Source organism: Centropristis striata, chromosome 15 (assembly GCF_030273125.1).
Source record: "Centropristis striata isolate RG_2023a ecotype Rhode Island chromosome 15, C.striata_1.0, whole genome shotgun sequence".
NCBI classification, from domain to species: domain Eukaryota; kingdom Metazoa; phylum Chordata; class Actinopteri; order Perciformes; family Serranidae; genus Centropristis; species Centropristis striata.
This window is the reverse complement of record NC_081531.1, coordinates 12,960-157,138: the sequence shown is the minus strand read 5'-3', so window position 1 is coordinate 157,138 and position 144,179 is coordinate 12,960. Positions and strand designations below refer to the sequence as shown.

The window sequence follows — 144,179 nt, the reverse complement described above, 5'->3', positions numbered from 1 at the left end:
CAACCTAGCGCCACTGTGCCAACACCCACGTAATCCTCACAGCCTATTGGTCGAGCCGAGGCCACGCCCCGCCCCCCGGAGCCTCCGGAGTGGCCGCCCCGCCTGTCAATCAGCGACGCTGCTAGCAGCCCGTTTCACTGTAGGCTGAGGAGGAAGATAAACAAGTGTGGGCCTCTGCCTCGCTGCGTGGCCTACATAGACACACACACGGTCCCACACACACTCACACACACACACAGACACACACACACAGACACACACACACACACACACACACACACACACAGACACACAACAACCAGCCCGCTGCTGCTGATTCTGAGGAAAACACGAGATTTAACGATTATCCGCCGAACTCCGTTAAGAAAAAACACAATTTAAAGAGTTTAGGTGGAAATCCGACTAAATCTGTCATCACACATAAAAACCAACTCCGTGAACATGTTTAATGGAGAGAAAACTTTAATTCGGCCCAGTTATTAAACTCTCATCTCGTGGACTTTTCTGGTTCTGTCGAGTTTTTTTCCACAGCAGTGACAGTGTGTGTTGGGGGGCGTGTACCTCAGAGAGCTGGAGGCTTTAAACCATCAAAACACACTAAAATAATCTAAATAAAACACAGAACACACACTTAAATATCTGATCTGAAAGCTGTGATATTATTATTAAAGGCTAGGGCTGATCTGAGGTCAATACTTCACGAGAAACACAATTATTAAACGATTATCCGCCGAACTCCGTTAATAAAAAACACAATTTAAAGAGTTTAGGTGGAAATCCGACTAAATCTGTCATCACACATAAAAACCAACTCCGTGAACATGTTCAGTGGAGAGAAAACTTTAATCCGGCCCAGTTATTAAACTCTCATCTCGTGGACTTTTCTGGTTCTGTCGAGTTTTTCCCACAGCAGTGAGAGTGTGTGTTGGGGGGCGTGTACCTCAGAGAGCTGGAGGCTTTAACCATAAACAGGTAAATAATGTGATCAAACACAGGTAGATGATGTGATGTGGCGCGTGTCAGAGTGTCCTGTGAGTGTGTGTTGCTCTCTGCTCGGCGGGCTGTGAACCCAACACCTGCTGATCTTCTTATATAAGTTACCAGGTTTATAAGAGCTGAACCGCAGCGGGACATTCATTAATCACATCCGGATAAAACCACTAAATGAGCCCAACTTTAGCTTCTACAGACACCGCAGTGGAGCCGGACTGGAGCCCGGACCCTGCTGGTCCTGTATCAGGTCTCAGTGGGTCCGTGGGAGAGGGACGGAGCCGGTTCGAGGCGGTTCTGGACTCAATGTGCGGGTTTGTGGAGCGGGTCTGGCGGCGGCCAGGCCCGCTAGCCCCGTTAGCTCCCTGAGCTAGCCCCGGAGGACCGGAGCCTCCAGGCGGCTCCAGGCCGGACTCACCGTCAGGTCGGCCGGGCTCACGGCTGCCCCGGTGTCGGCCCTCCGGAGTGCCTGGTAGCGGGTCCTGGTAGCGGCTCTGGTCCTGGTCCTGGTTCTGGTCCTGGTTCTGGTCCTGGTCCTGGCTTAGGGTTCTGCTTCTCTGCAGCTAACAGGTTTGTTTTGTTTTTCTTCTTCCTGACGGCTTCCTGGAAAGCGCGTGACTGCCCCGACACGTGGGGCGCGCCTCGACCAATGGGAGCACAGCAACGATAACGTTATATATACAATAATAAATATTATAATAAATATAATAATACTATCATAAATATTATAATAAATATAATAATACTGTAATATATATTATAATAAATATTATAATACTGTAATAAATATTATAATAAATATAATAATACTGTAATATATATTATAATAAATATTATAATACTGTAATATATATTATAATACTATAATAAATAGTATAATATATATTATAATAAATATAATAATACTATAATAAATATTATAATAAATATAATACTATAATAAATATTGTAATAATACTATCATAAATATTATAATAAATATAATAATACTGTAATATATATTATAATAAATATTATACTGTAATATATATTATAATACTATAATAAATAGTATAATATATATTATAATAAATATAATACTATAATAAATATTATAATAAATATTATAATACTGTAATATATATTATAATAAATATTATAATAATACTATAATAAATATTATAATAAATATAATAATACTATCATAAATATTATAATAAATATAATAATACTACAATAAATATTATAATAAATATAATAATACTATCATAAATATTATAATAAATATTATAATACTGTAATATATATTATAATAAATATTATAATACTGTAATGTATATTATAATAAATATTATAATACTGTAATATATATTATAATAAATATTATAATACTGTAATATAAATTATAATAATGTCTCCGATTCTGTTTGTGGTCTTCATGGATCTCAAGGCGCAGCCGGGGGGAGGAAGGGATCCGGTTTGGGGACCTTAGAATTACATCTCTGCTTTTTGCAGATGATGTGGTTCTTTTGGCTTCATCAAGCCGGGACCTCCAGCACTCGTTGGGGCGGTTTGCAGCCGAGTGCGAAGCGGTTGGGATGAGAGTCAGCACCTCCAAGTCTGAGGCCATGGTTCTCTGCCGGAAAACGGTGGACTGCCCCCTCTGGGTGGAGACAGGTACTGCCCCCTCTGGGTGGAGAGAGGTACTGCCCCCTCTGGGTGGAGAGAGGTACTGCCCCCTCTGGGTGGAGACAGGTACTGCCCCCTCTGGGTGGAGAGAGGTACTGCCCCCTCTGGGTGGAGACAGGTACTGCCCCCTCTGGGTGGAGAGAGGTACTGCCTCCTCTGGGTGGAGACAGGTACTGCCCCCTCTGGGTGGAGAGAGGTACTGCCCCCTCTGGGTGGAGAGAGGTACTGCCCCCTCTGGGTGGAGAGAGGTACTGCCTCTAGAGAAGGAGTTCCAGTATCTGGGGGTCTTGTTCAGCAGTGAGGGTAGAACGGAGCGTGAGATGGAGGCGGTTTGGTGCAGCGTCAGCAGTGATGCGGGCGTTGTACCGGACCGTCGTGGTGAAGAAGGAGCTGAGCCTGAAGGCAAAGCTCTCGATTTACCGCTCCATCTACGTTCCAACCCTCACCTATGGTCATGAGCTTTGGGTAGTGACCAAAGAACGAGATCTCGGATACAAGCGGCTGAAATGAGCTTCCTCCGTAGGGTGGCTGGGCTCAGCCTTAGAGATAGGGGGAGGAGCTCAGACATCCGGAGGGAGCTCGGAGTAGAGCCGCTGCTCCTTCTCCTCTAAAGGAGCCAGCTGAGGAGGTTTGGGCATCTGGTAAGGATCCTCCCGGGCGCCTCCCGTTAGAGGAGTTCCAGGTCCAACTGGTAGGAGGCCCCGGGGAAGACCCAGAACACGGTGGAGGGATTATATCTCTCTCCTGGCCTGGGAACGCCTCGGGGTCCAGGAGGAGCTGGACGTTGTGGCTGGGAGAGGTACGCCTGGAACGCCCTGCTAGGCTGCTGCCCCCGCGACCCGGCCCCGGATAAGAGGACGAGAATGGATTGATGGATGGATGGATGGAAATTATAATAAATATTATAATAATACTGTAATATATATTATAATAAATATTATAATAATACTGTAATATATATTATAATAAATATTATAATACTGTAATATATATTACAATAACACGCCTCGACCAATGGCAGCACAGCAACGATTATCGTTATATATACTATAATAAATATTATAATACTGTAATATATACTAAAGTAAATATTATAATATTATAATACTGTAATATATATTATAATAAATATAAATATTATAATACTGTAATATATAATAACACACCTCGACCAATGGGAGCACAGCAACGATGATGTTATATATACTATAATAAAAATTTTATAATAAATATTACGATATATATTATAATAAATACAATAATGTAATATATATTATAATAACATGCCTCGACCAATAAAAATACTGATATAAATACTGTAAAATACTGGAATATATACTGCAATAATACTGTAACAATCCAGTATTAAATACAGTAAAACTACAGTAATAAATACATTAAAACTGCAGTAATAAATACACTAAAACAATCAAATCAAATAGCCTTTATTGTCATCAAATAGAAATATTAAGGTAAAACTACAGTAATAAATATAGTAAAACTACAATTTGCCGAAACTGATTTAAAACAATTATCTATTTGAGTCTTGTACTAAAATACAAATCCGAGGAACTTCACTCTCTATCTTTTGTTTTTAAAGTTTTTACTCCAATACATTCATCTGACATCTTTATTTTCTTTACAAATTAACAACAATTTAGTTGGAATTTAAAAAGTAAAAAATGCTCCCAGTTTATTTATGATTAGTCGGATCTTTTCACCATTGACTTCTATACAAACTGAGTTCTCTGTGCAGCGGTGGAGTCGCCCCCTGCTGGCCGTCAGAGAGAATGCAGCTTTAAAGCTTTAATAAACTAATGAACTAGAATGTTTGTGAGAGGGGAAGATTTATAAAATCAGTAAACAAACATTTTTACAGACAGTCGACCTGTTAGTGAAATGTTATTTTCCTTTTCCTTCACATTCCAGCAGAAGAAAACTACATTTGAAATGACTTATTCCGAGAAAAGAAAACTTCAGAGAGAACCATCCAAGACTTTTTAAATTTATTAACAGTCAGAATAAGAACATCTTCATTATTACATTAGTCAGGCAGAAAAAATATGTGATAGGTGCTACAACGTCCAGTCTCTGCCCTATCCGTCCAGTCTCTGCCCTATCCGTCCAGTCTCTGCCCCATCCGTCCAGTCCCTGCCCTATCCGTCTAGTCTCTGCCCTATCCGTCCAGTCCCTGCCCTATCCGTCCAGTCTCTGCCCTATCCGTCTAGTCCCTGCCCTATCCGTCTAGTACCTGCCCTATCCGTCCAGTCTCTGCCCTATCCGTCCAGTCCCTATCCGTCCAGTCTCTGCCCTATCCGTCCAGTCTCTGCCCTATCCGTCCAGTATCTGCCCTATCCGTCCAGTCTCTGCCCTATCCGTCCGGTCTCTGCCCTATCCGTCCAGTCTCTGCCCTATCCGTCCAGTCGCTGCCCTATCCGTCCAGTCCCTGCCCTATCCGTCCAGTCTCTGCCCTATCCGTCTAGTCTCTGCCCTATCCGTCTAGTCTCTACCCTATCCGTCTAGTCTCTGCCCTATCCGTCTAGTCTCTGCCCTATCCGTCTAGTCCCTGCCCTATCCGTCTAGTCTCTGCCCTATCCGTCTAGTCTCTGCCCTATCCGTCCTGTCCCTATCCGTCCAGTCCCTGCCCTATCCGTCTAGTCTCTGCCTGATCCGTCCTGTTCTGTTGATTTTTTTCAAACTTCAGTTTAAATGAGTTTGGTTTTATTTAGAGAAGCTGCTGCTCGTCGTTCATCAGATTAAAGGGAGGCGTCACATGACTCAATGACATCATCGACTGCAGATCTGTGGAGTCTCGAGGTGAATCCACTTCGGTCCAGATCCCGTCAGTTATTAATGGAGGGGCCCTTTCCCTCCGTCTCTCTGCTGCTAATGAAGCCTTGAAAATGGCCACAAAATATTAAGTTATTAATGAATAAAACAGTGTTTACACCTGCTGGAAGTCCGACTCCGTCTTTATGTTTCTCTGAGATTACAGTGCTTATTAGAAATACAGAATAATAGTGTAGCGGCAGCTCTGTAGCTTTGTAGCTCTGCAGCAGCTCTATAATTCTGTATCTTTGCAGCAGCTCTATAATTCTGTAGCTTTGTAGCTGTGTATCTTTGCAGCTTGCAGCAGCTCTATAATTCTGTATCTTTGTAGCTGTGTAGCTTTGTAGTTCTGTATCTTTGTAGCTCTGTATCTTTGTAGCTCTGTATCTTTGTAGCTCTGTATCTTTGCAGCTTGCAGCAGCTCTGTCCTCTCGGTGTGAACTGACATAAATTCCCTCCGCTGGATGACGCAGCAGCAGCAGGACGAGGAGATAACGAAGCTTCCTGTCTGCAGAGCGACCATCGCTCCTTCTCTGGTTATAAATCCCTCTGAAGCTCCATAAACATCGTCTGTTACGTGTTCGTGAGTCTGAAGGTTCATCTCTGATCGTCTCACAGCTGACTGAAACATTTAAAGAGTCGTTTCATGCATCCTGAATCCCGACAGGATCATTTATTACACAGCAGACGATCGTAGTAACAGACAGCAGCGAGTCAGAATATCAGGTGGTATTTTAGGGTAAAAGTGTTTTCTTGGTTGTTCCTCTAGTATTTTTTGTGCTGAATCCATTTCTGCTGGGTGTCCAGCTGTAAAAGTTACGGTTTAGTCATAATTATTGATAATTTTCCCAATATTAGAAATGTCTATAACTTTCCAATGTGTGAATCTATTATAAATGGTTGTCTGGTATCATTGTAAAGGAGCATCCATGGCTTTCATTTAAGACCAAAGTTGGATCTTTCTGACAAACACAGAGGTCACATGACCTCTTTAAACCAGAAATTACACACATTTTACCACCATTTTCTCCTAAACTCTCTAGTTGATGTGATCCCTGTCGGATCAAGGGACATCAGGGACCCAAAAACCAACAACTGCAATACTTCATAGACTCTGTCAGCTCAGGAAAAGTATAATATAACCATTCTATTCCTCTGTGAGAGGTTATTGTGAGCCTTAAATTAGAAGCCAGTTCACCTCCATTCATTCTTTGGAGCAGTTGGTCACAAAGATCCAACTTTGGGCTCCAATGAGTCCATGGATCCTCCTTTACAATGAGACCAGAACTTTTACAGCTTGACATCCAGCAGAAATGGATTCAGCACAAACAATACTAGAGGAACAACCAAGAGAACACTTTTACCCCAGAATGCCTCCAGAGTTCGAAGTTACAGTCCTGACTATAAAGTTTATGAATCATCATCATGGTTTCATCAGAGAGAGTTGGAAGATGACGGATCAGACGTTTTTATGGTTATTTCCTCCTGCGTCGATACTCGCTGACGTGAAGAAGCTGGAACGCCGTAGTGAGGCGAGATCAGACCGCCGGGCGTCTGTTTTCAGCTGCAGAACAATAATTCATAGACAGTAAAAGTTTCAGGATAACTGAGGCGATTACTCTGATTACTCAGAATACTTTGAGTACTCTGATTACTCTGAATACTCTGAGTACTCTGATTACTCTGAATACTCCAGGTGAAAGGACGCTCAGCAGAGTTTATTCGCTTTAATTTAGAAAACGTTAGTTAGAAGTTGCAGATAAAGCAGCGTGTCGTCCAGTAATAGATTACTCTGGCGTGTCTCTGAACCAACAGAACACTGAGTCTGAGGTCATAGTTCAGTCTTGATGCGGTGCATCAGGTCCTTCTGGTCCACCGTGTCCGTCTGCCGGTTCCAGCGGTGGTAGGCCAGCAGGGCGATGTTCTTGGCCGCCACGGAGCTCATCTCCATGGCGCTGCCCGCCAGCTCGATGCCGTTCAGGTAGTACAGGTTGGCCTGCAGCTCCACCGCGGGGAGCCCCGACCCGCTGCCGTAACACGGGTACGCCTGCCACTCGGTCACCTGCACCGAGTAGTACGACCTGAGGACACGGAGAGACAGAAGGACAAGTTTAAGTCTGACCCAGCAGGATATATAATATAAATATAATCTACAGTATAAAGGGCTGTTTCCACTACCGGGTAATACCCGGGATGAGGCGCGTCTCACTCACCGAAACGCCCCTAATCTGAATATGAGCCGTCTGGAGCGGACTTTTGACGGGACTTTTTTAGTCCCTGTAGAAGAGCAGGGTCTTTATTCTCCCCTGAAAACAGCCTGATTACTGATCGGCACATTACGCCACAACAACACGCAACATTTGTAAAGCCGGAGAAGCAGTGTTGCCAACTTAGAGACTTTGTTGCTAAATTTAGCGACTTTTCAGAGCCTCATAGAGACTATTTTTCAAGAAAGCAACTGGAGACAAATCCAGCGACTCCTTACTCTTCTTAAGGAGCCGCGGGGTCTCTCAACTCAACTTTATTTGTAAAGCACTTTAAAACAACAACAGCCGCAACAAAGTGCTGTACATAAACAAACAGAACAAGAGACAATAAAATAAATAAAACAGGAAATAAACACTAAAATAAATAGATTTATTGCTTTTTAAAAGACAATTTAAAAAACAATAAATAAAAGCAAACCATAAAACACTAAAAACAAGAGCAGAGTCTCATGCGTGGTTAAAAGCCAAGGAATAAAAATAGGTTTTAAGATGACTTTTAAAAATGGACAGTGAGGAGGCTTGTCTGATGTGCAAAGGTAGCTCATTCCACAGTTTGGGGGCTGCAACAGAGAAAGATATGTCCCCTCTGAGCTTCCGTTTAGACCTCGGTACCTCCAGGAGCAGCAGATCAGCTGACCTGAGGCACCGAGCAGGAGCGTAGGGGTGGAGGAGCTCAGAGAGGTACAGTGGGGCGAGACCATTTAAAGATTTAAAAACAAATAAAAGAATCTTAAAATGGACTCTAAAATGCACAGGCAGCCAGTGGAGGGAGGCCAGGATGGGAGTTATGTGCTCCCTCTTACGAACTCCAGTTAAGAGGCGAGCAGCTGCGTTTTGCACTAACTGGAGCCGTGCGAGGGAGGACTGGCTGACTCCAAGGTACAGTGAGTTACAGTAATCCAGCCGGGATGTAACGAAGGCGTGGATTACCGTTTCAAAGTGCTTGTGCGTAAGGAAAGGCTTCACCTTAGCCAGCTGCTTGATGTGGAAGAAGCTGGACCAACAGCAGCACTAATCTGACGATCTAATTTAAAATCACTGTCCATCTTAAAACCTAAATTTGACACAGTTGGTCTTATAAAATCTGCCAGAGGGCCCAAGTCAACAGGAGGGGTCACACAAGAGCCACTAGGGCCAAACACTATCACTTCTGTTTTCTTCTCATTAAAATTTAAAAAGTTCAAGGCCATCCAGGCCTTGATGTCTTTGAGACAAGACAGGAGCGGTGTGAGGGAGAAAGCATCTTTTTTCTTAAGTGGCACATATATCTGACTGTCGTCAGCGTAGCAATGGAAAGGGATGCCGTGCTTTCTCAAGATGGAGCCCAAAGGCAGTAAATACAAAGAAAAAAGCAGGGGCCCTAAAATCGACCCCTGTGGAACCCCATACAGCAGTGGAGCTGGACTCTGAGGTACCAAGGTTTACAGTTAAACTTCTGTCGGTCAGATATGACTTGAACCACTCCAGCGCAGTACCACCGATGCCCACTAGGTGGCGTAACCGAGCCACTAGGGTGCTATGGTCCACGGTGTCAAACGCTGCAGTCAGGTCCAACAGAACAAGAATTACATGGTCACCGGAGTCATTAGCCAGGAGGATATCGTTAAAAACTCTGAGTAGAGCTGACTCTGTGCTGTGCCTAGTTTTAAAACCAGATTGAAACACCTCCAGGACACCATGTACATCAAGAAAAGACTGTAGCTGACCATATACGACCTTCTCCAAGACCTTAGAGATAAAGGGCAGCTTGGAGATAGGCCTAAAATTGGCCAGCACGCTGAACCTGACTAACACCTTCTTGGTGTTCACTGAGAAGGACATTGGTGACCTGCTGAAGATCCGCTTGAGCTGGGAAGGAGAATCTGAATCCTGGAACTCTGTGTGGAAGAACACACAGAGTTCCAGGCTCGTTAAGAAGAGCCTCCATTAGCAGCAGTTAGCTACAGTAGCAGTACAGTGTGTATGTGCTGGAGACTTTAGAGAAGGCGTGGCCTGAGACATTAGAGGGGGCGTGGCCTGAGACTTTAGAGAGGGCGTGGCCTGAGACATTAGAGGGGGCGTGGTCTGAGACATTAGAGGGGGCGTGGTCTGAGACATTAGAGAGGGCGTGGCCTGAGACTTTAGAGAGGGCGTGGCCTGAGACTTTAGAGAGGGCGTGGCCTGAGACTTTAGAGAGGGCGTGGCCTGAGACATTAGAGAGGGCGTGGCCTGAGACATTACAGAGGGCGTGGCCTGAGACATTAGGCCTGAGGCTTATTAGAGAATGAATCTGACCTGAACAGAGTCTTGAGCTGCGTCTTGTCCAGCGGTCGCGGTGAGAACACCTTGTAGACGCCGGCCTCCTGTGGCTGTTTCCTCCGGAACCCCGTGGAGATGTTGACGGGACAAACGCTCGCCACGCTGTTGAAGAAGAGGTCGGGCGTCTCGGTGGTCAGGACGCTGGCGAAGGGGAAGAGGCGGGGGTCGGGGAAGCCGAAGAAGGAGGTGTTGAGGTACCCGTGGACGATGGTGGCCACCGTGCCGTGGTAGCTGCCCGGCAGCTCGTCGAGGGGAGGCGTGAAACCCTGGAACCGGACTCCCGACTGCACGCTGGCCTGCAGCGGCGTCGCCAACACCACGATGTCGTACAGCTCCGACGCCGTCTCCGACCCTGAGGAGAAGCTCAGCTGGTACTGAGGCGCCTCGCCTGTCAGGACACATCAAGACTCAGATTCATCAGTCAGCTGGACTCAGTTGTTCTGCTGCTGGTGTTATTAGAGTCTCAGCTTCCAGGTCAGACCCGATTTATGCAGCAACACATTTACTGCAGGAGAAACACTGACTGTTATCAGCAGACAGCGGGCGTGTCCATGATCCATGTTGTTTTAATCATTATAGACTTATATCTATTTTACCATGTTTTGGTTTTTTTTTATCAGAAAAAAAATCATATACAGAAGGATCCTTTCTCATATAGATTCTAATTAAATTCTTTATAAACACCTGTATGGTTTCTGGAAGAATCACTCCACTGAAATGGTTTTGCTTCATTTGATAGACAAAGTTTCCTCTGCATTAGAAAATAATGAATTCATCTGTCGTTTTGATACAGTCAACCATCATATTTTATTGAAAAAACTGTTTAAATATGGTTTTCATGATGTTACATTTGAATGATTAAAAAACTTTGTCTCAAACAGAAGACAGTTTGTTTGCATTAATGGATGCTACTCCAACAAAACTACACGACTTTGTGGGGTCCCACAGGGATCCATACTTGGACCATTATTATTTCTTATTTATATTAATGATTTATCAAATGTCTCAAATATTCTTCATCCAATAATGTTTGCAGATGATACAACTCTAGTTCATTCTCACTTAAATTTCAGTTATCTGATTAAAAACGCTAATGTTGGTTGAACTACATATGCTACATGGTTCAAATTAAATAAATTATCTCTGAATATAAAAAAATCTAACTATATAATATTCTGTGGCAAAAAAATCACTCAGTAGATCCTTGTAAAGTCATAATTCAGTCTGTTGAGATGCTTCAAGTCTCATCTACAAAGATTCCTGTTAATCTTTGTTGATGAGAGTTTGAGTTGGAAAGCACAAATACAGTCAGCAAAAAAATAAATAAATCTATTGGTATAATTAATTAGTCATCTGGTAACTACAAACTGTCTTTGTACACTTTATTACAGTTTTATTTATCCTTATCTTTCATGTTGTAATATAGTTTGGGCACTTTTCCTACTGAACTCCATAGTTTTGGTTCTTCAGGAACATTTTGTTAGGATGAACCAGATCTGAGTCACATGATCATCTGGACCTTCAGATATTTACTCTTCATCACATCAATATCTCTCTAATATCGGTTTTCATTTATATTCAGATCATGAAAACGTTCCAGAGCACTTTAAGACTTATTTTAAATTTAATTCTCAGGTTCACTCTTATTCAACGCGTCAATCTTTAGATCTTCATCCTCCAGATTTATGACATGCAGAGGTCAATATAAATGATGGATAAAAACCTTTTCATATCTGGCAAAGAACTCCATCTCTACAAAATGTTTCACAAGATGTCTAAAAATTAATTTAACTGCTGTTTTAACATTCTAATTCACACACAAATACACTTTTATAACATGTTTACTTTTGTTTTTCTATTGTTTTTTGTTATTGTCATTATAACTTGTTGATGTTATACATGTGTTTTTTCTATTATGAGTTTATTACTTTCTTATAACTATGACATTTTAGATGGAGTCTTTAAATAAATAAACCCATCTGGGTTTTCTGAACTTTACACTATATGTTATCTTTGTCATTTTATATAATTCTATTCAAATAAAATAAACCTAATGTCAGCAAAAAGGAGACTCGCTAATATAAAGTGGGCGTGTGTGTAAAGAGACTTGTTAACATAAAGTGGGCGTGTCTGTAAAGAGACTCGTTAACATAAAGTGGGCGTGTCTTAAAGAGACTCATTAACATAAAGTGGGCGTGTGTGTAAAGAGCCTCATTAACATAAAGTGGGCGTGTCTGTAAAGAGCCTCATTAACATAAAGTGGGCGTGTGTACCTGAGTGGACAGGTGAGATGGAGGTGACTGCAGCCTGCAGCAGGTTGGCGTTGGCCATCTTCAGCAGACCAGAACATACCAACTTGTTTCCTCCTTCAACCGCCCAGAGGTTATTCTGAGCTCCAGCTAAGGACACGGCTCCTGGAGACACACACACACACACACACACACATATATACACAGCTGTAAGCCACTACCAGCTGTCAGGGTTCCCGGCCCCTAACCCTAACCCTTTAGGCCCCTCTAGGCCCCTAACCCTAACCCTCCCAGCCCCTCTAGGCCCCTAACCCTAACCCTTCCAGCCCCTAACCCTCCCGGCCCCTCTCGGCCCCTAACCCTAACCCTCCCGGCCCCTCTCGGCCCCTAACCCTAACCCTCTCGGCCCCTCTAGGCCCCTCTCGGCCCCTAACCCTAACCCTCCCGGCCCCTCTCGGCCCCTAACCCTAACCCTCCCGGCCCCTCTCGGCCCCTAACCCTAACCCTCTCGGCCCCTCTAGGCCCCTCCCGGCCCCTAACCCTAACCCTCCCGGCCCCTCTCGGCCCCTAACCCTAACCCTCCCGGCCCCTCTCGGCCCCTAACCCTAACCCTCTCGGCCCCTCTAGGCCCCTCTCGGCCCCTAACCCTAACCCTCTCGGCCCCTCTAGGCCCCTCTCGGCCCCTAACCCTAACCCTCTCGGCCCCTCTAGGCCCCTCCCGGCCCCTAACCCTAACCCTAACCCTCTCGGCCCCTCTAGACCCCTCCCGGCCCCTAACCCTAACCCTTTAGGCCCCTCCCGGCCCCTCTAGACCCCTCCCGGCCCCTCTGACCTACGAAGGCGGGGATGCTGACGTTCTGCCCGTAGTTGACCCTCATGACGGGCTCGATGACCTCATCGATGAAGCGCTGTGACACGCCCAGCTCCAGCAGCGAATCAGAGAGCGGCCTGCGGGTCATGTTGATGAAGCCACTCCCCCCGAGGGAGTCCAGCAGCTGCTCCACGGAGCTGAAGGCGTAGCCGTGGGCCTGGTACTTATAGATCCTGCACACAGCCACAGTCACCGTCATCCACAGGGGACCAACCCTCCAGGCAAGTCTTTCTCAGTACTTTTGTGTCTTTTTATAAGTAATTTTAGATTTTTTTTGTCTTTTTTTTTGTAATGTTATGTCTTATTTGGTACTTTTTGTGTACTTTTTTTGGTAATTTTGTGTCTTTTTTGGGTAATTTTGTGTCTTTTTGATAATTTTGTGTCTCTTCTGGCCATTTCTGTCCTTTATTTGTAATTTTGTTTCTTTTTTTGGTAATTTTGTGTCTTTTTTTTAAATTTTGTGTCTTTTTTGATAATTGTATCTCTTTTTTGGTAATTTTATGTCTTTGTTTTTATAATTTTGTCTTTTTTGGTCATAATGGCCCTCATTTATCATACGAGCGTACGACAGAAAGTGTCCGTATGATCATTTCTACAAGCTGTTCATCAGTCTGGACGTGTAGATCAGGTCTCAGTCTGCTCTCAGCTCGTGTCAGCGTGAAGTCTTTCTTAGTAAGTTTGTGTATTTTTGGTAGTTGCCGCTGTGTCAAAGCTATATGATATGAAACTTATTTCTACATGTAGTAATGATGTCATTCATGTACTCAAAAATCATCAGGATTTATTTGACCTTTGACCCCAAAACATAGTTCCTGTCTCTGGTTTTAAAAGCTTCTAATAGTGATGATAAACAGAGAGCAGTAACTATCATGTTGTTGTCTTCTTTCAGCTTTTATATTTAGTTTTCAGTGAATAAACATTTTCACATTGATTTTGTTATAAATGTATTTAAAATAGTTTAACAACTCTATTCAAAGATTTGTGTATTTTAGACTTATTATAAAGAAATGTTATATTTTAGTATTAATATAATTTTATATCACTTTTTTACTTCATCACTATATAGATAATAATTTCCCTTTCGAATAAACTTATAATTTCTATTATTTTTGTGTTTAAATTAGTTTATATATCCAAAGCAGACCGTGGTAAGTGGAATAACTGCTTGGTTTTGAGTTGGATTTTGTGGTTTTTATATCATTATTTCTCTGAAATAAAGCCAAAATTAAATCTAAAATGTTGTCACAAGATAAAACAAACGTTTTTAGTTATAACTCAGTTTAGACCAATAATGTATTTACTGCTGTTAGAGTCTGCAGAGCAGAATAATCTTAATCACGTCTCCATATAACTGTACTGGTTCGTTCTATGTCCGGCTCACCTCATGAACTTCTCCATGATCTCCTCCACCCACATCTGCAGCCGGATGAAGCTGATGCCGTAACGCCACCAGAGGCGGAACAGGTCCAGCAGGTACCAGTCCGTCTCCTCCAGGATCACCTCCTCGCCGTTGAACACCGCTGTCTTCCCCGCCACGCTGCGCCGGTACTTCAGCCCTGCAGACACACACTGGAGCTCAGACTGGAGCTACTGGAGCTCAGACAGGAGCTACTGGAGCTCAGACAGGAGCTACTGGAGCTCAGACAGGAGCTACTGGAGCTCAGACTGGAGCTACTGGAGCTGAGACTGGAGCTACTGGAGCTCAGACTGGAGCTACTGGAGCTCAGACTGGAGCTACTGGAGCTGAGACTGGAGCTACTGGAGCTCAGACTGGAGCTACTGGAGCTGAGACTGGAGCTACTGGAGCTCAGACTGGAGCTACTGGAGCTCAGACTGGAGCTACTGGAGCTACTGGAGCTCAGACTGGAGCTACTGGAGCTACTGGAGCTCAGACTGGAGCTACTGGAGCTCAGACTGGAGCTACTGGAGCTCAGACTGGAGCTACAGGAGCTACTGGAGCTCAGACTGGAGCTACTGGAGCTACTGGAGCTCAGACTGGAGCTACTGGAGCTGAGACTGGAGCTACTGGAGCTCAGACTGGAGCTACTGGAGCTCAGACTGGAGCTACTGGAGCTGAGACTGGAGCTACTGGAGCTCAGACTGGAGCTACTGGAGCTCAGACTGGAGCTACTGGAGCTGAGACTGGAGCTACTGGAGCTGAGACTGGAGCTACTGGAGCTCAGACTGGAGCTACTGGAGCTCAGACTGGAGCTACTGGAGCTACTGGAGCTCAGACTGGAGCTACTGGAGCTCAGACTGGAGCTACTGGAGCTCAGACTGGAGCTACAGGAGCTACTGGAGCTCAGACTGGAGCTACTGGAGCTACTGGAGCTCAGACTGGAGCTACTGGAGCTCAGACTGGAGCTACTGGAGCTTACTTTAAAGCCGAAGGTATAAAATGTGATCCAGGAGTTTTTCTGTCAATTATGTCATGTTTCAGGTTTTATAGGGTTAAAACCAGCTGAGTTTCAGCTCGCTCCGATAGGAAACGTTAGAAACGTTTGGGTGTCAAGATTTACACACTTTGTTTTTCTTTTTTCATAATTTGTCTTTTATTGTCATATTTTGTGTCTTTTTAGTGTTAATTTTAGGAGAACTTTTGACAGGTATGAACATGTGCCTATGGATAGTAAAAGAGGAAGATGAATCGTAGAAAGGAGGTTGTGCTGAGACGAACCGAGCTGCTTGACGAACTCCTGCATGTGGAGGTTGAGCGAGTGGATGATGGAGCCTCCCGACTCGTAGTCCTGGTTGTTGACGGTGACGGTGGCGAGCCGGCCGCCCACCTCGCCCTTCTCAAACACGTCCAGCTGGACCTCCGGCCCGAAGTGCTGCCGCAGGAAGTGAGCGGTGGCGCTGCCCCCGATCCCCGCGCCGACCACGGCTGGAACCACAACACAACACAGAGACGAGTCACAGGTCAGAGGTCAGAGGTCAGAGGTCACAGGTCAGAGGCCACAGGTCGTCTCGCCGGACCGTTTTATTCATGTCTGACATTTGACTTTCACCTGACGACTCAAAGACTCAAAGAATTGTTGGGAACACGGAAACAAAACTCAATGTTTCTGAATAAAATGGGTTCTACGTGTCCCAACGAGTCTTTACTGACATGTCCACTTTATGCTGATACCCATGAAACTAAGCTTGATGAGCATTAAAACTTTCCATTACATGATCAGAAATGCTCGCTTATTTGCTAATAATTAAGGTTGCGTATGTTTCTGCAGGTATCAGGAGAAAAGAAAGCACACGTTGTGTCATCAGCAAGAAGGAAGAAGTACCAATGAATTTTATTCACCAATTTATAAAAATAAAAAAACACAGTGTTATTCTCAATACAATTGAAAACATGTTAGCCTAATGTTACGATGTGACATGCTGTTGAGTTATGTTTACTGACTGAGTTTTGTGTCTTTTTTTATTCATTTTGTGTTTTTTTTGTTCATTTTGTAAATGACTCAAAGAATTTACTGATGTCAGAGAGTTAGAGAAGAGAAAATAACAAAGATTTTGTACAAAACGTGGTGTTTTTGAACGTTGTCCTGTGACCAACAGGAAAAAAAGCATTTTGATGCACAGATAGTTCAGAAAAGTGTTCAATAGTAGAAGAGTAATATCATCACTGTCCACATGTAAATATATGTTTTTGTTCCATTAAGTTTGATAAGTATTGTAAATATAACCCAAACTTTTATATGATGTGTTCATCTTTCAGAAGGAGAATGACATTACTGTCATATTAAATTAATTTCTATTGTTGTGGAAATATAATCAGGACAAACTGATCATGGTTAAGCATGTGTTTCTTCTTTATCTGACAATCCCATAATTAATTATTATTACTACAAATAATGTCACACCAGAGGACAATTATTAGGACTACCAAAAATAACCAAAAAGTGTATCAGGCTGATTCTCATCAACGTCACATCAAAGTCACTGTTTAATATGAATTAATAATCTATATAAAACATTTTATTGTATTTTCTGACATTTTTAGAGACACTGAGCAAAATTAATCACCGTAACACATTATTAATTTAAAAAAAAAACAACAAAAGGCTTTTTTTGTTGTTTTTTTCTTTGGCAAGCACTTAAATATGCTCAAGGGTATTTTATTAAAATATACACATATTCTAATGTAAACGATTCTATCATTACCGTAACATTTAACCATTTTATATCATCAATTTTCATTCAGATTTTGTTCTTTATACACTGTTAAAAACAATTATGTTTGATTATATTCTGTTAAATTATACTTTTTTTTTTTTTAAATGTATAGTTATTTTTATAGTTTATTAAATATTTATTGTATATAAGTGTGGGGGAAACCATGACATTTTTATCTGGATGCATTACAGTAATGGATTTATGAATCAAAAATGTTTAAAAATATAGAAAATATTATTTTAACACAAAACAATGAATTGTGCCTCATTATGGCGATATTGCTCATTCATATAAAGGTGAAATATATTTATTTTAGTAAAGTATGTCCTTATAATCTGCAGAACTTAGACTGGCTTCATGACAATCACACATAAATTGTGAAATAAATTAGTAAATGGATGGGGTCAGTTTTTAGTTATTCACATGTTAATAAAGACAAATATACAGAATTTGACCTGATTTTTTTTTAAAAATATATATATATAAATATATATAAATATATATATATATATATTTATATATATAATACCACTGTATATAATAACGTGTAGATGATGAGCAGCTAGCCTCCGGGCGGCTAACGTTAGCTCGTTAGCTCACCGATCTTTGATGGAGGAGCTCCGTCATCAGCAGCGGAGCTTCTCTCTGCGGCGGCCGGAAAAGGAGCCAGCAGGCCGGCCAGCAGCGGCAGGAGGAGCCGGGCCATGGAGAGCCGGGAGGAGGAGCAGGAGGAGGAGGAGCAGGAGGAGGTTAGCTCATCAGGCTAACGTTAGCTTCTCTTCTTCTCTTGTTTTCACTGTTGGTCAGAAACCGGAAACGCTGCTGGCTGCAGCTGGAGGAATGAAGCAGGTTTATGACGTCATGACGCAGCAGCTCGACCCTCCAATCAGCGGCCGGGAACACCACGTGTGGCTCGTCTCGACCAATCACAGCCGAGTTAAAGCAAATTATTATAATTTGTTATTTAAATTAAACTAAATTGGCTATATGTCTATTTTATTTTTTTATTTACTGTTTTATTTCCTTTTGAGTGGCGTTCAATTGAGCATTTTTTTAAATTTTATTATATATGTCAATTTTAATTGTATTTTACCTTTTGAGTCTTTAAAAACTTTATGCATGTAATCTAATTTATACATTAATTAAATTGTGCCTTGGTCTTTTTATCAAGATGTTTGTTTTATTCTTCCAGAGGTTTCAGCCGCTCTGTTCCAATAATCTGCCTGATTGATTCCAGTCTGCAGGTTTCAACACATTTAAGACTTTAAGACTTTTTAAGACCATAATGAAAACAATTTAAGACCCATTTCACATCAATACTGGCAAAAAAGTGGAACAATGCTTGCTGGTTGAGAGCGTTTGCTGCTGGCATCTGATGACAGCTTGATGTTCTTCTGCTGTGGAACATTGAGCCTCGATGTCCAAGGTTCCACCCATAGACTGTATATGAATAATGGACGTAGCAGGCGGCAATCTCCGTGCCTGAGCATGGAGGCCACCAGGAAGTGCATAAAGCCTGCAATTCACCGGAAATTCCAGTAGGGGGCGCTAAGTTTGGCTGCAAAAGAAATCTGCCCATTCATTTCAGTGCTAAATTTGAAAACTTCTGACTTGATTTATTACCTCAGAAAAAATTTTCAGGGACAACACTATGGTCTCAATCACTTCAAGACAATTTGATGTCAATAGTTCTAATAATGGCCCCATTTAGAAGAAAATAGAAGATAAAGAATCGTATGATTTGGGGCGGGGCTACCTTTGATTGACAGGTCACTGACAAGGCGAGCCGTCACCAGGAGAGAAGCAGAACAATGCGTATCCACGGCAACGTGTCAATAAAGTTATATAATACGTTATATAGATATAAAAGAGGACGTTTAGCGGTTTGGTCTCATAACTTTGACCCTTTCACTGTATTTTTACTAAATGACAGTTTATTTGAACGTTTTGTTCATTAAATGTCTTGTTCAGTGTTTGGTTGGACTAACAGACACTCCAAGGAGTCGCTGTTCAGTTTTCTGAGGTCAGAAAGATACATTTTGTTTTTGTTTTTTTGATAGCCAAAACTAGCATCCCAGTTAATGCTAACAGTAATTAGCAGCAGCTTCTCTCAGTCAGGTCGAGGTGTAGAGAGGCTGTAGTCAGTGATCAGATCCCTCTCCTCCTCCACAGTCCAGATATGGTCTGCTCCAAGTATCGGAAACATGATGGCGACGCAAGATGGCGACCAGTGTAACGCTGAACTCGAGGCTTCCAACGGGCCACAAACCAACGGGTGACGTCACGGTGACTACGACCATTATTTATATACAGTCTATGGGACGTAGTCACCGTGACGTCACCCATTGGTTTGTGGCCCGTTGAAAGCATCGAGCAGCGTTATACTGGTCTCCATCTTGTTTGTGATACAGGAAGCAGACCATATCTGGACTGTGGAGGAGCGAGAGGGATCTGATCACTGACTACAGCCTCTCTACACCTCAACCTGACTGAGAGAAGCTGCTGATAATTACTGTTAGCATTAACTGGAGCATTAACTGGGATGTTAGTTTTGGCTAGCAAAAAACAAAAACAAAATGTTTGTTACTGACCTCAGAAAACTGAGCAGCGACTCCTTGGAGTGTCTGTTAGTCCAACCAAACACTGAACAAGACATTTACTGAACAAAACGTTCAAATTAAGTGAAAATACAGTGAAAGGGTCAAAGTTATGAGACCAAAAACGTCCTTTTTTATGTCTACATAATGTTATATATAACTTTATTGACACGTTGCCGTGGATACACATTGTTCTGCTTCTCTCCTGGTGACGGCTCGCCTTGTCAGTGACCTGTCAATCAAAGGTAGCCCCGCCCCAAATCATACGATTCTTTATCTTCTATTTTCTTCTAAATGGGGCCATTACTATCAGCATCAAATTGTCTTGAACATTTTTACTAGCGAATAAATCAAGTGAGAAGTTTTCAAATTTAGCACTGAAATGAAAGGGCAGATTTTTTTTTGCAGCCAAACTTAGCGCCCCCTGCTGGAATTTCCGGTGAATTGCAGGTTTAATGCACTTCCTGGTGGCCTCCATGCTCAGACACGGAGAATGCCACCTGGTTCCACCTGTCAGAGTTTTCCTGCAGAAGGTTCAGTGTGTTTCCATGTTTCCATCCAGCAGCTTCAACCAGAATGTAAATGTTCGTCCTGCAGCCATCGATCCTGGAACTTACACAGACTCTCCCAAAGGATCCCTCCTTCAGAGACCTCTTATCACAGTAATAACCACTAATGGAGCCTCAGTGTGGAGTTGTGAGTCGTTGTGTATCTGGACGTCCTGATTAAATTCAGCGCTGCAATTTATAAACCAGTTCAGACATGATGAGTCTTTAATATCAGCACTGACATATATAATTATTATATTCATGAAAATGGAAGAAGATGCTTTAAAGTTGAATCTCCATGATTTAACCAGTAAAAGCCACAAAGTGATTAAACCTCAATATTTCTCTGATCCTGGATTAATTTAACTGCTACTTAGTTTCATAAAAGCAGCGGAGCAGAACTCACCATGGAGATGTGTTCTAGGATTTATTTTATTTTACAGAACACTAACAGTTATTTATAAATAACAACAAAGGATAATAGCGGACTGTCGGTCTGTTAACACAATAAACGTGTAACTTTCTGAATGGGATAGCTACGTATACCTAACACATCGTACATCATCATCTGATGCATAAATATTAATTAAAATTAACTTTAGACTGAGACGCATCAATTAACTAACTGGTAATATATCAACATGAGGTTTATTATCTTTTGATAAATATTTTGGCAGGTTAGAGGTTTTAAGACTTTTTAGGAACTCACAGAAACCCTGAATATAAACGTGGGTCACATTAGTCGGTAAGATTAGCCTGTCGCACATTGGACGGTCACATTGGACGGTCTCACATTAGACGGTCACATTGGACGGTCACATTGGATGGTCTCACATTAGACGGTCACATTGGACGGTCACATTGGATGGTCTCACATTAGACGGTCACATTGGACGGTCTCACATTAGACGGTCACATTGGACGGTCTCACATTAGACGGTCACATTGGACGGTCTCACATTAGACGGTCACATTGGACGGTCTCACTTTGGACGGTCACATTGGACGGTCACATTAGACGGTCACATTGGATGGTCTCACATTAGACGGTCACATTGGATGGTCTCACATTAGACGGTCACATTGGACGGTCACATTGGACAGTCTCACATTGGACGGCCTCACATTAGACGGTCACATTGGACGGTCTCACATTAGACGGTCACATTGGACGGTCTCACATTTGGACGGTCTCACATTTGGACGGTCTCACATGGGATGGTCACATTGGACGGTCACACTGGACGGTCTCACATTAGACGGTCACATTGGACGGTCTCACATGGGATGGTCACATTGGACGGTCACACTGGACGGTCTCACATTAGACGGTCACATTGGACGGTCACATTGGACGGTCTCACATTGGACGGTCACATTGGACGGCCTCACATTAGACGGTCACATTGGACGGTCACATTGGATGGTCTCACATTAGACGGTCACATTGGACGGTCACATTGGACAGTCTCACATGATTTAACCAGTAAAAGCCACAAAGTGATTAAACCTCAATATTTCTCTGATCCTGGATTAATTTAACTGCTACTTAGTTTCATAAAAGCAGCGGAGCAGAACTCACCATGGAGATGTGTTCTAGGATTTATTTTATTTTACAGAACACTAACAGTTATTTATAAATAACAACAAAGGATAATAGCGGACTGTCGGTCTGTTAACACAATAAACGTGTAACTTTCTGAACATTGGACGGTCTCACATTAGACGGTCACATTGGACGGTCACATTGGATGGTCTCACATTAGACGGTCACATTGGACGGTCACATTGGATGGTCTCACATTAGACGGTCACATTGGACGGTCTCACATTAGACGGTCACATTGGACGGTCTCACATTAGACGGTCACATTGGATGGTCTCACATTGGACGGTCTCACATTAGACGGTCACATTGGACGGTCACATTGGATGGTCTCACATTAGACGGTCACATTGGATGGTCTCACATTAGACGGTCACATTGGACGGTCTCACATTGGACGGTCTCACATTGGACGGTCTCACATTGGACGGTCACATTGGACGGCCTCACATTAGACGGTCACATTGGACGGTCACATTGGATGGTCTCACATTAGACGGTCACATTGGACGGTCACATTGGACGGCCTCACATTAGACGGTCACATTGGACGGTCACATTGGACGGTCACATTGGACGGTCTCACATTTGGACGGTCTCACATGGGATGGTCACATTGGACGGTCACACTGGACGGTCTCACATTAGACGGTCACATTGGACGGTCACATTGGACGGTCTCACATTGGACGGTCTCACATTGGACGGTCACATTGGACGGCCTCACATTAGACGGTCACATTGGACGGTCACATTGGATGGTCTCACATTAGACGGTCACATTGGACGGTCACATTGGACAGTCTCACATTGGACGGTCACATTGGACGGCCTCACATTAGACGGTCACATTGGACGGTCTCACATTAGACGGTCACATTGGACGGTCTCACATTTGGACAGTCTCACATTTGGACGGTCTCACATGGGATGGTCACATTGGACGGTCACACTGGACGGTCTCACATTAGACGGTCACATTGGACGGTCTCACATTGGACGGTCACATTGGACGGTCTCACATTAGACGGTGACATTGGACGGTCTCACATTAGACGGTCACATTGGACGGTCTCACATTGGAAGGTCTCACATTGGACGGTCACATTGGACGGTCTCACATTAGACGGTCACATTGGACGGTCTCACATTGGACGGTCACATTGGACGGTCTCACATTTGGACGGTCTCACATGGGACGGTCACATTAGACGGTCACATTGGACGGTCTCACATTGGACGGTCACATTGGACGGTCACATTGGACGGTCTCACATTAGACGGTCTCACATTAGACGGTCACATTGGACGGTCTCACATTAGACGGTCACATTGGACGGTCTCACATTGGAAGGTCTCACATTGGACGGTCACATTGGATGGTCTCACATTAGCCGGTCGCATTAGACGGTCACATGGTATTAAAGACGTTTAACACGTTTTTAAGAGAATTTTAGACATTTTAAGGCCTTAAATTCAAATTACTGGATTTTAGAGGTTTCATGACTTTTTAGGAGTTCACAGAAACCCTGAATATAAACGTGTTGATTAACAAAATGAAACCTGGACGTCGTGTTGAAAAACAGTGGAAGTCGCCTTTATTTTCATTCAACAGAGAAATCTCACACACACACACACACACACACACACACACACACACACACACACACACACACACACTCTCTCTCTCAGCTGTCTTACACCTCTGGCTGCAGCCTCTCGTGGTCGGTCAGAGGTCAGAGGTCACCTGAGCAGGTGACTCTGTTGCCGGGCGACAGAGCGACGGCTCGGCTCCGCCTCCGTCTGCACGCAGCCCGGCGTTAACACTGCGAGGCCGCCACGGCCTGGGGGCGGGGTCAGTTCAGGGGCGGGGTCAGTTCAGGAGGCCTGTGGGCGGGGTCAGGGGTCGGAGGTCAGGGGAGATCATGCTCTGGCCAGAGGGGGCGTGGCTCGTGGCGCCGGTTGGTCACTTGGTGGATCGGCGGGTGGGCTCGGAGGCGGTGGGCGGCGGCGGCGGCCCGCGGCGGTCCAGGTCTTCGATGTAGAACATGATGAGCTTGCGGCGCTCCTCGGGGACGCACTCCAGCACCAGGTAGCGCTTATCGTTCTGCAGGATCTTCTCCACGTCCTTCAGGTGCTGCTCCGACTCCTGGATCAGCTTCCTCGACCTGACGGAGGACCAGGAGACACGGAGGACCAGGAGACACAAGAGGACCAGAGGACATGGACCAGGAGACACGAGAGGACCAGGAGACACGGAGGACCAGGAGACACGAGAGGACCAGGAGACACGGAGGACCAGGAGACACGGAGGACCAGGAGACACGAGAGGACCAGGAGACAGGGAGGACCAGGAGACACGAGAGGACCAGGAGACACGGAGGACCAGGAGACACGAGAGGACCAGGAGACACGAGAGGACCAGGAGACACGAGAGGACCAGGAGACACGGAGGACCAGGAGACACGGGAGGACCAGGAGACACGGAGGACCAGGAGACAGGGAGGACCAGGAGAGAGGACGAGTCAGAAAAAATGAGGAGAGGGTTAGGGTTAGTCTGTCAGGTTTAAAGCTTTTTATTTTGCACAATAATAAGACAAAAGAACAGGATAAACAAACAAACAAAAAATATATATAGCCGGTCACATTAGACGGTCACATTAGCTTCAAGATAAAAATGCACATTGTGTAAATATTGATGTGATAAATGGTCACTGTATTGAGATGTTGTAAAGGTGAGAGGTGAACAGGTGTGTCTCACCTGTACGTGATGAACTTGGTCTCCTTCAGCAGCGTCCTGAAGTCGGCTTTGGCTGTGATGTATTTATCTTTGATGTAATCCTCAAACTCACGCTGCCTCTTCTACAAAACACAGGAACTCATCAAACTAGAACACTGGACATCACCTGGACAGGTAGCTCTACCCTCCATACATCTATATATCTACATCATTATCTATCTATCTATCTATACATATATATATATATATATATATGTATAACTGTCATCATGAAGAGAGGGAGAGGAGAGAGAGAGAGAGAGGAGAGAGAGAGAGGAGGAGAGGAGGAATAAAAGTGGTGAGTAAAGAGAGGAGGAGGTCTCACTCTGTCGCTGGAGGAGAACTTGATGCAGCGAGGGTCCTCCTTGATCACCTTCTTCACCTCCTTCCAGGTGGTGGTCAGAGTGATCTGTAACAGACAGAGATCAGCTGGAGGCCTCTACGTTGTTTATTATTGTTGTTGTTGTTGTTGTTGTTGTGATGATGGCTCTCCTCCTGCTTCAGCACCTTTTTGCTCCTCACCATGCTGGTCTCATCTAGCAGCTGTCTGAAGTGCTCCTTCTTCTTCTTGGCCAGCGCCTCCACGTGCTCGTTGAACAGCTTCTCCTTCTCCTCGCGCTCCAGCAGCGAGGCCGACTCCCACCGGTGGTCCTTACGCAGGTTACGCCTCGTGTCCGACCACGTGGCGTCTGAGGAGCGCACCTGGGGACCACATGACCACCTTCATCATCATCATCATGACCACCTTCATCATCACCATCATCATCATCATCATGACCACCTTCATCATCATCACCATGACCACCTTCATCATCACCATCATCACCATCATCACCATCATCAGTTTTTATCTCTCATTGGATAGTTTATATCTCATTGGTTCTCAGGAGATAAATAAATAAATAAGTAAGTAAGTAAATAAATAAATAAAGGAGCTGACCATGTCGGACATGAGGAGTTAAATAAAGGAGCTGACCATGTCGGACATGAGGAGTTAAATAAAGGAGCTGACCATGTCGGACATGAGGAGTTAAATAAAGGAGCTGACCATGTCGGACATGAGGAGTTAAATAAAGGAGCTGACCATGTCGGACATGAGGAGTTAAATAAAGGAGTAAATAAAGGAGCTGACCATGTCGGACATGAGGAGTTAAATAAAGGAGTAAATAAAGGAGCTGACCATGTCGGACATGAGGGCCTTGAAGTGCTGGACGGCCTCCTCCCTCTTGTGCTGCTCCCTCTCTCTGTCGATCTCCTTGGTCTGCTCTGAACGAGCCTTCTGCACCTCCCGCTCCCTCTCACGCAGAGACGCCTCGATACGAGCCTGGCGCTCCAGCTCACGCTCCTTCTCTATGTCCACACTCTGCAGGAGGAGAGGAGGAGGAGCAGGAGGAGGAGGAGAGAGGGAGGGTTAGGGAGAGGGAGAGAGAGGATTAGGGTTAGGGAGAGGGTTGGGGTTAGGGAGAGGGTTGGGGTTAGGGGGAGGGTTAGGGTTGGGGAGAGGGTTGGGGTTGGGGAGAGGGTTAGGATTGGGGAGAGGGTTGGGGTTGGGGAGAGGGTTGGGGTTGGGGAGAGGGTTGGGGTTGGGGAGAGGGTTAGGATTGGGGTGAGGGTTGGGATTGGGGAGAGGGTTAGGATTGGGGTGAGGGTTGGGATTGGGGAGAGGGTTGGGGTTGGGGTTGGGGAGAGGGTTGGGGAGAGGGTTGGGATTGGGGTGAGGGTTGGGATTGGGGAGAGGGTTGGGGTTGGGGAGAGGGTTGGGGAGAGGGTTAGGGTTGGGGTTGGGGAGAGGGTTGGGGAGAGGGTTGGGATTGGGGTGAGGGTTGGGATTGGGGAGAGGGTTAGGGTTGGGGTTGGGGAGAGGGTTGGGGAGAGGGTTGGGGAGAGGGTTGGGATTGGGGTGAGGGTTGGGATTGGGGAGAGGGTTGGGGTTGGGGAGAGGGTTGGGGTTGGGGAGAGGGTTAGGGTTGGGGTTGGGGAGAGGGTTGGGGAGAGGGTTGGGATTGGGGTGAGGGTTGGGATTGGGGAGAGGGTTGGGGTTGGGGAGAGGGTTGGGGTTGGGGTTGGGGAGAGGGTTAGGGTTGGGGTTGGGGAGAGGGTTGGGGTTGGGGTTGGGGAGAGGGTTAGGGTTGGGGTTGGGGAGAGGGTTGGGATTGGGGAGAGGGTTGGGGTTGGGGAGAGGGTTGGGGTTGGGGTTGGGGAGAGGGTTAGGGTTGGGGTTGGGGAGAGGGTTAGGGTTGGGGTTGGGGTTAGGGTTAGGGTTAGGGAGGAGACAGTAAGTGATGTGGTATGATGTAATAATAATAATAATGTTTATAATAATAATAATAATAATAATAAATAATAACAACCTTGGCCTGTTTGTCCATGAACTGTTCGTAGATAATAATAATAATAATAATATTATAACAACAACAACAACCTTGGCCTGTTTGTCCATGAACTGTTTGTAGATAATAATAATAATAATAATATTATAACAACAACAACAACAACCTTGGCCTGTTTGTCCATGAACTGTTCGTAGATAATAATAATAATAATAATATTATAACAACAACAACAACCTTGGCCTGTTTGTCCATGAACTGTTCGTAGATAATAATAATAATAATAATATTATAACAACAACAACCTTGGCCTGTTTGTCCATGAACTGTTTGTAGAGTTCCTCTCTGAGTGCTGAACTCTCCACAGACTTGTAGCGCGAGTCGTTCTCTAGTCGCTCCTTCACTTTGCTCCACCGCTGCCCCGACTCCAGGTGCTGCTCCCCCAGGAGTTCACAGAACTCCTGCTTCACCTGTCAACAACAACAACAAGTAAACAGCCGGAGGCCGGCTCGTTAGTCGTCTTCTTCTTCTTCTTCTTCACTATCCAGCGTAATGCTGCCCTCTACCGGACATATCCAGACTAACTAACTTGATTAACATGATTTAAAGGAAATACATTAAAAAATAAATACATAAATAATAATAAATCCTGAGTCCAGTATTAGAGGTCCAGTATTAAATATTAAACGTTAAATACTAAATGTTAGATATTAGACCTTCTCTCCTCTGGACTTTATTCTGTTATTTACTGTGTAAACATTAAATATTAGATATTAGACCTTCTCTCCTCTGGACTTGGAGTCCTCCTTGTCCCTCTTCCTCAGCGCCGTGATGAACTCCACGAAGATCGCCTCGCGGTCCTTCATCTTCTCGATGGTCTTGAACCTCGGATCTCTGCCGTGTTTCACCGCAAACTCACTGAACGTCGTCCTGCAGAGACACAGACATCAGGGACATGAGGACAGACTGAAGACAGAGAGGACAGACTGAAGACAGACTGAAGACAGACTGAAGACAGAGAGGACAGACTGAAGACAGACTGAAGACAGACTGAGGACAGACTGAAGACAGACTGAGGACAGAGAGGACAGACTGAAGACAGACTGAGGACAGACTGAAGACAGAGAGGACAGACTGAGGACAGAGAGGACAGACTGAAGACAGACTGAGGACAGACTGAAGACAGACTGAAGACAGACTGAGGACAGAGAGGACAGACTGAAGACAGACTGAGGACAGAGACCTGGGGGTGAACTTGGCGTCCTCCATCATCCTCCTGAACTCGTCTTTTGCCTGCATCAGCTTGTTCTTCTTCTCCTTCCTCTCCTCCTCCGCTCGCGTCTTCACGTATTGATCGAACACCTGCAGGACAGAGACACGGAGAGACACGGTGAGACACGGAGAGGGACACGGTGAGACACGGAGAAACACGGTGAGACACAGTGAGACACAGAGAGAAACGGTGAGACACGGAGAGGGACACGGTGAGACACGGAGAGACACGGTGAGACACAGAGAGACACAGAGAGACACGGTGAGACACAGAGAGACACGGAGAGACACAGAGAGACACGGAGAGACACAGAGAGACACGGTGAGACACAGTGAGACACAGAGAGACACGGTGAGACACGGAGAGGGACACGGTGAGACACGGAGAAACACGGTGAGACACAGAGAGACACGGTGAGACACAGAGAGACACAGAGAGACACAGTGAGACACGGAGAAACACGGTGAGACACAGAGAGACACGGTGAGACACAGTGAGACACAGAGAGAAACGGTGAGACACGGAGACACGGAGAGACACAGAGAGAAACGGTGAGACACAGAGAAACACAAAGAGAGACACGGAGAGACACGGAGAGAGACACGGAGAGAGACACGGAGAGACACGGAGAGACACAGAGAAACACAAAGAGAGACACGGAGAGACACGGAGAGAGAGATGGAGAGACACGGAGAGAGACACGGAGAGAGACACGGAGAGACACGGAGAGAGAGATGGAGAGAGAGACGGAGAGACACGGAGAGAGAGATGGAGAGAGAGACGGAGAGACACGGAGAGAGACGGTGAGACACGGAGAGACACGGTGAGAGACACGGAGAGAGAGATGGAGAGAGAGACGGAGAGACACGGAGAGAGACGGTGAGACACGGAGAGACACGGTGAGAGACACGGAGAGACACGGTGAGACACAGAGAGACACGGTGAGAGACACGGAGAGAGACGGAGAGACACGGAGAGAGACACGGAGAGAGAGACGGTGAGACACGGAGAGAGACGGTGAGACACGGAGAGACACGGAGAGACACGGTGAGAGACACGGAGGGAGACGGAGAGACACGGAGAGAGACACGGACAGAGAGACGGTGAGACACGGAGAGAGAGACGGTGAGACACGGAGAGAGACGGTGAGACACGGAGAGACACGGAGAGAGACACGGAGAGAGACACAGAGAGACACGGTGAGAGACACGGAGAGACACGTAGAGACACGTAGAGAGAGACTGAGAGAGACACGGAGAGACACGGTGAGACACAGAGAGAGACACAGAGAGAAACGGTGAGACACGGAGAGACACGGTGAGACACGGAGAGAGACGGAGAGACACGGAGAGAGACGGTGAGAGACACGGAGAGAGACACGGAGAGAGACACGGAGAGAGACACGGAGAGACACGGTGAGACACAGAGAGACACAAAGAGAGAGACGGAGAGACACGGAGAGACACGGAGAGAGACGGAGAGAGAGATGGAGAGAGAGACGGAGAGACACGGAGAGAGACACGGAGAGAGAGACGGAGAGACACGGAGAGAGAGACGGAGAGACACGGAGAGAGAGACGGAGAGACACGGAGAGAGACACGGAGACAGAGACGGAGACAGAGACGGAGAGAGACGGAAAGACACGGAGAGACACGGAGAGACACGGTGAGGCACGGAGAGACACAGAGAGAGACAGAGAGAGAAACGGTGAGACACGGAGAGACACGGAGAGACACAGAGAGACACAAAGAGAGAGACGGAGAGACACGGAGAGAGAGATGGAGAGAGAGACAAAGAGACAAGGAGAGAGACACGGAGAGAGACACGGAGAGACACGGAGAAAGAAGGAGAGAGAAGGAGAGAGAGAGACGGAGAGAGACACGGAGAGACACGGTGAGACACGGTGAGAGACACGGAGAGACACGGAGAGAGACGGAGAGAGACATGGAGAGAGAGACGGTGAGACACGGACAGAGACGGTGAGACACGGAGAGACATGGAGAGACACGGAGTGAGACACGGAGAGACACGGTGAGAGACACGGAGAGACACGGTGAGAGACACGGAGAGAGAGACTGAGAGAGACACGGAGAGACACGGTGAGACACAGAGAGAGACACAGAGAGAAACGGTGAGACACGGAGAGACACGGAGAGACACGGTGAGACACAGAGAGACACGGTGAGACACGGAGAGACACGGTGAGACACGGAGAGAGACGGAGAGAGACGGAGAGAGACGGAGAGACACAGGGAGAGACACGGTGAGACACGGTGAGACACAGAGAGAGACGGAGAGACACGGTGAGACACGGAGAGACACGGTGAGACACGGAGAGAGACGGTGAGACACGGAGAGAGACGGTGAGAGACACGGAGAGAGACGGAGAGACACGGTGAAAGACACGGAGAGAGACGGTGATAGACACGGTGAGACACGGTGAGACACGGTGAGAGACACGTTGAGAGACACGGAGAGACATGGAGAGAGACACAGTGAGAGACACGGTGAGAGACACGGAGAGACACAGAGAGAGACGGTGAGACACGGAGAGACACAGAGAGAGACGGTGAGACACGGAGAGAGACGGTGAGAGACACGGAGAGAGACGGAGAGACACGGAGAGAGACACGGTGAGAGACACGGTGAGAGACACAGAGAGAGACGGTGAGACACGGAGAGAGACGGTGAGAGACACGGAGAGAGACGGAGAGACACGGTGAGAGACGGTGAGAGACACGGTGAGACACGGTGAGAGACACGGAGAGAGACGGTGAGACACGGAGAGAGACGGTGATAGACACGGTGAGACACGGTGAGAGACACTGTGAGAGACACGGTGAGAGACACGGAGAGACACAGAGAGACACGGTGAGACACGGAGAGAGACACGGTGAGAGACACGGAGAGACACAGAGAGACACGGTGAGACACGGAGAGAGACACGGTGAGACACGGTGAGAGACAGTGAGAGACACGGTGAGACACGGTGAGAGACACAGAGAGAGACGGAGAGACACGGAGAGAGACACGGAGAGACACGGTGAGAGACACGGAGAGACACAGAGAGAGACGGAGAGACACGGAGAGAGACACGGTGAGAGACACGGTGAGACACGGAGAGAGACAGAGAGAGAGACAGAGAGAGAGACAGAGAGAGACACGGAGAGAGACACGGAGAGAGACACGGAGAGAGACGGTGAGACACGGAGAGAGACGGTGAGAGACACGGTGAGAGACACGGAGAGAGACACGGAGAGAGACGGTGAGACACGGAGAGAGACGGTGAGAGAGACGGTGAGACACGGAGAGAGACGGTGAGAGACACGGTGAGACACGGTGAGAGACACGGAGAGAGACGGTGAGACACGGAGAGAGACGGTGAGAGACACGGTGAGACACGGTGAGAGACACGGAGAGACACAGAGAGAGACACGGAGAGAGACACGGTGAGAGACACGGTGAGACACGGAGAGAGACACGGAGAGAGAGACGGAGAGACACGGAGAGACACAGAGAGAGACGGTGAGACACGGAGAGAGACGGTGAGAGACACGGAGAGAGACGGAGAGACACGGTGAGAGACGGTGAGAGACACGGTGAGAGACACGGAGAGAGACGGTGAGACACGGAGAGAGACGGTGATAGACACGGTGAGACACGGTGAGAGACACTGTGAGAGACACGGTGAGAGACACGGAGAGACACAGAGAGACACGGTGAGACACGGAGAGAGACACGGTGAGAGACACGGAGAGACACAGAGAGACACGGTGAGACACGGAGAGAGACACGGTGAGACACGGAGAGACACAGAGAGAGACGGAGAAACACGGTGAGAGACAGTGAGAGACACGGTGAGACACGGTGAGAGACACAGAGAGAGACGGAGAGACACGGAGAGAGACACGGAGAGACACGGTGAGAGACACGGAGAGACACAGAGAGAGACGGAGAGACACGGAGAGAGACACGGTGAGAGACACGGTGAGACACGGAGAGAGACAGAGAGAGAGACAGAGAGAGAGACAGAGAGAGACACGGAGAGAGACACGGTGAGAGACACGGAGAGACACGGTGAGAGACACGGAGAGAGACACGGAGAGAGACACGGAGAGAGACGGTGAGACACGGAGAGAGACGGTGAGAGACACGGTGAGAGACACGGAGAGAGACACGGAGAGAGACGGTGAGACACGGAGAGAGACGGTGAGAGAGACGGTGAGACACGGAGAGAGACGGTGAGAGACACGGTGAGACACGGTGAGAGACACGGAGAGAGACGGTGAGACACGGAGAGAGACGGTGAGAGACACGGTGAGACACGGTGAGAGACACGGAGAGACACAGAGAGAGACACGGAGAGAGACACGGTGAGAGACACGGTGAGACACGGAGAGAGACACGGAGAGAGAGACGGAGAGACACGGAGAGACACAGAGAGAGACGGAGAGACACGGTGAGAGACAGTGAGAGACACGGTGAGACACGGTGAGAGACACAGAGAGAGACGGAGAGACACGGAGAGAGACACGGAGAGACACGGTGAGAGACGCGGAGAGACACAGAGAGAGACGGAGAGACACGGAGAGAGACACGGTGAGAGACACGGTGAGACACGGAGAGAGACAGAGAGAGAGACAGAGAGAGAGACAGAGAGAGACACGGAGAGAGACACGGTGAGAGACACGGAGAGACACGGTGAGAGACACGGAGAGAGACACGGAGAGAGACACGGAGAGAGACACGGAGAGAGACGGTGAGACACGGAGAGAGACGGTGAGAGACACGGTGAGACACGGTGAGAGACACGGAGAGAGACACGGAGAGAGACACGGAGAGAGACGGTGAGACACGGAGAGAGACGGTGAGAGAGACGGTGAGACACGGAGAGAGACGGTGAGAGACACGGTGAGACACGGTGAGAGACACGGAGAGAGACGGTGAGACACGGAGAGAGACGGTGAGAGACACGGTGAGACACGGTGAGAGACACGGAGAGACACAGAGAGAGACACGGAGAGAGACACGGTGAGAGACACGGTGAGACACGGAGAGAGACACGGAGAGAGACACGGAGAGAGACACGGAGAGAGAGACAGAGAGCGACAGAGAAACACGGTGAGAGACACGGAGAGAGAGACAGAGAGCGACAGAGAAACACGGTGAGAGACACGGAGAGAGACGGTGAGACACGGAGAGACACGCAGAGTGACACGGTGAGACACGGAGAGACACGGTGAGACACGGTGTGGCATACAGTGACGTGGTGTGGCGTGCAGTGACGTGGTGTGGCGTGCAGTGACGTAGTGTGGCGTGCAGTGACGTAGTGTGCCATACAGTGACGTAGTGTGGCATGGCGTGCAGTGATGTAGTGTGGCGTGCAGTGACGTAGTGTGGCGTGCAGTGACGTAGTGTGGTGTGGCGTGCAGTGATGTAGTGAGGCATACAGTGACGTAGTGTGGCGTGCAGTGACGTAGTGTGGTGTGGCGTGCAGTGATGTAGTGAGGCATACAGTGACGTAGTGTGGCGTGCAGTGACGTAGTGTGGTGTGGCGTGCAGTGATGTAGTGAGGCATACAGTGATGTAGTGTGGCATACAGTGACGTAGTGTGGTGTGGCGTGCAGTGATGTAGTGTGGCATACAGTGACGTAGTGTGGCGTGCAGTGACGTAGTGTGGTGTGGCGTGCAGTGATGTAGTGAGGCATACAGTGACGTAGTGTGGCATACAGTGACGTAGTGTGGTGTGGCGTGCAGTGACGTAGTGTGGCATACAGTGACGTAGTGTGGTGTGGCATACAGTGACGTAGTGTGGCATACAGTGACGTAGTGTGGCATGGCGTGCAGTGACGTAGTGTGGCATACAGTGACGTAGTGTGGCGTGCAGTGACGTAGTGTGGTGTGGCGTGCAGTGATGTAGTGAGGCATACAGTGACGTAGTGTGGCATACAGTGACGTAGTGTGGTGTGGCGTGCAGTGACGTAGTGTGGTGTGGCGTGCAGTGACGTAGTGTGGCATACAGTGACGTAGTGTGGTGTGGCGTGCAGTGACGTAGTGTGGCATACAGTGACGTAGTGTGGCATACAGTGACGTAGTGGTGTGGCATACAGTGACGTAGTGTGGCATACAGTGACGTAGTGAGGCATACAGTGACGTAGTGTGGCATACAGTGACGTAGTGTGGCATACAGTGACGTAGTGTGGTGTGGCATACAGTGACGTAGTGTGGTGTGGCGTGCAGTGACATGGTGTGGCATACAGTGACGTAGTGTAGCATACAGTGTTGTAGTGTGGCATAAGGTGACGTAGTGTGGCATACAGTGTCGTAATGTGGCATACAGTGTCGTAGTGTGGCATACATTGACGTATTGTGGCATACAGTGACATAGTGTGGCACAGTGACGTAGTGTGGTGTTGCGTGCAGTGACGTGGTGTGGCATACAGTGACGTGGTGTGGCATGCAGTGACGTGGTGTGGCATACATTGACGTAGTGTGGCGTGCAGTGACGTGGTGTGCCATGGAGTGACGTGGTGTGGTGGGTGTGCAGTGACGTGGTGTGGTGTGGTGTGCAGTGACGTGGTGTAATGTAATGTGGCGTGGTGTAATGTGGCGTGGTGTAATGTGGCGTGGTGTAATGTGGCGCGGAGACACGGAGAGACATGGTGAGACACAGAAAGAACGTGATGAGGACAGAAGGAGATGAGGACAGAAGGTGACGAGGACAGAAGGAGACAAGGACAGAAGGTGAGGAGGACAGAAGGAGACGAGGACAGAAAGGGACGAGGACAGAAGGAGACGAACCTGTTTCCTCTCTTTGGGGTTCAGCAGAAGGTAACGAGGGTCAAACACGATCTTATGGAGCTCTTTGTCCCAGGTGGAGAACGCAGACACCTGCAGAGAGACAGACAGGCAGAGAGACAGACAGGTCAGGCAGAGAGACAGGGTTATATAGGTTATATAATAATATAATAATAATAACAATAGTAATAATGATTATATATTTATATATATATATATATATATATATATATATAGTAGAGCGAGGATCTTACCCCTCTCTCCAGCAGCATCTCTCTGAACTGGGTCATTCTGGCCTCCAGAGGGACGATGGCTCGCTCTCTGGCCGCTCTAAGCTCCGCCTCCATCGCCGCCTCCTTCTCAGAGTCCGCCTCCTTCACCTCCTCCTTCCTGTGAGGGGGGGTCAGAGGTCAGATTCTGGTTCTGTCTTTGTGAACTCAAACGGTTTGACTGGGTCAGAGAAGACTTACTTCCTCTTCTTGGCTTTGGTGGGCTCCTCGTCCTGGTTCTCCTCGACAGCGACAGAAAGCTCCGGCTCCTCCTTACTGACCACCGTCCTCTTGGCGTCCTCCTGTCCTCTCTTGTGTGGAGGCTCCTGGATGTGTTTGTCTACGTCGGCGCGTCCCACCAGCTCCTCCGGTCGGTCCCACATGGACAGACGCGTGGTCGGGTTGTAGAAGAAGACACGCTCGTCTCCGGTCCACACCACGCACCTGAGGACAGGGACCATTAGGCTGGGTCTACAGGAGGGGGGCTGTGGCGTGGCGTGGGGTGGGGTGGCATACAGTGAGGTGGTGTGGTGTGGCATACAGTGAGGTGGTGTGGTGTGGCATACAGTGACGTGGTGTGGTGTGGTGTACAGTGACGTTGTGTGGCATACAGTGACGTGGTGTGGTGTGGCATACAGTGACGTGGTGTGGTGTGGCATACAGTGACGTGGTGTGGTGTGGCATACAGTGACGTGACGTAGTGTGGCGTGCAGTGACGTGGCGTGGTGTAATGTAATGTGATGTAATGTGGCGTGGCGTGGCACCATGGCGTGGTGTAATGTGATGTAATGTGATGTAACGTGATGTAATGTGGCGTGGTACCATGGCGTGCCGGGGATGGGGTTGGTGGCCACGGGTCGAGCTTTCTGCGCTGCTTTCTCCTCCTCGGTCATCTCTTCTTCTTTGGGCTCCTGGGTGAAGAATAAACATGTTTATAACCTATAACATATATTATTATATATTATATTTCCAGGGTGAGGAGTAAACTGGCACCTCCTTGTCGTTGTTAGTGTTTTCTGTTTTGTTCTCCTCGTCCTCCATCTCCATGGCCTCGGCCTCCTCCTGAGCCAGACGCTCCTTCAGCCGCTCCGCTTCTTTCTCTAAAGAAACACACGGTCAGCTCCACATCAGGATTATAGTTAACGAAAACTAAATAAATAACCTAAACTAGAATTGAAAAAACATTTTCGTTAATTGAAATAAAAATACAAACAAGAGTTTTTTTTAAAACGATAACTAACTGAAACTGTATTTTGTGGTTCCAAAACTAACTAAAACTAACTAAAATTATAGTGAAAATGTCCTTCGTTTTCGTCTTTGTCAACTTTTTTCATCCGTAAACCTTTTTGGTTGATATGAAATCTATTTCATCTATCTGGTTTTATGACTTAATAAACTTATTGGGGCTGAGATGGATCAGACAAAGGAAATAAAGGAAACATTTATTGTGACCTTATTGAATCTGGCACCCAACAAATACCCCATTACAAAACAACTACAACTAATAAAAACTAAACTAATAAAAACTAAACTAAAACTAATAAAAAATAAACTAAAACTAATAAAAAATAAACCAAAACTATAATCACTAATTAAAACTAGCAAACTCACTCTAAAAACTCATTAAAACTAACTGAATTTGAAAAAAAAAAATCACAACGAAATTAAAACTAAACTACTAAAAAATCCAAAACTATTATAACCTTGCTGCAGACTCAACAGCCGGTTCTGATAATTAAGTAGTTATTAAAACCTTTGTCCAGTGGATAATAAAATAAAGCAGTTATTAAAGCGTTGATCAAACCTTTGTCCAGCAGGGCCTGGGGCTTCTCCCAGGTGGACTCCAGTGTTCGGTTGTTGTAGTAGTACGTCTTCCCGTCGGCCGTCTTGTACTCGGACCACTCGGGGAGCTGCAGCGAGCCCGCCATGGAGGCCGGCGCCGCCGACAGCGCCAGCTGGGGGTGCATCATGGACACCAGGGGCGGGCCCATACCGGGCAGCATGCCTGTCAATCACCAGAGAGGACAGAGACAGTCAGCTGAGACTAGAGACACACACACACACACACACACACACACACACACACACAGAAGAAGACAACATGAAGCAGCGGAGGGACGAACAACTACTAAGAGTGTTTGTTACTGATGATCAGTTTTAACAGAGTTAATAAACAGACTGAACCTTTCTGACTGCTGTAATATCATCATTATTATTATTATTATGGCATGAGATAAAAACATGTTCGAGTTTTCTAATGTCAAAACTGTTTGTCACTCAAACATGTAGAACGGTTCTCTGCTCGTCTGTTAGAGTCGGACCACGCTGAGAGTGTGTGTTCTGTGTGTGTGTGTGTGTGTGTGTGTGTGTGTGTGTGTGTGTGTGTGTGTTCTGTGGATGGACCCAGCATTCAGCATTCAGCATCATGCCCTATGGGTCAGAGACACATTCAGTGGCATGCTGGTGTGGCATGGCGTGATGTGTTGTGGTGTTATGTGGTGTAGCGTGGTGTAGCGTGGTGTGGTGTGGTGTTGTTCGGCGTGTGGCGGTGGCGGCGTGGTTACCGTTGGGGCTGGGGCCTGCCTTTACACACGGGGCGCCTACTATCTGCATCATTGCTACACCTGAAAGAACAACGACAAGCAAGCATGTGACAGCACACTGACAGACAGAGATACTGGTGTTTGAGTATTTGAGATGCGTTTGTGATCTCTGTGTTCTCTCAGATTCACTATTTGTTCTCTGTGCTGACTAACTGCAGCGTCTGACTGTCACTGAGTGAATTCACTATGTTATTAATATTCACCATCACTACAGCTGGATGCAGAACAGACAGAGAGAGGAGAAGACTGAGAGAAGACACACAACAGAGAAAAAAGCTTTTCAACACTGAAGAGAAACTCAACGCTGCCACAAAAGCAGAACCGGCAGGATGAAGAACAGCTTCTTCCCCCAGCTGTCAGAACCCTCAACACCCGACACAATAAACTAATTCAAATCTGCAATACAAGTAATATGTGCAGGACATACCATCTACTTATGTATCGCCCCAAAAAAGTGTCATCAATTTTGAACCCTGTTGCGTGAGGCATCCTGATATCCCTCCATTAACGGTGCACCATTAACGTGCACGGGGCACCATTAACGGTACAGGGGGCACCATTAACGGTGCAGGGGGCACCATTAACGGTGCACCATTAACGTGCACGGGGCACCATTAACGGTGCAGGGGGCACCATTAACGGTGCACCATTAACGTGCACGGGGCACCATTAACGGTGCAGGGGGCACCATTAACGGTGCACCATTAACGTGCACGGGGCACCATTAACGGTGCAGGGGGCACCATTAACGGTGCACGGGGCACCATTAACGGTGCAGGGGGCACCACTGAGGCAGCATATATTTGTAATGAGGCATCCTAAAACTCCTCCACTGGTTAATAACGGAAATGTGGTGACAGGCCGAATTGTCTCACAAAAAACCAGCAGCTGGATTCTGACTGAACCAGAAGATCTGCAGCAGAGGCGTCGAAGTAGAGCTGCACGATTATTTTTGATCAATATTTTAATCACTATTATTCATCATGTTAGGGAAAACATCTGTATTTTTAATGCACTACTTTTAAACAAACAATAGCAACAGTTTTTAGTGTCTGGTGCTTGTTGTAAACAAACAGAGATCGCTAAGTGAACACCTGCAGCAGCAGCACATACACACTGTACTGCTACAGAGCTAACTGTTAGCCTGTTAGCACATACACACTGTACTGCTACAGAGCTAACTGTTAGCCTGTTAGCACATACACACTGTACTGCTACAGAGCTAACTGTTAGCCTGTTAGCACATACACACTGTACTGCTACAGAGCTAACTGTTAGCCTGTTAGCACAAACACACTGTACTGCTACAGAGCTAACTGTTAGCCTGTTAGCACATACACACTGTACTGCTACAGAGCTAACTGTTAGCCTGTTAGCACATACACACTATACTGCTACAGAGCTAACTGTTAGCCTGTTAGCACATACACACTGTACTGCTACAGAGCTAACTGTTAGCCTGTTAGCACAAACACACTGTACTGCTACAGAGCTAACTGTTAGCCTGTTAGCACATACACACTGTACTGCTACAGAGCTAACTGTTAGCCTGTTAGCACATACACACTATACTGCTACAGAGCTAACTGTTAGCCTGTTAGCAATTAGTAGACTGGACGCTAAGGGGTTAACATCCCCTCTGGCTCTGCAGCTGGGAGAGACTGCTGCAGGAGGACTGTGCCGCTTTGACTCATTCTTACTTCTAAACGAGCCTCCGGCCCCCCGCGGCTCGTTAAGAACGAGTCTCCAAAAGTCTCCAATAAAACCTGAAAAAGTCTCTGGATTTGTCTCCAGTCTCTAAGGGGGTCTGAAAGGTCGCTAAATATAGCAATAAAGTTGCTAAGTTGGCAACACTGCTTCACCTGCTTTTACAAATGGCGCGTGTTGTCGTCGAGTACTACGTCACATCCTGCTTAGCGTTCTATCCAATCAGCAACCAGGCTGTTTTCAGGGGAGAAGACGACTATAGCGGAGGAGCTCAGATATAACAGCTATAAGCTCTCAGATACTTTATGAATTTCATTTCTATCTGCTACAGAGGCTGAAAAATCTATTATTTAGTAGGAAGAGTTGACACTTCTGTTGGATTTACAGAAAAACTTCAGGTTTTAGGGGCTGATTTTAAAATCACCAATCAGAGGTTTTACAGGCAGTTTTAACAGCCGTTTTAGGTCTAAATGGGTTAATTTAATTGTGGCGGCAAAAATCGTGATCACGATTAAAAATTTGATTAATTGCGCAGCCCGACAGACGGCTGAGAGGAAGTAGAGCCTCACTGAGCAGAGCATCTGGTCCTGGTTCTGATCCTGGTCCTAGTCCTGGTTCTAGTCCTAGTCCTGGTTCTAGTCCTTGTTCTGGTTCTAGTCCTTGTTCTAGTCCTGGTCCTGGTTCTAGTCCTAGTCCTGGTTCTAGTCCTTGTTCTGGTTCTAGTCCTTGTTCTGGTTCTAGTTCTAGTCCTGGTCCTAGTCCTGGTTCTAGTCCTGGTTCTAGTCCTAGTCCTGGTCCTGGTCCTAGTCCTGGTCCTGGTTCTAGTCCTGGTTCTAGTCCTGGTCCTAGTCCTGGTCCTCACCTGGCAGAGGGATGTGCATGCCGGGCAGAGGCACCCTGAAGGGCGGCACCATGACGGGGGGGAAGGCGGGGAGGGCGGCGGTGGGCTGGGCCACGCTGTGAGGCAGCGCCGCCGGCAGCAGAGGCATCGTCTGCACCGCCGTCACCGGGGACGGCACCGTGGAGACCGTCACCACGGTTACCGGAGACACCGCCACGCTGGATGACACCGTGGAGACCGGAGACAGGTCTGCTACAACAGAGGCTGTTAGAGGAGGAGGAGAGAGGAGGAGGAGGGAGGAGAGAGGAGGAGAAAGGAGGAGGAGAGAGGAGGAAGAGAAGATGGAGGAGGAGAAGATGGAGGAGGAGGAGGAAGAGGAGGAGGAGAGGAGAGAGGAGGAGGAAGAGAAGGAGGAGAGGGAGAGGAAGAGGAGGAGGAGGAGAAGATGGAGGAGGAGGAGAAGATGAGGAGGAGGAGAAGATGGAGGAGGAGGAGAAGATGGAGGAGTAGATGAGGAGGAAGAGAAGGTGAGGAGGAGGAGAAGATGAGGAGGAGGAGAAGATGGAGGAGGAGGAGGAGGAGAGGAGAGAGGAGGAGGAAGAGAAGGAGGAGAGGGAGAGGAAGAGGAGGAGGAGGAGAAGAGGAGGAGGAGAAGATGGAGGAGGAGGAGAAGATGAGGAGGAGGAGAAGATGGAGGAGGAGGAGAAGATGGAGGAGTAGATGAGGAGGAAGAGAAGGTGAGGAGGAGGAGAAGATGAGGAGGAGGAGAAGATGGAGGAATAGATGAGGAGGAGGAGAAGAGGAGGAGGAGTAGATGGAGGAGGAAGAGAAGATGAGGAGGAGGAGAAGATGGAGGAGTAGATGGAGGAGGAGGAGGAGAAGATGGAGGAGTAGATGAGGAGGAGGAGAAGAGGAGGAGGAGTAGATGGAGGAGGAGGAGAAGATGGAGGAGGAGGAGAAGATGGAGTAGATGGAGGAGGAGGAGGAGAAGATGGAGGAGGAGGAGAAGATGGAGGAGGAGGAGAAGATGGAGGAGTAGATGGAGGAGGAGGAGAAGAGGAGGAGGAGTAGATGGAGGAGGAGGAGAAGATGGAGGAGGAGGAGAAGATGGAGGAGGAGGAGAAGATGGAGGAGTAGATGGAGGAGGAGGAGAAGAGGAGGAGAGTAGATGGAGGAGGAGGAGAAGAGGAGGAGGAGTAGATGGAGGAGGAGGAGAGATGAGGAGGAGGAGAAGATGGAGGAGAGGAGAAGATGGAGGAGGAGGAGAGAGGAGGAGGAGTAGATGGAGGAGGAGGAGAAGGGAGGAGGAGTAGATGGAGGAGGAGGAGAAGATGGAGGAGTAGATGAGGAGGAGGAGAGAGGAGGAGGAGTAGATGGAGGAGGAGGAGAAGATGGAGGAGGAGGAAGATGGAGTAGATGGAGGAGGAGGAGGAGAAGATGGAGGAGGAGGAGAAGATGGAGGAGGAGGAGAAGATGGAGGAGTAGGAGGGGAGGTGAAGAGGAGGAGGAGTAGATGGAGGAGGAGGAGAAGATGGAGGAGGAGGAGAAGTTGGAGGAGGAGGAGAAGATGGAGGAGTAGATGGAGGAGGAGGAGAAGAGGAGGGGAGGAGTAGATGGAGGAGGAGGAGAAGAGGAGGAGGAGTAGATGGAGGAGGAGGAGAAGATGAGGAGGTGGAGAGTTGGAGGTGGAGGAGAAGATGGAGGAGGAGGAGAAGAGGAGGTGGAGTAGATGGAGGAGGAGGAGAAGAGGTGGAGGTGTAGATGGAGGAGGAGAGATGGGTGTGTTGAGGAGGGAGTAGATGGAGGAGGAGGTGATGAGGAGGAGGAGTAGATGGAGGAGGTGGAGAGGAGGTGGAGTGTAGATGGAGGAGGAGGGGAAGAGGAGGAGGAGTAGATGGAGGAGGAGGGGAAGAGGAGGAGGAGTAGATGGAGGAGGAGGAGAAGATGAGGATGTTATTCAGAGAATGTGTGAGTTTTGTTTTCAGCTCCTGAATTTACAGATTTAAACAGATTTTATGTGTTAATGTGAGGAGCGTGCTGATTGGTTGAGAGGGCTGGTGGGCGGAGCTCCTACCTGCCATGCTGACGGAGGGGGAGGGGGAGGAGTCAGGGGAGGAGGTGAGTGTGCGGGTGGAGAGGGAGGTGGAGGGGGTGGGGGAGGTGCTGCTGGCGGTGGTGTTGACGCTGCCGGAGGCCGCCGCCCCCCCCACGCCAGGCCCCGCCCCCCCGGAGCCCGCCCACCAGCAGAGGGTTCAGCTCCGACTGCTGGATCATCTTCACGCCGTCCGGTTTGCTCCACGACGACTCTCGGGTCCTCGCGTTGTAGTAGTACGCCTGCAGAGCACACGGGACTTATTATAGTCAACTAACGAACAGAAACTAGAGAGAAACACATTAAATAACCAAAACCAGAAGAGAAAAACATTTAATAACCAAAACCAGAAGAGAAAAACATTAAATAACCACAACTAGAAGAGAAACACAGTAAATAACCACAACTAGAAGAGAAAAACATTTAATAACCAAAACTAGGAGAAAAACATTAAATAACCAAAACTAGAAGAGAAAAACATTAAATAACCACAACTAGAACAGAAAAACATTAAATAACCACAACTAGAAGAGAAACACAGTAAATAACCAAAACTAGAAGAGAAAAACATTAAATAACCACAACTAGAACAGAAAAACATTAAATAACCACAACTAGAAGAGAAACACAGTAAATAACCACAACTAGAAGAGAAACACATTAAATAACCAAAACTAGAAGAGAAAAACATTTAATAACCAAAACTAGAACAGAAAAACATTTTCATGAACTGAAATAAAAATAAAAACGAGTTTTAAAAAAATGTTAACTAACCGAAACTGTATTTTGTGGTTACAAAAATAACTTAAATTACAGTGAAAATGTCCTTTGTTTTCGCCTTTCGAAATAACCCTGTAAAGTTATGCTTTTTAAGTATTGAAAATTTGATAAAATGCTGCAGTCAAAATTACCTGAAAAAAGTCTAAATTACAAGACAAAAGTAAAAAGTAAAAAAAGAACGTGTTGTAATGTGTCCCTGGAGGCGGGGCTAACGAGTCCCTGGGAGGCGGGGCTAACGTGTCCCTGGAGGCGGGGCTAACGTGTCCCTGGAGGCGGGGCTAACATGTCCCTGGAGGCGGGGCTAACATGTCCCTGGAGGCGGGGCTTACGAGTCCCTGGAGGCGGGGCTAACGTGTCCCTGGAGGCGGGGCTAACGTGTCCCTGGAGGCGGGGCTAACGTGTCCCTGGAGACGGGGCTAACGTGTCCCTGGAGGCGGGGCTAACGTGTCCCTGGAGGCGGGGCTAACATGTCCCTGGAGGCGGGGCTAACGTGTCCCTGGAGGCGGGGCTAACTTGTCCCTGGAGGCGGGGCTAACGTGTCCCTGGAGGCGGGGCTAACGTGTCCCTGGAGGCGGGGCTAACGTGTCCCTGAGGCGGGGCTAACGTGTCCCTGGAGGCGGGGCTCACCTTTCCCTCCGGCGTCTTGTTCTCAACCCAGATCTCCTCTGCAGGGCTGAGTGTCGGGGCTCCTGGTGAAGGAACCGGAGGCATCCCGGGAGGAAACAGCATCCCGGGAGGAGGAGGCAGGTTCCCCATGGGCGGGGGGCAGGAACGGGGGTCTCTGCACACACACACACACACACACACACACACAGACACACACAGACTGTAAGGAGGCGGGGCCAGAACACAGACGGCCAATCAGAGTCCACTACCTGAACCTCCTGAACCTCCTGAACCTCCCAGGTCAGGAGGTTCAGGAGGAACAGACCAGAAGAGGTTCATCAGGTACTGGAGGTGCCAGAACGGACCAAAGCGCTGTTACAGACCCCTCCCCCTTTAACCCCTCATTTTTCACCAGTTTTAGTTTTAATTTCGTTGTGATTTTTTTTTTTTCAAATTCAGTTAGTTTTAATGAGTTTGCAATGAGTGAGTTGTTTTTATTAGTTTTAGTTCAGTTTTTATTAGTTTTAGTTGAGTTTTTATTAGTTGTAGTTGAGTTTTTATTAGTTGTAGTTTAGTTTTTATTAGTTGTAGTTTAGTTTTTATTAGTTGTAGTTTAGTTTTTATTAGTTTTAGTTGAGTTTTTATTAGTTTTAGTTTAGTTTTTATGAGTTGTAGTTTAGTTTTTATGAGTTGTAGTTTAGTTTTTATTAGTTGTAGTTTAGTTTTTATTAGTTGTAGTTTAGTTTTTATTAGTTGTAGTTTAGTTTTTATTAGTTGTAGTTGTTTTGTAATGGGGTATTTGTTGGGTCCAGATTCAATAAGGTCACAATAAATGTTTCCTTTATTTCCTTTGTCTGATCCATCTCAGCCCCAATAAGGTTATTAAGTCATAAAACCAGATAGATGAAATAGATTTCATATCAACCAAAAAGGTTTACGGATGAACGTAGGAGTTTCATTTCAGAGCTGATATCTAGACATTTAACTCGGTTTTATTCATCATGATTTTGGTATTATCAATGAAAACCATGTTAAATGTCCAGATATCAGCTCTTAAATTAAACTCTTATCAGATATTTGTGTTGTTATCATTATATTTTTTCTAAACAAATGAACCTTTAGTTGAACCAGACATTAAAATGAACAAGAAACTGAAGAAAACAAGGAGGTCTAATCATGTTTTTAATGACTGTATCTATAAAGAAAGAAAATAAACTGGACTGTATTGATATATGCGATATGGTCTTATATCAATATATTTTATATTGGATATGGAATATCTTTTATATTGATAAATCGCCCTACTGGTGGCGTCTGAGACAACACAAGAGGTTAAATTAATCTGACCGGACCGAGTCTCTGCTGGAGGTCCCAGTCTGGACCAGAACCAGGACAAGAACCAGAACCAGGACTAGAACCAGGACCAGATCTAGAACCAGAATCAGATCTAGAACCAGGACCAGCTGCTGGACTCACCTGTAGGTGTGGCGGTCCGATGGGGGGCGGCATGCCTCCGGGCGGGGGGATGGGCGGCATGTTGGGGTCGAAGGGCGGGCGTGCGAAGGGGGGGCCGCGGCGGGGGGCCCCTCATCATCCCGAAGGGGGGCGGCGGGGGGCCGGAGCAGCGGCGGCGGGCCCCGTAACACGGGAGTCTGAGCGGGCGCCGGGGCGGGCACGACGGGGGCGGGAGCAGGAGCGGCGCCACGGAAACGCACCGCCTGCTGCACCATTCTACACACACACACACACACACACACACACACACACACACACACACACACACACACACACACACACACACACACACACACACACACACACACACACAGAGTTATTACTATTTGTTACTGCGTCAGCGTTAGAGCTGCAACAATTATTCTATTAATGGAACAATAATTGATTATTAAATTAATCGTCAACTATTTTGATTATCCAATAATTGGTTTGAGCAGTTTTTTAAAGACAATAAGTCCAAATTCTCTGATTTCAGCTTCTTCAATGTGAATATTTCTGGTTTCTTTGTTCCTTTATGACAATAAACTGAATATCTCTTTGGTTTGTGGACAAAACAAGAGATTTGAGGACAAAATCTTGTGGTTTGGAAACACTCATTGAGATTTATTTACATTTTATTGACCAAACAACTAATCGATGAATCGTTTAAATAATCGACAGATTAATCCATAATGATAATGATCGTTCGTTGCAGCCCGACACTGAGATAAACATTGTTTTATATTATTTTATTATTATAATAACATATAAACAGCTGGAATGGCTGTTTGGGAAATATAGTTTTTTACTGCCTGTCAAACATTTTCAGTTTTACTTTGAACACAAAAAGCACAAAAAGTCACACGTAAACAACAACATATTGAGTCCAGAAGAAACGTTGGCGTATATTTTATATTCGGGACGATAAGTTGATCTAGTTATTATGATGTCAGACCAACAGCTGAGTGATTTACAGTAAACACTTTGTCCAGACTGAATCAGTCTCTCTGTTCTGACTGATAACAACCTGAACCATCCAGAATACAATAATCACTGCATGCAAACATGGGCTAAATAAAACATATATATAGTAATATATAAAAGCCTGTTTTTATGATGGACGCTTTTATTGTGAGAGGACAAAAGGAGACTTGGTTGAACTTACTCAGTGAGATTAAACTGTAAACGTCAACTATGTTTCAATGTTCAACAAGAGTCATGAGGCTAGTTTTCACACTAATCTTCATATTTAAATGAGTTTTGTGTTTAAATGAGTTTTGGATCAAATTAATGTCAGTAATTCGTGCGAGCAAGTTTTAATACAGTCAGACAGTTTCTCTTGTGTTTGTGTGTGTTTTATAAATGTTATTGAAACTTTCAAAATGACGTAAAAAAGACCCAAAAAAGACCCAAAATGACGTAAAAAAGACACAAAATGACTCAAAAAAGACCCAAAATGACGTAAAAAAGACACAAAATGACTCAAAAAAGACACAAAATGACGTAAAAAAGACACAAGAAGACACAAAAAGACCCAAAAAGACCCAAAAAGACACAAGAGACCATGATTTCACCGATACTGAAAGTCAGTCAGTGTTCAGAGGTCTGGTTCATGCCGGGACATTTCGTCTCTCCTCCACTATGAACGCTCCTGAAGAAGGTCTTTGACTTTATTTTTTTTGTTTACATTTTTGTATTTGATATTTTGATTAATATTGTTATGTTTGAACATTTTGGCACAAATCGAACTCCGTAATCATGTTTTTCATGTTAAAACTCGACTTTAAAAGTAAGAAAAGCTGTCAGATAAAAGTAGAGTACGTACAAGTATACAGTTACATTACCTTAAAGATACTTGTACTATATTTTGTACAGTACCTCAAGTACTGTATAAAATATACAGTTACATCAACTTAAAGGTAGAAGTAGCTCAAAAACTAACGTGTTCAGTACATGAGTTAATGTACTGAGTTACTTTCCACCACTGATGATGATGATAATAATAATAATAATAATAATGATAATAATAATAAAGGGGGGCGTCCCGGTGGAACACCTGGTGGACTCGTAGCACAGAGTCCTCTGACGGAGTGAAGGGCTCCCAGTGGGAACCTGGTGGTCTTTAGACAGGAGCAGGTGGGACACCAGAGTTTAAACCAGTCTTTACTCAGTCTCCTGGTGTAAAGGGAGCATTAGGCAGCTATACAATCATTTCATACCATAACAAACATAAAAACCTTGCATGCATGCTAAAAGTGATGCTTGCTCCCCTGCAGGACCTTTAGTAATGAAAACCAAACCGCTTTAGGAATTCACCTGTTGACAGATGTGCTGGATAAAAACAACTGGATTCACTGATTCAATCCAGTTTTTCTGCTCTGTAATGAAGGAAAACCAGCCGGTTCCACTCAGAGCCTTTCACTCTGTCTCCATCAATAACAAAAAACACAAAAAAATATCTTTAAAATAATAATAATAATAAAGTCAGACTTGAAGTGCCAGTGCTGGGGAAAAGTGTATCCCAGCAATCCCTCAGTGACACGAAAATGACAAAAAAAAGACACAAAATGTCACAAAAAAGACACAAAATGTCACAAAAAAGACACAAAATGTCACAAAAAAGACACAAAATATCACAAAAAAGTATTTCCATTGTTATTGTAACTGTCGGTTGGTGAACTGTAGCTTTATTAACTAAATATCTGGGTTCCACTCCGACTCAGAGCCGTTCACTCTGTCTCTCTGTCAATACAGCCCACAAACACATCTTAGATGATAATAAAGCCAGACTTGAAGTGCCAGGGCTAGTGAACCGTGTCTCCTTGTCTCCTAGTCTCCTAGTCCCTCAGAGCCTTTAACATCTTCTGGTTTATTTTAACCCTTTCAGCAGTGAACCGTGTCTCCTTGTCTCCTCGTCTCCTAGTCCCTCAGAGCCTTTAACCTCATCGGGTTTATTTTAACCCTTTCAGCTCATTAACCGTCTTTAACCCTTTGTTTTTATTTGTTTTGGTCTTTACCTTCATCACTCCTGGCGCTTATTAAACTTTATGCACTTTGAACAGTAATAATAACATCTATTAACATGATGATGATGATGATGTTGATGACGTCACAGGGGTCCCGGATGCTGCAGCTGTGTCTCTGCTAACTGATGAATGTAGCTTTAGCATGTAGCTATCCGGCTAATTACAGTCTGACCGTTAGAGTCTGTGTCTCTGTGTGTGTGTGTGTGTGTGTGTCTCTGTGTGTGTGAGTGAGTGAGTGTGTGTGTCTGTGTTTACCGCGTGCACAGACTGAGCTATGCTAGTTAGCCTGGAGCTAGTTAGCCTCGGCGGCTAGCTCCAGGCTAGCAGCGCCGCTACCGGCCGCCCCCCGGCGGGCTGCGGGCCGGGGGCCGGGTGTGGCCCGGGCCCGGGTCCAGGGCTCCGGGGGGACCGGGTCTGGGCGGGTGTGAGCGGGTCTCAGGTGTGTTCTCACCTGTTGTCGCTGAAGCCGAGGGTCTCGCTCTCTGTCTGCTCCGCCATTACAGGAACATGTAACCGTCTCTTCCTGGACACGCCCCTAAAGCCTCTCCGCTGCTCGCATTAGCTCCGTTCACATGTCAATCATGACTTCGCGAGCTCTGATTGGACGGTGTTTTTTTAAGGGAGGCCCGGCCGATCGCTGATTGGCTGCCGGTTTCTATCAGGTCTTTGTTCATTCAGACTGTTGTTGTTATACACAGACATTATTATTACGTGATATTAAATTCATTTCAATCTAATTATATTGTATTAAATTATATTAAAGTATATTAAATGTGTTGTTTAATATTATTATATATTATTATATTATATTAAATATTATATATTATTATATTATGTTATATTAAGAACACAAGAGGACACAATTACACATTTACTGCAGGAGAAACATTATCAGCACAAAGTGGACATGTCAGTAAAGAGGAGACTCGAGTGTTATTAACATAAAGTGGGCTTGTCAGTAAAGAGGAGACTCGAGTGTTATTAACATAAAGTGGACATGTCAGTAAAGAGGAGACTCGAGGGTTATCAACATAAAGTGGGCATGTCAGTAAAGAGGAGACTCGTGGGTTATCAACATAAAGTGGGCATGTCAGTAAAGAGGAGACTCGTGGGTTATCAACATAAAGTGGGCATGTCAGTAAAGAGGAGACTCGTGGGTTATCAACATAAAGTGGGCATGTCAGTAAAGAGGAGACTCGTGGGTTATCAACATAAAGTGGGCATGTCAGTAAAGAGACTCGTGGGTTATCAGCATAAAGTGGGCATGTCAGTAAAGAGACTCGTGGGTTATCAGCATAAAGTGGGCATGTCAGTAAAGAGGAGACTCGTGGGTTATCAACATAAAGTGGGCATGTCAGTAAAGAGACTCGTGGGTTATCAGCATAAAGTGGGCATGTCAGTAAAGAGGAGACTCGTGGGTTATCAACATAAAGTGGGCATGTCAGTAAAGAGGAGACTCGAGTGTTATTAACATAAAGTGGACATGTCAGTAAAGAGGAGACTCGAGGGTTATCAACATAAAGTGGGCATGTCAGTAAAGAGGAGACTCGTGGGTTATCAACATAAAGTGGGCATGTCAGTAAAGAGGAGACTCGTGGGTTATCAACATAAAGTGGGCATGTCAGTAAAGAGGAGACTCGTGGGTTATCAACATAAAGTGGGCATGTCAGTAAAGAGACTCGTGGGTTATCAGCATAAAGTGGGCATGTCAGTAAAGAGACTCGTGGGTTATCAGCATAAAGTGGGCATGTCAGTAAAGAGGAGACTCGTGGGTTATCAACATAAAGTGGGCATGTCAGTAAAGAGACTCGTGGGTTATCAGCATAAAGTGGGCATGTCAGTAAAGAGGAGACTCGTGGGTTATCAACATAAAGTGGGCATGTCAGTTAAGAGACTCGTGGGTTATCAGCATAAAGTGGGCATGTCAGTAAAGAGGAGACTTGTGGGTTATCAACATAAAGTGGGCATGTCAGTAAAGAGGAGACTCGTGGGTTATCAACATAAAGTGGGCATGTCAGTAAAGAGACTCGTGGGTTATCAACATAAAGTGGACATGTCAGTAAAGAGGAGACTCGTGGGTTATCAGCATAAAGTGGGCATGTCAGTAAAGAGGAGACTCGTGGGTTATCAAGATAAAGTGGGCATGTCAGTAAAGAGACTCGTGGGTTATCAGCATAAAGTGGGCATGTCAGTAAAGAGGAGACTTGTGGGTTATCAAGATAAAGTGGGCATGTCAGTAAAGAGGAGACTCGTGGGTTATCAACATAAAGTGGGCATGTCAGTAAAGAGACTCGTGGGTTATCAACATAAAGTGGACATGTCAGTAAAGAGGAGACTCGTGGGTTATCAACATAAAGTGGGCATGTCAGTAAAGAGGAGACTCGTGGGTTATCAGCATAAAGTGGGCATGTCAGTAAAGAGGAGACTCGTGGGTTATCAGCATAAAGTGGACATGTCAGTAAAGAGGAGACTCGTGGGTTATCAGCATAAAGTGGGCATGTCAGTAAAGAGGAGACTCGTGGGTTATCAACATAAAGTGGGCATGTCAGTAAAGAGGAGACTCGTGGGTTATCAACATAAAGTGGGCATGTCAGTTAAGAGGAGACTCGTGGGTTATCAACATAAAGTGGGCATGTCAGTAAAGAGGAGACTCGTGGGTTATCAGCATAAAGTGGGCATGTCAGTTAAGAGGAGACTCGTCGGTTATCAACATAAAGTGGGCATGTCAGTTAAGAGGAGACTCGTGGGTTATCAACATAAAGTGGGCATGTCAGTTAAGAGGAGACTCGTGGGTTATCAACATAAAGTGGGCATGTCAGTTAAGAGGAGACTCGTGGGTTATCAACATAAAGTGGGCATGTCAGTAAAGAGGAGACTCGTGGGTTATCAGCATAAAGTGGGCATGTCAGTTAAGAGGAGACTCGTGGGTTATCAACATAAAGTGGGCATGTCAGTTAAGAGGAGACTCGTGGGTTATCAACATAAAGTGGGCATGTCAGTAAAGAGGAGACTCGTGGGTTATCAGCATAAAGTGGGCATGTCAGTTAAGAGGAGACTCGTCGGTTATCAACATAAAGTGGGCATGTCAGTAAAGAGGAGACTCGTGGGTTATCAACATAAAAATGTTTCATAATAATTAGTCAGTGACACAAAAAGCAGCCAGCAGAAAAAAAGGACGAAACTGATTATTTAATGTTATAATTTAATTTAATGTCAATGAATGAAGTACAGAAAAAATAGAATACACGCAAAAGAAACAAAAACAACTAGACAATGTTATTAGTAGCTCTCCCATAATAATAACAATAATAACAACAACCTGACAATAAACTAATAAAATATTAAACTAAAAGCTGGAGTTTTCCTTCTGAGAGTAACAAAATAAAGATTTGGTCATTTGGAGTTCAGAGCTTCAAAACATGAGAGAATACACACTCACACACACATACACACACACACACACACACTCACACACTCACACACACACTCTCACTCAGAGACACAGACAGTGTGTTGTGTTTGTTGTGGGCAGCTTGTTTGTTGCTCGCTGCTGAATGATGCTCGATTTTTATTCTGCAAACAGGTTTCAGATTGTGATTTTTACTGGAAATAAACAATAAATAAACAACAAGTGTGTTCAGCTCGGCCCGTCACAATAAACACGACATGATGCATCACAACGCTTTAATATAAAAGCTGCGCTGGGTTTTATATTAGTCTCATAATAGTTTGTAACTTCTTCAGCGTTTAAACCAGAAGAACAGAAATAAAAACCTGCCGAGACGTTTCAGATCTCTGAGGATGTATCTGCATTATTATTATTATGTTATATCATCTTTATATCAGCGGCGTTAAACTGTCTTTAAAGTGACAGAACCGAGTCGTAAAAACAGCTCCTGTCCTCTCCCCTGCTGTCTGTGTCACAGGTTCTCCACACAATAAAACTTAACGGTTGTATTTGCATTATTTTGCTGTTATTTTATCATTAAATCAGAGTTAATAAACTGTCCTAACATGACAATAATGTCATCCATTGCAAGTATTTCGAGACTAGTACCCCGACCCGTCTGGACTAGTACCCCGACCCGTCTGGACTAGTTCCCCGACCCGTCTGGACTAGTACCCCGACCTTTCTGGACTAGTACCCCGACCCGTCTGGACTAGTACCCCGACCTGTCTGGACTAGTACCCCGACCTGTCTGGACTAGTACCCTGACCTGTCTGGACTCGTTCCCCGACCTGTCTGGACTCATACCCCGACCTGTCTGGACTCATACCCTGACCTGTCTGGACTCATACCCCGACCTGTCTGGACTAGTACCCTGACCTGTCTGGACTCGTTCCCCGACCTGTCTGGACTCATACCCTGACCTGTCTGGACTAGTACCCCGACTTGTCTGGACTCATACCCCGACCTGTCTGCACTAGTACCCTGACCTGTCTGGACTAGTTCCCCGACCTGTCTGGACTCATACCCCGACCTGTCTGGACTAGTTCCCCGACCCGTCTGAATAATAATTTCATCCACTGTAATTATTTCGTCTAACAAATCGTGGTTATTGTGATGGCCGAGCAGGATGTTTTGTTTCTGATCTGCTGCTCGCCGTTTAACGTGAGCGGAACATGTCAGCGGACCAATCAGGACACGGTGTCACACACACACACACACACTCTTTCTCACACACACGTTTACACGCCTTCATTTCCCAAAGCTGCCAAAGTTGGCGAAGGCATCCTGTTTGGGCGGGACCACGGCGGGCGCCAGGCCGACTCCCGGCATAGCCATCCCGCCCATCATCACCGGAGCCACGCCCAGATTCATGCTCATGTTCATTCCCATCATGCTCTGGTTCACCGGGCCCGCCCCCATCGTCCCTGTGGTCATCGACGCCGGCATGCCCATCGCCATGGCGTTGGCCGCCATCATGGGGTTGTTTGGCGGTCTGATGGGGGTCATGTGGGGCGGCGAGCTGAGGTTCAGTCCTCCGAAGCCGTGAGCCAGCAGGCTGACGGGAGGCACGCCTAAAGAGACGGAGGTCAGAGGTCACGGTGAGGTCACACAAGGTCACTGTGAGGTCACACAAGGTCACGGACCCATCTGGACTCGTACCTTGCTGCTGGATGATGTTGTTCAGAGTGGGCGGGGTCTTAGTCGGGTTGAGGCCCGCCGACAGGAAGTCCAGGCTGATGTTGACGGACGGGTCGGACCAGGTCGACCCCAACGGTCCTCCAGCCGCCTTCTGCTGTCCCAACGGCAGCTGGGACGCCACGCCGCCCAGGCTCTGAAACACACAGGACAGTAAAGAGGAGGACAGTAGAGGACAGTAAAGTAGAGGACAGTAGAGTAGAGGACAGTAGAGGACAGTAAAGTAGAGGACAGCAAAGTAGAGGACAGCTAAGTAGAGGACAGTAGAGGACAGTAGAGGACAGTAGAGTAGAGGACAGCAAAGTAGAGGACAGTAGAGTAGAGGACAGCAAAGTAGAGGACAGTAAAGTAGAGGACAGCAAAGTAGAGGACAGTAAAGAAGAAGAGGACAGTAAAGTAGAGGACAGCAAAGTAGAGGACAGCTAAGTACAGAACAGTAAAGAAGAGGACAGCTAAGTACAGAACAGTAAAGAAGAAGAGGACAGTAGAGGACAGTAAAGAAGAAGAGGACAGTAGAGGACAGTAGAGAACAGTAAAGTAGAGGACACCAAAGTAGAGGACAGCTAAGTACAGAACAGTAAAGAAGAGGACAGCTAAGTACAGAACAGTAAAGAAGAAGAGGACAGTAGAGGACAGTAAAGAAGAAGAGGACAGTAGAGGACAGTAGAGGACAGTAAAGTAGAGAACAGTAAAGTAGAGGACAGTAAAGAAGAGGACAGTAAAGAAGAAGAGGACAGTAGAGGACAGTAAAGTAGAGGACAGTAAAGAAGAGGACAGTAGAGACGGAGCGTCCTCACCTGTTGAGAGCGGGACAGGGACATGTTTGGGTGATTGACAGGTGCTCCTGGCCCCGCCCCCCCCAGAGAGAAGGTCATGCTCTGCGAGGCGCTCAGCGTGGTGACTCCGCCCATCAGGTCCAACAGCTCCGCAGAGGGCGGGGCTACGGGCTGCGAGGGGGCGGGGCCAGACGCTGCCGCCACATTGGCTGAGAAAGCATTCCAGTCTCCAAAGTCTCCGTTTCCATTGGATGGTGCAGCAGCTGGACAGACAGAAAGGGACAGGAGGTCTTTAGGGGGACAGGGGGTCTTTAGGGGGACAGGAGGTCTTTAGGGGGACAGGAGGACAGGAGGTCTTTAGGGGGACAGGGGGTCTTTAGGGGGACAGGAGGTCTTTAGGGGAACAGGAGGTCTTTAGGGGGACAGGAGGAGACAGGAGGTCTTTAGGGGGACAGAAGGTATTTAAGGGGAAAGGAGGACAGGAGGTCTTTAGGGGGACAGGGGTCTTTAGGGGGACAGGAGGTCTTTAGGGGGAAAGGAGGACAGGAGGTCTTTAGGGGGACAGGGGGTCTTTAGGGGGACAGGAGGTCTTTAGGGGACAGGAGGACAGGAGGTCTTTAGGGGGACAGGAGGAGACAGGAGGTCTTTAGGGGGACAGAAGGTATTTAAGGGAAAGGAGGTCTTTAGGGGGACAGGAGGACAGGAGGTATTTAGGGGGACAGGAGGTCTTTAGGGGGACAGGAGGACAGGAGGTCTTTAGGGGGACAGGAGGAGACAGGAGGACAGCAGGAGGTTACCGGTGGTGGTGGGGAGGCTGGCGGACGCTGCAGGAGAGGAGAAATCTGCAAAACCAGCGATGAGGTCTGAGGTTCCTCCTGCACACAAACACACTGATCAAAGAGGGCCTGATCCAACAGACTGCATTCTACTGAGACAGCAGGGGGCGCTAAGAGTGGTGCAAAAGCTTTTCTGTCCATTCATTTCAATGCAAATGAGAAAACTTGTCACTTGATTTTTTAGCTCAGAAAACACTTTGGTCCCAATCGCTAGTAAACAATCTGATGTCAATAGTTCTAATAATGGCCCCATTTAGAGGAAAATAGAAGATAAAGAATCGTATGATTTGGGGCGGGGCTACCTTTGATTGACAGGTCACTGACAAGGCGAGCCGTCACAAGGAGAGAAGCAGAACAATGCGTATCCACGGCAACGTGTCAATAAAGTTATATAATACGTTATATAGTGGTTTGGTCTCATAACCTTGATCCTTTGACTGTATTTTGACTTAATGACGTATTATCTGAAGGTTTTGTTCATTAAATATCTTGTTCAGCGTTTGTTGGACTAACAGACACTCCAAGGAGTCGCTGCTCAGTTTACTGAGGTCACTAACAACATTTAAACTAGCATCAGTTAATGCTAACAGCTAATGCTAAGGACCACAAGAACCACCTAAAGGACCATAGAACCACCTAAAGGACCCGTAGGACCACCTAAAGGACCATAGAACCACCTAAAGGACCATAGAACCACCTAAAGGACCCGTAGAACCACCTAAAGGACCCGTAGAACCACCTAAAGGACCACGAGAACCACCTAAAGGACCATAGAACCACCTACAGGACCCGTAGGACCACCTAAAGGACCATAGAACCACCTAAAGGACCATAGAACCACCTACAGGACCCGTAGGACCACCTAAAGGACCATAGAACCACCTAAAGGACCATAGAACCACCTAAAGGACCATAGAACCAGCTAAAGGACCCGTAGAACCACCTAAAGGACCCGTAGAACCACCTAAAGGACCATAGAACCACCTAAAGGACCATAGAACCAGCTAAAGGACCCGTAGAACCACCTAAAGGACCCGTAGAACCACCTAAAGGACCATAGAACCACCTAATGGACCCGTAGAACCACCTAAAGGACAGCAGAACCATTATTTATAGTCTGTGGTATAGATCACAGGTTACCTGTTGCAGCGCTCTGATTGGATAAGGGGTCGATGACGAGCAGGTCGGCGAGCCCGCTGCTGGAGGATGTCCTGGCTGAGGGCTGCAGACACAAACAGAGACATGTGAAGGACGGCGTCCTGGTGGAGGACGGCGTCCTGGTGGAGGACGGTCTGTGGAGCGGCGGGGTGTCCCTACCTTCTCGTCTGGACTCTTGTCCCCGGTGTAGTGGGCGGCGGCGCCCAGGTCCAGAGTCTTGCTGCCGGCGGCGGCGGCGGCGCTGCGTTTCCTGGTGGTGGTGGTGGTCGTCTCCGTGGCCTGTGTGATCTGGATGCTCTTCGTCGTCACCGTTTCCTCCTCGTCTTTGAACTCGTGTGTCTCCTGTCGGCCGTTTCTGGACGCTCGGTCCTCCTCGTTGTCACTGTGGGAACACGAGAGGATCCTGAAGACCGGCTGGTCCAGCTCACCAGGTTCTATCAGGTGCTGGACAGAGATCTGAGACTTCATGAGCCCTAAAAACCTGCAGCTCTCTGACTGATAGAAGGACGTCTGGGATAAAAACACCCCACAACAGTTTTAACCCTCTGAAACAACAACAATCTCTTCCTCTCTGCTCTGTGTAAACAGCCTCTCCTGTCCTCTCCTCTCTGCTCTGTGTAAACAGCCTGTCCTCTCCTCTCTGCTCTGTGTAAACAGCCTCTCCTGTCCTCTCCTCTCTGCTCTGTGTAAGCAGCCTGTCCTCTCCTCTCTGCTCTGTGTAAACAGCCTCTCCTCTCCTCTCTGCTCTGTGTAAACAGCCTGTCCTCTCCTCTCTGCTCTGTGTAAACAGCCTGTCCTCTCCTCTCTGCTCTGTGTAAACAGCCTCTCCTGTCCTCTCCTCTCTGCTCTGTGTAAGCAGCCTGTCCTCTCCTCTCAGCTCTGTGTAAACAGCCTCTCCTGTCCTCTCCCCTCTGCTCTGTGTAAACAGCCTGTCCTCTCCTCTCTGCTCTGTGTAAACAGCCTGTCCTCTCCTCTCTGCTCTGTGTAAACAGCCTCTCCTGTCCTCTCCTCTCTGCTCTGTGTAAACAGCCTGTCCTCTCCTCTCTGCTCTGTGTAAACAGCCTGTCCTCTCCTCTCTGCTCTGTGTAAACAGCCTGTCCTCTCCTCTCGGCTCTGTGTACCTGATCCTGTCGGGGGACTCGTCCCGTTCCTTCTTCCTGAACTTGTTGAGCGTGTCGTCGATGGTGCTGCCGATCTTGTCGCTGATCTCTCCGAGCTTCTCACTGAAAGGGAACGCCCCCCGGCTCTTGTCCCAGTCCTCGTCCCACTTACTGCGGTCCAACTCGCTGGCTGCAGCAGGACAGAGACACAAACCTTCACATCCAAGAATCAATAATCCACCAATGATAATTCACTGTAATGCAACAGTTCTACAGGACGTCCTGCCTCAGTGTGTTTAACCTATTTAGGCCTAAAACGGCAGTAAAAACTGTCTGTAGAACCTCTGATTGGTGATTTTAAAATCAGCCCCTAAAAGTTTCTCTGTAAATCCAACAGAAGTGTCAACTCTTCCTACTAAATAATAGATTGTTCAGCCTCTGTAGCAGATAGAAATGAGATTCATAAAGTATCTGAGAGCTTATAGCTGTTATATCTGAGCTCCTCCGCTATAGTCGTCTTCACCATGATTTATAAGTTCTGGAAAAGTCCCATGATGCATTGGGACACTCCCACATGGATTCTGATGCATTTCATTGGCCAAGAGACCAAATATAGGTGGAAAAAACTACAAATACTACAAAACGACGTATCCGCTTTCCCGTCTTTAATGGTAGAATAACACAACAGCGCCCCCTGGTTTTAATGGTAGAAATGCGGTAATGCTTTCCCGCCTTAAATGGGTTAAATCAGGGAAGTTATTAATATCTCAGACGTAGTTATTACTTACAGTTCTTGATGCTCCCTCCTCCACCTCCTCCTCCTACACCTCCTCCTCCTCCTCCCATGCTGTCTGAGGAGACTCCGATGTATTTGTCTTTGTTCTTCTTGGCTTTCTTCCTCTCCTCTCTCAGTCTGTCGTCGTCCTGGATGAACTCCACCATCTCCTTCACCTTCTGACGCACGTTGATGCCCTGATCCTTCCCGTTCTCATCTGAACACACCGAGACACGCCCACTTTATATTAACCCACGAGTCTCCTCTTTACTGACATGCCCACTTTATATTAACCCACGAGTCTCCTCTTTACTGACACGCCCACTTTATATTAACCCACGAGTCTCCTCTTTACTGACACGCCCACTTTATATTAACCCACGAGTCTCCTCTTTACTGACATGCCCACTTTATATTAACCCACGAGTCTCCTCTTTACTGACATGCCCACTTTATATTAACCCACGAGTCTCCTCTTTACTGACATGCCCACTTTATATTAACCCACGAGTCTCCTCTTTACTGACACGCCCACTTTATATTAACCCACGAGTCTCCTCTTTACTGACACGCCCACTTTATATTAACCCACGAGTCTCCTCTTTACTGACACGCCCACTTTATATTAACCCACGAGTCTCCTCTTTACTGACACGCCCACTTTATATTAACCCACGAGTCTCCTCTTTACTGACATGCCCACTTTATATTAACCCACGAGTCTCCTCTTTACTGACATGCCCACTGTATATTAACCCACGAGTCTCCTCTTTACTGACATGCCCACTGTATATTAACCCACGAGTCTCCTCTTTACTGACATGCCCACTGAATATTAACCCACGAGTCTCCTCTTTACTGACATGCCCACTTTATATTAACCCACGAGTCTCCTCTTTACTGACATGCCCACTTTATATTAACCCACGAGTCTCCTCTTTACTGACATGCCCACTTTATATTAACCCACGAGTCTCCTCTTTACTGACATGCTCACTTTATATTAACCCACGAGTCTCCTCTTTACTGACATGCCCACTTTATATTAACCCACGAGTCTCCTCTTTACTGACATGCCCACTTTATATTAACCCACGAGGTTCCTCTTTACTGACATGCCCACTTTATATTAACCCACGAGTCTCCTCTTTACTGACACGCCCACTTTATATTAACCCACGAGTCTCCTCTTTACTGACATGCCCACTGTATATTAACCCACGAGTCTCCTCTTTACTGACATGCGTGCCCACTTTATATTAACCCACGAGTCTCCTCTTTACTGACACGCCCACTTTATATTAACCCACGAGTCTCCTCTTTACTGACACGCCCACTGTATATTAACCCACGAGTCTCCTCTTTACTGACACGCCCACTTTATATTAACCCACGAGTCTCCTCTTTACTGACATGCCCACTTTATGTTGATCTCACCGATGAAGTGGTAGTTTTCTAGCGAGCGCAGGTCGTAGATGTGCTCTCTGGCGCTGGTGACGACCCTCTCCGACCCGTTCCTGATCAGGTAGGCCAGCAGCAGTAACGCCTGGCGGAGGGAGGGAGACAGAGCGAGAGACGTGATGAGAGAGTTAACTGTCCTCGTCCTGATAAATCCAAACACATTCATTCTTTCTCCCTCTCGTCTTTATTATTTTATTTAAAATAAAGAGTGTAACCTTGTAGACTCGTCTCCAGTTCTTCTTGTTGTCCTTCAGCATCCTGGTCCACAGCATGTTCATCACCTCTGGGAACTGCTCGTACATAAAGGTAGACCTGCACACACACACACACACAGAGTTTAGAAGATAGATAAAGATATTGTCAGAAACTCTATTTCTTCATAATAAAATGTGTTTGTAATGAGAACAGTGAAGCCTTAAACCTGAGTTCTCTCTAACATCCAGCAGGGGGCAAACCCACCGGCTGGAGAGAGAAGTCTCATTGTATAGAAGTCTATGAAAGAAATGATCTGTGACCTCAGTGAAAATTCTCAGAACAAGTTTATGTTTCATGATGTTCATTTAGTAAAATTTTATCTATTTAAGAGTCACGCCGATGATAAATCAGCCAGTTTTGTATCCCAAAACAAACAGTTTCAGCTGTTGTTATTCAGCGGTCTATACTCTACATATTGTTCCTCATTCTTATATTTCTTTTTGTTTAAATTGTTTAAACTTTAATATTTATTGTTAATGTTGCTTGTTTATTATTTTATTGATGCATCTTTCTATTTTTGCTGTAAAACTGAAAATGTACTAATAAAGGAAGAACTGATCTTTGTTTTGACTCAGTCAGAGTCAGTAAACACTTTGGCCCTCGTATGACAGAAAGTGAGCGTAAAGTGTCCGTATGATCATTTCTACAAGGCTCGGTGGTCATCAACTTGGACGTGAGGATCAGATCTCAGTCTGCTCTCAGCTCGTTACGCAGGTTTGATCTCCTCTGGCCTCAGCTCGTTAGCAGGTTTGATCTTCTCTGGCCTCAGCTCGTTACGCAGGTTTGATCTTCTCTGGCCTCAGCTCGTTACGCAGGTTTGATCTTCTCTGGCCTCAGCTCGTTACGCAGGTTTGATCTTCTCTGGCCTCAGCTCGTTACGCAGGTTTGATCTTCTCTGGCCTCAGCTCGTTACGCAGGTTTGATCTTCTCTGGCCTCAGCTCGTTACGCAGGTTTGATCTTCTCTGGCCTCAGCTCGTTACGCAGGTTTGATCTTCTCTAGCCTCAGCTCGTTACGCAGGTTTGATCTCCTCTGGCCTCAGCTCGTTACGCAGGTTTGATCTTCTCTGGCCTCAGCTCGTTACGCAGGTTTGAGTCAGCATGAAGTCGACGTCTGAGAACTGATCTGAGACTATTGTATTGATGGCTGGAGCTGATAAAATTCTGTGTTTTGTTTTTTAATGGTGACAAACCAAAACATGTTTAGGCTACATCATTTATCATTAAAACATCATTTAAAATAAAAACACCCTGCGATCGTGAAATTCTTAAATTAGAATACTAGCCAAGGATATTAAATGTTGTTGTTTTCTGCTATTTACTTTTATTATTATCATTATTAATATTATTATTATCATTATCCTGCTGGTGGTTCTGACCCAATAGAAACATTCCAATCATCGCTGCCACACGCTCCTCTGACTGGGACAGAATTATTACTAAATGTAAAGAAGAGAATAATATCTCTCCATCATAATAATAATAATATTTAGATTATATAGATTATTCACCTTTATATATCAGGATGTTTAAATGAAATAGTTGAGTGCGCCACTGCTACTCTGCTGACAGCACCACTGATTTCCTTCCTTTTCTCTTTTTCTGCTGCCAAACTAAACCAATTTGTTGTGTTGCAGCTGTTGGACGTCAGCGTTTCACTTTGACTCTGACTTTGACTCTGAGAAATTCCTCTTCTTTTGGATTAAAACTGACTTTAAAACATTGTTTACCTCCTTCAACAAAAAAGCTGTGAAACTTTAAGTCTGTGCTCCAAATGAAAAATATTCAGTGAACTTGTTTGAGTTTATAACTATAAGTACTTTTATTTCATGAACCTCCGTCGCTGCATATTTCTCTAAAATGTCTGTTTCCTCCTGTTGTTATTTGTGACGGTGCTCTTTGATAATAACGCGACTTTAGCGGGAAAATTCTCTTTTTGGCCGTATTGTGTCCTTCCTTGTCGTAAACTCTGGAGGTGAGCCTTCTGAATCAGGTATATATTATATATATATTATATATATTAGGGCGTGGTATTTAAATGAGGCTTGTTTCAAGCCGCCACATTTATCAACAGCCGATCATTCTCACGCTGTGATTGGAGAGATACGGTCATTTGATAAATCACACATGAACCCTGTCGTAAGACAAAATCTACACTCAGATCTGAGCTTTGATAAATGAGCACCAGTGTCTTTCTAACAGAATCTCTTTATTTCTTCATTATAAAATGTGTTTGTAAAGACACAAGAAGACGACGTAGCCTCTGGCTGTGAACTCCAGTCTCATTGTATAGAAGTCTATGAGAAAATGAGCTGTGACCTCAGTGAACATTCTCAGAATGCGTTTATGTTTCATCGTGTTCATTTAGTAAATGTTGGTCCATTTAGAGTCACACAGATGAAAAATCAGTTTAGAGTTTTATTATCAAAACAAACAGTTTCAGCTAATGAGTCTGTCTATATTCTATATTTTATATTCTATATCGTTTTTGTATTTCTTTTTGTTTTAACTGTTAATACTTTAATATTTCTTGTTAATGTTGCTTGTTGATTATTTTATTGATGCTTCTGTAAAACTGAAAATGTCCCGTTGAGGAACGAATAATCTGATCTGATCTAAGTTAACTGGTCAGTCACACATTCAGTTACTGTTTTATGATTCCCAGTTAATATCACAGTGTGTGTGTGTGTGTGTGTGTGTGTGTCCTACTTGGCGATCTCTCCCATCAGCTGTCCTGAGGGCCCCCAGGGGTCGTCGTTGGTCGCCTCTCTCACCTTGGACTCGATCTCAGAGTAGTTCATCACCACATTAGTGCTGCAAACAAACACTTTATTAAAGATTCATAAATCAACATTACATTATTATTATCTATCTGAAAACTCTGTGTGTGTGTGTGTGTGTCTGTGTGTCTGTGTCTGTGTGTGTGTGTGTGTGTGTGTTTGTGTGTGTGTGTCTGTGTGTGTGTGTGTGTGTGTGTGTGTGTGGAGGAGATGCTGCAGCATATTGAGAAAATAAAGAACAACAACATCTCTGACCAAATACTTCGATATGGATGTTGTGACTTTGTTGTTGTGTTGACTCCAGTTTTACCAGTGAGATGTCTGATAAACAACCAGCAGTGATGAGGTAAACAGAGAGTAAACAAAACAACAGCTACAGTCCTGAACCAGACCTGGACCAGTCCCGGACCAGACCTGGACCAGGACTGAACCAGACCAGGACCAGTCCCGGACCAGACCTGGACCAGGCCTGAACCAGACCTGGACCAGTCCCGGACCAGACCTGGACCAGGCCTGAACCAGACCTGGACCAGACCAACAGGCTGCTGTCTGATTTACTGTTTATCACCAACAGGACAACAACAGGCCACTGTTTATAAATATGTTTAATTATATTATTATAATATTATTAATTATAATATTAATTATAATATTCATAGAGAAATATAAACACTGACTGGCTCCAGCTCTGTTACAAACATGTTGGACTGGCCTTTATTATATTATATTAACATTATTATTATTATTATTATTATTATTATTATATTAGAAGTAATAATAATAATAAACCATAAATATCTAGTGAAGGCTGAATCAGGTGTTTACATTCAACCGAACATTATTCTGAACAAAACATGGATCAGACAGACAGACCAGGACTAGGACTAGGACCAGGACCTGGACTAGGACCAGGACAGGGACTAGTACCAGGTCTAGGACCAGGACTAAGACCAGGACTAGTACCAGGACTAGAACCAGAACAGGGACTAGTACCAGGTCTAGGACCAGGACTAGGACCAGGACTAGGACCAGGACAGGGACTAGTACCAGGTCTAGGACCAGGACTAAGACCAGGACTAGTACCAGGACTAGAACCAGAACAGGGACTAGTACCAGGTCTAGGACCAGGACTAGGACCAGGACTAGAACCAGAACAGGGACTAGTACCAGGTCTAGGACCAGGACTAAGACCAGGACTAAGACCAGGACTTGAACCAGGACAGGGACTAGTACCAGGAATAGAACCAGGACTAGAACCAGGATCTGGACCAGGACCAGTGTGGTCCGGTCCTCAGACGTCCTGCCGCCTGAAGGCTGCTCTGAGCGGCTGAGGGAGGTGCAGCAGAGCTAACGGACGGAGCTAACGGACGGAGCTAACGGACGGAGCTAACGGACGGAGCTAACGGACGGAGCTAACGGACGGAGCTAACGGACGGAGCTAACCTCCAGAGCGGCTCGGGGCTGCTGGTATCGGGTGTGGTGGTGTTGTGCTGCTGGAGGATCCGGAGCTGGAGCTCCGACAGGAAGACTCGATGAACCAGCTTTTATAATGTAATCATTTAGAGCTGCAGGGCTGGCAGCTAGCCAGCTAGCAGCTAGCCGGAGCTAACAGCTGAGGCTAGCGCTGTGACGTCACGGCCTGTCATTAAAGCTGCTGATGCTGCCGGATAGCCGCTAGCTCCGTTAGCCTAGCCGCTAGCTCCGTTAGCCTAGCCGCTAGCTCCGTTAGCCTAGCCGCTAGCTCCGGTACTCACGCTTTGTCCACCAGCTCGCGGACCTTCCACATGTTGAGCATGTCCCGGAGCCCCGGCGGCCCCTCGCGCTCTGTCCGCCCCGCTCCGCAGCAGCAGCTCCCGGTAGGTGTCCCGGTGTGTCCCGGTGAGTCCCGGTCGGTCACCGGGTGGATAACGGATAACGGTTAACGGTCCCAGTTGCTACGGAAACCTAGTCCTCTGCTGACGTCACAGCAGCGTCGAGATGCTCCCTCGCTCGCGGACACGTCACAGTCTGTAAACAATAAACAACAAGCAATAAACAACAACTGTTATTGTTACTGTAAGCAATAAATAACAACTGTTATTATTACTGTAAGCAATAAACAACAATTGTTATTGTTACTGTAAGCAATAAATAACAACTGTTATTATTACTGTAAGCAATAAACAACAACTGTTATTGTGACTGTAAACAATGGTCGGACCAGCATTGTTGTTATATTGATGTTGAACTATTGTTTCCTTTAATAACGTCACAAAAAATAAAACATAAATATAAATCTGAGAAAATCATCAGAAAAATATAGAAATATATATAAAGATTAGTGACAATTATTACTGAATGATGTGAAAAATGTGGGCAAAAATCTGCTTAAATGTTTTAAAATATTTTTATTATGTTAAAAATATGTTGAGGAATGTTAGCAAATAAATAATAAATTCTATTTTTTTTAATCCAACCATGACATTTTAATATATTTTTGAAAATGATAAAATGGTGCAACATCGTGAATCGTATCACGGTGTTACAATGATCAGAATTATATATATATATATATATATATATATATATATATATATATATATATATATATATATATATATATATATCTGGGTTCTCCGGCTTCCTCCCACAGTCCAAAAACATGCACTAAGGTTAACCCCACCTGTCGCCCAACGTCACCTGTGGTCATAATGTAACACTCCTTCAATGATGTAATAAAAAGAGCAAAACTGGGTGGATATACATCTGTGTTTATTAGTATGAAATGAAATAAACAAACTGATCAACAGATTATCAACATATCAGAATCAACAGAACACCTTATACAGATTCAGAAATCATGTTTCAGATGCTTTTGAATTATTTATCATACTTTGACAGAGGATCTTTTATGCATTATAAATGTGTCAGCAGTTCAGAGATCGACAAATTATATTGTTGTATATGAACATCTCAAAAAGCAGTTAAAAAATAAAAGATAAAATGAACAACGGCTCTGGTAGCCTAGCAACCAGGGCCAGGTGGCGGCCACCAATCAGAGCAGAGCAATCAACTGAAATCAGCTGCTCCTGTGACATTTGACGCCACTGAGACAGAAAAACAGCTGGAAGTTCTCCTCCAACAAAAACCATTTTAATTTTCAATCCGTAGCTCCTATCAGTGATCCGACTTCACTTTGAGCATCCTCAGTTCTTCCTCAACGTCTACATATGTGTTTTGTGAAGAAAAAAGAAGAAATAGTTTTTTAGAGCGATCAGAAGAAACTGGTAGCTCTGCTTTCCTCCAGAAATGTACCCTCCTTTTTCCCATGGCAGTCTATGGGGCTGTGGGTGGTGTTGGTGGATCAAACTAGAACTCTGACAGCTTTACCACACCAATTAGAGGGAGAAGACACATTTTACTACGTTTATATCTATAAATTATTTCTGTAGAGTGGTATCTGCGGCCTCGAACGCAGTTTACTAATTTATTTTTTGACAAATTTTTCTCTCCCTCTGCACACTAGTGATGATGTCATCCATTCTAGCCTCTCCATAGGGTTACATTGGGGGGATTTTTTGGCGTGTTTTTGCCGAATAATTTGAAAACCGCTTGGTGAAACTCTTAGAAAAGTCATAGCACACTTGTCATGGCCGAGCCGGGAGATTTGATACCTTTTTAGTGTATGTGACCAAAACTCATGGAGGAGTAGTCGACCGAAAAAACTTAACAACTAAACTAACTAATTAAAAAATTAACTGATTTTATTTACATTAAACATCAATGTGACATGTCTTGATGAACCTAATTCTCCGATGCTTGACCTCACAAGCCTTCAGATGGCTTCAATTGAAAGTTGTCTATTTTAGTGCCATTAACAGCACACATGGATACAGCTGAGTCAGCTCTGACCAGATCATCCCAAGGACATGGTATTAAAAGACAAAAGATAAGGCTAACGTTAAAGTTCGTTTCCATATATGGCTATACTGGGACACCAAAAGCTTCTGATTGAGAGAGCCAAAGTTGTACGAGGATTCAGACAGAGGAAGAAACGCTCCATCTGCAAAATAGGCATCTCTGACAACCCAAAGGAACCGGACTTTTAACAAGGACAGAGGTCATTTTTGGACAATTAAGATCAGTGTATTTGATGGAAAAGTGGCCTTCGTTTACACCACAGCCCAAGGCCCTGTAACTATAACTGCAGCTATTTTATGAGGTCAAACTGTAAAATGTGGAAGACTCACTGTTAGGCTTTCATCTGAGAATCATATAGTCTCAAGAAAGGTCGCTTTACCTTTAAACAATAGTCCCATCCCCCAAACACACCTCCATCCAAGACTTCAACTCCCAACGTTTCCAAGTCTACGCACTAATCCGGGCCATTTCACACTCTTTTTTTTTCTTGCCCCAAAATTTGAAATCTTCCTTTCTCAATTCCTCAATTTCCTTGAGCAGCCTTTCAAACCACTCACGTACATCCTCCCACTTTACATATAGATACATTTGGCCAGTCTGAGCCTTCTTAAACATCTCAGAGGTGTAGTGCTCTGTCCCACTAGCTGCCACCATCTTGTCTATTTTACCCAGAAGCTCTCTAACCTGCTGCCTGTTTCCTCTCTGGTTGTTGTCTAACACACAGAATCTACCACCACACAAGGTGACCAGGTCAGACACATGTTTGTTGGTGTTGATCAACTCCTCAATGGACTTTTTTTTTAATCCGTCTCCATGAGTGAACAGGACCATTGCGTACTTAGCAGCATCACTGCCTAACAATTTTGGCACTAACTGAAACAGTGTAACGTCTGCTTTGGTGATTCTGCCGATTCTGACCACAATCATGAAGGCATGTGGACCTGGACCGCCCTCAGCTATGGACTTCTTGATCTCCAGGAACAGCTTTTTGGGAGTCAGAACTTCGTTAGTGATTCCTGGAGTATCGACCACTGTGACACTTCGACCCTCCACCACTGCAGACTTTGATCCAGTCTCTGTAGTGACAGGATCAAAGTCACAGCCTGGTTCAAACTGATCTGATCCCAGGATGGTGTTCCCCGATGAACTCTTCCCTCCTCCAGGTAGACCGAGCAGCACCATCCTCCTCCTGACCAGCTCTCCAGGATCAACTGAAGGAAAACATCACAGAGAAACATCAGAACCCTGGTCACACTTTATTTAGATAGTGTACTTACAGACAGGTTATAAGGTATTTGGAAAGTTTCAACAGTTCATCTGCATCATAAACAAACACATTCTTAGAATAACAACGACTCACTCACTTTCACTGGCCCGGTGGCTCCGTGTTTGGACAGACGGAGGGCTCAGTTCAGCTCTGGTGCTGGTTTCCACTGCAAAAGATTTCATTTTGATAAAAGTTCTTTGGATGTATAAAGCTGGGAGTGTGTGTGTGTGTGTGTGTGTGTGTGTGTCAGGTTGTGGCATGTTGAAACATGTTGAGCAGCAAGATAACCCTTATCTCCTTCTCTGAGAAGAATGTTTTATTTTGAGAAGTGAATCTCTAACAGTAACAACCTCTCGTGCTTTCTTCTTTGTGTCTTCCTGTTTCGGTGGCCAGTCTCTGACAGTGCAGACACATTCTCACGGTTCAACATCTCTTTTGAGGGCCAGATACATTTCTGATCTACTTTGGCTTTTAGTTTCTTCGTTCCAGTGTTGCAGTTGTGTTTGTTGCATTGTGTTTTAAATTGGCTGACTGTGGTTGGGGGTTGGAGAGCAGAGGGGGCAGTTAGCCTCCACCAACTGATATTGATGTTGATGTTTTAAACATATATCTACACATTTAACCCTAACCCTTTCACAGGTTTTGTTCGTACTGCACACTAGAACTCAGGCTGATCGACTGATCCACAGTAATAAATGTTGTGTATGAAATCATCATGACTCACCTCTGAGGTGACCTGACTTCTCCAGCAGCTCTCTGACTTGTTGCTGTCCTCCATCTTTATTGTTGAAGGCATGATATCTTCTTTCAAAGCTTTTAACCACCGGTAGAAGTGGGCCTTCTGGATCGTCGTTGATGAAATCATCTAATGAACTGTTATCTAAAGCATCTCCTGAAGAGAAGAGCAGGAAGGTGTTGTTCTTCTGACCTCCGATGACTCTGAGAGCTGCCTCCACAGCGTTCTTCTGCTCGGTGGTGAATCGATCTATTTTAACCACCACCAGGAACAAACAGGGTCTGCCGGACTGCAGATGCTCCTGACACCAGGTCCCAATCTGTTCCTCAGATCCAAATATTCCTGGAGTGTCCACCACTCGGATCTGTTTCCCAAACACAGTCTTAGTTTTATCACAGATCTGTGTCGTCACAGCTTTGAAGGATCGTTTGGACTCAAACTCTTCTCGGCCCAGGATGGTGTTTCCTGAAGCACTCTTACCGACTCCGGAGTTTCCCAGGAGGACGATGGTCAGATCTGGAACAGGATCCATGTTTGAACAACTTGAAGCGTGCTGGAGAGAACAGAAAGAGGTTAGAGAGTCTAACTTAGTACTCGGAGAGGTAACTTCTGATCTGTGAACACGGTGTCATCACAGTGACATCAGTCTGACAGCTAGGAAATGTTCTTAAAAATAACATTTTTTTAATTTTTACTGATTATATATACATACATATACAAACATATATATATATATATATATATATATATATATATATATATATATACACACCCTTAACTGCCCACTCAGGCATAAGTGACATAACGGATGATAGAGTCACACCGGTGCTTGGGGACCAGGGCAGTCTGATGATAAATGAGCTACTGCAACAAGACATACAGCGCTTTGCATTTGCTCAGTGATCCAATGTCTGTAAAAACCAACTACTATCACATCTGGAGATCAATGAATCCCTCAACGACAAGAGGCAGCCAGGACGACAGGTAAGCAGGGATGACTTCACAGTTTGAGATTGGGTACCAAGCCCCAACAGACCCAGAGAGCCTCAACACGAGGACAGCTGACCTGAGAAGGCAGAACATGTGAGTCCTGCACTAACAACAATAAATATGATTATATATATATGGTGTACTATATACAAGACTCCTCCAAGAATCGCCACCACATCACGGTGGAGGAGGTTGAGGGGTTTGTGTGCTCCTGTGATCCTGGGAGCTGTGTTGTCGGGAGCAGTAGCACCTGATAGGGTCTCCCAAGGCAAAGTGGTCCCAGAGGAGGGGCCAGACTAAGAGAGATTCAAAAGACCCCTATGAAGCGGATTCAAGAACATCGGTGTACCTCACCTGGCACGGGTAAACCGGGGTCCCCTCCTGGAGCCAGACCTGGGAGGGGAGCGCGCATAGATCGGCCGACCTGTGGGCCCACCCCCCGCAGAGTAGGGCATAGGGGGTCCGGTGCAGAGTGAGCTGGCAGCAGGTAAAGGCGGGGACCTGGGCATGCTGACCCCTGGCTCCAGCAGCTCTGGGGACGTGGAACGTCACCTCGCTGGCGGGGAAGGAGCCCGAGCTTGTGCGGGAGGTGGATTGTTACCAGCTAGAAATAGTTGGGCTCACCTCCACACATAGCCTGGGCTCTGGAGAGAGGCTGGACTCTCTCCTCTTCCTGAATTGCCCAGGGTGAGAGGCGCAGGGCGGGTGTGGGGATGCTCACCCTGTCTGAGCACCGCTGTGTTGGAGTTCTCCCCGCCTCCTTGTGACTGAGGCGGGGAGTCTTGTGGGGGGTACTGAGGGAATATGGGGTACCGGGCTCGTTGCTACGAGCTCTCCGGTCCCTATATAACCAAAGTGAGAGCTGTGTCCGCATACTCGGCACAACATCAAACACGTTCCCAGTGGGTGTTGGCCTCCGCCAGGGTTGCCTCTTGTCTCCGGTTCTGTTCATGGTCTTCATGGACAGGATCTCAAGGAGCAGCCGTGGGGAGGAAGGGATCCAGTTTGGTGACCTTAGAATTACATCTCTGCTTTTTGCAGATGATGTGGTTCTTTAGGGTTCATCAAACTGGGACCTCCAGCACTCGTTGGGGCGGTTTGCAGCCGAGTGTGAAGTGGTTGGGATGAGAGTCAGCACCTCCAAGTCTGAGGCCATGGTTCTCTGCCGGAAAACGGTGGACTGCCCCCTCTGGGTGGAGAGAGGTACTGCCTCAAGAGAAGGAGTTCCAGTATCTGGGGGTCTTGTTCAGCAGTGAGGGTTAGGGTTAGGGTTATATATGTATATATATATATATATATATATATATATATATATATATTCAATTCAATTCAATTCAAACAACTTTATTAATCCTACAAGGGGCAATTCATTTTGAGCAGCAGGTTGTCGTGGTTCATACGGCCCACATGGCCAGCAACAAATAGTCAATACATAAATAGTCGACACAACACACAGAAATTTAAAAGTCTTAGTGCAAGGGGGACGAATGATTTGGAGAAGCGATTTGTTTTTTACACCTAGGAACAGCATAACGGCTCCCTGAAGGTAACAGAGAGAATTCACCCGCAAGGGCCTGTCAGCTCAACTGAAGATGAAGTGGGTTCGCAAGAGGGCGGCTGGACGAGAGGTTGTGTTCTGCTGAGCTGGCGTGCCATTTCACGTATTACTTCATGATTACACCTAAAATCGCAGTTCATCGTGAGCTCTTGCCACTCTTTAACGTATAATGAGTATTAGTACCTACTTTTTGAGACAAGCTGACAATATGCCACACAGAAAAACCACAACCGCAAAAAATACGGAGGAACTTAGCCAACAGGCTAGCGAGGCTGACACTGAAGATGGCGCTAGCTCGCTAGCGCCCGCACTCTGAGAAGTGGTTGCCAAGATCACAGCTAATATCTAAAAGATTATCGACGATAAGCTAAGTCCTCTATCACATCTACTTCAGACTCATCGCGAGGAGTTTGACACTCATGAGGAGCGAATTACAGCAGCAGAGGGACGGATTTGTGCTCTGGAGGATACAGTCGAACCAGTGGAAGGCAAGATGAGGGCCTTGGAAAAACAGGTGCTCGACTTAACGGAGCACATAGATGACCTGGAGAATAGAGGCAGGAGGAAGAACATACGTATAGTTGGACTTCCAGAGGGCACCGAGGGTGACAACCCAATGCGTTTTTTTTAATCATGGCTGCCAGAAATCCTCAACATTGAAACCAAAACTGGTCGGATGAAACTAGAGAGAGCACACTGCTCCTTAGCAACTGCGCCCTCCACTGCCCGGAATCCGCGAACGATCCTGGTAAGATTTCACAACTATCAGGACAAACAATGTGTGATGAATGCTTCGTGGAACATGGGGAAGACTAATCAAGCTCTGAAACACGGCAACTCCACTGTGACGATTTTCCAGGATTTCTCGGCGGCCGTGGTTCGCAGGCGCAAGCGATTTGATGGAGTGAAGAAACGTTTCAAGCTAATGGGAGGTACATACACGCAAGTCTACCCTGCCTCGCTTAAAGTCACCTTTCGCGGCACAACACAGATGTTCCAAGATCCGACGGCTGTGGAGCAATACATTGAGTCGCTGGGAGTGAGCTCCGAGGCGCAAACGAAGAACAACCCCTGATGACAGCTAAGTTTGGACCGGCTTACTTTGTTTACTGTTTGTGTCTACTGGACACACATAAATGGTAGGTTCTGAGAATGTTGAGCTCACCAAACGGCGATATAGGTTACTTTATTATGGTGACACCTCTCTGCACAGCAGGTAGTTCTGTCTTCTGTCGCTAGGGAACCCTTTCACTTGATCTTCTTAAATAGAGAGACAGTGTTTGATGTTTTTGTCAACAGATAAACTAAAATGTTATTGTTATCTGTATGTTATTTTTTTGTGTAATACTCGGCTCATCTTTCACTTTAATGATGTTCTAATATATCGACAGTATGTGAAACATGGACTAACGTTTTTTGTGACTTGATATGACTTTGTCTATGCTAAAACTGTGCACCTGGAATGTCAATGGTATTCACACACCTGTTAAGAGGCGGAAGGTTTTGACTCATCTTAAAAGGGAGGGAGTTCATATAGCATTACTTCAAGAGACCCACCTGGATGAGGTAGAACACCTTAAATTACAGCAAGGGGGGTTTGATTTAGTTTTCTTTTCTTCATTTACATCAACAAGCAGGGGAGTTGCCTTTTTGTTTAAGAAGAACATACAATTCAAAATCTTACAATGCATTAAAGATAAGGGAGGACGTTACCTAATTATTAAAGGTGAATTATTAAAGGTGAATTAAAAAAAATGCTCTTATTCTTTTCTCTTCTTTTCTTCTTTAACATATATCACTCCTTTAGCGATGACAGTTAGCTCTTAAAGTTCTGTACTTACTTGATTCCTGTGGTCTATGTCTAGTACCTTCAGGTTGAATGCACTTATTGTAAGTCGCTTTGGACAAAAGCGTCAGCTAAATGACATGTAATGTAATGTAACATGTAATGGAGAAGTAATTGCCATCATGAATGTGTATTATCCCCCTGGCCATCCTAGCGACTTTTTAGCCACCGCATTTTCTGAATTGGCTGATCTTAATGTCAGAAATACATTTGTTGGAGGAGACTTTAACTGCTACTTAAACCCTATTATGGACAAGTTTCCAATAGGCAAGAAGTCCCCTTCTCTCCAGTCTAAATTTGTTAATGCCCTCTGTGAAGACCTGGATTATGTAGATGTATGGCGAGCTCAACACCCAGCAGAAAAAGAGTATACTTTCTTCTCAAAAGTCCATAATTGCCATACACGTATAGATTACTTTTTCTCACCAAAAATACTGTTGCAGTCAATTACATGTAGCTCTATAGGCAGCGTGATTGTGTCTGACCATGCTCCAGTTTTTATTCAATATCATATCAGAGATCCAGTTCCTCAAACTAGGTACTGGAGGTTTAGCCTGTTTATTCTTACAGATCACAAATTTACGTCTTATTTTACAGAAGAATTTCAGTCTTTTCTATCCATTAACTCAGCCTCTACAGAAGACCCATCATTACTTTGGGAAACATCAAAGGCTTTTTCAAGGGGTCTTGTTATATCCTATATGTCCAGTAAGAGGCAAAGGGAAATCCAGGAATCTAAACTTAAAGTCGCTGAAAACCAATACATTAAAGCTCCTTCTCCAGGAAAGCTTAAGGAAGTATCTGCCCTACGCTCAGCTTTAGACTCCTTATTAATTCAACATGTAGAAAAGAAAATTAGATTTGCTAAACAAAGACTATATGAACATGTTGATAAGGTAGGGAGATACTTGGCCTATTTAACAAAGAAAAAATCTGACTCCAAAATGATTTCTTCAATCACAGACAGGGATGGTAAGCAATCTTTTACTAATTTGGTCATTAACAACACATTTAAAAGTTTTTATGAAAACCTGTATAATTCGGAACTTCAACAGGATACCTCAGAATCAATGGATAACTTTTTTTTTTCTCTTGATCTTCCCTCGTTATCAGAAGAACAGAAAGATCTTCTTTATGCTCCCATATCTAAACAAGAACTGCTGAGTGCTATTAATGGGCTACAGTCTGGAAAAGCACCTAAGCCTGATGGGTTAAGCAGTGAGTTCTTTAAAGAGTTTCAGGATGTTTTAGCTGACTCCCTATTAAACATGCTAAATGACTCTTTTGAAAGGGGCGTCGTGCCTGCATCTTTGAGAGAGGCTGATATTTCATTGATACCTCGGAGTGGTGATCGGCAACAGACTATACCTCGGAGTGGTGATCGGCAACAGACTGGACTGGAAATCTAACACAGAGGCTGTGTACAAGAAGGGGCTGAGCAGACTCTATTTCCTGAGGAAGCTGAGATCCTTCAATGTGTGCAGCAAGATGTTGGAGATCTTCTACCAGTCTGTTGTTGCCAGCGCCATTTTCTTTGCTGCTGTGTGTTGGGGCAGCAGCATCAGAGCCAGCGACACCAACAGACCACCAGACTCCATCATGGACAATGATCAGCACCCTGTCCATCATGGACAATGATCAGCACCCTCTCCATCATGGACAATGATCAGCACCCTCTCCATCATGGACAATGATCAGCACCCTCTCCATCATGGACAATGATCAGCACCCTCTCCATCATGGACAATGATCAGCACCCTCTCCATCACACAGTAGAAAGACAGCGGAGCACCTTCTCTCACAGGCTGCTCCAGCTCCGCTGTCATAGGGACAGATATAAAAAATCTTTCCTTTCACATGCCATCACACTGTACAATAACAAATAATAACCTGGTTCATTACATACTGTCCATGCACTTTATGTGTTTTTTATGCACACTGTTCATTGCACCTTATTTGTTTCATAGCACCAACATTTTTATACTGTATATTCATATTTATTCTGCACTGGAATTCTATTCTACTCCTTAATACATACTCTTCTTTAGACACTTTATTTTTTATTGTACTTTTATTGTTTTTTTTTTATATTTTATTGCTTGAAGTATGCCTAGGTTGTTCTTTTTACTTAATTGTGTTGTTATTGTCTCTGTGTGTAATGCTGCTGCTACACTGTAATTTCCCAGCTTGGGATAAATAAAGTATATCTATCTATCTATCTATCTATCTATCTATCTATTGATTCTGAAAAAAGGAAAACATCCGGAGGACTGTGCCTCCTATAGGCCAATCTCTCTTCTCAACGTAGACCTGAAAATTCTTTCAAAATTATTGGCAAGGCGGCTAGAGGTTTTACTCCCTGTGCTTATTAATGAGGACCAAACTGGTTTTATCAAAGGCCATAACTCGTGCAACAATATACGCAGATTATTGAACACAACACAAATGTTCCATCAACAAACAACAGAAGGTCTAGTTATTTCATTAGATGCCGAGAAGGCATTCGACCGTGTTGAATGGCCTTATCTTTTTCATACTTTAACAAGGTTTGGACTTGGAAACAGTTCATCAAATGGGTTAAATTACTTTATAGCTCCCCTCTTTCTTCTGTTCTCACTAATGGGCTGAGATCCTCCAATTTACACAATTTTTCACATTACATTTAAAAGAAACGAATGGGAACGGGAACTGAATCAAGAGATTTCAGATGGGGAATGGGATGAGGCATGGGAAAATGCGAAAACTTTGAGTATCTGTAACAGAGTCAAAGCCATTCAGTTGAAAATCTTACACATAGTCCATATATCTCCTTTCCAGCGACACAAATTTAATGCTGGCCTTTCTCCTTTATGCCCTAAATGACTAAAATGTTAGTGGTAGTGGAAGGTTCAGGGAGCAGTCTAGGTGGACGTGGGTGGATAAAAGCATTCAAGTTAGACTGGCAGTCTTTACGTAAGATAGAGGACAGACAGGGAAGATTCTCTACAAGAAGTTCTGTCTAAACATGAAACAGTATTTAAGGAGGAGCTGGGGATGTTGAAAGGCTTCACAGCAAAAACAAATGTAGCTGGTGATGCCACACCAGATCAGTTCATCACCTCTAGCTATGAAACAGGAAGTAGAGCAGGAGTTAGAGAGGCTTGTACAGGACAAGATTATAGAACCAGTGAAGTTCTCAGAATGGGCCACGCCCATTGTACCACGCCTGGACTACTGCAACTCCCTCATGGCAGGTCTGCCTGCCAAAGCCATCCGACCTCTACAACTCATCCAGAATGCAGCTGCTCGATTGGTCTTCAATCTTCCCAAATTTTCATACACAACACCCCTCCTCCGCTCCCTCTACTGGCTACCGGTGGCTGATACGCTTCAAGACTCTAGCTCTGGCGTACTCTGCTGCTAACGGTTCAGGTCCTACTTACATCCAGGACCTTGTCAAACTCTACACCCCTGCCCGTCCTCTCCGCTCTGCATCAGCCAAACAGCTGGCGACTCCCACCCTGCGTGGGTCAACTCGCCTCAAAACCTCTTCCAGACTTTTCTCTGTCTTGGCTCCCAAATGGTGGAACGAGCTCCCCACCGACATCAGGACCTCAGACAGCCTGGACATCTTCCACCAGGCTGAAGACCTATCTCTTCCAACAATACCTCGGTTAAGCCATGGTCACCTAACAGATATATTTTTTAAAAAAAAAAAAAAAAAAAAAAAAAATAATAATAAAGCTCTTCTTCTTTTTTCTTCTTTTCTTCTTTAACATATAGCACTCCTTAGCAATGACAGTTAGCTCTTAAAGTTATGTACTTACTTGATTCCTATGGTCTATGTCTAGTACCATCAGGTTGAATGCACTTATTGTAAGTTGCTTTGGACTAAAGCGTCTGCTAAATGACATGTAATGTAATGTAATGTAAAAGAATCTGTGGAGATTACAAGTTGACCGTGAACAAAGTATCACCTATTGAACAGTACCATATCCCAAGAATGGAGGACATGATATCCTGTTTAACATGTGGAGAGAAATACAGCAAACTGGTCATGAGTCATGCTTATCAGCAGATAGTCCTGGATGAAGACTCAAGAAAGTATGTCACAGTGAACACACACAAGGTGCCGTTCACTTACACCAGGTTGCCCTTTGGTGTGAATTCTAGCCAGGGGCGGCCGGCCAATAGAGGGCGCTAGGGCGCCGCCCCACCACTCACCACTCATTACCTTAAATAAGACATTTTTAAAAAATGAAATAAAAATGAAATAATAAAATAAAAATATTTTTGAAATATATGTATATATATTTTTTGGGTGTGCAAGAAACATATTTTATAGTTATTAATGATGAGTAAAGTTATTTTTGTTCATGGACGTTGTCTGATTGGTGACGTATTTCCGCCCCTAGGAGCAAAAATCTTTAGACCCTCGTTAAAGTTGTACATGCGCAGTAGCTTCTCTTCAAAACAAGAGAGAGGAGCATGTTGGGGTCACTTCTCCTGTGCCCTGAGTGTCCCAGAACTGAATACAGCTGCTCCCGCCATGGGGATGACGTCGCGTCTGACATACGGCCCCACGCGAGGACGTCAGTCTCCATTGGCTAACAGCGTGCGTGAGCCATCTAGTGTTTATATATATATACATATATATATATATATATATATATATATATACATATATATGTGTGTGTGTGTATATATGTATATATATGTGTGTGTGTGTATATATATATATATATATATATACACACACACACATATATTTATATATATACATATATATGTGTGTGTGTGTGTGTATATATATATATATATATATATATGTGTGTGTGTGTGTATATATATATATATATATATATATATGTGTGTGTGTGTGTGTATATATATATATATATATATATATATGTATATGGTTACTCCTATGTTAGCCATGTTGTAACGGGTCAAAGTTTATCCTGAAGTAAAGGTCAGCTCAACTGAAGATGAAGTGTCTGCCTCTTATTCATGATATACGAAGATATCACAGTAGATATGTAAATATGTAGACAAACGAGAATGCATGGAAGTTAAACTTGAGCTGGAAATCATTTGTTGATAAGAAATCAGATCAAGTCCAGATGTTTTTAATTAAATCTGTTTTGTAGTTACACACACACACACACACACACACACACACACACATTCTTACAGAGTATAATGTTTGAATAATAATAAATAATCATAAATCATTTACCTGAGGAATCAGTTCCACATTGTTGGTTTGATCATGTAGTTCTGCTCTGACGTCACACACTGTCTGTCGGTAAGAAAATGGTGCTGAAGTTTTATCTGCCTCGCCTTAACTTCCTCAGAGTTAAAGACACTGACTGAACTGAACAAATAAAGTTCAAAGAAAAACAAACAAAAACCGTGTTATTATCATTATTATTAGTATTATATAATTATATTTAAAAGGTAATTATGTGAAATAAAGAATATTATTGTATTTCTGCTGCAGACAGAATCCATCACTTTATCAGAAAGAAAGAAACTTTAAGTTAAAGTAAAAATGAATAACTTAAATAATGAGAAGAATAAAAAGGCATAAACAGAAAGGAGCACTGACCTGAGAGCAGAGAGTTACTGAGTCCAGAGGAAATAGACTTGTTCTGAATCTGTTTCTCATGAAATATTCTGTTCACACATTCAGCTCAACCCCTTCCTAATATGACTTTCAAAATAAAAGCCCCTGAGTTGAAAGACTTGGAAACAAGTTCTTGAAATGTCTTTGCTGTTGGCATTCCTGACCGTCATTCTGCCCTGTCGTTTCATTTTGTAGACCGGAAACACATTGTTCTGTAGCTGGTGGTGGTGGTGTTTCATAACAAGGTCCGACAGCAGCTGTGATGGCGGAGCCTTCACCCCGCAGTAAGTTTGATTTCATCATCTTTTTCCACTGTTTAGTGAACTTACAGTCAGTTATTAATAAAACTGAGCTGATTCTCCTTTAATAACACAAGTTAAATGTTGCTGAAGAAAAACTTTATTTTTTCGTTTTTTTTTACTTTCACTTTCGTCGAAGACAAGATGGCGTCAGAATCAGAACATTAATTATCACAGAGATCAGTAAACCCTCAGCGTTTTAGAGATTCTTTCTATCATAGGCTGAGAAAATATCATTATTATAATATATAATAATTGTTTATATATATAATAAACAATTTTTATATATAATACTTGTTTATTATAGCAATACTTAAATAATAGGTGATAATTATAGTTAAAATGTGTTCTGATAAGTGACTCTTTATATAATAATCATGTTTATTTGTTTGTTGTTGCAAAGTATAGCGATGAAACTATGATCTTTTTTTGGACAAATTTGATTTTGCTTCCAAACTTTTGGCCTGTAGATCCAACAATCCAATCAGATTTACAGATCTGGAGTCACAGAAGTGAATAAATTAATTTATCAGATTGCCAACTTAATGCAGTCACAGTCTGGATCTGAAGTGTGAAACCAGTTTAGCTTCAGCTGAAGACACAAACCTTAAACATTATTAAACATGTCAGTCAGTCTTCAGTCTGCTTTCACCCTGTTAGATAAGAAACATAATAACCATAACTTCACTTGATCCTTACGACTCTGTTAATGTGTTACCATGTTTTAAGTGTTTGTTCAGTGTTTCTGGTTTAATCTCTCCTCTCTCCAACAGAACCAGAACTAAAAAGAAGAGACAGTAAGGAGCATCCTCCAGGTCTGAATCCATCAGTTCAACAGTTTTTTGAAAAATAATTTTTTTTACCCATATGTGTGACATAGATTTGACATTTCAACAGATTTGTATTATTTACTCTATTGTCTATCTCTATTTATTACTCTATTGTAATACACAAACAGGCAACAAACCACGGCAAGCAGAGAAACAGAAAGTTATCACATTCTATATCTGATGTTGTGAACTTCTGAATGTTTTGTCCTCAAAATATTTGCACATTTCATCTTGAGTCTGGTGGCGGGGCCTTGGCCCACGGAGCCACCAGCAGGAGAGGTCTTTGGGGTCTGGTGTGTTGGAGCCTGGCTTCTGTTTCTGGGACATGGCTGCAGCGAATGCTGGAGGTGGGCCTGTCTGATCAGAACCAGAGTGATGTTTTGGTATTGGACTTCTGTTCCCTCTCTGTGTTCTCTGGTACACCTCAGTCCAAAGGTGGATGATCGACTTTGTGGTCGTGTCTTCAGATCTGCTGCTGAACGTCTCTGACACTAAGAGAGGAGCAGAGCTGTCAGCTGATCTCCTCCTGGTGGTGAGGAGGATCAGGTGGAGGGGGAGTGTAGTATATTTTATGTTACTTTTAATCATAAAGTCTCTGCTTTACTAAAAGGCCTCAGTATGACCTCCAGATCCATGCCGGTTTAAACCAGAATAACGTACTATAATATCTGGGAGTTGTCAGACAGTGGAGGCGTTTGGAATTTGAATATAAACAAGTATAGGTTGAATTCCTTTTAAGGTTAAAAAGTAGAATTAGCAGCGTGCTCGTTCCCGGTAGAAACGTGCCCATATGTTGGGTACGGGCTGGAACATTTGAATTAAATGATCTGACAAAGACAGAAAAAGGCAGAGAGACCTCAGGCTTGATCGGAGAATGACCCTTTTTTCAGAAACCTTTGAGATTGGACAAAGTTCTCCTCCGCTGTACTTAGGCAGAGTATTCTGATGTCTGATAATGAAGAAAAATAAAAGGAACTTCGACTTGGTCTTTAATCCACTTTCTCACGCAGAGAGGTAGTACTTTTACACTACAGGAGGCGGCTGGACAGACCTGGCAACCCAAACGTGTAGTGAGGGTGAACTGGGAACAGGCCCCTGTCTGCAGGGTCTTAAACTCACACCTCCAGAAGAACTTGTTCCACATCTTCCATGGGGAGGCTGGGGATTGGACCCGAGTGGGCCTTGTTTAAGCCATGAGGGAGGCCGTCAGACTAAAGAAGCAGGTGTTTCAGGCTTGGTTGGCCCAGGGGTCTTCTGAAGCAGCAGATCGGTACCAGTTGGCCAAAGGGCTGCAGCTGTGGTGGCCACTGGAGCAATAACTTGATAGGATTCAGTGGGACCATGGATGTTCTTGTCACCTTTGGATGAGCTAGCAAGGTTGTTCCAAGGTTGTTCCTTAACCAAATATGTCACTTAACCACTTGATTAAACCTCCATTAGACCTCACGTGTAATTATATCCCTAATTTAACCCAAGCCCCCCTTACCATTACCGTTAGTTGTTTTGTTTGCTAACTAACATTAACGTTAATCCCAAAAGTACGTAAGGCACCGGCCTGACCAATCTGAGGTCATGGTTCTCTGCTTGAAAACTGTGGATGAAATGAATGGATGTTGGGCAACTTATTACTTAACTTCATCAGGGAGCTCATTAATGTTTCTGTTTTCAGACCTGAGGCTGGTTCTTGTTGGGAAGACTGGAGCGGGGAAGAGCTCCAGTGGGAACACCATACTGGGAAGAGACGCCTTCAGTGCAACTGTCAGTCAGTCCTCAGGTAACACACAGTCACTTGCTTTTAATGAGGCACTTTGAATTGTGTTCTGCAGAAGCATTGAGTATCAACATTATGGAGACCAAGAGGAACTCTGAAGGAAGGCCAAACTCAGTTCTGTATGATCATGCCGAGTCGTGCTGCTGAAACACCTGATAACCTGCTGGTTGTTTATCAGCTGTACCGTAAAACCTGAAACTGACCAGTTCCTGCATCCTGTGATGTGAAGTTGTGTTTCATATTAAAAAGCATCTGTTTTCTGTCCTCAGTGACCAGGCAGTGCTGTAAGCAGACAGGTGAGGTGTTCGACAGGAAGGTGACCCTCGTCGACACTCCTGGTCTCTTTGACACGTCGTTATCTGAGCACGTCGTGAAGAGAGAGATCGCCAAATGCATCAACATGTCGGCCCCGGGGCCCCACGCCATCCTGCTGGTCATCAAGGTGGGGCGTTTCACCAATGAGGAACAAGACGCCATCAAGCAGGTGGAGGAGATCTTTTGGGAAGATGCCTGGAAGCACACCATCGTCCTCTTCACTCAGGATGATCAAAGTGGACCAGACATGGAACGACAGCTGGAGGAGGCTGGACCTGAGCTGCAGCAGGTCCTGACGAAGGCTGGAAATAGATACCACGTCTTAAACAACTACAAGACCAACGATCGAGGACAGGTCCTGGACCTGCTGGAGAAGGTGCAGGACCTGGTTGGTGCCAACGGAGGAGAGTTTTACTCCAACGACACCTACCAAAAGGTGGTGAAGATGCTGGATCAGAGAGAGGCCAAGCTCAAAGAGTTCTACGACAAGAAACTGGAGGAAGAAATCAAGTCTGTGCAGTCAAAGTACGAGAAGAAGCTGAGTGAAGCTCAACAGGAGCGTCAACAGGTGGAGGAGAGACTGCAGTCTGAGCTGAAGGAGGTGAAGCGCTACTATCGAGTTTTAGAGAGCGGAGTCCGTCTCGTTGTGGAGCAGACGATCCCCACCGACTCCATGGAGGATATTGTCAAGTTTCATCAAACCCTGAAACTGAAGTTCTCCTCTTAAAGCTTGCTGTTCCCTCGATGGATGTTTGTTGATTTATAATTGTTATATAATTGTTGAGACTTTTTGAAAGTAAAGAAAAGTAAAGTGCTAATTTACTACAAAACATATATAACATTTTCATAGTTAAACGTTAAAAACACAGCGAGCTATGTGTGAAATGTTTTATACGTACATGAGGATATTTGTTTGGTTTTATAAGAAATAACTCAAGTGCCACAGTTCAGAAATTAGAGGTTTGGCCCAATCACAAAGAACATTGATGAGGTGGCAGCTGGTGATCATAAACTTCATGATCAGGCAGTCAAAAAGAAGGCTGGTGTCATTGAAGCAAGTAAGGGGCATTAAAACTCTACTGAATAGGGTCACACAAACCTCACCTGGAGACGCGACTCACCTTCAGTTTGTCTTCCTCTCACACATGTTGTTCATTATTGAATGATTATTTTTTAGGAAAAATAATAAACCTGTAGAGAAAAGTTTGGAGTTTACTATTTTCTTTCTGCAACGAGTTAAAGTTTCTGCAACTTCACATCTAAAGTCTGCTTTTACTGAAACATCACCACTTCATGTGATTTACAACAAAACTCATTTGGATATTTCATTCATTTTCTTTAGTTTTCTCTCAGTCTATTATAATAAAAAGGAATCCTGAAAATAATCAGAACTTCTCTAAAATCAACCAGACAACTTGTATGAAGAAACTGAACTATAAACTCCAGTTAAACCAGTAAAACCAGAGCATAATCACATCTAAATAACAATAAGTCTGTTTCTGCTTTGTTTTAGTGCAAAGAAGTACAAGAACATTAGGAAAATATTTACGTTCAGTTAATATACACCACCAGGCAAATACACAACTTCTAATTCAGTGGTTAGTCTTTATTTTTATTATATTTTCTATAATGTAGATTAATCATTAAAAAAATCTGAAGTCTGATGGGACACATATGAAATTATAAAGTAAACAACAAACCAGAATATGTTTTATATTTTTTATTACTAAAGGGCCACAGGTATTTGGAACTGAAGAATATAGTACTGCACTTTAAGATTAGTGTAAGATAATGTGTCTTTATGCATTATTTAACTTTTAAAACGGTCCTGATCATCCTGATGTAGATTAATGTTCTGTTAAAGAATGTTGTGAATACTTTGAAGATGTATTAAAATATCAGACATATAACAGTTTAAAATGCATCAAACATGTTTTGACAAACACACAGAAATCTGACCAACAGTCTCAGTCTCTGTACAGGAAACTCCTGCTTGATTAAGATCAGAGCAGCTCTGAGTTAGGAAATCCCACTGCAGCATTTGGAACAATAACAGGAAATCAAGAGACCTGACACACCAACATTAGGAATATAGTAACAGAAATATGAAAACTGGGGACTCGCTGTTTGAACCAAGGACCTGTTTGTGTATCTTGAGTATTGTATCTGTTTTGTGATAAATGTCAATAAATCCATAGGGCTGTCTTTCTAGAAACTCTTGTCGTCTTTTAAGATTTTCCACTAGAAGAAACGTCTATCTTTCCTCCAGGTCGAGTCTGACGGGTCAGCTGTGCAGCTTCATGAACACAGGCAGCATAATGTGGGAAGATAAACCTTCTAAAAGTCACTTCTCCTCGCCACACAATGGTAAAAACAACGTCTGCAGCTTCAGTCTGCTCATTTATTTGTATGATTGTTAATATACATGAACAGAATACAAAGTGAAACAGCTTCAGAAATCATGTTACATGTTTGTGAATTATTGATCAGAAAGTGTAACATGAAAGGACTTAATGAAATAATCCAATAACAAGTAATTGATATAGTTGACATGCTGTTGACCTGCCGCCTCAGATTAACTCCACCTGCTGCACACTGCAGAAAGGTTTGTCTAAAATAATAAATTAACTCTTAAAACAAGATAAATGACAATTTTATCTTGGTAAGAACCAAATAATCATCAGGTCACTCTGCTCGGGCCAGTTCATCACTGCTGGCAGCTTTACTTTATCTGGTTTTAAGAGTTCATTTATTATTTTAAGGACAAATTTCCCTGTTTTTCTGACAATTTTTTTTCTGTTTTTCTTACTTTTTTCTGTTTTTCTGATTTTTTTCTGTTTTCAGCTTAACAACATGCTTAAATCTAGAAATAAGCATGTTGAATACTTAAAATAAGACAATAACTCTTAAAACCAGATCAATGATCTAACACTTCTAAATCTAAAGTTTTTTTTATCTTGTAAGAACCAAATAATCATCAGGTCACTCTGCTCGGGCCAGTTCATCACTGCTGCAGCTTTACTTTATCTGGTTTTAAGAGTTCATTTATTATTTCAAGTGTTCAACATGCTTATTTCTAGATTTAATAATCTTAATTTAATAAATCTTGTCAAGGTAAATTATCTGTCCATGCAGCAAGATCATTTCCCTCAGATTTACTGTTTGATCTGGTTTTAACACCTTTATTACAGTGTAAAGATGTCCACCGGCCTCAAGACTTAAACAATGCTGCTCCTGTTTGTAACGCTCATTTAAAGCAACAATCTATACATTTAACAACATTATGCACATTTACTGTACTGACTGTATTCCCACATCAACAGTGACTCATCTGTCAGGCCTGATCAGGAAGCATTGATCCGTCTGTCAGCTGATCGATGAGAGCTCAGCTGTTGGTTTGATTTGAGCTCCTGACGTTAGAGGTTCAGGATTAAGAATCTGGAGTAAAGAGCTGAGACCAAGGTGATAATAGTTTGGGATTTTTCATTCGTTTTAGTTTTAATTTCGTTGTGATTTTTTGTTTTCAAATTCAGTTAGTTTAATGAGTTTTTAGAGTGTGTTTGCTAGTTTTAATTAGTTTTTATTTTTTGGGAAAATGCTTAGTTGTAGTTTAGTTTTTATTAGTTGTAGTTTAGTTTTTATTAGTTGTAGTTGTTTTGTAATGGGGTATTTGTTGGGTCCAGATTCAATAAGGTCACAATAAATGTTTCCTTTATTTCCTTTGTCTGATCCATCTCAGCCCCAATAAGTTTATTAAGTCATAAAACCAGATAGATGAAATAGATTTCATATCAACCAAAAAGGTTTACGGATGAAAAAAGTTGACAAAGACGAAAACGAAGGACATTTATACTATAATTTTAGTTAGGGCCCGAGCAGGCAACGACCTGCGAGGTCGTATAAGTCATACCTGGCGAAAGATTTTATAATCTATTGTCATCCGGAATTTTCACCACTAGGTGGCGCTGTAATAAAGGAAAGTGCGTTTTGGCTAATAACTCCCACATACTTTAACGCACATTCAAAAAACTTATATCCACGCGTTCACTGAGTTGTGCTGAATCTCGTGATATAAGCCACTCCCATTTTCGCCTCAAGTTTTTTTTTGCAAATTCGCAAAATGTCGCAAACCTACTTTTTCGAACTCCTCCTAGGCAATTTCGTCATTTTGCACCAAACTCTGCACACAGCATCTATGGACCCTCATGACAAAAAGTTATTAAAAGAATATTGATTACCCAAAGAATACTCAAGTTATTAAATAACAACTTCCTGCAGGTGGCGCTATTTTCAACACATAACACAAAGTGTTGCATATCTCCACATTGGTGTGTCTGAATGACATGAAACTCAGGTTACTACTTCCCCATGAGCCCCTGAGGCTCGCTGCAAAATTTTGGCCGATGACCACTAGGTGGCGCTCTTTAAATTGAAGTATTTTATATCTCCAAATCGGTTGGTCGGATTAACACCAAACTTGGTGTACTTATTGTCAATGCCCTCCTGAGCGCAGTCCTAGTTAGTTTTGTAACCACAAAATACCGTTTCAGTTATCTTTTTTTTAAAATAACTCTCGTTTTTATTTTTATTTCAGTTAACAAAAATGTTTTTTCTATCCTAGTTTTGTTTATTTCATTAGTTTTCGTTAACTATAATAACCTCGGCTGAGACAGAAGTGTCGGCCTGTTTAAAGCTCGGGGCTCATCTTCTTATTTTCAACTGCTTGTATCCTTCTAATGAATGCAAATGCAAACAAGCTCAGTGAGACAATTACACAGATTTTATAATTATGTCGCTTCACAAATCTACTAATTCCTCTCCACACTGTGGGAAAGAAACCTGGCTGAGTCATCCTGAACTTGTCTTCTGTGTAGTGTCCTCCACCGTTAGCTGAGACCATCTCATCTATCTGATCCAGGAACTTTCTGACCTGCTCTCTGTTTCCTCTGACTCTGTTATTAAACACACAGAACCTCCCACCACACATGGAGACCAGGTCTGACACACATCTGTTGTAGCGGATCAGATCCTGGATGTTTCGGCCTCGTAGCTCGTCTCCGTAGGTGAACAGCACCATGCAGTGATGACGAACCTCGCTGTCCAACTGATCCTGCAGCAGCTTGAAGACTCTGGTGTCGGCTGGCGTCACGCTGCCGATTCTCACCACCAGGACCAAGGTGTGTGGTCCTGGACCGGCCTCGGTTAGGGACCCCAGGATCCTCTGGTACAGCTGAGCTGGAGTCACAGCTTCAGGGATTCCTGGAGAGTCGACCACAGTGACCCACCGACCCTCCACCTCTGCAGACCCAGAGACCGTCTCTGAACTGACTGAATGGAAGCCAGAGACTGTTTGAAAGCGCTCTGATCCCAGGACGGTGTTTCCTGCTGAACTCTTCCCTCCTCCAGGAAGACCCAGCAGCACCATCCTCCTCTCCTTCAGAGCACCAGCTGGAAGGAAGAAAACACTATGTGAAGGCCAGACACTACAGCTTTTCTTCTGCACTGCTCAGTTTTGATATCATCCCCATATCATGTCTTCTCTGAGAAACATCTGAGTGTATATTAATATTGGTTCAGTAGAGTGATGGTTGTGTTGTCTCCTGTTTTACACATCTCAAACAAAGAAAAACATCAAACTAACCAGTTTTAACTTTTTTTAAATTATATAATTCAAACCTGATTTACCCTGTGCACCCTGTGCAATGTTAATGTTTTACCCTTTGTGCAAAGAATGTACCTAGAGGTGCACAAGGGTGAAACATTTTATCCATGAAGACATGACCATCACAGATTCTTTATGGCTTTTGACAGTCGTGTCAGATTTTTTAAATGATGGCAGTGAAAAACATTGATTCTAATAAATCAGTAAAATAAAATAATAACTTTGAAATGTGTTTTTTGTCCAATGTTCAGATTAATGTTCTGGAAATATAAGCAAATCGGTGCATATTTACTGAGTTAGTGCCTCATTTGCATATCTACAGGGGAAGTTCCTTGGTGATTTCTATAAGTTAAATAAATGACTACGTTCTCAAATACATATTTTTTTTAAGTATTCAGGATTTTTTGGTGGAATATGTTTGAAAAGTTTCCCAACACTGCAGACATGATGTCATCCCTGAAACTGGTGGAAGCAGATTTACTGACCCCGTCGACATGAGAGCTAAACTAATATTTAAGTCTTGGTACTGAGTGGTTCCCTTCAGGCCCGTCAGCTCCGTTGGGTCTGAGAACGTGAGAATGAAGTGGTACCTGGTTCGGTTCTGAGGTGTCCCGTCTTCCTCAGCAGCGCTCTGACTTGATCCTGTTCTCCATCTTTATTGTTGATCAGATGACATCTCCCTGAGAAGGTCCTGCCGTCTGATGAACTCTCCTCTTCAAAGACCAAGTCCTCCAAGGATCCGTCCCCCAAAGCGTCCCCGTGTGTGAAGAGCAGGTGAGACTGAGAGAACTCCTGATGTCCCAGGACTCTCTCTGCTGCTCTCAGAACCCGACCCTGCTCGCTGGAGAACCGACCAACACGGAACACCACCAGGAACAAACAGGGTCTGCCGGACTGCAGGAGCTCCTGACACCAGGTCTTAATCTGTTTCTCAGATCCAAATATTCCAGGAGTGTCCACCACTCTGATCCGTTTCCCAAACAGAGTGTCAGTTCGGTCATAGATCTCTGTCGTCACTGCTCTGGAGGATACTTTGGACTCAAACTCTTCTCTGCCCAGGATGGTGTTTCCTGAAGCACTCTTACCGACTCCGGAGTCTCCCAGGAGGACGATGGTCAGATCTGGATCCATGACTGGCAACAAAACCTGCTGAGACAACAGAGAGGAACAGTTAATAACACTAGAACATCAAAAGTGTAATTTAACCTTTCTGCCACCTTTTGTAGAGGTGGAGACGTAGAGGTCTGTAGGAGAACAGCAGGTCAAATGTTCCATTCTGCAGCCTCGAGGTTAGAGCAGACATGTCAGACTCAGGACATGTATTCGCCCACAAGATAATAGTTTATATCAGAATTGGCCTGCCGCTACATAGTACGCACACCATAAATATGTTTCTGCACCAGGTTGGGTTCCAATGGTCGCACTCCCCTTCCCCTCTTTATTGACAAACTCATCAGAGTCTCATGCTGTCACTTCAGGTCAACTTTAAGCTAACTAGCCCACACAAAAATGGCCAAACGAAAGGTGGACTCTGAAAACAGGCTGTCAAGAATGATGGGAGGCAGAGTATCTTTTTACGAACACAACCTCACAGCGCCGCTGTGTTGGAGTTCTCCCCAAGGAACCAGAGGAGAAGGTCTCTGACTGTTGTCTGTTCTTATGCACCAACAGCAGGCGGAGTACCCGGCCTTCTTGGAGTCTCTGGGTGGTGTCCTGCAGGGGAACCACCTGGGGACTCTGAAGTTCTTCTGGGAGACTTCAACGCTCACGTGGGTAACGATGACGGTACCTGAAGGAGGTGATTGGGAGGAACGGCCCGATCTGAACCTGAGCAGTGTTTTATTATTGGACTTCAGTTCTAGTCACGGTTTGTCCATAACAAACACCATGTTAGAACATAGAGTTGCTCATAAGTGTACCTGGTACCAGGGCACTCTAGGCCAAAACGGTGGACTGCCCCCTCAGGGTGGAGAGAGGCACTGCCCCCTCTGGGTGGAGACAGGTACTGCCCCCTCTGGGTGGAGAGAGGTACTGCCTCCTCTGGGTGGAGAGAGGTACTGCCCCCTCTGGGTGGAGAGAGGCACTGCCCCCTCTGGGTGGAGAGAGGTACTGCCCCCTCTGGGTGGAGACAGGTACTGCCCCCTCTGGGTGGAGAGAGGTACTACCTCCTCTGGGTGGAGACAGGTACTGCCCCCTCTGGGTGGAGAGAGGTACTGCCTCCTCTGGGTGGAGAGAGGTACTGCCCCCTCTGGGTGGAGACAGGTACTGCCTCCTCTGGGTGGAGGGAGGTACTGCCTCCTCTGGGTGGAGACAGGTACTGCCTCCTCTGGGTGGAGACAGGTACTGCCTCCTCTGGGTGGAGACAGGTACTGTCCCCTCTGGGTGGAGAGAGGTGCTGCCTCTAGAGAAGGAGTTCCAGTATCTGGGGGTCTTGTTCAGCAGTGAGGGTAGAACGGAGCGTGAGATGGACAGGCGGTTTGGTGCAGCGTCAGCAGTGATGCATGCGTTGTACCGGACCGTCGTGGTGAAGAAGGAGCTGAGCCTGAAGGCAAAGCTCTGGATTTACCGCTCCATCTACGTTCCAACCCTCACCTATGGTCCTGAGCTTTGGGTAGTGACCCAAAGAACGAGATCACGGATACAAGCGGCTGAAATGAGCTTCCTCCGTAGGGTGGCTGGGCTCAGCCTTAGAGATAGGGGGAGGAGCTCAGACATCCGGAGGGAGCTCGGAGTAGAGTCGCTGCTCCTTCTCCTCTAAAGGAGCCAGCTGAGGAGGTTTGGGCATCTGGTAAGGATCCTCCCGGGCGCCTCCCGTTAGAGGAGTTCCAGGTCCAACTGGTAGGAGGCCCCGGGGAAGACCCAGAACACGGTGGAGGGATTATATCTCTCTCCTGGCCTGGGAACGCCTCGGGGGACGACATTGGTGGGAATACTGTGCTTCATCTCCTGCCCCCGCGACCCGGCCCCGGAAAATCGGATGAAAATGACTCTAAAATCACAGCTTACAGGCAGGTTGTCTGCTGGGCCTTCTAGGAAGTAACCAAGTGCATTTACTCAAGTACTGTACTTATGTACAATTCTGAGGTATTTGTACTTTACTTTAGTATTTCCACATATGTACGTTTACACTTTTACTTCTCTACATCTCTGCAAGTATTGTACTTTTTACTCCACTACATTTAACTGACAGCTTTACTGTCCTACAGAGTCTAACTGCAGTAACACAAAGGGTTAAACTGAGAAAAACTGCTTCAAAGTTCTTTAACGTGTTTTAACTGTCAGCCACATGTTTTATAGGTAATTATGTCATATGACTCTTATTTCTACATGTAGTGATGATGTCATTTTTATGCTCAAAAATCATGATGATTTATTTGACCTTTGACCCCACAAACATAGTTAGTGCCCTCTGGTTTTGCTGTAAAAGTTTCTAATAGTGATGATAAATATTAAGTGTTTAAGTGTTTAAAAAGGTGCTCTATTCAAAGATTTGTGTATTTTAGCCTTAATATCATTTTATCTCACCTTTTTACTTCATCACTATCTAGATAATAATTTCCCTTTTAAATAAACTTATAATTTCTATTATTTTTGTGTTTAAATTAGTATATATATCCAAAGCAGATGGTGGTAAGTGCAATTACTGATTGGTTTTGAGTTGCATTTTGTGGTTTTTATGTCATTATTTCTCTGAAATAAAGCAAAATTGAAATCTTAAACTTTGTCACAATATAAAACAGACATCAAGGAGTTCATTTGTTTAGTTATAACTCAATTTAGACCAAAACTGTAGTTACTGCAGTTAGACTGGTAGGATAGTTTAGTTATATATATTTATTTAGTTATTTAGTTTATTTTCAATAAACTGCTACTTTTATCATTTTAAAAGAAAAGCATTAAAATGTTTATAAATAACTCAGGCATAATTGTACAAGTGTCTTTTTGAATAAATGTCAATCATTTTTTTTCATTTATGTATTTCTAAAAGCTCATATCTCATTTTTTTAAATTCCTCCTTCCATATTGAATGTATTAATTACATTAATTAAAATATTTCCTGTTTTTGCAGAAAATTTGTAGAGCTATAAAGTGTCATGTAAAATGTGTTTTGCTTTTTTAGACAGAAAGAATTGAGGGAGAAACATGACAGAGAACACGCAAATACAGACAGAAAATGAACAAGGATCCAAGGAAAAGGGAGGAAATCCTACAAGAACCACGCAGAAAGTAACTAGATTTGAAATGTTGCTTTAAAAAATGCCACCATTACATAATTAATACATGAATGAATAAATAAATGAATAAATAAATAAATAAACAATAGATTATAATGTATTGTCTGTGCATTCTTCAAACAGGTATCATGAAAAGAAGGCTGAGGGGAGAAGGGAAATCTAAAAAGTATCAAAAAAAAGATGCAGCGCAAGAGATCAGATCAGTATCACTCAGTGATATTGTGAACAAACTAACTCTAACTCTCCAGGTAAACTCTCCAGGTAAACTCTCCAGGTGAACTCTCCAGGTAAACTCTCCAGGTAAACTCTCCAGGAGGCTCAGAGGAGCCAGAGGAACCAGCAGAACCTCCACTGGCTCCTCCTCCTCTCACTAATGTGGTAGACCTCCTTCTCCATCAGCAGAGACCAACAAGATGGACCAAACAAACAAAAAGAATGAAAAAAGAGCTAGCAAGACTGCAGAGAGGAGGAGGAGGTGAGGAGGAAGAGGAGTGGAGGAGGAGTAAAAGAGGAAGAGGAGGAGAGGAGCAGGAGGGAAGGAATAAAAATAAACAAAAATAAAACAGATAAAATCAAAGTTCAAGCTTTTCAAGGTGTTTGGGTTAGTGAGGATGAAGAGGAGGAGGAGGAAGAACTGTTAAAAACTGTTTAATTTTAAAAACTATTAGTTTAAGGTTTAAGGCGTTAGGTTAGGGTAGAGAGGATCAAGAGAGGAGGAGGAGGAGGATGAAGAGGAGCAGAAGAGAAACACATTGACAGAAAAACTAAAAACAATGAAGGATGAAGAAGGGAGGAGGAGGAGGAGAGGAGGAGGAGGAGGAGAGGAGGAGGAGGAGGAGGAGGACAGGAGGAGGAGGAGGAGGAGGAGGAAGACAAAACACCAAACATGTATTTTAATGTATTAAAACATTTTCTAAAACAAGTTATTAATTCTAGATTTAAGGTGTTTAACATTTTGTAAATTAAATAGAAATGGTTTTAATACCTCTGACTTTGTCTTTAATAACTATTATTTCTGTCCTTTCATGTGACATATTGTCCCATAGTGTGACACAAATAAATGAATCAAAAACATGTTTCTATCTCAAAATACCTTAAAAACAGTTGAATATTGCACTAGTAGAGATACAATCATCACTCATATCAAATTGTTTTGTGTTTTTCAACAGTTTTGAAAGGTTGACAGCAAAATTTGACTTGCGTTTATTGCATTTATTGAAAAGCCCAACAACTCTTGGGATAAAAATAGTGTTATTCATAATTTAATATTACATACATTACATTATATGTAAAGAAGTTTTTAACAATGAGGATACATCTCTCTCATTTTATTTATATAATATTTGAAAAATAATTTCTTATTCTTTTTGAACTTCACACCATAGGACAAATTTATGGCGCTGTATATATATATACATATATATATATATATATATAAACCCCGTTTGGAACCATTCTGCATAAAGAGTACTTTTACTCTAAGTACATTTAGATTCTGATACTTTTGAACTTCACTAAGTTTTTATTACAGGACTTCGTGCTCTTATTTTGTAAACAGTATTTTCTGGTTAAGGAATATGAAAAACAACAACAGGCATTTTTTCGTTTCTGTTTTGTAATTATTGACATTTTTGTTACTAAAACTAGAAAACGAATAAATGTTAAAGTCTATCTCCTTCTGACCCTGATGAGTAAAAACACGGAAATCAAATAACTAATTATTGTTTTTATATCCTTTAGTGAACGGAAAAGATATAAAAGATATAAAAGAGACAAAGAGACAAAGAGACAGAACTGCAACTGGACAGAAAGTTGATCCGTCATCATCACAATGTAACATATTAATGTTATAATATTCATATAATTATTAAACCTGAAGACCTGAAACATGATACCAACAGACACTTTTCCTCTCTGACATGACTCTATATAAACTATAAACTATATAAACTACAGACTATATAAACTATAGACTGTATATAAATATAAATATAAACTCTAGACTGTATATAAATATAAATATAAACTCTAGACTGTATATAAATATAAACTCTACATTAAAGTTAAAGACAAACTCACATGAAATCAGCAGGAGAGCGTTTCTTCTTCCTCGTTGCACAAAGTGTGTGACGCAGTCATTTGACGGCTCCGAGGGCGGAAGTACGGGTGAGACCTTCAAAGTAAAAGCCCCAGCGGTGGTGTGTTTATATGGTACATAAAGTTTGAGCGCTGCTGTCTCTCTGCTCACTGGTTCCGGTCTGAAGAATAAACCGGTTATAACGTTTGTCAAGCACTTTATTTTGAAGGTTTGGACCGGAAGTTAGTGTAGGTTCTTGTAAGATCTTATTCTTTTTTCTTTTTCTTTTTTTTACCTGTGACGGCACAGAGAGAGAAAGAGAGAGAGAGAGCAGCGGAGATGTCAGCCAGTGAAGACTTCAGTGAGTTTAACTTTCTCTTTAGTTTATTTTGGCTTCATCACATAAAGCTTTATAACTTCAATGTTTACATCTGAAGAAAAGTTTGCTTATTGCAAATCTCAACAGTTTCCAAATACAAAAAATAGACTCTTGACTCTGTAATATATATGTTATATAATATATATAATATATAATATATAATATAATATGTTAGTGTTGGAGAGTAACTAAGTACATTTACTAAAGTTCAAACTTTAGTAAATGTTGATGTGCGTTTACTTCATGTGCATATTTCCATTTATGTCACTGTATACTATTATACTACGATTATTGTATTATTTACTCCACAACATTAGCAGACAGCTTTAGTTACTTTCAGATCAGATTTAACATGAAAACTTGATTAAACATTTTTATAAATTAAACCAGATGATTATATATTAACTAGTTACAATCAGCCAAACCTTGATGAAAGTTAAATGCTGCTTACATAAATGCATCAAAAATAATAATATAGCAATATATGTAGAATTTATTTATGTTTCTGCAGCAAAAGCCCAAAGTGGCGTCTCGCACATTCTAATTAAACTATTCCATCATATACACTGATTGTAAACATGAAGAGAGTGATTATAAAGGACAACAAGGCTGTTATACACTTCAATGTGCTCCTTTTTGTCTTTAAAAAAAAAAAAAGCTTCTTGTGTTTAGCAAGAGTTTATCGTCTTTATTTCTGACCAGTGACACGGACAAGTTTAGGAACATCACTGTAAACAAGACACGATTACCTCCTGTCACTAAACACGTGTAGCTTTCAAAATAAGAGCACATTAAAGTGGTAACAGAATCCACCACAGAATTTAGAAGAAAACTTTCAAAATATGAAAATATTAAATAAACATATAAGAAGCCTTATTTTCCTTTACAATAGTTCCCTATGTTCAGTGATTAACATCTATCTATCTATCTATCTATCTATCTATCTATCTATCTATCTATCTATCTATCTGTCTGTCTGTCTGTCTGTCTGTCTGTCTGTCTGTCTATCTATCTATCTATCTATCTATATGATGGAATAGTAGCATGAGAGTGTGAGAGGCACCAAGTGCCCCCCTGGAGAAAATTGTATGCACAATTCCCGCTGTTGTACAGAACTCGTATCGAACCATGACTTCTGTGTACCGTTCGACCCCTAGTATTAATACTAACATTACACAGAGTTGGGCTTTTTGGGATGAATCCATAACTTTAATTGTTCGCTGTTATCATTTTTTCCCCTTTTTTTGGTAAAGCGTCTTTGAGTTTAGAAAGCCGCTATATAAATCAAATGTATTACAATTATTATTATCTCTCTTATTAATGTTGTTATTGTTGTAACGTACACACAGTACATGTGTCTCTGTGAACAGGGAGAAGCAGAAGACGCAGTAAGGAAGAACCTCCATCAGGTTAGAAACCTTCCATCAGTCTCAAACTACACATTAAACACAGCAGTTAAACAGTTAATTATATATTATAATATGATAAACAGAATGTTTCTGAATGCTCTGAGACCTGTGCCGGGGAAGGATTTCACGTCTTCAACGACCTCTAAATCAACGATCTCATTTTCTGAAATGCGGTGTGGATGTTTCCAGTCGCAAAAAACGTCCACAAATGCATTTTTTGTTGCCGCAAAAAGTTTGCAAGCAAAGCAAAACACATGTCCAGTTGATGGTGAATACACCAACCATTCTCATGGTGCTAGCTGTCCATTAGGCAGGCGACTGTACATCATGTCATTGGTTAAAGAACGAACCCAACCACCTAGTCTGCAGTCTCTTGTCGATGCTGGGTATTTTCCTCGTCTGTTGTGGAATGAAGAGGGCCCTCTTTTAATGAGAACACTCTTTACTTTGTCACTGGATATATTTCCCCACAACGCAGGATCAGTAACAGTCACACATTACTGATTTAATCTTATAATTTCTACATTCAAATTATAATAATTTAACATTCAAATTATTTTATTATCATATTACATTTTCAAAACCACATTCATTCCGATGAATATGCAGTGTTTCCCACACATAGACCCTTCTGCACCGCCACAGAATAGAGACCGACCGCCACTAAATGATTCTGGTTTTTTTTTCCTCTCTAGGGGATTAAAAACTGTAACGTCTGTAACGTTAGCCTACACACAGAAAACACATTCACATGAATAAATAAGTGTTTTAAATGAAGCGGGCCGGTCTCTGAGCTGCCAACACTCTCCGGTAACGTTAAGGCTTATTGATGGTTTCCTTAAATGCCGTTAACGGGACGAGAGCATCAAAGCGGCTGCTGCAAGCTAGCTACATCCAGGGTAGGTTCGCTTCCTGTTTTCAAAGTAAAAGCACAAATCCTATCGTTGTAAAGGGCAACGGGCATTTTATTTTTGTGAATGTAACCGGAAGTGCGTTGCTCACGACGGCTAGCTTGAGTAGCGGTGAATTCATCCAAACAAAATAGTAAACAGCTGGTATTTAGACAAATGAACGAGGCACTGGGGATCTAAACGGCTACTTTCTCTCCTAAAAGGGTTTAAAATGATAATAAAGTGATATATTTAAAGAATTTAGGACTTTACAGCCCTAATATTTGAGATAGGAAACAGAGAAGTGTAGACTTTAAATTTAAAAAAACAAAAAAACAAGAGTGGGTAAAGTAGCATATTTTAATTCTGATTTGTCTGTGGCTGTTTGTTTGCTGTTTTGTTTTTGTTTTTTTGGTCTTTTACTGTAGGCTACTGTTTCTCAAGCAAGACTATCCATAAATGGGCCTGAACCCAAGGAGGTCCCTGATGAAGAGACTTGAGTTGTTTTTCAGGAAGCCAAGAAAAATGAGATGTTGTGATAGGACATGAAGCTGAGCACTAAACAGGCTACAGTATAAGAACCTAAAAAGAATCTGAATCAGGCTTTGTACCTTAGGTAGTTTCTTTTTATTTTAATTTCATTTGTGTTAATATATTTTATTGTTACATTATTTTATTTTATTTTTTAATAATAGCAATATTCGGATATTATATATTATATATTATTGGGCTTTATATATCACAATGTAATTACTCAAACCTCTCCAGGAGTTTAATAGTCCGCTACTCTGCTGACAGCACCACTGATTTCCTTCTTTTTCACTTTTTAAGCTGCCAAACTAAACCAGTTTGTTGTTGCAGCTGATGGACGTCCGCGTTTCACTTTCTGACTCTGAGAAATTCCTCTTCTTTTTAATTAAAACTTACTTTAAAACATTGTTTACCTCCTTCAACCAAAAAGCTGAAAACTTTTTAGTCCGTGCTCCAAATGTAAAATATTCAGTGAACTTGTTTGAGTTTATAACTATAAGTACTTTCATTTCATAAACCTCCGTCGCTGCGTATTTCTTTAATATGTCTATATTGCCCCTATTGTTAATTGTAACGGTGCACTTTGCTAATAAAGCGACTTTAGAGGGTGAAAAAATCCTCTTTTTGGCCGCATTGCGCCCTTCGGTGTCGTAAACTCTGGAGGCGAGTCTTCTGAATCGGGTATATATTATATATTATATATATTAGGCCGTGGTATTTAAATTACGCATGTTTCGAGCCGCCACATTTATCAACAGCCGATCATTCTTACGCTGTGATTGGAGAGATACGATCGTTTGATAAATCACACGTGAACCCTGTCGTAAGACCAAATATAAACTTGTTTCTACACTCGTTTGATAAATGAGGGCCAGTGTGTTTAGGAAACGGATCCGAGTGGTGGACAGCTGTGGAGGCTGCTCTCAGAGTCATCGGAGGTCAGAAGAACAACACCTTCCTGATCTTCTCTTAAGGAGATGCTTTAGATAACAGTTCATTAGATGATTTCATCAAGGAGGATCCAGAAGGTCCACTTCCACCTGTTGAAACTTTCCAAATACCTTATAACCTGTAAGTACACTATCTAAATAAAGTGTGACCAGGGTTCTGATCTTTCTCTGTGATGTTTTCCTTCAGTTGATCCTGGAGAGCTGGTCAGGAGGAGGATCGTGCTGCTCGGTCTACCTGGAGGAGGGAAGAGTTCATCTGGGAACACCATCCTGGGACCAGGTCAGTTTGAACCAGGCTGTGGCTTTGATCCAGTCACTAAAGAGACTGGATCAAAGTCTGCAGTGGTGGAGGGTCGAAGTGTCACAGTGGTCGATACTCCAGGAATCACTAACGAAGTTCTGACTCCCAAAAAGCTGTACCTGGAGATCATGAAGTCCATAGCTGAGGGCAGTCCAGGTCCACATGCCTTCATGATTGTGGTCAGAATCACCAAAGCAGACGTTACACTGTTTCAGTTAGTGCCAGAATTGTTGGGCAGTAATGCTGCTAAGTACGCAATGGTCCTGTTCACTCATGGAGACGGATTAAAAGGTGAGCCCATTGAGGAGTTGATCGACTCTCTCACTGTCCTCCGGCGCTTTTCCCACCGCATTCAAAGCAGCTCGGGTAACACCTCTTCTCAAGAAACCCTCTCTCAACCCTGCTGAAGTCGAGAACTATCGTCCTGTCTCACTTCTTCCATTCTGATCCAAAACTATTGAACGGGCGGTTGCTCCTACAGAACAATCTTCTTGATCCAAATCAATCTGGTTTCAAAAGTGGTCACTCAACTGAAACTGCTCTGTTGTCTGTGACAGAAGCCTTAAAAGAAGCAAGAACAGCAGCAAAGTCCTCAGTTCTCATTCTGCTTGACTTGTCAGCTGGTTGGACTCAGTTACCCATCATCCTCCTCTCTACTCTCTCTAAAATGGGCATCTCTGGCTCGGCTCTGTCCTGGTTTGATTCCTACCTCAAAGGACGCTCATTCAGTGTATCCTGGCATGGACAGTTGTCTACTTTGTCTTGCCTCACCACAGGGGTTCCTCAGGGCTCAGTGCTGGGGTTCCCCAGGGCTCAGTGCTGGGACCCCTGCTATTTGCTATCTACACCACCTCTCTGGGTGAGGTTATCCGCTCACATGGCTTTTCCTATCACTGCTATGCAGATGACACTCAGCTCTATCTGTCATTTCCTCCTGATGACCCATCGGTCTCTGCTCAGGTCTCTGAGCCTCTCAGACATCAACACATGGATGAAGAACATAACCTCCAGCTGAACCTCTCAACAACTGACCTGCTGGTCCTCCCTGCTAAACCCACAATGCACCGGTGGTGCGAAACTTAGTGGTGATGATTGATGACCAACTCACCTTTTCCAGTCATGTCGCCTCAGTTACCCGGTCATGCCGCTTTGCACTTTACAACATCAAAAAAATCAGACCTTACCTAACTCAACATGCCACTCAACTCCTGACACAAGCTGTTGTCATCTCAAAACTTGACTACTGTAAACCTCCTGACAGGCTGCCAGCCTGCTCAGTAAAACCTCTTCAGATGATCCAGAACGCGGCGGCGCGCCTGGTCTACAACCAGCCAAAAAGGTCACATGTCACTCCGCTGCTCATTGAGCTCCACTGGCTACCTGCTGCAGCATCAAATTCAAATCTCTAATGCTGCCTACAAAGTTGTCTCCGGTACTGCTCCTACCTACCTGAACCTGATTCAGACATATGCTACCTCACCACGCTGAGCTCTTCCAATGAACGGTTCTGGCTCTGCCCCCCGTTGGTCCAAGGCAATCCAGACTCTTTGCACTTCTTGTTCCCCGCTGGTGGAACCACTACCAGTTCCTACCAGAGCAGGGGCGTCCCTCTCTAGCTTTAAAAACCTCCTGAAGACCTTCAGAGAGCATCTTCTCTCCTAGCACCACACCATAATTATACTCCTCAAAGAAGTGTCACTAGCACTTATTGATGCACTAATAGCTCTTATTGCACTATAGCTTGATTGTTTGTCTTTACTCTTCCTGTAAGTCGCTTTGGATAAAAGCGTCTGCTGAATGACTAAATGTAAATGTAAATGTAACAAACACGTGTCTGACCTGGTCACCTTGTGTGGTGGTAGATTCTGTCTGTTAGACAACAACCAGAGAGGAAACAGGCAGCAGGTTAGAGAGCTTCTGGGTAAAATAGACGAGATGGTGAAACTGGGGACAGAGCACTACACCTCTGAGATGTTTAAGAAGGCTCAGACCGGCCAAATGTATCTATATGTAAAGTGGGAGGAAGTACGTGAGTGGTTTGAAAGGCTGCTCAAGAAAATTGAGGAATGGAGAAAGAAAGATTTAAAATTTTGGGGCAAGAAAAAAAAGAGTGTGAAATGGCCCTGATTAGTGCGTAGACTTGGAAACGTTGGGAGTTGAAGTCTTGGATGGAGGTGTGTTTGGGGGATGGAACTATTGTTTAAAGGTAAAGTGACCTTTCTTGAGACTATATGATTCTCAGATGAAAGCCTAACAGTGAGTCTTCCACATTTTACAGTTTGACCTCATAAAATAGCTGCAGTTATAGTTACAGGGCCTTGGGCTGTGGTGTAAACGAAGGCCACTTTTCCATCAAATACACTGATCTTAATTGTCCAAAAATGACCTCTGCCCTTGTTAAAAGTCCGGTTCCTTTGGGTCGTATGGGATGCCTATTTTGCAGATGGAGCGTTTCTTCCTCTGTCTGAATCCTCGTACAACTTTGGCTCTCTCAATCAGAAGCTTTTGGTGTCCCAGTATAGCCATATATGGAAAAGAACTTTAACGTTAGCCTTATCATTTGTCTTTTAATACCACGTCCTTGGGATGATCTGGTCAGAGCTAATTCAGCTGTATCCATGTGTGCTGTTAATGGCACTAAAATAGACAACTTTCAATTTAAGCCATCTGAAGGCTTGTGAGGTCAAGCATCGGAGAATTAGGTTCATCAAGACATGTCACATTGATGTTTAATGTAAATAAAATCAGTTAATTTTTTAACTAGTTAATTTAGTTATGTTTTTTCGGTCGACTACTCCTCCAAGAGTTTTGGTCACATACACTAAAAAGGTATCAAATCGACCGGCTTGCCCATGACAAGTGTGCTATGACTTTTTTAAGGGTTTCACCAAACGGTTTTCAAATTATTCAGCAAAAACATGCCAAAAAATTCCCCCAATGTTCCCCTATGGAGAGGCTAGAGTGGATGACATCATCACTAGAGTGCAGAGGGAGAGAAACATTTGTCAAAAAATAAATTTGTAAACTGCGTTCGAGGCCGCAGATACCACTCTACAGAAATAATTTATAGATATAAACGTAATAAAATGTGTCTTCTCCCTCTCATTGGTGTGGTAAAGCTGTCAGAGTTCTAGTTTGGGCGTAGGACCACAGATGATCCACCAACACCACCCACAGCCCCATAGACTGCCATGGGAAAAAGGAGGGAACATTTCTGGAGGAAAGCAGAGGGACCAGTTTCTTCTGGTTGCTCTAACAAAAAACAATTTCTTCATTTTTCTTCCACAAAACACATATGTAGACGTTCAGGAAGAACTGAGGATGCTCGAAGTGAAGTCAGATCAATGATAGGAGCTACGGGTTGGACTAAAATACTTTCTGTTGGAGGAGAACTTTCAGCTGTTTTTCTGTCTCAGTAGCGTCAAATGTCACAGGAGCAGCTGATTTCAGTTGATTGCTCTGCTCTGATTGGTGGCTGCCACCTGGCCCTGGTTGCTTGCCCACCAAAGCCAAGCAACCCCACAGTATATAGAAAATTGCATTTTGTTAATTTAAACCATTCTAGCAGAATCAAAATGAGACAATAGAGTACCTGGTTAAATGGACATGTTACAAGACAAAACTTTAGAACATTTTCATCCTGGACAGTTTTTAAGAAGTTGTATTTTCAGTGAGCTAGATGAAAGGCATCTGTATACAGACTATATAATGATCTATGTGATCTATAATGATAAACAGTTTTACAGAAGTTATGATTTATAATGGAGGTCTGCAGGTGTGTGTGGAGGCCCTGAAACATGGATTCAGTCAGTTTTTGGATGTCTGACGGATTCTCTCTATTTCAAGATGTTTTTTAACGTCTAGTTCTTGTTTCATTTTGTCATGGTCCAACTGCAACATCAGAATCTGTTTTTGTCACTCGAAAGTTAATCCATGAGTGAAAAGACGCAGCAGGAGGATTTGCCGAAAAATCCCCCTTAGCATCAGACATTATATCATTTTCAGTGAATCTGAATAATGTGCAGCAATCCTCAACAACTGCTCTTTTGTGCATTCATCCAGGGACTCCTGAGACGAGTCGGCAATAAACGCCTCAACCTCAGACATTACAAAACATGTAGCACAACCAACCAGACCAACACCAAACTTCACACGCCAAAGGATGAGACAGCCACCACGCCGTCCACTAGTCCCCAGAGAGGAACAAACCTATCTATAGCTATCTAAACCAGCCGGCTAACTAAGCTCCTCCCCTCTTCATGTGGTTAGTTGTTGTGGGTATTTATGAACCGTTGACCGCTGGATCAGGAAGGCGACTAGCGAGCCAGCAACCCTCCTGAAACCACGGACATGCTCCCAAGCAACACGTTCACCACAACACTACCCCCCCGCTCAACCAACCAGAGGAGAACGTTGCTGCAGCCGACGAGGGAAAACTCCTCACTGTGATACAGGACGGCACACAGGCAACCTGCGAGTGTTAACCGATCAGCTGATAGCCGCACAAAACAACCGGCACGCACACAAACTCTCACATGGCCAAATTCAGGTAAGAAACACGACACAATCCTTCTGAAAAGGTTTACTTACCCAACAAAGCAAACATCCAACACGTCCTTTCCTCTCCACTCTCTCAGAAGAGCAAACAAATGTTTACAGGCCTGCAGGAGAACAGGTAAACCGGAGAACAGGTAAACCGGAGAACAGGTAAACCGGAGAACAGGTAAACTGGAGAACAGGTAAACCGGAGAACAGGTAAACTGGAGAACAAAGGGTCTATACCAGAGCGCACCACTAGTGCTACTGACAACTTTACGCACACTCGCACCAAATACTAAGTGTGAGTTACCACAATAACACTAGACCCTAGGGTTAAAAATATCCCCCAGAAAATAATCTACAGAAAACTCTAACCAAACACTCTACTGCCTGGTGATATACTGTAGTCAAATACCAAATTTACAAATTTAATTTAATTTTTTTACAAATAATGGCGCACAAAACGGGAACAAACACGGCCGGACGAGCCTCCAATTTGTCATAACCTGGCTCCTAGGCCATGACAAATACGGAACAGGACACAAAGGATGTCTAGAAATTAATCAATTTATTAAATTAACTTAAACAACCAAGGAGATAAGTACAAATGTGAAGTGTGTAAGTCAGTAACATCAGTAATGTAAATGTGGATGTGTGAGCAATATGAAGTGGAAATGTTGTAAAGTGGAAACAAAGCAGAAACCAAACAAAGAGAAAGTGCTGCTGGCGGGATGCAGCCCAGAGAGAGAGAGAGAGCAGCGTTGAAACTGGGTTTTTATCCTTTAAGGAGCCTGAACCAGGTGCTCCAAATCCACAATCTGCTGATGGTGCCTTCAAGGACACATAGGAGAAACAATAACTGGTCAACCACATCAACACCTCAACACTAGACGGGGACCGTCACAGATTGTTCATTTTATCTTTTATTTTTTAACTGCTTTTTGAGATGTTCATATATAACAATATGATTTGTCAATCTCTGAACTGCTGACACATTTATAATGCATAAAAGATCCTCTGTCAAAGTCTGATAAATAATTCAAAAGCATCTGAAACATGATTTCTGAATCTGTATAAGGTGTTCTGTTGATTCTGATATATTGATAATCTGTTGATCAGTTTGTTTATTTCATTTCATATAAATAAACACAGATGTATATCCACCCAGTTTTGCTGTTTTTGTTAAATCATTTAAAGAGTTTTACATTATGACCACGCTGACGTTGGGAGAACATGAGAACTCCACACAGAAGAGCTGCAGGCCGGAGTCGAATCAGTGACCCTCTTACTGTGAGTATTTATATAAACTCTTAATAAACAGTTTGTTTGGTCCAGTGCTCCAGACATAAAGAATCCATAATAAAGTCAAAACAATAAAATAAGATCACAACATCATGATAATAAGACACATTCGATCACATCCCAAGTGAAGGATGTCAATATTTGAGACTTTCCTCCAGCATATATGGATGAACTAGAGGCTTACGCTAGATGTATGCATGATTTTAGAGACACATGTCTGCTGGCCTTTACAGAGACGTGGCTGAAAGCCTTGGACATGAATGAGGATCTACACATCAGCGGCTTTGGGCACCCTGTCCGAATGGACCGGTTGCCTCTCATAACGAATAAAACCTGCGGAGGCGGAGTATGTTTTTATATAAATGAGAGGTACTGTAATAATGTCACAGTTCGGGAGGAAATATGCACCCCCGATCTTGAGCTTTTATCCATTTCACTTCGTCCCTTTTATCTGCCAAGGGAGTTTCCCCAGCTTTTCTTCACCATTGTTTACATACACCCGAGGGCCAGCATCCCGGCAGCCACCCAGCTGATCGCGGATGTAACCAATAGACTCGACGCTATCTCACCTGACGCACCTAAATTTATTCTTGGAGACTTTAATCAGTGTCAGATTCACAGGACTCTGAAGACGTATGAGCAATATGTCACCTGCACAACAGCCCTAAAAAACTCCACAATTGACTTGTGTTATGGCTCAGTGCCTGGTGCCTTCAGGTCCATGTCCATGCCTCCGTTTGGAGCACCTTACCACAGCAGTGTCCTACTGATGCCGATCTATAAACCCATCTGCAGGAAGCAAGTGCATTCAGTAAAAACAGTAAGATGTTTGACAGAGGAAAGCATTGCCACCTTACAAGCATGCTTCGAGCTGACAGTTTGGGAGGTCTTTTATAGTTCATGTGGGGATTTAGATGAACTGACACTAACTATTTCCTCTTATATTTCTTTTTGTGTGGATTCTAACGTTCCCTGTAAGGAAATTACCATATTTCCCAACAACAAACCGTGGGTCACCAAGGAACTAAAAACTGTCATAAACATGAAGAAACGCATCTTCTACACAGGGAGCATGCAGGAAAGGAAAGAAATTAACAGAGTGGTAAGGAGCGAGATAAGGAAAGCTAAAAGAGTTTATAGGGATAAGGTGGAACACAAATATACGAGTGGAGATCTTTGGGCAGCTTGGAAAGGAATAAAGGCAATGACCTCCATCTCTCAGGGAAGTTGTGGGAATGACAGGAATCCTATCAAAATTGAGGGTATAAATATGTCTGACCTTCCAAATGCATTTAATGGTTTTTATTCTCGCTTTGAAATTAATGACTTTTCTGATAATATTTCCCTTTTCAGAGAGTCTCTTATCTCTGATTCAAACATTATCATTAAGCAGGAGCAAGTTAGAGATCTTTTAAAACAGGTCAACATAAGGAAGGCCCCTGGTCCAGACCTTATTCGTGGATGCATGCTCCACTACTGTGCTGACCAACTCCGCAGTGCCCTCCAGCATATCTTTCAAACGTCACCTGACTGTAACCAGATTCCTGGCATGTGGAAATCCTCTACTGTGATTCCCATCCAGAAAACATCTAATTCTAAACAACTCAGTGATTTCAGACCAGTTGCATTAACATCATTAATAATGAAAATCTTTGAGAAAATTGTTAAAGGCCTGGTCATGTCTTCTATAGAGGCCCTTGACCCACTACAATTCTCCTATCAAGCAGGGAGAGGTGTAGATGACGCAAAACTTTTCATACTCAACCACCTCTACAAACACTTAGAGAAGCCACAAGCCCATGCCAGGCTCCTATTCGCTGATTTTTCTTCAGCATTTAATACAATGCAGCCACATCTCTTAATAGAGAGGCTCATGTCTAAATTTTAATTGTCTCACCAGCTTGTGTTATGGATCTTAGACTTTTTAACCGGCAGAGAGCGAAGAGTCTCTGTTAATGGCTGTCTCTCTGACTCGGTAACCATCTCCACGGGTTCACCCCAAGGATGCGTCCTTTCACCCTGACTTTTTATTATGTATACTGTTGAATGCAGGAGCAGGCAGGAGGAATGCTCTCTGATTAAATTCTCTGATGACACTGCACTGCTGTCCCTCCTCTATGGTTCAGAATCTAAGCACGAGAACGCCCTTACTGATTTTATCTCCTGGTGTGACTGTAACTTTTTGGATTTAAATGTATCCAAAACCAAAGAATTAATTATAGATTTTAGACGTAAAAGGAAATTCCTACTGAGTGCATCATACATAACAAAAAAGTTGAAATTGTTTCATCATACAAATACTTGGGGACCTTTTTTGACGACCATCTCAAATTTGATGTGAACACAGATTTTAGTAAAAGTGAAAGTGAGGACAACAGAGAATTCATCTTCTCAGGAAACTAAATTCTTTCTCTGTCAGGCTTGTTATACTCTGTCCTTTTTATCAAGCATTTATTGAGAGTCTTTTGTGTTTTTCCTTTATGTGTTGGTTTCATTGTCTTTCAGTCAAAGACAGAAACAGCCTGACTAGTATTGTGAAGTCCTGCTCTAAGATTACCAGAGTAAAACTAAGAGACTTAAGTTCCTTTTGCAACCAGCAAATCCTCCGTAAAGCTGAGTGCATTTTAGCCTCCCAGAGCCATGCCCTTGCGTGTGAATCCTCTCTGTTCCCTTCAGGCCGTTATGCTGTTCCTAGGTGTAAAACAAATCGCTTCTCCAAATCATTCGTCCCCCTTGCACTAAGACTTTTAAATTCTGTGTGTTGTGCCGACTATTTATGTGTTGACTATTTGTTGTTGGCCATGTGGGCTGTATGAACCATGACAACCTGCTGCTCAAAATGAATTGCCCCTTGGCGGATTAATAAAGTTGTTTGAATTGAATTGAATAGAATATATATATATATATATATATATATATATATATATATATATATATATGTATATATATTGATATATATTGATATATATATATATATAATTCTGATTATTGTAACACTGTGATATGATTCACGATGTTGCACCATTTTATCATTTTCAAAAATATATTAAAATGTCATGGTTGGATTTTTAAAAAAACAAATATTATTTATTTTTTATTTGCTAATATTGATCAAAAAATATTTTTAAGAAGGGAAATAACTGCTGTGATTAAAGTGTCAGACAGCAGCAGATCATCCATTCATCCATCCATCCATTCTCGTCCACTTATCCGGGGCTGGGTTGCGGGGGCAGCAGGCTAAGCAGGGCCTTCCAGGCGTCCCTCTCCCAGCCACAACGTCCAGCTCCTCCTGGACCCCCGAGGCTTTCCCAGGCCAGGAGAGAGATATAATCCCTCCACCGTGTTCTGGGTCTTCCCCGGGGCCTCCTACCAGTTGGACCTGGAACTCCTCTAACGGGAGGCATCTGGGAGGATCCTTACCAGATGCCCAAACCACCTCAGCTGGCTCCTTTAGAGGAGAAGGAGCAGCGGCTCTACTCCGAGCTCCCTCCGAATGTCTGAGCTCCTCCCCCTATCTCTAAGGCTGAGCCCAGCCACCCTACGGAGGAAACTAATTTCAGCCGCTTGTATCCGCGATCTCATTCTTTGGGTCACTACCCAAAGCTCATGATCATAGGTGAGGGTTGGAACGTAGATGGAGCGGTAAATCGAGAGCTTTGCCTTCCGGCTCAGCTCCTTCTTCACCACGACGGTCCGGTACAACGCCCGCATCACTGCTGACGCTGCACCAAACCGCCTGACCATCTCACGCTCCATTCTACCCTCACTGCTGAACAAGACCCCCAGATACTGGAACTCCTTCTCTTGAGGCAGTACCTCTCTCCACCCAGAGGGGGCAGTACCTCTCTCCACCCAGAGGGGGCAGTCCACCGTTCTCACCCAGAGAACCATGGCCTCAGACTTGGAGGTGCTAACCCAACTGCCCCAGTGAGTGCTGGAGGTCCCGGTCTGATGAAGCCAAAAGAACCACATCATCTGCAAAAAGCAGAGATGCAATTCTAAGGTCACCAAACCGGATCCCTTCCTCCCCCGGCTGCTCCTTGAGATCCTGTCCATGAAGACCACCAACAGAATCAGAGACAAGGGCCAACCCTGGCGGAGGCCAACACCCTCCAGGAACGTGTTTGACGTTGTGCCGAGTATGCGGACACAGCTCTCACTTAGGTCATACAGGGACCGGATAGCTCGTAGCAACGAGCCCAGTACCCCATATTCCCACAGTACCCCCCACAAGACTCCCTGAGGGACACGGTCGTAGGCCTTCTCCAAGCCCACAAAACACATGTAGACTGGATGAGCAAACCACCAATCAACCAACCAGGTGGTGATCAGCTGACAGCTCTGCTCCTCTCTTCACCCGAGTGTCCAAAACATGCGGCCACAGATCTGACGATACGATAATGAAATCAATCATCGATCTTTGGCCTAGAGTGCTCTGGTACCAGGTACACTTATGAACAACTCTATGTTCTAACATGGTGTTTGTTATGGACAAACCGTGACTAGAACAGAAGTCCAACAACAGAACACCACTCTGGTTCAGATCGGGTCGTTCCTCCCAATCACCTCCTCCAGGTACCATCATCGTTACCCACGTGAGCGTTGAAGTCTCCCAGAAGAACTATAGAGTCTCCGGGTGGTTCCCCTGCAGGACACCACCCGGAGACTCCAAGAAGGCCGGGTACTCCGCCTGCTGTTGGTGCATAAGAACAGCCTCTCACCCTGGGCAACAACAGGAGAGAGTCCAGCCTCTCTCCAGGAGTTTGGTTCCAGAGCCAGGCTATGTGTAGAAGTGACCAACTATTTCTAGCTGGTAACGCTCCACCTCCTGCACAAGCTCGGGCTTCTTCCCGCCCAAACCACCTCAGCTGACTCCTTTAGAGGAGAAGGAGCAGCAGCTCTACTCCGAGCTCCCTCCGGATGTCTGAGCTCCTCACCCTATCTCTAAGGCTGAGTCCAGCCACCCTATGGAGGAAGCTCATTTCAGCCGCTTATATCCGTGATCTCGTTCTTTTGGTCACTACCCAAAGCTCATGACCATAGGTGAGGGTTGGAACGTAGCTTTGCCTTCCAGCTCAGCTCCTTCTTCACCACGACGGTCCAGTACAACGCCCACATCACTGCTGACGCCGCACCAAACCGCCTGTCCATCTCACGCTCTCGCACGAGTCCAGCCTCTCTCCAGGAGTTTGGTTCAGAGCCCAGGCTATGTGTGGAGGTGAGCCCAACTATTTCTAGCTGCTAACGCTCCACCTTCTGCACAAGCTCGGACTCCTTCCCGCCAGCGAGGTGACGTTCCACGTCCCCAGAGCCACTCTGCACCCGACCCTTATGCCCTACACTGCGGGTGGTGGTCCCACAGGTCCTTCTTACAGTAAAACTTTAAATTTAATGTTCATCAGAACTTACTGACTTCTGATGTACAGAAGACAATAACTCTTTAATATTGATGATAATAAGATGGATAAAATGGATCAATAAACAGGAATCAGACTGCAGGAACACAAACTGTTGCTCTTATTAAACTGAATGACCCTTTAAATGTTCTGATGATTAACTCTGACTCCTGCTGGGCTTCATGGAGAACAAGTCAAAGGAAACAAAAAGTCAGACATCAACACTTGTTTGGAGCTGTGTTTATAAAGGAAGCAGTCAGATATAAAGGAGCAGCAGGTGAAGCAATGACTCCTTCCTCACGGTTATTTACACATGATCAGATCTGGTTTATGAATAATAATAATAATCATCATCATCATCATCATCACTGAGCTATCTATTCTTGTGACAGAACTAACTACAGCTGCTCAATGAGTATCAAAGATAAACTCTGTTGTTTCAAGCAGGAAAACACACTGACAGCCAGCCGTCCACTGGTGAGCTAATGTTGTGTTTCCTGACAGAAAGTGACCTTAGGGTTAGGAAAAGATGGTGGTTGGGATTTGAAAATTGGGATTTGTAAATGTATATATGGGATATAATGTAAAGGTTCAGTGTGTGATTGTGGAAGAAGAGTTGATTGTTGAGTCTATTTCCCAATAAATGTAGTTTTATTTTAGGTTGTCCCCAAACAGTTAACTCCTCCACCAACAATACCTGCATGACGCTTCTCAGGCACCAAGACCGCTCAACGTACTTTAACTATGTACACATACAGCTGAACGAGGCTACACAAAACGATTTGATCCTCGAAATGCTCTTACTGCTGCTGCTACTCCTACTGCTCCTCCTACTCCTATTCCTACTGCTCCTCCTACTGCTGCTCCCACTGCTGCTGCTGCTGCTGCTCCTACTGTTGCTCCTCCTGCTGCTCTTACTGCTGCTCCTACTGCTGCTGCTCCTACTACTGCTCCTACTGCTGCTCCTACTGCTGCTGGTCCTACTGCTGCTGCTGCTGCTGCTTCTAATGCTGCTGCTGCTGCTGCTTCTAATGCTGCTACTGCTGCTCTTACTGCTGCTCCTACTAGTGCTGCTACTACTCCTCCTACTGCTGCTCTTACTTCTGTTCCTATTGCTCCTACTGCTGCTCTTACTTCTGTTCCTACTGCTCCTACTGCTGCTCTTACTTCTGTTCCTACTCCTCCTACTGCTGCTCTTACTGTTGCTCCTACTGCTCTTACTGCTGCTCTTACTGCTGCTGCTACTGCTCCTACTGCTCTTACTGCTGCTCCTGCTTTCTTAGCTTCTTTCTTAGCTTCTTTCTTAACAGCAGCTGAGAAAGCAGCTTCTTCCTCAGCTTTTTTCTTAGCTGCTTCTGCAGCTGCCCGGTTCCTTTCCTCTCTCAAGAACGTCTCGGCCATCCTGAACATCTCATCTGTGTAGTGTCCTCCACCGTTAGCTGAGACCATCTCATCTATTAGATTCAGGAACTTTCTGACCTGCTCTCTGCTTCTTTGTGTTTTGTTATCAAACACACAGAACCTTCCATCACACCTGGAGACCAGGTCTGACACATCGCTGTTGGACTGGATCACATCCTCAATGGTCTGGCCTTCTAACTCGTCTCCATTAGTGAACAGGACCATGGTGTACTTATGAGCCTCACTGCTGAACAGTTTTTTAAGTACATCAAACAGTTTAACATCTCTGATTCTGTCAATTTTGATCACGATGACGAAGGCGTGTGGTCCTGGACTGGCTGTTATTACTGACTTCATGATCTCCAGGTACAGCAGCTCTGGGGTCAGAACTTCATTGGTGAATCCTGGAGTATCCACCACTGTGACCCTTCGACCCTCCACCACTGCAGACTCAGAGACAGTCTCTGTACTGACGGGTTCAAAGCCAGCAGCTGATCTGAACCTCTCAGTCCCTAAGATGGTGTTCCCTGAGGAACTCCTTCCAGCTCCAGGTAGACCAATCAGCACGACCCTCCGGTTCATGGAAACATCAGCTGGAAGACAGAAACAAACAGTTACTCTTCTGGTTCAGTGTTGTTGAAACATGTCAGTGAAACATAGAATGAGTCTCTGCCAGTCTGAATCAGTTTTACACCGTGACAGAGACACATGAAGGCCCAACAGGTCAACAGGTCACCGAGTTTCAGCAGCTGGATGGAAGAAGTTCATGTAATCAAATAGAGAGGCAGAAATAATCCCAACAAACTGTGGCCACCTGCCAGTGGTCCAACATTTTACCTGTAAACTGTGTTGTTACTGTGTTGACTAGAAGATACTTCACTGCTCCACCAGTAACACGATCTCTAGACTAACTATCACTTTTCTGTTTTAACTGGCAATGAGGACTATATGTATCACTTCATAATCCAAAACCACTTTTACTTTCAATAATCTATGAATCAATGATTTCACACAGTACCTGTTGGATCAGGCTGGTCCTGGAGGCTGAGGTGGCCTGACTTCAGCAGCAGCTGTCTGACTTGTTCTTCGTTGTCTTCTTTATTGTTGAAGAGGTGAAACGCCCCTCCAAACATTTTAACAACATCCGGAAGCATACCTTCATCTCCATCTTGAAAGATGAACTCCTCCAGTGTTGTGCCCTTTAAAGTATCTCCACCAGTGAAGAGCAGGTAACTCTTTTCTACCCCCTGATCCCCGAGGACTCTGTGAGCCTCCTTCACAGCCTTCAGCTCCTCGTCTGTGAACCGTCCAACTCTGATCACCACCAGAAACAGACAGCGTCTGGACGACTGCAGGAGCTCCTGACACAAGTCTCTAATCCTGCCTCTGTTGGAATCTAATATTCCTGGAGTTTCAAACACTGAGATCTGTTTTCCAAACACATTTCCTTCTTGTTCAGAGATTTCTTTCATCACTGACATAAAGAACAACTTCAACTCAAACGCCTCTCGCCCCAGGATGGTGTTTCCTGAAGCACTTTTACCGACTCCTGTTTGTCCAAGCAGGACGATGGTGAGATCTGGAGGCAGAACGAGAAAAAAAGTCTGTTACTGTACGGTTTTATTAAACCAACTATGTTAATCTAATAACTCCCACCGTATAGGGTGGTCTTAACTGATGGAACAGTGTCTCACTCAAGCTCGGACAGCCAATTACAGTCTTTTCACTCGCTTATTTAGCATTAGCATTCAACAGTTTACATGCTACGCTTCTTAGCACAAGGATAGCAACCATGCCGTTCGCCAGGAAATCAACTGAAACGACACAAATGTAAACAAAAGCACAACATTAATAACACGGACATATAATGAACTGTACAATCCACATACATGAACATACTCAAGGGCTTCAACACAAGCTGCAATCACAGTTTTCATACATATCTCAACTCACCAGCTCAGCTTCACCAGTCAAAACAACGGCATCAAAACAAAAGAAGATCCGGCCAGTAAAAGCATCCGCCCCAAAACACACTGATAGGACTGTCACCACGAGAGGCCGCCACAACAACCATAAATGTGGGCAAACTTCACACAGTTACAATGCGTCCACTATAGAGTGGCGTGGCTCCTTTACGAGACAGGGCAGTCTGTGTGTGTGTGTGTGTGTGACTGACATGAGAGGGAAAGAAGCAGCGCCACTGGCAAATATGTTGATGGCTTATAGAAACAAACCCGCATGTAAACGACAATATGTCATGTTAATTTTATACAACAAACAATTAGTCAATATAGTAATTATCGTGGCGGGCCTACTAACACCAACATGTTACGTTCAACGTTAATAAGAATGTGATCTCCGTCCATAACATCAAGAGGAGCAAAACAAATGTTTGTACGTGTCGTGTTTGTTGATGTCAGCTCACAGCCAGGAGCAACATGTGTAAAGAGACGATGTAGTCTGCTGTTGTTGTTATACTCGCTGAGACAGCAGAGATATAAACAGACATTAACAGACATAAACAGACGTAAAAAGTGACGTGATGACGAGGCTCTCTGTGGAGAAGCAAACAGGTTCTGAGACGGTTCACAAGTTGAACCAACTTTGAACCAGATCTAGCACCAGCAAAAGCATTAGGTTTGTGTTGGTCTAAAAGGACTATGAATGTCAATCACTAAATAATCCAAAGCCACTTCTGCTTTAAACTATGAAACAATGATTTCACACAGTACCTGCTGGATCAGTCAGGTCCAGGGGGCTGAAGTGGCCTGACTTCAGCAGCAGCTGTCGGACTTGTTCTTCGTTGTCATCTTCATTGTTGAAGATGTGAAACGCCCCTCCGAACATTGTCACAACGTATGGAAGCCTACCTTCATCTCTATCATAAAAGATGAACTCCTTCAGTGTCCTGCCCTTTAAAGCATCTCCACCAGTGAAGAGCAGGTAACTCTTTTTCATCCCCTGATACCCGAGGACTCTCTGAGCCTCCTTCACAGCCAACAGGTCCATTGGTCTGAATCGTCCAAGTCTGATCACCACCAGGAACAGACAGCGTCTGGACGACTGCAGGAGCTCCTGACACAAGTCTCTAATCTCGTCTGTGTCCTCGGTGTCTAATATTCCTGGAGTGTCAAACACTGAGATCTGTTTTCCAAACACATTTCCTTCTTGTTCAGAGATTTCTTTTGTCACTGGTTTAAAGGCCAGCTTCGACTCAAACACCTTTCGCCCCAGGATGGTGTTTCCTGAAGCACTTTTACCAGCTCCTGTTTTTCCCAGCAGGACGATGGTGAGATCTGGAGGCAGAATGGGATTCATATCTGAGGATCAGAAAACCTGCTGGAGGAAAGGATCAACTTTAGTAAAATACAAAGACTTTATTTGAGCAAAACTTCAGCTGGTTATATGTGATGTCATCATGATTCCACCCAGTCAGGTGCTTATTGCTATGAATATTAATCACTGTAGGCTCGTCATTATATTGCAGAACAGTGACTTTGTAGAGGACATGCAGGTGCCTGTTAATACAAGTCCTTGTGTATCTTGCCTGTTGTATCTGTTTTTGATTCATTAAATCCCGCACAGGGATAGCCAAGCCATGCGCCAGTGTGACAGAGGTGAACAATCAGCATGCATGCAGACCTCACCTCGGCCAATCAGACAACGATGATGTCACCACTCTGACAGCTCCTCAAGGTAAAGTGGATGGCCAGCCAAGTTCTATCCCAGAGTTACAAAAAGACATTACAACTAAAATAGAAGCTGACTTTATGCAGAGAATGAGCATTGCAATGGAGTGTGCCTTTGGACATTTCCTGGATAGCTCTAGAGGCAGCATAATGTCCATAATGGGGGAACCACAAGGCAGTTTTAGAAAACCACTTGAAGCTGGGGGCCATGCTGATGATAATGGGGCTAACAAAAATTCAAAATCTACCTACCATTCAAGCAAGGGTACAATGATGGCTACTTACCCTAAGGGGAGGTTTGACAGGTGTCACCCCCCCATCACAGTCCCTGTTAGTTCCATGACTGCTGCTGCTAACCTACAAAAAACAGTCCCAGACCCTACCCCCAGGATCGACCACATTAAAGTCGGACGTTATGATGGCCTTTGAGCTGCTAGCAACAGCCAATGGCTGGTCCCCGGGGGCTGTTCAATTAGTCTCTGCATTGGAAGGGGAGGCAAGAAGAGTACTGCTGGATGTGATCACAGCCGACCTAGAAAATCCACAAGCTATATTAAGGGCCTTTAGGGTTTAACGAACGAGTGCGGGAACACAGATAAAAATTAGGGGTGTTTGCGGCAGAGCTGCGCTACCTCGCCCAAAGGGTATTCCCTGACTTTGATGATGCAACACGCTCGGTGTTAACTAAAGAAGCCTTCATTCTTGACCTCTTACCTCCCCAATCGTCCCAGCAAGTTCGACTCACGGATCCACAGACCCTGGAGGTACAGGGTCTGTGGAGAAAGCATTGGCAGTGGAAGACATCCTCACAGAAGGCTTTGATAACCAACCCAGACAGGCCTCATTGCAGCCTAAGACCCAAGCTCTTCATCCCTATGGACCTTCCTCATTCCCAACAGGCCACTGGATGACCTGCAGAACCCAGTCTGGTGGAGATGCCACCAAAGAGGTCACACCGAAGCCGGGAAACGATCAGGGCTCGGTGTAGAGGGGAGCGACCCGAGCCACCCTTCATTCCTCACAGACAATGGCACACAACCTGTTGCATGAGCGCTCCACGTCCCTGTCAACCATGCCCTTCTCAACCATAACCCACTCATGTCTGGCTGCTGTAGAGTACCTTTGTTGGTTAATGGCCAACAAACCCAAGCCCTGCTGGATACAGGCTCGACTGCGTCACTCCTTAACCCAGATCTCCTGCCAACCGGGACCCAAACCCAAGCCACCGATGTTCCACTCACTACAGTTACCGGAGGTAAGGCTCCCATGCTGGGAAGGTGGGAGGCTCTGATTGAAATAGGGACCTACTCAGCCCACCAACCAGTCTGGTGGACTTCCTGTGTGCATCAGGGGTGACACTGGACTTCAGAACACGGACCGTAAAGTTTGAAGATTGGACGTCCGTCCGCTTCCAGAATGATAGGAACAGTGACACAGAAGGGGACCCACCATGTTCGCCTGGTCCTCCACAATGGGAGGCCCCTTTTGCAGATAGCCCTCTTCCTCTGCCCGACAACAACCTCATGGCCCCAGAACCAGATGCACACATCCAGTCACATCCCCCTGCTGTCGTACGGACTGCAAGTGTCATCCACCTACCCGGGGGAGAGTCAGCAGCCAGTACAACTATCCGAGGCATCTGGCAGAAGAATCAAGAGGGCCTAAACTCTGATCAGCAGGGTAGATTATGGAAACTCCTGTGTGAGTTCCGACACAGTTTTGCCCCTGGCCCCAATGACGTTGGCCAAACGCATTTGGTGCAGCACTCCATCAAAACAGGTGATGCACAGCCAATCCGCCAGCAGCCTAGATGGCTGCCCAAAGCTCACCAAGCTGCTGCTGACCAGATGATACAAGAGATGAGGGACGCTGGCATTATCGAGCCATCGGAGAGTCCGTGGGTGTCGCCAGTAGTAATGGCTCCTAAGAAAGACGGGGGCTCAAGGTTCTGTGTTGACTACCGACCACTGAATGACAGAACTGTGAAGGACTCCTTCCCACTGCCGCAGATAGACAAGATTACATGGCCGGTTCAGCATGGTTCTCCTCATTGGACCTCCAGAGCGGGTAATGGCAGGTGGCCATGGCCCCAGAGGACAAATCCAAGACCGCCTTCACCACGGGACGAGGCTTGTGGCAGTTCACCACCATGACATTCGTGCTATGCAATGCCCCGGCCACATTTGAAAGGCTGATGGAAAAGGTCCGTGTGGATATGCCCCCTGAACGCTGCCACGTCTACTTGGATGATGTTCTTGTCCATGGACCATCTTTTGACTCAGCATTGGTGGAGGTACTGGAGAGGATCAAGCATACAGGCCTTAAGCTTCACCCTGGGAAATGCAGCTTCCTGCGGCAGGAGGTCTCCTTCTTTGGTCACAGGGTCAGTGGAGCTGGCATTGTGACAGAGCCAGACAAGGTTGCAGCTGTCAGGGATTGGCCTACTCCTACCGACATCCAGCAGCTGAGATCGTTCTTGGGACTAGCATCCTATTACAGGTGATTCGTGGCTTGGTTCTCTACTATAGCTGCCCCCATGTTTGACTTACTATGCAAACAGAAACAACCTACGAGTGGGGACCAAAACAGAATGCTCTGTGGCCTTCCATTCACCATCCGCACTGATCATGCTGCATTGAAATGGCTCATGTCCTTTAAAGAGCCGGAAGGACAAGTTGCCAGACGGTGAGAGTCACACAAATGCAGACAGCCTCTCCCGCCAATCGTGTGCCCCAGGCTGTCACCACTGCAATCGAGCTGAAGAACGGGAGGCAGCTAACCTACAGACCGGATAGGTGATCTGTCAAACCTTATTACCCGATGATGTGAGGTGGTGGGGTGAACTGCAAACCGAGGACCTTCACCTTAAAATAGTCATGGGGTGGCTGGAAACAGACAACCGGCCACCCTGGGAAGATGTGGTTAGGTTAGGTCAGTTTGGGTTAGGGGGCGGGAAGCAGGAGGAAAAGAGAAGTAGTTCGGATAAACAGTGGAGGAGAGAGGCTGCTAAACTCCATAGTTAGCAAAACAGCTAGTATTCGGCTGCCAGCGTGTCTTATTTTGGGCACTCTTCAAACCCCGTTCTTAGTCTGTTAAAAGGGGTAATAAAACCCGGTTAAATGTCAGCCATTGTGTCTTCACCCTTCCGCCAGCTAGCCCTAGCCGTGTCGGTGTGTTGATAAGAAACCAGATCAAGTCCAGATGTTTTTAAGTAAATCTCTTTTGTAGTGAAGTAAATCAGTAAATTACTCCACTACAGTAACAGTCCTGCATTCAAAACTTACTGAGGTAAAATTACAAAAGATTGGTTCATATGTTACGCTCTCCAAACCACTTACTTTTACAGGAACAAGACATCATCACCTACTGCCCCCCCAACATGCTCAGACCCCCACCGAGATCCACCACTACCCCACACTTCTCTGACCTGTCTGTCTGTCTCCAGCAGCCAGGTGAGAAGGCAGCTAGAGAAACTAGGCCAGAACAAGGCAGCAGGTCCAGATGGCATCAGCCCCAGGGTTCTGAAAGCCTGCGCAGGTCAGCTATGTGGCATTTTACAGCATCTCTCAGACCAGTGGCCCTAACATCACACATCATGAAGGTACTGGAGAGGCTGGTCCTGGCCCACCTGACACCACAGGTGACCAGCTATCTGGACCCATTGCAGTTTGCATACTGCCCAAGGGTGGGGGTTGAGGACGCCATCATCCACCTACTCCACAGAGCCCACTCTCACCTAGACAAGGCGGGAAGCACTGTGAGGATCATGTTTTGTGATTTTTCAAGTGCTTTTAACACCATACAGCCAGTACTGTCACGTGAGAAGCTGGAGCTGATGCAGGTAGACACCACCACAATATCATGGATAATGGATTACCTGACTGACAGACCACAGTTTGTGAGGCTGGGGAGGTCTGTTTCTGACCCGGCAGTCAGTGGCACAAGCACCGCAGGGGACTGTGCTGTCCCCTTTCCTCTTCACACTATACACCTCAGACTTCCAGTATAACTCTGAGGCTTGTCATCTACAGAAGTTCTCTGACGATACTGCGGTAGTGGGGTGTATTAGTGGTGGAGATGAGGCAGAATACAGGCAGCTGGTGGATGACTTTGTTGCATGGTGTACATAGATAGATAGATGTACATAGATGTACCTTGTTTTAAATAAGACCAAGGAAATGGTGGTGGACTTCAGGAGGGCCAGGCCTGAATTAAGCACCATCTCTATCCTTGGGGACAAAGTGCAGGTGGTAGAGAGCTACAGATACTTGGGTGTACACATGAACAATACACTGGACTGGAAGCAACACACTGAGACTGTCTACAAGAAAGGTCAGAGCAGACTCTACTTCTTGAGGAAGTTTAGGTCCTTTAATGTGATGTATGTTTTATCATTCTGTTGTGGCAAGTGCCATTTTCTTTGCAGCCATCAGTTGGGTCAGCGGCGTAAGGGCTTGTGACTCTAAAAGGCTAAACAAGCTGATTAGGAGGGCTGGCTCTGTGCTGGGGACTGCTGTAGAGTTCCTGGAGGTGGTGATGGAGAGAAAGATGGTTCAGAAATTGTTGAGTATTATGGACAACAACACGCATCCTTTGCACAGTCTAGTGTGTAAACAAAAGAGTGTTTTTAGTTGGAGGCTACGGCAGCTAAGCTGCAAAAAGGACAGATTTGAGAATCCTTTTTTAAGATAAGATTAAAATTTACTTTTATTAATCCCACAATGGGGAAATTCAGCCTCTACATTTAACCCATCCTTTTTTTTTACACACAAGTGAACACACTATGCAAGGAGCAGTGGGCAGCACATTACTGCGCCCGGGGAGCTGTGCAGGGGGGTTAGGTGCCTTGCTCAAGGGCACTTCAGTCCTAGACCTGTCAGGGATTCAAACCAGTGACTCTCCAGTTACAATCCCAATTCATAACCTCTAGGCCACGGACTGCACTTTATAATGACTCCCCTTTTAGTAAGGACAGAAGAATATTTATTTAAACTTTATCTTAAGCTGCTTATACTGTATGTATACATCAAACTGTATTTTTGCACCTGTTTATTTACACACTTGCTTTAACTGTTATCTATGAGTAACAGCTACTAATGCACATGGACCATCCATTCCACTTTTTCTATCGTAGGCTATGTATTGGGGGCTCATGTTTTGTATAGGTGGATGTATGATATGTATGTATACATGTGTTGTGTCGTGTTGTGTTGTGTTGAGTTGTGTGTATGTTGGCTGCTGGAACATCTAAATTTCTCTGCTGGGATGAATAAAGTATATCTTATCTTATCTTAAATAATAATACAACAAGTAATAACAATTGCAAATGAGAAGGAATGAGTTCCACATTGTTGGTTTGATCTTCATCAACAACCTGTTGAGCTGCTCTGACGTCTCACAGGACATTTTTCTGTCTGACAGAAACACAATGGAGCTGATGTTTTATCTACCACACCTGAACTTCCACAGAGTTAACTTCAGTTCAAAGACATTTCTCTTTCCACGACACAGACATTTTATCTGTAATTAAATCTAATGATGAATTACACTTAAAAAAAAATATAAATAAACTCAAAAAAGACACAGGAAATGAAAACAGAATAAAACAGCAAAACAAACATTAATATATAAAAACAATAATATACATTTTTATAATTTTTTTTTTAAAGGGTGATTATGTGAAATAAAGAATATTATTGTATTTCTGCTGCAGATAGAATCCATCACTATATTAGGAAGAAAGAAACTTTACGTTAAAGTAAAAATTAATAACTTAAATAATACAGCAGAGACAAAATTAAAAGGCATAAAAAGAAAGGAGCACTGACCTGAGAGCAGAGGGTTACTGAGTCCAGAGAAAATAAACTTGTTCTGAATCAGTTTCTCATTAAATATTCTGTTATGATGACCCCCTCCCCCTCATAACAGGACTAAAAACACTATAGTTTACTGCAGCGTACTCTTAACTTTAACACTTATCTGCTCTACTCTACTGCCCTTACTTTTTAATTAGGCAATGTTTGACTTGTGCTTTTTATTATTTTATCTCTTTTCTTATCCTGCTGTATCTTATTTTATCTTATTTGTATTTTTATTTCTATTTCCCTGTTTTAATTGACTGTTTTTACTGTTTTCAATTGTGTCTTGCTGTTGTTAATGTTTATGTAAAGCACTTTGAATTACCTTGTGTTGAACTGTGCTATACAAATAAACTTGCCTTGCCTAGTACCATCACCTCATGTTATGCGTTTTCCCACTCCCCTGGGTCCGTATTTATTTATTTTGACGTGTTGCATTTTTTAGCAGCATCTCATGTTTTAATCTACCTCACGTTGTCAGACAGGTTCTATTTAAGTGTTTTCCTGATTCAACAGGTCTGGTAGTAATCAGGCCTGGGTGTGACTAGTGAAACTGAACTCAGATTTTTAAAAAATCCATTTTGTATTTACTTGGTTATCTTTCTCTAATATTAAAACTTGTTTGATGATCTGAAACATTTAAATGTGACAAATATGCAAAAAAAATAAGGAATCAGGAAGGAGACAAATCCTTTTTCAAGCCCTGTACAATGGCTGAAAAAGCAGAATTGTGTAATTCTACTATTCAAGTAATCCCAGAGAGAGGGGGTATATGCAGAGAAGGCTTCAAAACCCCCAAAACGACTGTTTGCTCAGTGATCCAATGTCTGTAAGCACCAACTACTATCACAACCAGAGATCAATGAATCGATCAACGACACTACGACAGGAGGCAGCCAGGACGACAGGTCAGCAGGGAAGACTTCACAGTTTGAGATTGGGTACCAAGCCCCAACAGACCCAGAGAGCCTCAACACGAGGACAGCTGACCTGAGGAGGCAGGTCGTAAGGAAGAACCTGGAGTCTCTGAAAACTCACAAGATCTTCAGAACAAATGTGTAGTGTAAATGTAGTGAATGTTGCACTAACTACAATACACGTAAATATATATAAATTATGTATTATATACAAGAAATAAATATGTATACTATATATGAATATATATAAATGATGTATTATTATACAAGAAATAAATACATATACTATATATAAATATATATAAATGATGTATTATTATACAAGAAATAAATACGTTCATATACTATATATGAATATATATAAATGATATATTATATACAAGAAATAAATACGTACATATATACTAAATATAAATATATGTATATATGTAGACAAACGAGAATCCATGGGAGTTAAACCTGAACTTCAGTTCATGTGTTGATAAGAAACCAGATCAATTCCAGATGTTTTTGATTAAATCTGTTTTGTAGTGAAGTAAATCAGTAAAGTCATCATATTACTCCACTACAGTAACAGTCCTGCATTAAAAACTTACTGAAGTAAAAATACAAAAGTATATATATATATATATTTATAAAAATATATATATATATGTTGTTTGAATGTTTGAATAAATAATAATGACAAACAAGTAATAACAATTGCAAATGAGAAGGAATGAGTTCCACATTGTTGGTTTGATCCTCATCAACAACCTGTTGAGCTGCTCTGACGTCTCACAGGACATTTTTCCGTCTGACAGAAGCACAATGGAGCTGATTTTTATCTACCACACCTGAACTTCCACAGAGTTAACTTCAGTTCAAAGACATTTCTCTTTCCACGACACAGGCATTTTATCTGTAATTAAATCTAATGACGTATTACACTTAAAAAACAAAAAAATAAATAAATAAAAATAAAATAAACTCAAAAAAGACACAGGAAATAAAAACAGAATAAAAAAGCAAAACAAACAAAATTAAAAAATATATATTTTTTAAAGGGTGATTATGTGAAATAAAGAATATTATTGTATTTCTGCTGCAGATAGAATCCATCACTATATTAGGAAGAAAGAAACTTTATGTTAAAGTAAAAATTAATAACTTAAATAATAATAAGAAGAAGAATGAAAGGGCATAAAAAAGGAGCACTGACCTGTGAGCAGAGGGTTACTGAGTCCAGAGAAAATAAACTTGTTCTGAATCAGTTTCTCATTAAATATTCTGTTATGATGACTCCCTCCCCCTCTGTGTGTTGTGGCTTGTTGTATCTGTCTTCCTGTGTGGGAGGAGCCACAAGTCAGACCTCCTCCAGTCTTCAGAGGAGGAGGAGGAGCACACCTGAATCCAGTCCCAATCACTGAGGCTCTATAGAGGAGCTGAGGCCTCAGATCTCTCTCTCTCCTCCAGCCTCCACCTTGGTTTGGTTCAGTTGGTTTTGTTTTCATTATTAGTTACTTTCAGCTTCTACATCTGCATTTCATCACATCGCATGCATGCACACACCTCACCACTGATATACTGACTCACATAATTAAGTTTCTTTGTGTTGCTTTCATTTAATCAAATAAACATATTTCCATTCTAAATTGAATAAAGTGGGCATGTCAGTAAAGAGGAGACTCGTGGGTTATCAACATAAAGTGGGCGTGTCAGTAAAGAGGAGACTCGTGGGTTATCAACATAAAGTGGGCATGTCAGTAAAGAGGAGACTCGTGGGTTATCAACATAAAGTGGGCATGTCAGTAAAGAGGAGACTCGTGGGTTATCAGCATAAAGTGGGCATGTCACAGTGCCACTGTGAAAATGTTAGTTTTCTTTACCATTTAGTGAAACTTTGAAGCATTATTTCACCTCCTTCCTGACAATATATCAGGACATTTGGTACCAATGGATTCCTCAGATCCTCTCCTATGTTATTTTATAGTCTAAGTAGACTATAAACAGTACATAGCATCAGTTAAGACGGAGCCCCTTCGTTTTCTTTGAAAGGCGGACCTTGGGAACATTAAGGGGTTGAAGTCATTTGGACAGGCGGCTCAATGTGCTAAAACCTCTAAATGTCATTATCATTCTTCACTTGTTGAACCAAACACTCTTTATAGTGATAATAATATTAATAATAACTAGGACTGCAAGCAGTACTGAACGGGCCCTCGCAGAGTGGAGCCGTCGGAGGAGGGCACGTCGTGTGTGTCAATATTGACATGTGGGTGTGTCCAGGGCTGGCCCCTCATCATGTGTGAGAAATTTGGGACACGTTGGATAATGTATGGTCAAGTTATACAGTCTCGTGTTTCATGGCGAGACGCCATGATTTGGCGCCATGCCACACCCACATAGTGTGACCGTCGGTAAAGATTTATACAACTTTTGATCCCAAAGGCCTTGTGATGGTACTGACTAAGTTTGAAGTAAATCGGGTGAAATCTGTAGGAGGAGTTTGTTAAAGTATGCAACCTGGAAATGGCCAAAAACGATGACAAGTGCGATATTCGAACCAAGATGGCGGACTTCCTGTTGGGTTTGAGGTATGGGTCCAAGAGGCTTTTTGGTGCATCTCCACATGATCCATGTGTGTACCAAATCTCGTGTCTCTACGTGAAACCTACTTCAAGGGCTAAGTACGAAACAAGTAACTTTCTGTTGCCAGCAGGGGGCGCTATGAATTTGTGTCAATATTGACACGTGGGTGTGTTCGGGGCTGGACCCTTATCACGTGTGTGAAATTTGGGACAGATTGGACAATGTATGGTCAAGTTATACAGTCTCGTGTGTTAAAAATTTCACAAACATGATTAGGGTCCAGCCTGGAACACACCCACGTGTCAATATTTACACACAGTCATAGCGCCCCCTGCTGGCAACAGCAAGTAACTTGTTTCATACTTAGCCCTTGCAGTAGGTTTCACGTAGAGACACGAAATTTGGTACACACATGGATCATGTGAAGACACACCAAAAAGCCTCTTGGACCCATACCTCAAACCCAACAGGAAGTCCGCCATCTTGGTTTGAATATCGCACTTGTCAGCGTTTTTGGCCATTTCCAGGTCGCATACTTTAACGAACTCCTCCTACAGATTTCACCTGATTTACTTCAAACTTGGTCAGTAGCATCACAAGGCCTTTGGGATCAAAAGTTGTATAAATCTTTACCGACGGTCACACTATGTGGGCGTGGCATGGCGGCAAAATATGGCATCTCGCCATCTAACACCAGACTGGATAACTTGACCATACATTGTCCAATCTGTCCCAAATTTCACAAACATGATGAGGGTCCAGCCTGGGACACACCCACGTGTCTATATTGACACACAGTCATAGCGCCCCCTGCTGACTACAGGAAGTAACATGTTTTACACCTACCCCGAGCACAGTGGTAGGAGACACGCCATTTGGGACGCATAGGGACAGGGCCCACATCACCGCGCCCGATGTGCCCTACCCCGACGTGCCCTCCCCCGACGGCTCCACTCTGCGAGGGCCCGTTCAATACTGCACGCAGTCCTAGTTAGGGACCGAGCACTAACGGTGTGAGGACCCTATTGTAATTGGTCCGTTTATTATTATTCTTCTTCTTGTGATTTTCTAATCGCCTTTTTGGGGCCTTTCTCATATTCAAAAACTCCTGATATTTGGAATATACATACATCTCTCGTGAAATTTACATATTCTAGTGGTCCCGGGGATGGGCGTGGCACAATGGGTCACCAGCGCCCCCTACAAACTTTTCTGCCGTGAACGCATTACTCCTACTGATTAAACCCTATCCACTTCTTACTTGGTCAGTGTCATCATGAGGCCTTTGGGATGGAATGTACTCAAAAGCTTTACTGCCCGTCACACTATATGGGCGTGGCATGGCGGCAAAATATGAAAACACGAGCCTATATAATTCCACCATACATTGTCTCATCTGTCCCACACTGCTTGCACGTGATGAGGGTCCAGCTCTGAACACACCCACAAGTCAATATTGACATACAGTCATAGCGCCCCCCGCTGGCAACAGGAAGTCACATGTTTTATACTTTGCCCTAGCAGTAGGCTTCACATAGAGACACAAAATTTGGCACACACATGAATCATGTTAAGACGCACCAAAAAGCCTCTTGGACCCATACCTCAAACCCAACAGGAAGTCCGCCATCTTGGTTTGAATATTGCACAATTCCTTGTTTTTACCCATTTCCATGCTGCATACTTTAACGAACTCCTCCTACAGATTTCACCCCATTGACTTCACACTTGGTCAGTAGCATCAGAAGGCCTTTGGGATCAAAAGTTATTGAAAGCTTTACCGACGGTCACACTATTTGGGCGTGGCATGGCAGCGAAATATGGCGTCTCGCCATGTAACACAAGACTGCATAACTTGACAATAGATTGTCCAATCTGTCCCAAATTTCACACACGTGATTACGCTCCAGCCCGGGACACACCCACATGTCAATAGTGACACACAATCATAGCGCCCCCTGCTGGCAACAGGAAGTCACATGTTTTACACTTAGCCCTAGTAGTAGGCTTCACGAAGAGACACGAAAATTGGTACACACATGAATCATGTGGAGAAGCACCAAAAAGCCTCTTGGACCCATACCTCAAACCCTACAGGAAGTCCGCCATCTTGGTTCAAATTTCGCACAATTCATCGATTTCACCCATTTCCATGCTGCATACTTTAACGAACTCCTCCTACAGATTTCACCCCATTGACTTCAAACTTGGTCAGTAGCATCACAAGGCCTTTGGGATCAAAAGTTATTGAAAGCTTCACCGCCGCTCACACCATTTGGGCGTGGCATGGCAGCAAAATATGGCGTCTCGCCATCTAACACAAGACTGCATAACTTGACAATGGATTGTCCAATCTGTCCCAAATGTCACACACGTGATGAGGGTCCAGCCCGGGACACACCCACGTGTCAATAGTGACACACAGTCATAGCGCCCCCTGCTGGCAACAGCAAGTAACATGTTTTACACCTGCCCTGGCCACAGTGGTAGAAGACACACTATTTGGTACACATAGGGACTGAGCCTACAGCGCCGCGCCCGACGTGGCCTCCGCTGACATCGCCTCCCCCGACGGCTCCACTCGGCTCGGTCCCGTTCAGTCCTGTTTACAGGCCTAGTATTATTATTATTCTTCTCCCTAATGAATTGCCTTTTTGGGGCCTTTCTCAGATTCAAAAACTCACCATTTTTGGAATATACGTCAATTTCCCGTGAAATTTACGTATTCTGGTATTCGCAGGAATAGACGTTGCAAAATCACTCACTAGCGCCCCCTTGAAAATTTCTAAACAGCCTCACAATACAGGTTTTTTTCACGTACACACACGAAAGTTGGTACATATGTGTATCAACGGCACCCGCACCAAAAACTCTCAAGAACCCATACCCGAAAACGTACAGGAAGTCGGCTATCTTGAGTCGAACACGGCGTTTACTGCTGTTTTTGGCCATTTCCACCCCGCATACTTTAACGAACTCGTCCTACAGATTTCTTCTGATTGACTTCAAACTTGGTCAGTAGCATCACAAGGCCTTTGGGATCAAAAGTTATTCAAATCTTTACCGCCGCTCACACTATGTGGCCGTGGCATGGCGGCAAAATATGGCGTCTCGCCAAAAAACAACAGATCTTTATAACTTTTACATACTTTGTCTGATCTGGTCCAAACTTCTCATGCTTCATCAGAGTCCAGCCCTTAACACTTCTAAATAACCATCTTTCATCAAGCCCCGCCCCTTATGCTTTATCCACGCCCCCTTTCACACAATGACCACGTTGCATACTTTACATAACTACTCCAACAGATTTAATCCCATTGACTTCAAAGTTGGTCATTACCATCACAAGGCCTTGGGGAACACAACTTATCAACACCTTTACTGACCTTCACAATATGTGGCCGTGACATGGCGGCAAAATATGGCGTCTCGCCATCTAACACCAGACTGGATAACGTGACCATACATTGTCCAATCTGTCCCAAATTTCACACACGTGATGCGGGGCCAGCCCTGAACACACCCACGTGTCAATATTGACAAACAGTCATAGCGCCCCCCGCTGGCTACAGAACCTAACATGTTTTACACCTAGCCCGAGCAGTAGGTTTCACGTAGAGACACGACATTTGGTACGCATATGAATCATGTGGAGACGCACCAAAAAGCCTCTTGGACCCATACCTCAAACCCAACAGGAAGTCCGCCATCGTGCTTTGAAGATCGCAATATTCAGCATTTTGGGCCATTTCCAGGTCGCATACTTTAACGAACTCCTCCTACAGATTTTACCCCATTGACTTCAAACTTGGTCAGTACCATCACACGGCCTTTGGGATCAAAAGTTATTCAAATCTTTCCCGACGGTCACACTATGTGGGCGTGCCATGGTGACAAATATGGCGTCTCGCCATTTAACACCAGACTGGATAACTTGACTATACATTGTCCAATCTGTCCCAAATTCCGCACACGTGATGAGGGTCCAGTCCTGAACACACCCACATGTCAATATTGACACACACTCATAGCGCCCCCTGCTGGCAACAGCAAGTAACATGTTTTACCCCTACCCCGAGCACAGTGGTAGGAGACACACCATTTGGTACGCATAGGGACTGAGCCTACAGCACCGCGCCCGACGTGGCCTCCGCTGACATGGCCTCCCCCGACAGCTCCACTCGGCTCGGTCCCGTTCAGTCCTGCTTGGTATTATTATTCCGGAATTAAAATCGCCTTTTTGAGGCCCTTATCACATTCAAAAACTCACCATTTTTGGAATATACATAAATCTCCACTGAAATTTACATATTCTAGTGGTCGCGGGAATGGGCGTGGCAAAATGACTCAACAGCGCCCCCTCAAAAGTCAAGAAAATTAAGCCCCTCGCACAGGAATGTCGTAGAGACACGAAATTTTCTACATACATGTATCATGGCAAGACGCACCAAAAAGTCTCAAGAACCCATACCCTAAAACGGACAGGAAGTCGGCCATCTTGGATCGAAAATGGCGTTTCCTGCTGTTTTGGCCCATTTCCATGCCGCATACTTTAACAAACTCCTCCTACAGATTTCATCCAATTCTCTTCAAACTTGGTCAGTACCATCACAAGGCCTTTGGAATCAAAAGTTGTATAAATCTTACCCACCGGTCACACTATGTGGGCGTGGCATGGCGGCAAAATATGGCGTCTCGCCATGAAACACAGAACTGTATAACTTCACCATACATTGTCTCAACTGTCCCAAATTTCACACACGTGATGAGGGTCCACCTCTGAACACACCCACATGTCAATATTGACACACAGTCATAGCGCCCCCCGCTGGCAACAGGAAGTAAGAACTTTAACGCCTAGCCCCAGCAGTAGGTTTCATGTAGAGATACGAAATTTGGTACACACGTGCTACATGTAGAGACGCACCAAAAAGCCTGTTGGACCCATACCTCAAACCCAACAGGAAGTCTGCCATCTTGGTTTGAATATCGCACTTGTCATCGATTTTGGCCATTTCCAGGTCACATACTTTAACAAACTCCTCCTACAGATTTCATCCAATTCTCTTCAAACTTGGTCAGTACCATCACAAGGCCTTTGGGATCAAAAGTTGTATAAATCTTAACCGCCGCTCACACTATGTGGGCGTGGCATGGCGGCAAAATATGGCATCTCGCCATAAAACACGAGATCGTTATAACTTCCACATACTTTGTCTGATCTGGTCCAAACTTCTCATGCTTCATCAGAGTCCAGCCCTTAACACTTCTACATAACAATATTTCATAAAGCCCCGCCCCTTATGCTTTATCCACGCCCCCTTTCATAAAATGACCACCTTGCATACTTTGCATAACTCCTCCAACAGATTTCACACCAGGGACTTCAAACTTGGTCAGTACCATCACAAGGCCTCTGGGATCAAAAGTTGTACAAATCTTGACCGACAGTCACTCTATGTGGGCGTGGCATGGCGGTAAATTATGGCATCTCGCCATCTAACACGAGACTGTATAACTTGACCATACATTGTCCAATTTGTCCCAAATTTCACACACGTGATTAGGGTCCAGCCCTGAACACGCCCATGTGTCAATAGTGACACACAGTCATAGCGCCCCCTGCTGGCTACAGCAAGTAACATGTTTTACACCTACTTTGAGCTGAGTAGTAGGAGACACGCGATTTTGTACGCATAGGGACTGGGCCCACAGCGCCGCGCCTGACGTGTCCTCCCGTGACGGCTCCTTCCCCGACGGCTCCACTCTGCGAGGGCCCGTTCAGTACTGCTTGCAGTCCTAGTTATTATTATTTTTAGGGGGAATAAATCGCTTATTTGAGGCCTTTATCAGCTCAAAGTAGGTGTAAAACATGTTACTTGCTGTAGCCAGCAGGGGGCGCTATGACTGTGTGTCACTATTGACAGGTGGGTGTGTCCCAGGCTGGACCCCAATCACTTGTGTGAAATTTGGGACAGACTGGACAATGTATGGTCAAGTTATGCAGTCTCGTGTGTTATGGCGAGACGCCATATTTTGGCGCCATGCCACGCCCACATAGTGTGACCGTCGGGATAGATTTATACAACTTTTGATCCCAAAGGCCTTGTGATGGTACTGACCAAGTTCGAAGTCCATGGGGTGAAATCTGTAGGAGGAGTTCATCAAAGTATGCAATGTGGTCATTTTGTAAAAGGAGGCGTGGATAAAGCATAAGGGGCGGGGCTTTCTGAAATATTGTTATCTAGAAGTGTTAAGGGCTGGACTTTGATGAAGCATGAGAAGTTTGGACCAGATTCGAGAAAGTATGGGAAAGTAATAATGATCTCGTGTTTTATGGCGAGACGCCATATTTTGGCGCCATGCCACGCCCACATAGTGTGAGCGGCGGTAAAGCTTTATACAACTTTTGATCCCAAAGGCCTTATGAGGGTACTGACCAAGTTTGAAGAGAATTGGATGAAATCTGTAGGAGGAGTTCGTTAAAGTACGCGGCATGGAAATGGGCAAAAACAGGCAAAAACAGCAGGAAACGCCATTTTTGATCCAAGATGGCCGACTTCCTGTACGCTTTAGGGTATGGGTTCTTGAGACTTTTTGGTGCGTCTGGTCATGATATATGTATGTACCAAATTGCGTGTCTCTACGACATTCCTGTGCGAGGGCCTGAATTTTCTTGACTTTCAAGGGGGCGCTGTTGAGTCATTTTGCCACGCCCATTCCCGCGACCACTAGAATACGTAAATTTCAGTGGAGATCTATGTACATTCCAAAAATGGTGCGTTTTTGAATATGATAAAGCCCCCAAAAAGGTGATTCATTTTTGGGAAAAAAAAAAATAATAATAAACGGACCAATTTCAATAGGGTCCTCGCACCGTTAGTGCTCGGTCCCTAACTAGGACTGCGCGCAGTACTGAACGGGCCCTCGCAGAGTGGAGCCATCGGGGGAGGCGCCGTCAGGGGAGGGCACATCGGACGCGGCGATGTGGGCTCAGTCCCTATGCGTCCCAAATGGCGTGTCTCCTACCACTGTGCTCGGGGTAGGTGTAAAATATAATACTTGCTGTAGCCAGCAGGGGGCGCTATGACTGTGTGTAAGTATTGACACGTGGGTGTGTTCCGGGCGGGACCCTAATCATGTGTGTGAAATTTGGGACAGATTGGACAATGTATGGTCAAGTTATACAGTCTCGTGTGTTATGGCGAGACGCCATATTTAGCCGCCATACCACGCCCACATAGTGTGACAAGCGGTAAAGATTTATACAACTTTTGATCCCAAAGCCCTTGTGATGGTACTGACCAAGTTTGAAGTGCATGGGGTGAAATCTGTCAGACAAGTTATGTAAAGTATGCAAGGTGGTCATTGACCACCCTTATGCTTGGATTAAGCATAAGGGGTGGGGCTTTATGAAATATTGTCATTTAGAAGTGTTAAGGGCTGGACTATGATGAAGCATGAGAAGTTTGGAGCAGATTGGACAAAGAATGGAGAACTTATAACAATCTCGTGTTTTATGGCGAGACGCCATATTTTGCCGCCATGCCACGCCCACATAGTGTGACCGTCGGTAAAGCTTTATACAACTTTTGATCCCAAAGCCCTTGTGATGGTACTGACCAAATTTGGAGTAAATCGGATGAAATCTGTCGGAGGAGTTCGTTAAAGTATGCAACGTGGTCATTTTATGAAAGGGGGCGTGGATAAAGCATAAGGGGCGGGGCTTTATGAAATATTGTCATTTAGAAGTGTTAAGGGATGGACTCTGATGAAGCATGAGAAGTTTGGAACAGATTGGACAAAGAATGGAAAAGTTATTACGATCTCGTGTTTTATGGCGAGACGCCATATTTTGCCGCCATGCCACGCCCACATAGTGTGACCGTCGGTAAAGATTTATACAACTTTTGATCCCAAAGGCCTTGTGATGGTACTGACCAAGTTTTAAGTCAATTGGGTGAAATCTGAAGGAGGAGTTCGTTAAAGTATGCGACCTGGAAATGGCAAAAATTCCATATTCGATCCAAGATGGCCGACTTCCTGTACGTTTTAGGACATGGCTTCCACTGACTTTTTGGTGCGTCTTCCCATGATACACGTATGTACCAAATTTCATGCGTCTCCGACAAACCAGTGGGAGGATATGAAATTTAGGGGGCGCTAGTGAGTCATTTTGCCACGCCCATTCCAGCGAATACTAGAATACGTAAATTTACTGGGAGATTGACGTATATTCCAAAAATGGTGAGTTTTTGAATATGATAAAGCCCCCAAAAAGGCGATTCATTTGGGAGAAGAATAAAAAAAACAGACCAATTTCAATAGGGTCCTCGCACCGTTAGTGCTCGGTCCCTAACTAGGACTGCGCACAGTACTGAACGGGCCCTCGCAGAGTGGAGCCGTCGGGGGAGGCGCCATCGGGGGAGGGCACATCGGACGCGGCGCTGTTGGCTCAGTCCCTATGCGTACCAAATTGCGTGTCTCCTACCACTGTGCTTGTGGTAGGTGTAAAACATGTTACTTCCTGTAGCCAGCAGGGGGCGCTATGACTGTGTGTCACTATTGACCCGTGGGTGTGTCCCGGGCTGGACCCTAATCACGTGTGTTAAATTTGGGACAGATTGGACAATGTATGGTCAAGTTATTCAGTCTGGTGTTAGATGGCGAGATGCCATATTTTGCCGCCATGCCACGCCCACATAGTGTGACGGTCGGTAAAGACTTATACAACTTTTGATCCCAAAGGCCTTGTGATGATACTGACCAAGTTTGAAGTCAATTGGATAAAATCTGTAGGAGGAGTTCGTTAAAGTATGCGACCTGGAAATGGCCAAAAACGATGACAAATTCGATAGTCAATCCAAGATGGTGGACTTCCTGTTGGGTTTGAGGTATGGGTCCAAGAGGCTTTTTGGTGCGTCTCCACATGAAGCACGTGTGTACCAAATTTCGTATCTCTACGTGAAACCTACTGCTGGGGCGAGGCGTTAAAGTTGTTACTTCCTGTTGCCATCGGGGGGCGCTATGACTGTGTGTCAATATTTACATGTGGGTGTGTTCAGGGCTGGACCCTCATCACCTGTGAGAAAATTGGGACAGATGGGACAATGTACGGGCAAGTTATACTGTCTGGTGTGTTATGGCGAGACGCCATATTTTGCCACCATGCCACGCCCACATTGTGTGACAGGCGGTAAAGATTTATACAACTTTTGATCCCAAAGCCCTGGTGATGGTACTGACCAAGTTTGGAGTAAATCGGATGAAATCTGTCGGAGGAGTTCGTTAAAGTATGCAACGTGGTCATTTTATGAAAGGGGGCGTGGATTAAGCATAAGGGGCGGGGCTTTATGAAATATTATCTTTTAGAAGTATTAAGGGCTGGACTCTGATGAAGCATGAGAAGTTTGGACCAGATGGCACAAAGAATGGAGAAGTTATAACAATCTCGTGTTTTATGGCGAGACGCCATATTTTGCCGCCATGCCACGCCCACATAGTGTGACCGTCGGTAAAGCTTTATACAACTTTTGATCCCAAAGTCGTTGTGATGGTACTGACCAAGTTTGAAGTCAATTGGATAAAATCTGTAGGAGGAGTTCGTTAAAGTATGCGACCTGGAAATGGCCAAAAACGATGACAAGTGCAATATTCAATCCAAGATGGCCGACTTCCTGTACGTTTTCGGGTATGGGTTCTTGAGGCTTTTTGGTGCGTATTCCCATGATACACATATGTCCCAACTTTTGTGTGTCTACGTGAAAAAAACCTATATTGTGAGGATGTTTTGAAAATTTTGAGGGGGCGCTAGTGAGTCATTTTGCAAGGTCCATTCCCGCGAATACCAGAATACGTACATTTCAAATCTGATTTATGTATATTCCAAATATGGTGAGTTTTTGAATATGATAAAGGCCTCAAATAAGCGATTTACTTTCCCTAAAAATAATAATAACAAGCAGTACTGAACGGGCCCTCGCAGAGTGGAGCCGTCGGAGGAGGGCACGTCGGGGTAGGGCACGTCGGGGGAGTCCCTATGCGTCCCAAATGGCGTGTCTCCTACCACTGTGCTCGGGGTATGTGTAAAACATAATACTTGCTGTAGCCAGCTGGGGGCGCTATGACTGTGTGTCAATATTGACATGTGGGTGTGTCCAGGGCTGGCCCCTCATCATGTGTGAGAAATTTGGGACAGATTGGACAATGTATGGTCAAGTTATACAGTCTTGTGTTTCATGGCGAGACGCCATATTTTGCCGCCATGCCACGCCCACATAGTGTGACCGTCGGTAAAGATTTATACAACTTTTGATCCCAAAGGCTTTGTGATGGTGCTGACCAAGTTTGAAGAGAATTGGATAAAATCTGTAGGAGGAGTTCGTTAAAGTATGTGACCTGGAAATGGCCAAGAACGATGACAAGTGCGATATTCAAATGAAGATGGCGGACTTCCTGTAGGGTTTTAGGTATGGGTCCAAGAGGCTTTTTGGTGCGTCTCCACATGAAACACGTGTGTACCAAATTTTGTGTTTCTACGTGAAACCTACTGCTGGGGCTAGGCGTAAAAGATGTTACTTGCTGTTGCCAGCAGGGGGCGCTATGACTGTGTGTCAATATTGACACGTGGGTGTGTTCCGGGCTGGACCCTAATCACGTGTGTGAAAGTTGGGACAGATTGGACAATGTATGGTCAAGTTATACAGTCTCGTGTGTTATGGCGAGACGCCATATTTTGCCGCCATGCCACGCCCACATAGTGTGACCATCGGTAAAGCTTTATACAACTTTTGATCCCAAAGGCCTTGTGAGGCTACTGTCCAAGTTTGAAGAGAATTGGATGAAATCTGTAGGAGGAGTTCGTTAAAGTATGCGACGTGGAAATGGCCCAAAACAGCAGGAAACGCCATTTTCGATCCAAGATGGCCGACTTCCTGTACGTTTTAGGGTATGGCTTCTTGAGACTTTTTGGTGCGTCTGGTCATGATATATGTATGCACCAAATTGCATGTCTCTACGACATTCCTGTGCGAGGGGCTGAATTTTCTTGACTTTCAAGGGGGCGCTGTTGAGTCATTTTGCCACGCCCATTCCCGGGACCACTAGAATATGTAAATTTCAGCGGAGATTTATGTATATTCCAAAAATGGTGAGTTTTTGAATATGATAAAGCCCCCAAAAAGGCGATTCCAATTCCAGGATAATAATAATAAGAATAGACGGACCAATTACAATAGGGTCCTCGCACCGTTAGTGCTCGGTCCCTAACTAGGACTGCGCGCAGTACTGAACGGGCCCTCGCAGTACACGCGTGTCGGGGCATGCTGCCGTCAGGGTTTGTGCGTTACAGGGGCCAGTCTATACCACCTCTATGAATTACATTGCCTTAAGTCTTATGGTCTTGGCACAGTGACACTTATTAAATTAAACTGCCGCCAGAGCGCCACCTAGGGGCCGATCAATAAAATCTTCGAAGGTTATCCTCACGAGGGTATTGACAATAAGTATACCAAGTTTGGTGTTCATCCGACCAACCGATTTGGAGATATAAAATACTTTTATTTAAAGAGCGCCACCTAGTGGTCATCGCCCAAAATTTTGCAGCGAGCCTCAGGGGCTCATGGGGAAGTAGTAACCTGAGTTTCATGTCATTCAGACACAACAACGTGGAGATATGCAACACTTCGTGTTTTGTGTTGAAAATAGCGCCACCTGCAGGAAATTGTTATTTAATAACTTGAGTATTCTTTGGGTAATCAAAATTCTTTTAATAACTTTTTGTCAGGAGGGTCCATAGATGCGGTGTGCAAAGTTTGGTGCAAAACCATGAAATTGCCTAGGAGGAGTTCGAAAAAGTAGGTTTGCGACATTTCGCGCATTTACGAAAAAAAACGGTAGGCGAAAATGGGAGTGGCCTATATCACGAGATTCAGCACAACTCAGTGAACGCGTGGATATAAGTTTTTTGAATGTGCGATGAAGTATGTGGGAGTTATTAGCCAAAACGCACTTGCCTTTATTATAGCGCCACCTAGTGGTGGAAATTCAGGATGACAATAGATTATAAAATTTTTCACCATGTGTGACTTATATTTAAAGTTTCATGAGTTTTGGGATATGTTCAGGCAGTGAAAAATGCGATCATTTCGTCACGAGAATAAAAAAAACTAGGACTGCGCGCAGTACTGAACGGGCCCTCGCAGAGTGGAGCCGTCGGGGGAGGGGACGTCGGACGCGGCGCTGTGGGCTCAGTCCCTATGTGTACCAAATTGCATGTCTCCTACCACTGTGCTCGGGGTTGGTGCATAACATGTGACTTCCTGTAGCCAGCAGGGGGCGCTATGACTGTGTGTCAATATTGACACGTGGGTGTGTTCCGGGCTGGACCCTAATCACGTGTGTTAAATTTAGGACAGATTGGACAATGTATGGTCAAGTTATACAGTCTCGTGTGTTATGGCGAGACCGCATATTTTGCCGCCATGCCACGCCCACATAGTGTGACCGTCGGTAAAGCTTTATACAACTATTGATCCCAAAGGCCTTGTGATGCTACTGACCAAGTTTGAAGTCAATGGGATGAAATCTGTTGGAGGAGTTATGTAAAGTATGCAAGGTGGTCATGTGATGTAAGGGGGCGTGGATAAAAAATAAGGGGCGGGGCTTTATGAATTATTGTTATATAGAAGTGTTAAGGGCTGGACTCTGATGAAGCATGAGAAGTTTGGAGCAGATGGGACAAAGTATGTGGAAGTTATAACAATCTCATGTTTTATGGCGAGACGCCATATTTTGCCGCCATGCCACGCCCACATAGTGTGAGCGGCGGTAAAGCTTTATACAACTTTTGATCCCAAAGGCCTTGTGATGCTACTGACCAAATGTGAAGTCGATCGGGTGAAATCTGTAGGACGAGTTCGTTAAAGTATGCAACGTGGAAATGGGCCAAAACAGCAGGAAACGCCATTTTCGATCCAAGATGGCCGACTTCCTGTACGTTTTAGGGTATGGGTTCTTGAGACTTTTTGGTGCGTCTTGCCATGATACATGTATGTACCAAATTTCATGCTGATACGACATTCCTGTGCGAGGGGCTGAATTTTCTTGACTTTCAAGGGGGCGCTGTTGAGTCATTTTGCCACGCCCATTCCCGCGACCACTAGAATACATAAATTTCAGTGGAGATCTATGTACATTCCAAAAATGGTGCGTTTTTGAATATGATAAAGCCCCCAAAAAGGTGATTCATTTTTGGGAAAAAAAAAAATAATAATAAACGGACCAATTTCAATAGGGTCCTCGCACCGTTAGTGCTCGGTCCCTAACTAGGACTGCGCGCAGTACTGAACGGGCCCTCGCAGAGTGGAGCCATCGGGGGAGGCGCCGTCAGGGGAGGGCACATCGGACGCGGCGATGTGGGCTCAGTCCCTATGCGTCCCAAATGGCGTGTCTCCTACCACTGTGCTCGGGGTAGGTGTAAAATATAATACTTGCTGTAGCCAGCAGGGGGCGCTATGACTGTGTGTAAGTATTGACACGTGGGTGTGTTCCGGGCGGGACCCTAATCATGTGTGTGAAATTTGGGACAGATTGGACAATGTATGGTCAAGTTATACAGTCTCGTGTGTTATGGCGAGACGCCATATTTAGCCGCCATACCACGCCCACATAGTGTGACAAGCGGTAAAGATTTATACAACTTTTGATCCCAAAGCCCTTGTGATGGTACTGACCAAGTTTGAAGTGCATGGGGTGAAATCTGTCAGACGAGTTATGTAAAGTATGCAAGGTGGTCATTTTATGAAAGGGGGCGTGGATTAAGCATAAGGGGTGGGGCTTTATGAAATATTGTCATTTAGAAGTGTTAAGGGCTGGACTATGATGAAGCATGAGAAGTTTGGAGCAGATTGGACAAAGAATGGAGAACTTATAACAATCTCGTGTTTTATGGCGAGACGCCATATTTTGCCGCCATGCCACGCCCACATAGTGTGACCGTCGGTAAAGCTTTATACAACTTTTGATCCCAAAGCCCTTGTGATGGTACTGACCAAATTTGGAGTAAATCGGATGAAATCTGTCGGAGGAGTTCGTTAAAGTATGCAACGTGGTCATTTTATGAAAGGGGGCGTGGATTAAGCATAAGGGGCGGGGCTTTATGAAATATTGTCATTTAGAAGTGTTAAGGGATGGACTCTGATGAAGCATGAGAAGTTTGGAACAGATTGGACAAAGAATGGAAAAGTTATTACGATCTCGTGTTTTATGGCGAGACGCCATATTTTGCTGCCATGCCACGCCCACATAGTGTGACCGTCGGTAAAGATTTATACAACTTTTGATCCCAAAGGCCTTGTGATGGTACTGACCAAGTTTTAAGTCAATTGGGTGAAATCTGAAGGAGGAGTTCGTTAAAGTATGCGACCTGGAAATGGCAAAAATTCCATATTCGATCCAAGATGGCCGACTTCCTGTACGTTTTAGGACATGGCTTCCACTGACTTTTTGGTGCGTCTTCCCATGATACACGTATGTACCAAATTTCATGCGTCTCCGACAAACCAGTGGGAGGATATGAAATTTAGGGGGCGCTAGTGAGTCATTTTGCCACGCCCATTCCAGCGAATACTAGAATACGTAAATTTACTGGGAGATTGACGTATATTCCAAAAATGGTGAGTTTTTGAATATGATAAAGCCCCCAAAAAGGCGATTCATTTGGGAGAAGAATAAAAAAAACAGACCAATTTCAATAGGGTCCTCGCACCGTTAGTGCTCGGTCCCTAACTAGGACTGCGCACAGTACTGAACGGGCCCTCGCAGAGTGGAGCCGTCGGGGGAGGCGCCATCGGGGGAGGGCACATCGGACGCGGCGCTGTTGGCTCAGTCCCTATGCGTCCCAAATGGCGTGTCTTCTACCACTGTGCTCGGGGTAGGTGTAAAACATAATACTTGCTGTAGCCAGCAGGGGGCGCTATGACTGTGTGTCAATATTGACATGTGGGTGTGTCCAGGGCTGGCTCCTCATCATGTGTGAGAAATTTGGGACAGATTGGACAATGTATGGTCAAGTTATACAGTCTCGTGTTTCATGGCGAGACGCCATATTTTGCCGCCATGCCACGCCCACATAGTGTGACCGTCGATAAAGATTTATACAACTTTTGATCCCAAAGGCTTTGTGATGGTGCTGACCAAGTTTGAAGAGAATTGGATGAAATCTGTAGGAGGAGTTCGTTAAAGTATGCGACCTGGAAATGGCCAAAAACGATGACAAGTGCGATATTCAAACCAAGATGGCGGACTTCCTGTTGGATTTGAGGTATGGGTCCAAGAGGCTTCTTGGTGCGTCTCCACATGAAACACGTGTGTACCAAATTTCGTGTCTCTACGTGAAACCTTCTGCTGGGGCTAGGCGTAAAAGATGTTACTTGCTGTTGCCAGCAGGGGGCACTATGACTGTGTGTCAATATTGACACGTGGGTGTGTTCCGGGCTGGACCCTAACCACGTGTGTGAAATTTGGGACAGATTGGACAATGTATGGTCAAGTTATACAGTCTTGTGTGTTATGGGGAGACGCCATATTTTGCCGCCAAGCCACGGCCACATAGTGTGACAGGTGGTAAAGATTCATACAACTTTTGATCCCAAAGCCCTTGTAATGGTACTGACCAAGTTTGAAGTCCATGGGATGAAATCTGTCGGAGGAGTTATGTAAAGCATGCAAGGTGGTCATTTAATGAAAGGGGGCGTGGATAAAGCATAAGGGGCGGGGCTTTATGAAATATTGTTATGTAGAAGTGTTAAGGGCTGGACTCTGATGAAGCATGAGAAGTTTGGACCAGATCAGACAAAGAATGGAAAAGTTATAACGATCTCGTGTTTTATGGCGAGACGCCATATTTTGCCGTCATGCCACGCCCACATAGTGTGACCGTCGGTAAAGCTTTATACAACTTTTGATCCCAAAGCCCTTGTGATGGTGCTGACCAAGTTTGAAGTCAATTGGATAAAATCTGTAGGAGGAGTTCGTTAAAGTATGTGGCGTGGAAATGGGAAGAATTCCATATTCGATCCAAGATGGCCGACTTCCTGTACGTTTTAGGATATGGCTTCCACTGACTTTTTGGTGCGTCTTGCCATAATACACGTATGTACCAAATTTTGTGTGTCTACGACAAACCAGTGTGAGGATATGAAATTTAGGGGGCGCTAGTGAGTCATTTTGCCACGCCCATTCTCGCGAATACTAGAATATGTAAATTTCACGGGAGATCGAGTTATATTCCAAAAATGGTGAGTTTTGGGATATGTTAAAGGCCCCAAAAAGGCGATTCATTTGGACTAAAAATAATAATAATTCCTTCAATTTCAATAGGGTCCTTGCACCGTTAGTGCTCGGTCCCTAATAATAAAAAACGGACCAATTTCAATAGGGTCCTCGCACCGTTAGTGCTCGGTCCCTAAAAACGGACCAATTACAATAGGGTCCTTGCACCGTTAGTGCTCGGTCCCTAATAATAATAAAAAACGGACCAATTTCAATAGGGTCCTCGCACCGTTAGTGCTCGGTCCCTAAAAACGGACCAATTTCAATAGGGTCCTTGCACCGTTAGTGCTCGGTCCCTAATAATAATAAAAAACGGACCAATTACAATAGGGTCCTTGCACCGTTAGTGCTCGGTCCCTAACTAGGACTGCGCGCAGTACTGAACGGGCCCTCGCAGTACACGCGTGTCGGGGCATGCTGCCGTCGGGGTGTGTGCGTTACAGGGGCCAGTCTATACCACCCCTATGAATTTCATTGCCTTAAGCCTTATGGTCTGGGCACAGTGGCACTCATTTAATTAAACTGCCGCCAGAGCGCCACCTAGGGGCTGATCAATAATATCTTCAAGGGTTATCCTCAGGAGGGCATTGACAATAAGTATACCAAGTTTGGTGTTAATCCGACCAACCACTGTGCGCGGGGTAGGTGTAAAACATAATACTTCCTGTTGCCATCGGGGGGCGCTATGACTGTGTGTCAATATTGACATGAGGGTGTGTTTTGGGCTAGACCCTCATCACGTGTGTGAAATTTGGGACAGATTGGACAATGTATGGTCAAGTTATCCAGTGTGGTGTTAGATGGCGAGACGCCATATTTTGCGGCCATGCCACGCCCACATAGTGTGACCGTCGGTAAAGCTTTATACAACTTTTGATCCCAAAGGCCTTGTGATGCTACTGACAAAGTTTGAAGTCAATCGGGTGAAATCTGTAGGAGGAGTTCGTTAAAGTATGCGGCATGGAAATGGGCAAAAACAACAGGAAACGCCATTTTCGATCCAAGATTGCCGACTTCCTGTACGTTTTAGGGTATGGGTTCTTGAGACTTTTTGGTGCGTCTTGCCATGATACATGTATGTACCAAATTTCGTGTCTCTACGACATTCCTGTGCGAGGGGCTGAATTTTCTTGACTTTCAAGGGGGCGCTGTTGAGTCATTTTGCCACGCCCATTCCCGGGACCACTAGAATGCGTACATTTCAGCAAAGATTTATGTACATTCCAAAAATGGCGAGTTTTTGAATATGATAAAGCCCCCAAAAAGGCGATTACTTTTTGGGATAAATAAGAATAATAATAGACGGACCAATTACAATAGGGTCCTCGCACCGTTAGTGCTCGGTCCCTAACTAGGACTGCAAGCAGTACTGAACGGGCCCTCGCAGAGTGGAGCCGTCGGGGGAGGAGCCGTCGGGGAGGACACGTCAGGCGCGGCGCTGTGGGCCCAGTCCCTATGCGTACCAAATCGCGTGTCTCCTACTACTCAGCTCAAAGTAGGTGTAAAACATGTTATTTGCTGTAGCCAGCAGGGGGCGCTATGACTGTGTGTCAATATAAACACGTGGGTGTGTTCCGGGATGGACCCTAATCACGTGTGTGAAATTTGGGACAGATTGGACAATGTATGGTCAAGTTATACTGTCTCGTGTGTTATGGCGAGACGCCATATTTTGCCGCCATGCCACGCCCACATAGTGTGACCATCGGTAAAGATTTATACAACTTTTGATCCCAAAGGCCTTGTGATGCTACTGACCAAGTTTGAAGTAAATCGGGTGAAATGTGTAGGAGGAGTTCGTTAAAGTATGCGACCTGGAAATGGCCAAAAACGATGACAAGTACAATATTCCAAACCAAGATGGCGGACTTCCTGTTGGGTTTGAGGTATGGGTCCAAGAGGCTTTTTGGTGCGTCTCCACATGATTCATGTGTGTATCAAATTTCTTGTCTCTACGTGAAACCTACTGCAAGGGCTAAGTATAAAACATGTTACTTGCTGTTGCCAGCAGGGGGCGCTCTGACTTTGTGTCAATATTGACAGGTGGGTGTGTCCTAGGCTGGACCCCAATCACTTGTGTGAAATTTGGGACAGATTGGACAATGTATGGTGAAGTTATGCAGTCTCGTGTGTTTTGGTGAGACGCCATATTTTGGCGCCATGCCACGCCCACATAGTGTGACCGTCGGGATAGATTTATACAACTTTTGATCCCAAAGGCCTTGTGATGGTACTGACCAAGTTCGAAGTCCATGGGGTGAAATCTGTAGGAGGAGTTCATCAAAGTATGCAATGTGGTCATTTTGTAAAAGGGGGCGTGGATAAAGCATAAGGGGCGGGGCTTTCTGAAATATTGTTATCTAGAAGTGTTAAGGGCTGGACTTTGATGAAGCATGAGAAGTTTGGACCAGATTCGAGAAAGTATGGGAAAGTTATAATGATCTCGTGTTTTATGGCGAGACGCCATATTTTGGCGCCATGCCACGCCCACATAGTGTGAGCGGTGGTAAAGCTTTATACAACTTTTGATCCCAAAGGCCTTATGAGGGTACTGACCAAGTTTGAAGAGAATTGGATGAAATCTGTAGGAGGAGTTCGTTAAAGTATGCGGCATGGAAATGGGCAAAAAAAAGGCAAAAACAGCAGGAAACGCCATATTTGATCCAAGATGGCCGACTTCCTGTACGTTTTAGGGTATGGGTTCTTGAGACTTTTTGGTGCGTCTGGTCATGATATATGTATGTACCAAATTGCGTGTCTCTACGACATTCCTGTGCGAGGGGCAGAATTTTCTTGACTTTCAAGGGGGCGCTGTTGAGTCATTTTGCCACGCCCATTCCCCCGACCACTAGAATATGTAAATTTCAGCTGAGATTTATGTATATTCCAAAAATGGGGACTTTTTGAATATGATAAAGCCTCCAAAAAGGCGATTTACTTTTGTGAAAAAAAAGAATAATAAGAATAGACGGACCAATTACAATAGGGTCCTCGCACCGTTAGTGCTCGGTCCCTAATAAAAAACTGACCAATTTCAATAGAGTCCTTGCACCGTTAGTGCTCGGTCCCTAAAAACGGACCAATTTCAATAGGGTCCTCGCACCGTTAGTGCTCGGTCCCTAATTACAATAGGGTCCTCGCACCATTAGTGCTCGGTCCCTAAATATCAATTTGGCTGATATTGCATTTTGTTCCAATTAACAAAAACATTACTTTTGCAAAGTTTCGAGGAATTCCATTGGGATCTAGGGGTACCACCTAACACATGAACTTTGGCGAAATTTTGAAAAAATGTGCAATTTTTTGTCTAATTGTCAAAAGGTTGACCTGGAAATGTTGAGGACAATGAACTTTTATACAGTAACATGTTCTATAGGGTTATCAAAGTAAAAGTTGTTTGTTTGCCCTTTGGGCAACTTGGGCATTTCCCAGAATTCAACTTTCAAGATTCTCCATTTATTTGTCCTATAGACAAAATGAATGGAGGTCAATGGGACATGTTCACGTGGCCTTACCCTAAATTTTGATGAATTTTGTGATGTGATAGTAGTAGTAGTGGTCTGTGGTTTGTGTTGAGAAATGTTGACGATGTCATTAAAAGAAATCCTTAAAATAGGGAGAAAAATACTTCCGTGCACAGG

At 44.5% G+C, this 144,179-nt stretch overlaps 8 protein-coding genes across 11 annotated transcripts in view; 1 reads left to right on the top strand and 7 right to left on the bottom strand.

The window, feature by feature from the left end:
- Positions 1 to 1,612, bottom strand: part of crebrf (creb3 regulatory factor) — a 26,539-nt gene extending 24,927 nt beyond the window's left edge. The window contains exon 1 of one of the 2 annotated variants that reach the window (XM_059351844.1): positions 1,409 to 1,612. The gene's annotated coding sequence lies outside the window, so the exon portion shown is untranslated. Of the gene's footprint in view, positions 169 to 1,408 lie in introns of those variants that run through there. The other variant, XM_059351845.1, reaches the window with a different exon arrangement.
- Positions 1,613 to 7,199: 5,587 nt separating this feature from the next.
- Positions 7,200 to 18,214, bottom strand: LOC131986954 (prenylcysteine oxidase-like). The gene is made up of 7 exons (XM_059352093.1): positions 17,946 to 18,214; positions 15,850 to 16,056; positions 14,554 to 14,728; positions 13,134 to 13,345; positions 12,326 to 12,466; positions 10,029 to 10,440; positions 7,200 to 7,568 (listed from the first exon to the last, which is right to left on the bottom strand). Exons 1-7 carry the CDS (start codon positions 18,049 to 18,051, stop codon positions 7,319 to 7,321), a joined length of 1,503 nt encoding a protein of 500 aa, XP_059208076.1. The 5' UTR covers positions 18,052 to 18,214; the 3' UTR covers positions 7,200 to 7,318.
- A 5,513-nt stretch (positions 18,215 to 23,727) lies between these two features.
- On the bottom strand, positions 23,728 to 49,192 carry LOC131987032 (transcription elongation regulator 1-like). Its single transcript, XM_059352182.1, is given in 24 exon segments — positions 23,728 to 24,264; positions 24,858 to 24,958; positions 25,201 to 25,284; positions 25,398 to 25,577; positions 26,056 to 26,238; positions 27,511 to 27,675; positions 27,985 to 28,135; positions 28,449 to 28,567; positions 35,280 to 35,369; positions 35,531 to 35,666; positions 35,747 to 35,989; positions 36,368 to 36,456; positions 36,539 to 36,645; positions 37,350 to 37,550; positions 38,110 to 38,169; positions 40,718 to 40,960; positions 42,771 to 42,934; positions 42,936 to 43,030; positions 44,196 to 44,333; positions 44,335 to 44,349; positions 45,651 to 45,743; positions 45,745 to 45,789; positions 45,791 to 45,905; positions 49,146 to 49,192. Coding segments are annotated over 24 exon segments (3,066 nt in total). The 3' UTR covers positions 23,728 to 24,062.
- A 2,795-nt stretch (positions 49,193 to 51,987) lies between these two features.
- LOC131987182 (clathrin interactor 1-like) lies at positions 51,988 to 64,940 on the bottom strand. Of its 2 annotated transcripts, none has more exons than XM_059352364.1 (12): positions 64,734 to 64,940; positions 62,909 to 63,013; positions 60,162 to 60,258; positions 59,923 to 60,031; positions 58,499 to 58,702; positions 57,732 to 57,900; positions 56,770 to 56,992; positions 56,593 to 56,674; positions 55,414 to 55,506; positions 54,638 to 54,879; positions 53,805 to 53,976; positions 51,988 to 53,716 (listed from the first exon to the last, which is right to left on the bottom strand). In XM_059352364.1, exons 1-12 carry the CDS (start codon positions 64,772 to 64,774, stop codon positions 53,394 to 53,396), a joined length of 1,860 nt encoding a protein of 619 aa, XP_059208347.1. In that variant the 5' UTR covers positions 64,775 to 64,940; the 3' UTR covers positions 51,988 to 53,393. The 2 variants fall into 2 exon arrangements, with proteins under 2 accessions (XP_059208347.1, XP_059208348.1); XM_059352365.1 differs by having other exon boundaries at positions 55,414 to 55,491.
- Positions 64,941 to 65,709: 769 nt separating this feature from the next.
- LOC131986173 (GTPase IMAP family member 8-like) lies at positions 65,710 to 78,900 on the bottom strand. Its single transcript, XM_059350999.1, has 5 exons — positions 78,867 to 78,900; positions 78,495 to 78,557; positions 68,871 to 69,435; positions 68,244 to 68,312; positions 65,710 to 68,090 (listed from the first exon to the last, which is right to left on the bottom strand). Exons 3-5 carry the CDS (start codon positions 69,412 to 69,414, stop codon positions 67,327 to 67,329), a joined length of 1,377 nt encoding a protein of 458 aa, XP_059206982.1. The 5' UTR covers positions 69,415 to 69,435; positions 78,495 to 78,557; positions 78,867 to 78,900; the 3' UTR covers positions 65,710 to 67,326.
- Positions 78,901 to 79,069: 169 nt separating this feature from the next.
- Positions 79,070 to 84,447, top strand: LOC131987003 (GTPase IMAP family member 7-like). The gene is made up of 4 exons (XM_059352148.1): positions 79,070 to 79,168; positions 79,957 to 79,998; positions 81,683 to 81,787; positions 82,054 to 84,447. The coding sequence occupies exons 1-4, from the start codon at positions 79,147 to 79,149 to the stop codon at positions 82,824 to 82,826; spliced, it is 942 nt and encodes a 313-aa protein (XP_059208131.1). The 5' UTR covers positions 79,070 to 79,146; the 3' UTR covers positions 82,827 to 84,447.
- A 2,161-nt stretch (positions 84,448 to 86,608) lies between these two features.
- Positions 86,609 to 94,137, bottom strand: LOC131987002 (GTPase IMAP family member 8-like). Of its 2 annotated transcripts, XM_059352145.1 has the most exons (3): positions 94,076 to 94,137; positions 88,352 to 88,907; positions 86,609 to 87,547 (listed from the first exon to the last, which is right to left on the bottom strand). In XM_059352145.1, exons 2-3 carry the CDS (start codon positions 88,890 to 88,892, stop codon positions 86,787 to 86,789), a joined length of 1,302 nt encoding a protein of 433 aa, XP_059208128.1. In that variant the 5' UTR covers positions 88,893 to 88,907; positions 94,076 to 94,137; the 3' UTR covers positions 86,609 to 86,786. The 2 variants fall into 2 exon arrangements, with proteins under 2 accessions (XP_059208128.1, XP_059208129.1); XM_059352146.1 differs by lacking the exon at positions 94,076 to 94,137 and having other exon boundaries at positions 88,352 to 89,142.
- Positions 94,138 to 108,995: 14,858 nt separating this feature from the next.
- On the bottom strand, positions 108,996 to 114,489 carry LOC131986884 (GTPase IMAP family member 8-like). Its single transcript, XM_059352024.1, has 4 exons — positions 113,904 to 114,489; positions 112,190 to 112,750; positions 111,034 to 111,764; positions 108,996 to 109,067 (listed from the first exon to the last, which is right to left on the bottom strand). Exons 1-4 carry the CDS (start codon positions 114,487 to 114,489, stop codon positions 108,996 to 108,998), a joined length of 1,950 nt encoding a protein of 649 aa, XP_059208007.1.
- Positions 114,490 to 144,179: the final 29,690 nt, after the last annotated feature.

Excerpts from the sequence above, each read along its gene's own strand:
- LOC131986954 (XM_059352093.1), bottom strand. The coding sequence starts at position 18,051 with ATGGCCCGGCTCCTCCTGCCGCTGCTGGCCGGCCTGCTGGCTCCTTTT. Across the intron at positions 16,057-17,945 it reads AGCTCCTCCATCAAAGATCG|CCGTGGTCGGCGCGGGGATC; the intron begins GTGAGCTAACGA and ends TTGTGGTTCCAG. Across the intron at positions 13,346-14,553 it reads ATCATGGAGAAGTTCATGAG|GATCTATAAGTACCAGGCCC; the intron begins GTGAGCCGGACA and ends GGCTGTGTGCAG.
- LOC131987182 (XM_059352364.1), bottom strand. The coding sequence starts at position 64,774 with ATGCTCAACATGTGGAAGGTCCGCGAGCTGGTGGACAAAGC. Across the intron at positions 58,703-59,922 it reads AGAAAACTACCACTTCATCG|ATGAGAACGGGAAGGATCAG; the intron begins GTGAGATCAACA and ends CGGTGTGTTCAG. Across the intron at positions 57,901-58,498 it reads AGGAGGGAGCATCAAGAACT|CCAGCGAGTTGGACCGCAGT; the intron begins GTAAGTAATAAC and ends GTCCTGCTGCAG.
- LOC131986173 (XM_059350999.1), bottom strand. The coding sequence starts at position 69,414 with ATGGATCCTGTTCCAGATCTGACCATCGTCCTCCTGGGAAACTCCGGA. Across the intron at positions 68,313-68,870 it reads GAAGTCAGGTCACCTCAGAG|TGGAAACCAGCACCAGAGCT; the intron begins GTGAGTCATGAT and ends AATCTTTTGCAG. Across the intron at positions 68,091-68,243 it reads GAGCCACCGGGCCAGTGAAA|TTGATCCTGGAGAGCTGGTC; the intron begins GTGAGTGAGTCG and ends GTTTTCCTTCAG.
- LOC131987003 (XM_059352148.1), top strand. The coding sequence starts at position 79,147 with ATGGCGGAGCCTTCACCCCGCA. Across the intron at positions 79,999-81,682 it reads CAGTAAGGAGCATCCTCCAG|ACCTGAGGCTGGTTCTTGTT; the intron begins GTCTGAATCCAT and ends TTCTGTTTTCAG. Across the intron at positions 81,788-82,053 it reads AACTGTCAGTCAGTCCTCAG|TGACCAGGCAGTGCTGTAAG; the intron begins GTAACACACAGT and ends TTCTGTCCTCAG.
- LOC131987002 (XM_059352145.1), bottom strand. The coding sequence starts at position 88,892 with ATGGATCCAGATCTGACCATCGTCCTCCTGGGAGACTCCGGAGTCGGT. Across the intron at positions 87,548-88,351 it reads ACACCTCAGAACCGAACCAG|CTGGTGCTCTGAAGGAGAGG; the intron begins GTACCACTTCAT and ends TCTTCCTTCCAG.
- LOC131986884 (XM_059352024.1), bottom strand. The coding sequence starts at position 114,489 with ATGAATCCCATTCTGCCTCCAGATCTCACCATCGTCCTGCTGGGAAAA. Across the intron at positions 111,765-112,189 it reads GGACCAGCCTGATCCAACAG|CTGATGTTTCCATGAACCGG; the intron begins GTACTGTGTGAA and ends TCTGTCTTCCAG. Across the intron at positions 109,068-111,033 it reads CTAAGAAAGCAGGAGCAGCA|CAGGCGGAGTACCCGGCCTT; the intron begins GTAAGAGCAGTA and ends ATGCACCAACAG.